Source organism: Arachis stenosperma, chromosome 6 (assembly GCF_014773155.1).
Source record: "Arachis stenosperma cultivar V10309 chromosome 6, arast.V10309.gnm1.PFL2, whole genome shotgun sequence".
NCBI classification, from domain to species: Eukaryota; Viridiplantae; Streptophyta; class Magnoliopsida; order Fabales; family Fabaceae; genus Arachis; species Arachis stenosperma.
Genome location: NC_080382.1, coordinates 6,614,012 through 6,722,369, shown reverse-complemented (window position 1 = coordinate 6,722,369; position 108,358 = coordinate 6,614,012). Strand labels below are relative to the sequence as shown.

General features: G+C 33.5%; 6 protein-coding genes, 1 long non-coding RNA gene and 1 pseudogene across 13 annotated transcripts; 3 read left to right on the top strand and 5 right to left on the bottom strand.

The window, feature by feature from the left end:
• Positions 1–32,093: 32,093 nt before the first annotated feature.
• LOC130936108 (sucrose nonfermenting 4-like protein) lies at positions 32,094–39,020 on the top strand. 2 transcript variants are annotated; one of them, XM_057866098.1, is made up of 14 exons: positions 32,094–32,328; positions 32,524–32,882; positions 33,084–33,171; positions 33,631–33,810; positions 34,668–34,775; positions 34,874–34,933; positions 35,026–35,115; positions 35,643–35,777; positions 36,550–36,694; positions 36,768–36,941; positions 37,545–37,608; positions 37,695–37,764; positions 37,864–37,981; positions 38,374–39,018. In XM_057866098.1, exons 2-14 carry the CDS (start codon positions 32,758–32,760, stop codon positions 38,463–38,465), a joined length of 1,449 nt encoding a protein of 482 aa, XP_057722081.1. In that variant the 5' UTR covers positions 32,094–32,328; positions 32,524–32,757; the 3' UTR covers positions 38,466–39,018. The 2 variants fall into 2 exon arrangements, with proteins under 2 accessions (XP_057722081.1, XP_057722082.1); XM_057866099.1 differs by lacking the exon at positions 32,094–32,328 and having other exon boundaries at positions 32,528–32,882; positions 38,374–39,020.
• A 2,534-nt stretch (positions 39,021–41,554) lies between these two features.
• LOC130935584 (protein ALWAYS EARLY 1-like) lies at positions 41,555–51,728 on the bottom strand. Of its 4 annotated transcripts, none has more exons than XM_057865387.1 (21): positions 51,527–51,728; positions 50,857–50,991; positions 50,417–50,536; positions 50,003–50,101; positions 49,806–49,868; positions 49,042–49,119; positions 48,416–48,584; positions 47,937–48,199; positions 47,424–47,769; positions 47,206–47,286; positions 46,519–46,805; positions 46,102–46,152; positions 45,393–45,689; positions 45,118–45,296; positions 44,738–45,020; positions 44,401–44,592; positions 43,600–43,716; positions 43,080–43,220; positions 42,789–42,995; positions 42,348–42,635; positions 41,555–42,133 (listed from the first exon to the last, which is right to left on the bottom strand). In XM_057865387.1, the coding sequence occupies exons 3-21, from the start codon at positions 50,519–50,521 to the stop codon at positions 41,963–41,965; spliced, it is 3,417 nt and encodes a 1,138-aa protein (XP_057721370.1). In that variant the 5' UTR covers positions 50,522–50,536; positions 50,857–50,991; positions 51,527–51,728; the 3' UTR covers positions 41,555–41,962. The 4 variants fall into 4 exon arrangements, with proteins under 4 accessions (XP_057721370.1, XP_057721373.1, XP_057721371.1 ...); XM_057865390.1 differs by having other exon boundaries at positions 41,556–42,133; positions 43,113–43,220; XM_057865388.1 differs by having other exon boundaries at positions 41,556–42,133; positions 43,618–43,716.
• Positions 51,729–53,930: 2,202 nt separating this feature from the next.
• Positions 53,931–54,818, top strand: LOC130933557 (uncharacterized mitochondrial protein AtMg00810-like). The gene is made up of 3 exons (XM_057863188.1): positions 53,931–54,206; positions 54,273–54,494; positions 54,615–54,818. Exons 1-3 carry the CDS (start codon positions 53,931–53,933, stop codon positions 54,816–54,818), a joined length of 702 nt encoding a protein of 233 aa, XP_057719171.1.
• A 5,861-nt stretch (positions 54,819–60,679) lies between these two features.
• On the bottom strand, positions 60,680–64,493 carry LOC130932844 (uncharacterized). Its single transcript, XM_057862278.1, has 5 exons — positions 63,884–64,493; positions 63,566–63,683; positions 63,121–63,473; positions 62,625–62,723; positions 60,680–62,356 (listed from the first exon to the last, which is right to left on the bottom strand). The coding sequence occupies exons 1-5, from the start codon at positions 64,489–64,491 to the stop codon at positions 61,141–61,143; spliced, it is 2,394 nt and encodes a 797-aa protein (XP_057718261.1). The 5' UTR covers positions 64,492–64,493; the 3' UTR covers positions 60,680–61,140.
• A 174-nt stretch (positions 64,494–64,667) lies between these two features.
• On the bottom strand, positions 64,668–70,679 carry LOC130932843 (TMV resistance protein N-like; annotated as a pseudogene).
• Positions 70,680–73,548: 2,869 nt separating this feature from the next.
• On the top strand, positions 73,549–76,412 carry LOC130935120 (uncharacterized). The gene is made up of 4 exons (XR_009067818.1): positions 73,549–73,701; positions 73,786–73,842; positions 73,927–73,986; positions 76,002–76,412. It is a non-coding gene; the product is annotated as an uncharacterized LOC130935120 (long non-coding RNA).
• A 1,906-nt stretch (positions 76,413–78,318) lies between these two features.
• Positions 78,319–90,809, bottom strand: LOC130935119 (DNA polymerase zeta catalytic subunit). 2 transcript variants are annotated; one of them, XM_057864694.1, is made up of 24 exons: positions 90,534–90,809; positions 90,331–90,413; positions 90,076–90,133; positions 89,843–89,892; positions 89,517–89,629; positions 89,335–89,377; positions 89,151–89,219; positions 88,860–88,973; positions 88,578–88,749; positions 88,351–88,442; positions 88,094–88,272; positions 87,853–87,997; positions 86,107–87,598; positions 84,758–84,979; positions 84,146–84,441; positions 83,714–83,856; positions 82,997–83,588; positions 82,482–82,628; positions 81,857–82,132; positions 81,274–81,381; positions 80,783–80,988; positions 79,711–80,014; positions 78,982–79,593; positions 78,319–78,767 (listed from the first exon to the last, which is right to left on the bottom strand). In XM_057864694.1, exons 1-24 carry the CDS (start codon positions 90,643–90,645, stop codon positions 78,594–78,596), a joined length of 5,802 nt encoding a protein of 1,933 aa, XP_057720677.1. In that variant the 5' UTR covers positions 90,646–90,809; the 3' UTR covers positions 78,319–78,593. The 2 variants fall into 2 exon arrangements, with proteins under 2 accessions (XP_057720677.1, XP_057720678.1); XM_057864695.1 differs by lacking the exons at positions 89,151–89,219; positions 89,335–89,377; positions 89,517–89,629; ... (2 more) ...; positions 90,331–90,413; positions 90,534–90,809 and having other exon boundaries at positions 88,578–88,745; positions 88,860–88,923.
• A 4,651-nt stretch (positions 90,810–95,460) lies between these two features.
• LOC130932850 (probable linoleate 9S-lipoxygenase 5) lies at positions 95,461–102,807 on the bottom strand. 2 transcript variants are annotated; one of them, XM_057862287.1, is made up of 9 exons: positions 102,460–102,807; positions 98,852–99,144; positions 98,518–98,761; positions 97,840–98,178; positions 97,678–97,763; positions 97,338–97,445; positions 96,947–97,254; positions 96,599–96,862; positions 95,461–96,395 (listed from the first exon to the last, which is right to left on the bottom strand). In XM_057862287.1, exons 1-9 carry the CDS (start codon positions 102,650–102,652, stop codon positions 95,642–95,644), a joined length of 2,589 nt encoding a protein of 862 aa, XP_057718270.1. In that variant the 5' UTR covers positions 102,653–102,807; the 3' UTR covers positions 95,461–95,641. The 2 variants fall into 2 exon arrangements, with proteins under 2 accessions (XP_057718270.1, XP_057718271.1); XM_057862288.1 differs by having other exon boundaries at positions 98,539–98,761.
• Positions 102,808–108,358: the final 5,551 nt, after the last annotated feature.

Genomic DNA, 108,358 nt, shown 5'->3' with positions numbered 1-108,358 from the left:
ATACCCACCCTGCCGGGGGAAATCTCCAAGCCTAATTTTGATTTGGTAATTGGTTTTGATTTTAATATAATGCTATTCTGATTTTGATTTGGCATAATGCTTTTCTGATTTTGATTTGATACTAAATATAAATAATTTGACTTTGAAGTCATTATAACTCATTTGAATTTTGAAGTGTGTGTAATTTTTTAGTGTCACTTTTCTCAATATGTTTTGTTTAAGTTTTGGAGTTTTTATGTTTTTATGAGCTCGTAAAGTTGTTTTTTTTTTCATTTTGTGTTGTACTTTAGGAGTTGAGAATAATATATGAAATGTATTTTATTCGTAAAACTTGGGTTTTATACATTAAAGATATAAATTCGAATCAAAAGAATATGTCACCGAAAAAACGAGGAGAATATTCAAATGTCATCACTTGATTTGAAAATGGATGAAATGGATTTAAGAACTTACTCTAAGTTTTTTCCTTTGGTAGTTTGGTACTCAACTTTTTTTCTCTCATGTTTGGTTTTATGTAGCCGAAGCAAATTCATGAGATTAAGGATTTCCTCCTCACAACCCGTAGGAAGGATGCGCACTATATGAAAATCAAGCGGAGCAGAGATGTGCTAAAGTTCAAGGTTCGTTGCTCTAAGTACTTGTACACCCTCTGTGTTTTTGACCTTGAGAAGGCTAATAAGTTGAAGCAATCACTCTCTCTAGGTTAGTTTTAAGAAATTTTATTGTTCATATATTTTGAATTACCTTTTTCTCTCTCTCACAAATCTGAAACTTTATAATTGTTCAATGTAAATAAAATTGATTTTTGTTGTTAATTTTTAAATGTCATAAATTAGAAAAAATTTATCTAGGTTCACTAAGTAGATAATTGTTGATTTCTTTATTGGCTTCTTAAGAGATAGCAAATTTGTTAATTTGTGTCAGTAGACAGGTTGAAGATGCTTTTGTTATGTGGTAACCAATGTTTTTTGTGGGTTTTGTTTGATTTATAAGTGCTAGTGCTAGTGTGTAGTCAAAGAAGTCATAAAAATATTAGTATTAGGATTATGGTTATGAATTACTTATATTTTTAGTGATTGATTATTTTCTTAAGGTTCTTTACATAGTTTGTTAGATACGAATTGTTAGTTTCATGATTGATTGATGTAACACCCTACCATACAGAGCCTTATGCTTAAGTCATAATTCAGAGATGGCAAGGTATTACGACCTCTAAAATAAAAATTTAGTACGTATAGTAGTATGAATGATTAATTATAACTAGGAGCCTTTGTAAAAAAAAGGGGTAAACAAAAACCGCAACTCAAAAGCGCAACACTCCGATCGATAACGTAACGAACGAGGATAACCAACGCGAGATTATATATATACAAAGGAGTGTCAAAAACAGGAATATCAAGGCTCAAGATCCGGATGCGAAGATAACCGGTCCGAGCATAGCAATATATACATATGATAAAATAAAGAAAACCCCAAGGAAACCCAAAGGGACACAAATACATAAAACCTATTCTCCAAAATCTCCCATGAGAGGAGTCATCACAGTTTGTATTATTTAATGGAGATAAAAGTATCTAAGCACAACATATAAACCAAAAACGTAGTCCCCAAGAACAAGGAATCTTCGCAATCTAGAAGTCTCCAGCATGCCTCAGCGGGACACCTCACGCCCTGCATCTGAAAACCACAAAATCCGCATGGGTGAGAACCAAAGGTCCCCAGCATGGTAACAGCTTCCACATATATAATACATAATAATGGAGGAAAGCCGAAGGCAATCCTAGAACTTCCTCCAGATAATATCAAAGCTTATAAACAAGCTAAACCGTATAAGGGCATCTGACTAAAGATTCTTCAGTCTAACTAATACTTCCCTTTCCAATTCCTTCAAACCTCCCAACCACCAGCAGGAGTATATTATAGCAAACACAATTATATCAGACAAAGAATATCAAATAGGAGCAAGTAAGACATTTAGACAATTAGCAAGTTATACGCAGTCAAATAGGCAATCTCAAACAATTCACATAGTATGCATATGATGAATGCCTGTTCCTAGTGGCCGATGATATCATCTGTCGGTTATAGAGCCAACCCGACAAGCCCTGGCTGTTAACCACTGGACTGTCCCTCCGTCGTGTCTCCCCAACTCGAGTTTGCTCAATATGAGCTTGATCATAAACATGATCCATATCCATCACCATCACTGGTGAATATTTATCCATCACCAACATAGGTGAATATTTATCCATCACCATCACAGGTGAATATTTATCCATCACCATCACAGGTGAATATTTGGGAGTGAGCTCGTCCGGGAATTTCACAGTGCCCGGCCACCCTGACGACATAGGGTAAACAGAGTATCAGGTCTCAACCTGGAGCACGTGGTGGCTAGCCACTGCTACTACCCAGGGAAACTTGTATCTCAGATAGTGGAAGTACAAATCACAATTATCAACAGTTCAGCATAAACATGCATGAATCCTCATCCATGGATCAACATCCATATCCGCCATCCGGCTCACGGTTAAATCCATAACCAGCCATTTCACAATTAATCACGGCCCTTCGGCCAATGGCGTACCAAGCACTTCCACCACCATCTTCCGCATCTCACATAATCATCTTGATCCTCATTGATCATTCATTTTTCCCTTGCTTCACTCGCAAGTTATCACATTCACTAGCCCCTTTTTAATAGCTAGGCATATCATAATGATTTAAGACATAAATGGTGAGATCGGAGGCTTAGAAGTATGAGATTTGGCTTTTAAAACTCAAAAATCAACTTTGGGATGAAAATAGGGCCACGCGTACGCGCACTCCACGCGCACGCGTGGATGGCCTCAAAAACTCATCGACGCGTAAGCGTCATGCACGCTAACGCGTGGATTCCAAACTTGCCCATCGACGCGCACGCGTCAACCATGCGTACGCGCGGGTGTTCTCGTGCCCCAGGCACAACACCGGCACAGTTCTGGCATAACTCTCTGGAAAATGGCTGGGCATTGGGTGCAGCACAATCGGCGCGCCCGCGCACATCACGCGTACGCGTGGATTGCACTTCACGGAAGATCGGCGCGTACGCGCCAGGTGCGCCCACGCGCAAGGGGTCATTCTGCTAAAAATTTTCTAAGTCAAAAGCTGCAGAATTTCACAGATTTAAACCCCAATCTTCCAACGGACATAACTTCCTCATTTTAAATCGTTTTTCACCCGTTCTTCGAACGGCATGGACATCCCGGATCCAATTTCATTTCTAAACAGATTTGGTACAAAACGGAGATCCGTAGTCCGAGTTATGTCCCGTCAAAGTATGCCCAAAAACCATATTTTCATACAAAACCACAATATGCCATTTTCAAAACAAGCCATTTTTAACTCTTTTTCAAAACCAATCAAAACATGCCAATTTCATCCCTTTTCTTTGAAATCAATTCAAAATGTATCAAATTCACATCAAGCCTCCTCAACTCACACATTGACACATAACCACAATTTACCCAAAATCACTATCTCATCATTTTATCCCACTTCACCCAAGTGGCTCAAACTCAAACACATTGACATATCATATACTATTACTCATGCCAATTCTCAACAACACCAATTCCAATAAATCATCATTGTACATAATCAACATCATACTCACCATCAACATGGTTCAACCCACAATTCAACCATAACCAATCATCAAGCATATATCACAACATGCATATTTCTCATACATCATACCACCAAGGCATCAATAATCATCATCACATATATGACCACATCATATATCTCAATCATTCAACAACATCAACCATTCAATGCCTATCTTAGGGCCTCTAGCCTAAGTATTTCCTACCACATTACATATTAGATACGGGAAACCGAAACCATACCTTAGCCGATTTTCCCAAGCTCCACCGGAGCACTTCTAAACCACTTATCCTCAAGCTCACAAGGCCTCAACACCTCCAAGAGCAGATTTTTCACCACCAAACCCTTTCCAAGCTTTTCAAAGTCACCAATCAATCTCCAATATCCACACATACACAACCTAAGCCACAACCATCATACCCATACACAACATCTCAAAACCCAAACATCATAGAACAACAAAATCACACTAGGGTTGAGAATCTTACCACACCCAAGGTCCAAGGAGACAAGATTAACCTTCTCCTTCAAGAGAGTTTGGTCCTATAACATCAAAGAACCCAAAATCTCAACATTTCACCCATAAAACTCGAAAATGAGGGCTGAGATTTCGAACAGCAACTCGTGGCTTACCTCAAGATTGGTTGTATGGGTTTTGTAGAGCTCTCCGCGGTGAACGCGTGGCCGCAAACGGGGCGGCAATCGGAGCTCTAGATCAAAAGTTATGGTGATTTGAAGATCAACCAAGGGAGAGAACTTGAAAGAGTGTTCTTCCTCCCTTTCTTTCTAATTTCAGCTTGTGTGCAACAAATGAGGAGAGAGAGTGCTGAAAACTAGGGTTTTGGTTAAGTTATGTTGGGCCAAGGGCCCACTTTAGGTTCTATTGGCCCGGTTTGGCCCGTTCGGTCCAATCTTGGTCCGAATTCTATAAAATTGGTACCAAAATTCTCGTCTCAGTCTCCTCTATCACATTTAGCCATAAAAATCACATTTTAGGCTTTCTAGAATAAATTCTCATTTATGGGTTAATTAGCCGTTAATTAACCGGGTTTTACAATTGAGATGTTATCTTTTGAACATTATTGGTTGACTTCTAGAAATCCTTTAGAAGTATAATAAGCTCTTGATTGGATAATGATTAATTTATGTTGATGTTGATTTAATTGTTTTGTGTATGCAAATAGAAGAATGTTATTATATATATGTTTGTCCTCTTTCTCTCTCTCAAATATTTTTAGTAAACATTATTAGTATTAGAGATGTGTAGTTTTATATTTGATTTACTATTTTTTGTTTTGTTTACAAGAAAATCGTGTTGAAGGGAAAACAAACTTAATTATGGTCACAAATTTTTAAGAGCAAATGTTAAAGAGTAAAAGTCATGAACTTGTGGGCATGATGATAAACCTATTTGCTACTTAGCTATTTCAGCTCTCTTTTGTTATTGTATTTTTTGCAAAATTAGATGATATAGTTCGAGGTTATTATGACTTAGGCTAGTATTATAGTATTTTGTAAAATGATGATGATATATATAGAAGTAGTTATGACTTAGACTAGTATTATATTATTTTGTAATGATGATATAATTGATTGTGGGTCTTACATAATACTTTAAAAATCAAATTTGATGGTACATATTCAATTAGTTTTTTTTAGTAATTTTATTTAAATAGTTAAGGTTATTTATTGAGACTAAATTAAAAAAATAGAACTAATTTCAATTATGAGAAAACTATTATAAGTAAATAATTATATAATTACAAAAAATCGTTGTCAAAAGTCACAAAAGGCAATGGTGTTAAAACCATTGTCAAAGGCAGCTACAAAATGGAAATGGTATTAAAACCATTGCCAAAAAAAAAAACACCAAAGGCGTTGCTCTTAAAAACGCCTCTTTGTGAAAAACAAAACTACAACAGCTTAAAACGGTTGCCTATCCAGTTATGATTTTAAACCATTATGTCATGAAAGAGAATAGTTCTAAACCGTTGTCTATCCAGTAACAGTTCTAAACTATTTTTTAAAAATTATTGTCAAAACCGTTGTCTATGCTAATAACTATGGCAACGGTTTTTTGGTTGTCGTCGCTGTAGGTAAAAAATCGTTACCTATGAGCATTGGTAACAACTGCATATACCACAGGTAAAAAACCGTCACTACAAGAAAGTCATCGAAAATCATCGAATTTACCGGCGGATTCTCTAGATAAATCCGACAGTAACAAGTTTACCATCGGATTTACCGACGATAGTAATGCAACGATATAAACCTCGCCAGAAAACCCTTACCGTCGAATTTTTGTAGTCCGACGCCAATTTTCGTTGGAATTAGTGGCGGAATATAAGGGTAGGATGACGAATCTATAGAAAGTTACCGTTAGATTAATCCAACGATAATGTTGGCGCCATGTTGCATACATTCACGCCATTTTTACCATCGGATCTCTCCGATGGTAATTCCGACAAAACATTTTTTGGAGATTTTTTTTTAAAAAATCTTTGGTTGATACCGTCGGTAAATTGCGATGAAAATAAATTTTTATTTTTTAAAAAAACAATTATTTTATGTCCATTTAAAGCGTAACCTAATGACAAACATAATTAAAACAGTGCTTTATACCTAAAGTGAAATATCAAATAAACAGCATAAAAGTATGGAATGATATATGGTAATTGATGTATCTGAAATAATGTTAATTATAATATATTCTTCTCAATGTTTGGTAAAGAATTATACATGTCATAGAACTATATTTACATTAACCATATTCAGATTCATCACCATCTTCCTCTGGTTCACCATCCACCTCTTCTGAGATAGTTTCCTGATCATTGAACTTGTCATCCTCTTCTTTGTTCACATCGACCCCATATTTTTCTTCGAGATCGTCGTCCTGTTGTGGTAGTACATTGTCTTGTAATCCAAGGTCAATGATATCATCATTCGTAACAGCAGAGCTAAGAGTAATCGGCTCACCGATATCAACCACTATTTTTGAAGGGGTTGGGTCGTTAATCTAGTAAGGTTTCTGACCCTCTGTTCTATTATCAGACTTGATGTGGCCTCTTGACTTAGACTTAACCACAACCACCCAACTATACTTGCATGAGCTCGGATAAGACAAAAAGCATACATGTCGTGCATTTTGAGGTAGAATAAAAGGATCATAGTGCCTATATTTCCTAGTTTATATTAACTTCAGTGATATCATAGTTGTGCTTTCGTGTTTCTTGTCGCTAACTTAGATCATGTCATTCACATTTAAACATGCACACCATGTACGTAGTGCGACAGAAATACTCTAACTCAATTATGTTGTGCAACACACCAAACCCAATCAAAGTGACCTTCGCTTAAATTCCCATGAATCCAAACTCCGGTGTTATCAGTTTTCTTTCCTATCGACCACTGTAAGGTATGGAACTGATATCCATTAATATTGTACATCGGGTAGTTAGTTTCCTTATTCATTAGGCTCCAACTAAGTGCAACTAGTATTAGATCTGTTGTGTCACGTAGCTGCACGTTGACATATTCTCTAAACCAATTAGAAAAGTTGTTCAATGAGGTATCAGATTTTGCCTCTTGGAATAACCAATATGATAAAATAGGATAAATAAGTTTTGATTACATTAAGAAGTTAGAATGTTACTGATTGCAATATTTACGAGGACTTAATAAACTCACATGAGGTATAGTGAAATCTGGTCACAATTAAGCAACAAATGCAGATGCGCGGCATCGTTTTTCTTCTGTTGTAACCAGTAGTCACTGCCCGCACCTATTGCAGCTCATTATGGGGCAAAGATTGGGTATGTTATTCCACCTGACGACGATTCTCCCTTCTTATTGTTCCTTGCAACCCTTGTTCTATGTGACTCAACATGAGAATGAAAACAGAATGAGCAAAATGCAGCTGTTTTCTTAGCTAAGAATGCTTTGCACATGCTACCCTCAATCCGAGCCTTGTTCTTCACTTTGTGCTTGAATGAACCAATCATCCTCTCAAATAGGTACATCCACCAAAATTGTACCGGGCCACACAATATTGCTTCGTACAGTAGGTGGACTGTTAAGTGTTCCAGAACGTCAAAAAAAGGATGGAAGGAATATCCTCTATAGCTTACAAAGTATGATGGGAATGTTCCTATCCACGATTGTGAGATCATTAATGCTAAGTTTGTTAGCAAATAACTCCCAAAAGAACTCACTTAGTTCTGTGAGAAATTTCCAGATGTTGGCTGAAAATTCTCTAAATGCGACCGGAAGCAAAGACTCCATGAAAACGTGACAATCATGACTCTTCAACCCAGCAAACCTACCTTGTGAAACGTTTGCATACCTGCTCAAGTTGGAGGCATAACCATCAGAAAATTTCAATCCACTAATCCATCTACAAACATTTTACCTTTGCTTCTTTGTTAGAGCGAACACCACCTTCAGTTTAGCCACCGTCCATTATCTAGTCTCCATAAGTTTAGATCTGGCCGCCTGCAAATGTCCATAAATTCTAATCGTGCCTTATCGTTATGATTTGTTTGCTTATCATCCATTACTGTGTGCATGATATTATCGAGCACGTTTTTCTCAATGTGCATCACATCAAGACAATATCGAACCAAGTTGTCTCTCTAATACGGCAACTTTCAAAATATATTCTGTTTAGTCCAATTATGCTCCTTGTCATATCCCGGAGGTCTCAAAACTGCCCCGTTTGTGATGATCTTTGGGATTCTACTGATACGATGCCAAACTTGGCTACTACTCAACTTTTTGGGTGCCTCTTAGTTTCATTTGTATTCTTTTTTAACGAGTCCCTGTTGCGCTGAAAAGGATGATTATAGTCGAGGAATCTTTGATGGTAATCAAACCACGAATTCTTATCGCCATTCGGCAACCAAAATACCTTCATATCCTCCATACAAATGGGGCATGCTATTCAGTCTTGGATGGACCAACCTGACAACATGCCGTATGTAGAAAAGTCATTAATGGTCCACATCAAAGCAGCCCATAGTTGAAAGTTTATCTTCGTTAAAATATCATACGTTTTTACACCATCAATTCACAACTCATTTAACTCATCCACCAAAGACTGCAAGAAGACATCTATTTTGGCCTTTGAATTACTGGGATTAGGTATGATGCAAGTTAGGAATATGTATAAGTCCTTCATGCATATTTCGGGACTCAGGTTATATGGTGTCACGACTATAAGCCAACGCAAGTATGCGTTACCAAAATTGGAGTTTGGTGCGAAAACTCAGAGCACAAAGCTAGTCTAACATTTCTAGGCTCGCTCGCAAACATAGGATGGACCCGATTAAGATGCCTCCAGGTTTCGCCGTGTGACGGATGCGTCATAGTTCCATCATCTCTCCCGTTGTTACTATGCGAGGTCATGCGAGGGGCCGAACTTATCGATGCATACAATCGTTTTAGCCTAGGGATCAATGATTACTAGTGCATCCGTTTTATTAAAACTCTCTTTAACCGTCATTTACCAATCTATCTCGACTCGGAACCTTAGTGATTTACAGAATCTGCATTTAGCTAGGTCTGCATCCCCTTGTAATACAGCATGCACTCATTTAAACAACAATCAATTTTCAACGACTTTAGACCCAATTTCAAAACTAGCTTCTTTGCTTCGTAGTGGTTTTGTGGGATGCCAGAGGTCTCGACAGGTACCAGCTCGTTGTAAAGGGTGGTCTACTTATCAAAAAACTCTTGCATATGATTTGACTCTGATTTAATAGTCATCATTCTAACACATGTAGAAAACTCTGAATGAACACTTTCCTTAAACAATGGTCTCGCAGCAGATTCTAATAGATGATAAAATATCTTTGCCTCTAGGTTAAGCTCTTGTTCAGCTTCTTCCTGCTCTGTAACACCTGTTGCATTAAATACCATCTCATTGCATCTCTGTTGACTCCCCTCCCAAGTCATGTCTTCGATGTTTAGTTCTCTTTCGACCCAAACCCTTGATTGACAGTCAGACGCATTGAAATTCAAACCAAACTTGTTAATTCCCTGTTCGTCCACTTTTCTGTGCCCCGTCCACATTCAATACCCACATTTGAACATGTTACGGTAAAGGTGAAGCATTATATCTGCATGTCCTAACCATTTAGTTAGCTGACATTTTTCACACAGACACCTAGATACCCTTTTAAACTTAAATGGTTCTATGCTGAACACATGCCCAACAAACGCGTCAACCCCTCAAAGAATTCAGGTTTTAATCTCCCCTCCCCCCCCCCCCCGTCCACAGTTATTTCTATCGTACATCTATAGACGATGACTTAGAATCATTTTGAATTGCATACCCTAGAATTCGATGAACAAGAAAAAATTATTAAAGTTTTTACAAAATCTGGCATAGCATACCCTATAATTGGAATCTTCTGCAAACCAACCAAGTTTTAAAACAAATTAGATGAAATTTTGGTAGAACTTTTCCTTAACTCAAAAACATCTATCAAATAAATATAACAATTTTCATAAAGAAAACAACTACAAGCATGAGTTAAAACAAACATAAATTCAATAACATATCAAATTCTAATCGTTCTAGGGCGCAACCCCTTATAATTCCATAATTTTTTAGCAAACAAGGATTTCGAAAAGGTGCCTCTACGTGACCTTCTCCCACTTCCGTCGTAAATCGCTATCCTAGAAAAAGTAAGTCAAACATAAAACTTAAACAATTGATTATAATTTGAGATAGAAAACCTACTTAAAACATAGATGCACAACATACGAAAGAAGCAAAATCTAATTATTCTCAAAGAAATAACATCGTTCTAATGAAAAAGAAAACTTATTAAACTCACAACGTGAAACTAATAAATTCAAAAAACTACACAAAGTTAAACACGGTTAATCTCACCCTATTTAACCTACATTAACTTAATTATAATTTCTATATATATATTAAATTAACATAAGAAATCCTAATCACAAACAGCATTATCCTATTTTAATCAATAATTTGATAATAAAATACATAACAAAACCAAACCCTAACACAAACTCCATTGCCATAATTTAATCAATAATTTGGTAAAATGTCTAACAAAGTTCTAAAGTCACAAAAAAATCTGGAAAACAATAAACAAAACTATACCAAATTCTAATCACAAACTTCGTTACACTAATTTAATCAATAATTTTATAAACTATTTAGCAAAAAACTCTAAACTCACATAAAAATGTTAATAAAATTAAAAAACTATGCCAAATTTACCTTTGATCGTGGCTGTAGGACCTTAGAGCAGTGGTGGTACCATTAGTGATAGTGACACCGACGACAGTGGCCACCAAGAACAGCGGCGGCATTCCCAACCTCCCCAACCGTGACAGACAGCTCCAGGGACGACAACGTGCAGCGACAGTGGCGCACGAAAGGAGAGAGAGAGAGAGAGAGAGAGAGAGAGAGAGAGAGAGAGAGAGAGAGAGTGAGTGAGTGAGTGAGTGATGAGAGAGAGAGTGATGAGAGAGAGTGAACTCGGACAAGTAAGAGAGGAAGGGTTCGAGTTTGAATCTTATACCACTTTACCGTCAGATTAATCCGACAGTAAATTGGTGCAACGCAACGTTTCATTAAGCTAAAATCGACGGTGAATTCTCTGGTAACTATGGTGCCAACAAAATCATATTTTGTGCCACTAATCATAGTCGGAATTAGCGTCGAAATGTAAAATCCGACGGTAAATATTTTCGGAAAATCTAAGCTACCCTATATCTGACCCAAAATCCGCCAGTAAATTTGCTGCTAAATCCGATAATATTCAGCGTTTTTCTTGTAGTGCATTGCCTAAAGTTTTAGGAACGGTTCTCCGATCTATGACAACAGTTTTTGACCGTTGCCAAAATTCTTATTTGTTGTAGTGTTATAAACAAGAGGACGCTTCTTAACACTATTTCAAGTATTTTTATCAACCAAGTCTAATTAAATTGTCCCAAATATAACAAAAATTACTCACAGATATATACGTGAAATCACATACTTCTTCTTCACGTGAAAAATAGCACCAAATTTTTTTAATTTTGATGCAAAAATATTTTAATTTTGACATAATAATTTTTAATTTGACACAGAAATTTCTTAAAGTTCTGAACTTGATGTTGTAGTTTTTTTCATTTCTCTTATTCTTCTTCTTTCTTCTTTATTCGTGCAAAATTTTGTATTTTTATTTATAAAGTTACATGTTTTTTCTTTAAAAATTTGTGTGTTTATTGTCAAAAAAGATAAATAAAAAAATGAAACAAAAAGTTATGTAATTCCTTCTTTTTATTATTTTTTATTTTTTCTCTTTTTTTTGTTTTTATTCTTTTTAACGGTGAAACAATAAGAATTATGATATTGTGAAACAAGAAAAATTATGAAAACAAGAAGAAAAAGAAGGAGGAGGAGGAAGAGTTGTTTGGGAAAAATATTAAAAAAATATTGAAATTTCTTAACTGTTACGTGAAAATTTCTTAATTTTGATACTGAAAGTTCTTAAACGTGACACATAAAATAGAATATTGCTGTTTTTTTATTTTTTTTGGAAGAAGAAGAATAAGAAGACGATGATGATGACGATATTGAAGAATAATTGTGCAAAAACATAAAACATAATGATGCAATTTTTTCTTATTCTTTTTTGGAAGAAGAAGAAAACGATGGCGACAACGACGTTGAAAAAAAAGAGGAAAGAGGATGATGAGTGATGGTGATGGTGGTGGTGATAATGAAGGAGGAGGAGGAGGTGGTGGTGATAATGATAATGAAAGAAAAGGAGAAAGAAGAAAAAGAACTAACATAGAAAGAAAAAATATGCATACATAATTTTTGACTTGGTTGGACTTGGTTAAAAAAAAGACTTGATTGTCTAATATTTATATTTTATATATTGTTTATAAAAAAGATTAAGAGTCTTAATTCATCTTTTTAATTATTTGAAAATTAAAATTTAGTATATCTAACTCAATTTCAAAAGTTAGTATATACATTATCTAGAGACTTATAATACACTTTTTCACACTTAAGAGCGATTGTTTCGAGCATGAACATTTACATGTGGATGTTCCAACAACATTGAATTCGATAGACTTTGATATCATATTAGAATTGATATTAAGTGGGCCTAACTCAATTCATAAGCTAATTCACGAGGTGATGAAGCGTGTTAGAAATAAACCATTCGCGTCCCTCATTTTATTGGGTTAATTTTTGGAATAAGTTGTTTCCTAACATGGTATCAGAGCTTTTATGACTTAAAGATCTAGAGTTCAATCATTGTTGACCGCAAAAGAAAAAATTTTTAACCTAAGATAAACAAAAAGTAAAAGAAGACATATACAAAAAATCATACAAATTCAAAAAAAATTATAGTGTGAGGAACATATCAGAAATAACTCAAATAAGAATGTGCTTGAATTTGAGTATGTAAATAAGAGTTTATTCTAACTTAATTTTGTAGAATTAAGTTTAGTTAAAAAAATTGAATCGATATGAACGTGATTTATATTTGTCAATTTGATATCAAGAATTGATTATGACAAAACAAATTTTGTTTGGATGATTTTTATTAAAATCACTTTTATGTACAAAATAACAAAAAAAAAAACATAGAACTATATTCTGAATCATTATTCTTTATTTTTTTAATATTTATATTTTTTTTACTAAAATTATATGTTATTTAAAGATAAATAAAAAAGTCTTATAAAATAACAATAAAGTACATAAAAGAGAATTTATAAATCTTACACAAATTTCAATACTAATACTACTTATTCTATATGTATTCTACAATAAATTAGGTGAAAGAAAAATTAACTATAACAATAAATATTTTTTAGCAGGTAAAAAGGATAATGTTGATAAAAAAAATAATTGCAACTATAATTTTTTAACGGACTATTTTGAATACAAAAGCAAGAAACTTTAGTTGAATGTGAATTTGGGAGCAAAAATCTATTCACACGTCCACTGAATATAAAAATATCAAACAATACTTGAGCCGTGTTCAAAGCATTCTAACCTACGTTTACAATGCATAATGTGTGTAAACAAACACAATCATTCATATATTTTCTCTTATCAGTTTAAATTTTTAGAATAAGTGATTTTATGATATTAATTATCCTCCTAGTTTTAAAATAAATAAATTTTAAATTTTTATCATTTTAATATTTTTAAAAAAAATATATATATTTAAAATTTTTACTCATTTAAATGTTAAGAGAATAATTGTAAAGATGAATTAAGACTCTCAATTATTATTTGTTTATTTATTCAGTTAGACATATAAATGTCATAATATATGGTAACATGATTTGTATATGTTAAGATTTTGTAATGAAAAGAATTTTTCTTTTTTTTGTGTGCAATACTTATCCTCACTTAAACACACTACTCACCACTAAAGACGGTAGCATTTGATTAAGGAATTAGAATAAATTTTCTCAAATTTTTTTTTATATTGATATTGTCAGGTATGATCTTATTTTATATAATATCTTTTTTTTTTATATTATTTTTGGTCTAACTTAAAGAGCGTATGATAAAAAGTTACGATTAAAAAAATTAAAAAGATATAATTAATAGATATGTTTAGACTTAGATATAGTGACACATGTCCACTAATTGATTATGAGATTCTAGACTGTTTTAAAACTAAAACATAAATTATGAAAATATTCTTGATAATTTTGCCTTTATTCTATTTTGAATTTTCTATTTTACCTCTTTTTTCTTCATTTGGTTTGTCTTTGTTCGTCTTTCTCCTTTTGCATCCATCTCTGTGTTACTTTCTGTCTATCTCTACATTGTTTTATAATTTATCATTACGTTGCTATATTTGCCTCTATTTTTGAGTCGCCTTTTGAATTTGACACTCTATCGCCATATTTGCTTCATTGTCTTCATCATCGTCATTATTATTGTCATCATCGTCGTCTTCTTTTTTTCTTAGACTCTTTTTGCTTTTACTCCTCCTCTCCACTTTTACTATCTTTATCTTCCTCTCTCTAAATCTGTGTCATCATGTTTCTATTATGTTGTTGATGTATTTTTTTTAAGTCTGTATTTTTGTCATTTTTGTCTTTGACAATAATAAATTTTTTTTGGGTTAATTTTTTTAGTTGGTATATAGTGATAGATGTTGTAAAGCTAATTATTGTTTATTTGGGTAGTATAGATTTTTTATTATTTTGTTATGTATTTTTTTATTGCATTTTTTGTCAAATACAATATATAAATATTAATACTTTGTGTTTATATTTTTAATGTCTATATTCTCATTTTTGTGTCATAGATTATACACAAAACATACGTAGCTTAACATCATATTGTTGTCAGAAAAAAAAAAGGGTACTTGTGAGGCACACAATTATGCCTACATTGGCTACAAAATGGTCTCAAAATCCTTATTATTGCTATAAATAATTTTGGGTCCAGTCATATTTATTTACAATATAAATAAAATTAGTAATATAATATCTAAATTAAAAGAATTATGCTAGTTAGGGCTGTGATGTGGGGGAGAATCTTTTTGGTAAACAATAATGGGACCAAGGTAGGGATGGTAGCAAAATGATACGAAGCTGCTGAGTGGTGTGTTCCCCAGCATGTGCAACTTTTGAAACCCTATTTAAAAGTAACGCATTCAATTCAATCTCATTCCTCTTTTCCTTTACATAATTGCCAATAATATCCTCTCCTTTTTCTAAATATATTTTCTTTTGCATGTATACACAAAAACTTAAAATGACACAATGTTTAGATCTTTATGGAGATTATGGCGTTCTTTTTGTTGATGTTTGGTAAATAATGATAAAAAGAAAAGCCATAAGGCTGAAGGCTGAGTTTGGGCATGCAATGATGATTAAGCCTTTTAGAACGAATGAATGAATGAATGAGAAAAAAGGGCATAAACTTTTGCACGGAGCCCCTCCAGATTCAATTGTCGCCTCCCAATATAAATCATTTGGGGACCATTATTAAGTGCTTTTAAAAGGTTTACACTACAATTATTAGTTACTTTGGCTACACTCATAATTTCTTCATAATCCCTATTTCTATGTATAATATATGGTGCAAATTCAGATGAAGTCGACTTCACGTGAAGTTAATATCTGAGAGCTGTTAGATGAAAATTTAGTCAAATCGATCAAATTATCTAACGGCTCTCAGGTATCAACTTCATGTGAAGTCGACTGCACTTGAGTTTCTACTATAATATATATTTCAATCGAAAATTCAACCTCTTTTTTTGTTTCTCACAGTATTCTCTAATTCAAAAGGTCAAAGACTTTGAACCCTCAACACTTGTTTAAACGGATGAATGACCTAATCATTCGACCAATGTAACCCAAGTTGATTAATTCGACCTTTTAATATTGCATGTAATATGGTTTTTTTGGTTTGTTAATTATTGTGGATAGTTATTTATTATTTAACTAGTTAGTTAGTTGGTAATTATTATTTAATCAAAATATAGGTTTTTCAAATCATTAATCTAAATTAACAGATTATTATATATAGATAAACTGAAATAGTAATGCGTGAATTATTCGGTCTTCTTATATATACAAAAAATTGTTTCATCTTTAATTTCAATGAATTATTTTTTATCACCAGACATTCAATCAACCTATCATATTGACATTTTTGTCAAAAATTGAAAAGCTGTATATATGTGTTCCTTTAAAAAAGAAGTCAAACTCTGACTATTAGTAATCTTTAATGCTTCAGAAATAATCTTGAAACCTAAAATCTCTAAACACATCGATTTTGAAGCTCATGATGAGTCACCAACAACAATATTAATGTGATAATGTACTATTATTCAACCAAGAACCAAGTGAGTAAAAAAAATAGTGATAACATAATTATACATAGAATTAATAATCCATGTAGTTTTTTGTTAAAGGCAGAATGATGTGTTAGAATAGATCGTTGGTGGAGCATTGAATTGAGGTGAATGAGAAGGTACGGTCGCAGATATTGAAAGGGGGGTTTAATGTGCTTATTAGTTAATGATAATTAATAATAATAATTATGAAGGTGAAGGTGCAGTGTGGTTTCCAGTGAAAGGGACAAGATAGAGATGTTGGACCCGTGAGTGTGACTGAGAGCAATAAGGGACAATTGGGGGCCCAAACGAAACTGCATCTGTGGAGCCCATTTTTGCATTCTTCACACTTCACACTTCACACTATGCAGCGCCAAATGCGGATTAGGACCTACTCTCTCTCTCTCTATTATTATTTACCACTTTTCCCCGCCCTCAGAAATTTCCTTCAATTTTGTTGTTTCTCATTTCCGAAAATGATGCCTTCAATATGCACACTCAAAGGACTCCATTCAATTCATGCCTTCGCGCTTTGCTTCTATCTTCATTAATTACAAAACAATATCCTAATACCTAAGAAATGATCACTCACATTTATCTCCATAAAAATATTAGTGCCACTCATTTTAGAAATCGGACATACAAGTAAAGATCGCTGTTATATAACAATATGACTTCGTTTTCAAGGTATCTTGGATAGAGCTTGAAAGTTAGAACCGGATGGGATCGCTGAAATTTAGTATTGTCTTTGATAGTTAGATGCTAAAATTAAAATTTTAGTATTCGAATATAAAATTTTAATTTTTTCAATACTTTTAAAAAATAAAAATACAAATGATTGAAATTTTTAAAAATAGAAACTATAATTTTTTTATTTTTTTAAATACTTTCATTTAATTTTATAAATTTTAAATTAATTTTTTAATTTTTATATTTTTTTAAACCAAATATAATACTAAATTATAACTAAATTCAATACATTTTACACAAAATATAATATATAAACTTAATTTAATTTTTGTCTGTGAGTCTCAGTTTTTTTTTTTAAATGCAATATAGATGACAAATGAATATATTCATCCCATTCTACTACTAAAAAGAATTATCGAAAAATTTTATAGCATGTCTCGCTTAAGAATTTTTTATTTAAAAATAAAAAAAAAACATATTGTCATCAAGTTAATTAAAATGAAAAATAAAATCTATAATTTGATAACCAATAAACCATAAGAAAGAGGAATCAAAAGTAAGAGAAATTACTCAGCTAAGAATGTGGCTATTTAGGATTAGTTAGGTTTAGTTTTTCGGCTCTTATAAGTTATAACATAAAACAAAAAAAAACAAAAACAAAAAGAGCCCCCCCCCCCCCCCCCCCCCCCCCCTCTCTAAAGCTTTCGGGTCCAGCATGATACGGCGAGTAATTTTTTTTTTTTCCGATCACAATTTGAATCTCACACATCTTTTGTTTTTTACGAGTTAAACGAGCTAATGTGTACATAGATTCAAAAAGTGTTAAGTATATATAAAAAACAGAAGAGAAATATGTGTTTATGAAACAATTAATAAATAAAACTTAGTCACCAAAAAAATTAATAAATAAAACTTGATAAAGAATAATCGATTGAAAACCAATATTTTCAGCCAATAATTAAATAACATTTCTCCTTTGCTTTAAATTTCTCTTTTCATTTATTACTTTGTTTACTAATTATTAGTTTAAAAAAGTTGGTTCCTTTGTAAAAGTAAAACCGTAAAGTATCCCTTAAATATACAACCACATATGATTCGTTATTAAGTAATCATAAAAAATCGGCTAAAGGTGTTATTAGTTTATTACATTGTCGTTCCTTTGGGAAAATCAGTGTAGTAATAAGTGGCCTAATAAATCAATAAGTGATACTTATATAGTAATCCTAAGTACACAATACACTTACCAATTTAACAATTTTTCTTCTCGGTTGCAGTGGATAGGACTCGAACCCAAGACTTTTGAGATGAGAAAAGGGCAGAATGCCGTATGAGTTATGGCTCATCAAAAGTTCTAAGTCTCTTAAATGAGATCAAACTACACATCTCGGCACTAGAAAACAGAGGTACACAAGGAACAATACTGCAAAACCTAAGAATGCACAATAATGTAAATCAAATGTTCAGCCTGCTTGTTCTCGTCTTTTTCCCACCTTCTCCAAAGAGGGTTTCTTACTTTCTTTTACTACCCAGTTCCACCCAAATTGGGTAGCTAATTAAATAAGGGCTTTTCATTCTGCACAAAAAGGGCTTTTCTTTTTAGTTTAACATAAATAGACTTTCATGAGCTTAAAAAAGCTTAAGTCCACTTGGTTACAAAGGATATGTCTTTTTAAAAGTATTGGGCTTAATCAGTTTTAAAATTCTTTTGGTCATCTCAGACCTAAATTGAATTAAACAACTTCGACAAAAAATGTCATAGATGGGGCAATATCAATGAAAGAATAAAACACATGGTCAACCAGATATTAAAATAAGCTAATTGGGTCAACGAGGCCAATCCATGACATATTATTGACCAAGCGATAATTAGTTAATTATCCTGTCAAATAGTCAACGAGCTAAACTCAAATGGCATAGTCTTCCCATACTTACTTAAAGGTCGCGAATTTGAGTTTTCATATCTTTAGTAAAAAAAAAATTACCCTATTAAATAAAATAAAAAAAAATAATTACCCAAATCAATTCTTAAAATTTTTAGAAACGGATATTTTAATCTTTAAAAAATTTTAATGCACAATTTATATTTTTGACATTTATCTTCATTAATCAATATAGTCTTTGGTTAATTTTTTTTGTTTATTAATAACATCAAATACTAAATTTAATATTAATTCGCACACATGATCATTAAATATCTACGTATAGTGAAATGGACAGATCAAACCCTATAACTAGTGGACAGAGCATTTTTCATGGCCATTGCAAAAAACAATGTTGTTTTATTTAGGTCTCACAAAATGTGTTTAAATCTTTTTCCATTTTTTTTGTGTCTTCATTACAAGATAAACATTGAAGACTATTAGATTTTGTGTCGGAGGTTAGTAATGTAACACTCTATTGGAGTTTTATGCTTAAGTCTTAAATTAAAGATAGTGAAGCATTACGACGCCTAAAAACAAAAATATACATATAGTTATCGAATAATAATATCATAATGAAGAGCCTGTGAAAAAAGAATAACAAAACAATAACCGTATCACTCACGAAGCATTAGAGACAAACAACATTAGATACAGAACAGAGATACATATATACATAAGATTCAGAATAGATACATAATAAGCACTAGTCTCAACTTGTGAAGAAAAGGACGGTTAGACAATATTACAACCCAAATTACACCAAAATCCATAATGTTTCTCTATAATCAAAACATCTAAGAGAGATATACAAATATATGTTCAAAAGTGGAGAATAAACATCTAAGTACAAAATGAAATCCAAAAGACAAGTCTTTGCTTTCACCAAAAGGAGTCATGCACGCTCAGCGAGGTGCATCACATCCTGTATCTCAAAAATCAACAATTTTCACAACGGATGAGAACCCGAAGGTTCCCAGTAAGGTAATAATTCCAAATAGAGACTATGTAAAACGACATGAACTTACTAGGCAATCCTAGTCTCCAAACTCACAAAGTTCAAGTCTAGGGTCCTACTAATCCAAACCGGGTCAACATGCTAAGTTCTCAGCTATATCAATGGTCTATAATCTCAGTTCTTCTCAATATATTCCAGCATCTTTATATCCAACATCACAATTTCTCAGTATCAGTATTTAACTTGGTAATATCAATCACAATTAATAATCAATACGGAGTTCATCTTGCCAAATTTAACATACTCTAAACTACCACCAATCTCATTCACTCCCATAGTCAAAATAACCATTAATCCTAAGTCTCAAGTCTCGATAGTAAAATCATACACAAACAATAAGCAGTACAAAGCAAACGCAGTTAGAGAGCAAGTATAGCAAGTAATACAATTAGCAACTAACAGAATATTTAGATAGTTAAACCAAACACAATATGCACATTCAAACAATGACAAACAAATACACATGATGCATGCCTGTCCTACTGGCCATAATCTCATGTGTTGGTTAAATTGCCAGAACCTGACACATCTGATAGCTAATTTGGATATCGTCTCTCTCCTGCGCATCATATAATCGAGAGAGTGTGCCCTGCCACTTTCTCCTGGAGGCAGTCATCAGGGGGAATAAATCGAGGAAGAATGCCCTGCCACCTTCTCCTGTGAGGCTGTGCCATGCAGATCGAGAGATTAGTGCCATACCACCTTACAGACAGAGAGAAACGTTGGAAATAATTCGAGGGATGAGTGCCTTACCATCTTCCTCACATCCAAAAAAATACAATTAATGAGAATGTGGGGGAATAAATCGAGGGATGAGTGTCCTACCACCTTCCTTACATCCACACCCGACAATGTCCATGAGATAGGCGTTACGTATCGTTGTCCCTATCTTAGAAAACATCCCCTCCATGAGCGTTACATATTGTCATCCTCATGGAGGATCATTCATTCTTCTAATCTCAAGTGAGCATTACATATGGCCATCCTCAATAAGTCATACTCACTGTTTCAAGTGGGCGTTACGTATCACCGTCCCCACTCATAAATTCATCCCCCTTAATGAGCATTACGTATCGCCGTCCTCATGGAAAACCCTCCTTTAGGTTTCAAGTGGGCGTTACGTATCGCCATTCCACTGAGCCTCACACACCATATCTCAAATGATCGTTATGTATCGCCGTCCTCACGAGATTGTGCTCAATATCAAATTCCAATCACAATCACAATACAAGAGAGAGAATTCTACATCCTTAACTTGCCTAATCCATGAGCAAGATGAAACCACCGTCCTCACTGCAGATAGGATAAAACCTCCATCCCTACAACTACACCAGAACTATGGACAAGCGGGATATCACTACTGACCTTGCTTGGAACAAATATCAAATCAATATGCAAGCAAGATGACACCCATACCTTGCCAATCCAGCCATTCAAGCCACAAGTCAGACAACATCAACGTCTTTAATCAATTTCTTAATTTATTAGATGCACTAACCCCGATTATTATCAATTTATCACACTTATATTCATTAACCCCAATTTCATATCAATTTATCGCACTTAGATTCATTAACCTTAATTCCTTATCAATTTATCAATTTCCATTATCACGTGAGTAGGATAACATCACCGTCGTCATCGCGGGTGAGACAAACTACCATCCTCGCAATAATTTTATCCACTTAACCAAGTGTCTATCCAGGAATAATTCAATTTAATCATCATATCACTTCTCAGTATATTCAAGACTTGATTATCAGTTATTCAGCTCCATAGGGAAGTTAGAGGGGGTTACAACCACGCCGAAAAGGCAGAACATTCAAAAACAGAGTTTTTGAAGAAAACAGGGTTCGTGCATACACATCACCTGTGCGTATGCACGAGTTGAATCACTCATTCTAAGTGGTGCGCACGCATGCCTCTATGCGCGCATACGCCAGCCAAATTTTCTGGTTTTTTGCAAAGTTTGAAATTTCAGTTTTAAATGCTAGTTTTAAAACGTTCATAACTTTTGCTACAAAATTTTATTTTCCTCTGTTCTTAGATGGATTTAAAGCACTTATCACTGGCTTTAATTTAAGATAGATTTCATACAAATCCAAGCTTCAAGTACCAAGTTATGACCCGTCAAAGTTCGTCAAAAATCTGTTTTTACCAAAAATTCACTTAAGTGTCAATTTCTCAAATTCTCTTTTCTTTTCCTTTCAAAACTAACCCAAACCATTCCTCAATACTTATTTAAAAATTCTCAATCACTTCCATTCAAATCCCAATTTAACCAATTTCTAATACAATCAATCATTTTCAATATTATCCCACCGACAACCAAAACAACAATCAATTACCCAACAATTCTCATCATCCAACAACAAATCACACATGGCAAATACCACCAACTTACCATAACTTACCAAATAGGGGATATCTCATACTATCACAGCCTCCGGTCCAAATTTTCATTTTCATAGCCCTTCATAGGCAATCATACGACATCAATTCAATCACACATACATACGTACATACATATTTATATCCATATCATAATTCAAGTTACCATCCAACCAATTAATCACAACAACAATCATTTTCATTCAACGTTATTCTAGAGGCATTTAACCTAGGTTTTCACATAATCTCACATAATATTCACCTAAAACCAAGACCTATACCTTATTGATGGCAGTTTCCAACTTCTTGAATATCCTTTCTAGTCGAACATGAACCTCAATCAACACCACCGAGCCTCTACCAAGTTCTCCAAAAGTAAGCCCAACTCTAATTCTACAACAACAACTCAACCCAAGCCAACCATCACTCTTATTCAATCTAATTAAACAATTTATTCACATTTTAGGCTAGGGTTTCATACATAATTAGGAAAAATCAAAGAAAAAGAGTTCTCTTACTTTGTACCACGTGTTCATGGGTCAAAATTCTGCTAAAACTCAAGGTTAAGTCTCCCCTAAATATCAAAATCACAAATGTCTCAACATCTCAAATCCAAAAATGCAAAATTAGAAGAGAAACTGAAAATGGGACAAGGATTTCAAAATTCCTTACTACAATAGTTAGATAGAATTGAAGAGTGATTCGAGAAAAATGCGTAACCGCAAATGGATCGTTGGTCGAAGCTACGGTTTGAGAGTTATGTGGATTTGAGTGTGGTGAGTGAATAATGAGTTAGGGCATTCCTCACTCTCCTTCTCTTCTTTCTATCCGTGTCTCTCCTTCTCAAATGGGGAAAATGGCTTGAATTTCACTAAGTGAGGGGTTTATAAGCCTTGGGTTTGGGCCCAAGTGAAGGCCCGTTGCAAATTTTAGCTTGTTGGCCCTACCTAAGATCAAAACCTTTAAGATAAGTGCTCGGACTTTGTTCTAAATATTTTTCTTGTCATTTTTACAGTTTTAGTTTTTCTCACTTGTAGTATTAAACAAATTTAAGGTGGTACAATTAAATTTAATGCTGGTACGCATTTTTCTGCAATTAATTATATTTTTGTGCTCAAATTAATTTTTCTAGATTAAATCCTCTGTGGTAAGTTTTTAAATTGTAAATTTTAAATTTTCTAACCATTTTAGCTCGTTTTTAATTTATTAATTAATTATTTATTATTTATTGGATCTTGCAAATGACAGATTTACCAGTGGATTTAGCAATGAATTTGTCGGGTAAAAAAGTTACCGTCGAATTTAACTTTTTGTCGGTAAATTCACCGGTAATAATTGGAAAAAAAATTGGTGAAATTGTTACCGTCAGATTTAGGGGCAAAATAATCCGATAGTAATGTAATTAAATGAAATGCACCGTTTCAACCTCACGCTATGCGTTACCGATGAATTTTTTTTACTGTAAATCCGCTGATAAAATTAATCCCGAAATTCAAATTTGGGAACCCTAATTTAGAGACCTTCATTTTTTAAGAACCCTCTCTCCCTCATCTCTCAGTGTCTCCACTCTCCCTCCCACACTTTCACTCTCAGTCTTTCACCCTAAGCTAAGCTCACACTTTCAACAATGGAGGTCAAGCCCGCACCCTCACTAATGCCACCTCCTTTGCCTCTTCGTTAGCTCCCTTCTACCACTGTCAACCTCTTCTACGTCGCCGTTCATGCTCGTCTGTGTTGCCATTCATGATTTTCTACGTCATCCTCGTCTCTCTCTTCTCTAGTCAACGTCGTCCGTTGCTGCTCCCCCATCGCCCTCTTGAATACTTGATTTCTCCCACTGTTGTGATGTCTTCAATCTCGCATCCAGCTATGCTGCCTCTAGCTGCGATTTGTCCCCCCATCGAGCCAAGTCTTAGTCGCCTTCACCCCTTATTTCTCCTCCAAACATTGCTCGCTTTTGTTAGGTACATGACTCTCTTTTTTTTCGATTTTGAGTTTTGAGAATACATTTTGTTGATGATTGCCTAGGTACTGTGTTGTGAAACTGTGGAATGATGCTCTTGCTTCTTCTTGTTTTCTTTTTTGTTTAGTTTTATTTAATTGTTTAGTTTTTTGTGTTCTTGGCTTCTTTATTGTTCTTGCTTCTTTATTGTTCTGGGTGCTATGTCTACATAGGGAGTCTATGATCTGTGTTTGAAGTGAATCAGTGAAATTTGATCAATTCTTGTAATTTATTTTGGTGGAGTTTTGGAAAATTTTGGTTTTGATGATTTAGCTGTGATATTCAATTTTGCAATTGAGTGAGCGTTTCGATTATCAAGTTTGATACCTGTGTGCATAATCAAAATTTAAGGTTTCATGAGAAATTTGGTGGCATTGGTTAGATTTCTTTAGATTTTGTTACTTGAATTTGCTCTGTTAATTATCAGATTAATGGTTTAGAATTTAAAATTGTGTGGCATGAACCTAATGCTTTTTTTGTACTATGTGTTGTACTGAACTATGATTTGTTGCTTTGTTTTGTGTTATGCTGACAAAATTTATGCTAAAATTTTGATAATCCTTGTTAATCTTTAGAAAATTTTGTTACTCTTTATTAAAAATGTGCTAAAACCTTGTTAGATTGGTCATCTTTGATCCAATGTATGCTAATAGTGTAACACCCACTACACAGAGCTTTACGCTTAAGCCGTAAAATAGAGGTGGTGTAGTATTACGATCTTTAAAATAAAAATATGTAGTGTAGTTGAAAGGAATTTATAATCGAGGATCCTTGAAAGAAAGCTTAAGCAACAAGTCGCAAAAGAAAAGCGCATCGCACGCGTATCGGAAACTTGAACACGGAGAAAGTAAAGACACATACATATATAATAAGAGCAGAAACTCAAAAGATACAGGATATCAAGCTCCAGGCTCGACCTGCGAAGCCAAGGCCGACCGGGGAATATGTACATACATACATGTATATAGGTATATCCCAAAATATCCCAACATATATAAAGAAAGCACCTAATTCTCCAAAAAGCTTCTAAGAGGATTAAACATAAGTTATATATATACATAGGAGAATCTATAAACATAAATATATAATCAACAGCCCAAAATATAACATCTCAACTTCGTTTGCCATAGGAACCTCTAGACGCTCACCGAGGTGCATCTCGACCTGCATCTAAAAACAACCACATATGTATGGAATGAGAACCGGAGGTTCTCAACATGGTAAAGGTGCCAACGTACATAATATATAAGGTCCCAAGAAAACCAGAGGCAATCCTAGAACTCCGACACTCAGATTAAAACTTAAGGAATAAACTAAACCAGAAGTTAGGTAAACTATCTAAGGTTCTCAAGTTCTGAATCTAATCCTAACTCAACACTTCACTTTTACCTCCTCCAATTCTCCAAAACACCGGTAAAACTACTCTCGTCATACCTCTGCCATACGAGGGGTCTCTCAGTTGCACAGACATACAATTCAAGAAAGGAAAACACAAATAAATGCAAAAATAGCAAATAGGCAATTAACAGATTGAACATAGTCAAGCAATTAGGCAAACCAAGATAATGCCCATTCAAGCAAATCATTCAAATGCATATGATGCATGCCTGTCTTATGGCTGATGATATCATCTTTCGGTTACATAGCTAACCTGACATGTCTTGGTAGCTAACCATGGACAGTCCCTCTGTACGCGCATCCCCAAGTTCAAAATTATCCATGGGAAATATCCTAAGCTTATCCATGGGGGAGACAAAACTCTAATCTCAAATTTATATGTATATGCATGCCCATGGGAGAATCCGGAGAGTTAAAGTGTCCGGTCATATCTTACGTACAGGAGGTCAACGAATGTCTCAAAAATCTTTAAACACATAAATCATGTGATCATTCAATCATAAATCATCAATATCAATATCAATCTCATCTCATCTCAACTCATTCAACATTATCATCATTGCTATTAGTTATAGATCATTTATCATTTATCACTTCATTGCCTTAACAACTCAACCATTCACTTCTCAATCTCTTCTCAACTTTCCATTTAACTTCTTCAACACGCCCACCCTTTTTCTAAAGCTTAAAGACTCGTTAACGGATTTTAAACAGATGTTAAAAAGGTTTGAAAAGATAGAGGATTGACTTAACATAAAAAATATCATTTTTGCTTAAAACAGAGGGCTCACGTACACGAGACTATGTTCGCGTACGCGAGATTGCAAAACAGGGGGAGTGCTCCCGTCAAATGTACCATCTGTGTACGTGAGATTACAAAACAGTGGGCATATCTGGCGTCGAGCGTGCAGGTCACGTACGCGATACTCCCTTTTCCTAAAAAACTGTTAAGTTTGCAGAAAACCAGGTTTTTGCACCGAACTTCACACGCGCATAACTTCCTCATTTTAAATGTTTTTTCATCCGTTCTTCGAACCGTATAAACTTCACGGACCTGATTTTCATTCGAAACAAGTTTCACATAAATTAGGGTCCGAAAACCGAGTTATAGCTAGTCAAATTTGGTCAAAATTTTACTTTTTAACAAAACACCAAAATCCTATTCTTTCCAAAACTTTAATTTCAAATTATTATTTTACTCCTCAAAACAACACCAAATTTTATCCAGAATAATTCAATACCCTTTTTACCCATTTCTCAACATACCACTATCCAATTCCGTAAATTTTCACCCAAAGAATTCCTAATCATACCACATTATTCATAAATCATCAATATATTATTATCATTACTCATAATCATTATCAAACCTCATCAACAATCAATGATTCACCACATTCTCATCATCAGTACATATAGACCTCACCAACACACTCAAAATCTTCAATTCAGTTACAATTGTAATCTCATCTTCACATTTTACTTTCATTATCAACCATCACGACCATCAACAATTGTCAATAATCTACTCATTCTTATCACAACACAACGTTTTCACCAAAGCTTGCTAAACCTTACAATTTCACTTAGTTCAACTTATCCTACGGTGAACTAGCCTAAGTTTTTACGCAATATTATATATTATCTATGAGAAACTAAAATCATACCTTAGTCGATTCCTTCCTAATCCAAAAACACCACAAATTCCTCCATTCCACGAGCTTCAAGCTCCAAGTTCCTTACCAAAATAGAATGTTAGCTTCCAAGACTCAAATCCATCATCCAACATTCACCAACTTGATCCCAACACATACTATTTAATCGAATCCAAACAACATCACTCAAAATCAACATAGGGTTTCACTAATTAATGATTCATAGAGGGTTTTGAAGATTCTTACCTTACCAACAGAAGTTTGAGACAAGACCCAACAAGTACCCAAAGCTAATTCAATCCTATAACACCAAAATAATATAATCTCTCCAAATTAAAACCTCAAATTCAAAATTTAAGAGAGAGTGGCTGAGCGAGAAATTGCTAGATTCATACAAAATTGTTTAGTGAATTTTGTTGAGAATTTCAAGACGAATGCGTGGCCGCTGACGGCTCATCAATCATAGTTTTGAATTGAAAGTTGTGGTGAATTGAAATTGGAGCCAAGGGTTTGAGATTTTCTTTTCCTCCCCCTTTTTTGTTTCCGCGTGTTTCCATACGAAGGAGAGAAGAAATGGCTGAAGCCATTTCATTTGGTGGTATGTGGGTCTAGTTCAACCGATTTTGATTCAATGGTCTAATTTTATGCTAATTTTTTTAAAATTATTGACACAATTCATATTTTAATTATTTCTACTTCTTTAAACTATAAAATTTAATTTCTTAATTTCTTTGAGTAATGATTAATTTCTTGGCTAATTATTCATGAATTTCACAGGGTTTACAAACAGCTCATGAATTGGCCTCTTAAATCTCTTAGATATTTTAGTTGCCATAGAAATTTTATGTTGTTTGAACTTGATCTGTTGATGTTCTTTCACTCTTTGGCCCTTTATTTGTATAATTGGCATTGAACACAATTATGTAACTTTTGTTAATTTGTTGAATTCTTGTTGTGATATTGAACTGACTTGTTGAATATTTGTTACTTTTAAATCCTTTCTAAATAGAAATGTCATTGAGTCAAGCTAATGCAAGTGAAAATCCGACTCCTGATAATAGATATGGTAATGTGGAAGCTTGTGAAACTCGTAAAAATTTTTCGATAGATGAAGAATAGGATAATTATTAAATAACTTATTCAAATTTAGTTAAATTTTTTATGACTAGACTTTAGTTAATTAGTTTTTCATCACAATAGTTTAGTTGCTTTATTTACTACAATTTATTTTAATGTTTAATAAACTTGTCAGTTGTGAATTTGTGTTTTGATTTGTGATTGAGCCGTGAATTTAACTTTTGAGTTGTGACTTTTAACTTGTGAATTTGCGTCTTTATAATTTTTTTTTAATTTTTTATATTTTATGAGTCACGTTTACGCTCCGTCTTACGACTTAAGAATTTGTAAAACTTTGAATTTTATTAGTTACAAATTATTAAATTTAAATATTTAAAATTATATACTGAATTTACAAACAATTTTTTTAAATAAAAAATTTAAGTTTATTGGTGGATTTGGCGTCGGTTAAATCCAGTAGTAACAAGCTCCATAATTAAATTTATATCTGCCACTAAATTCGCTGATAATTAGCATCAGACGAAAAAAATTGTCGGTAAATAGTTATCGGCAAAGTTTATACCGTCGAGTTTATTTCGCTATTAAATTCGACGATAAACAAATTACTGGTAGATTTTTTGATAAATCTACCAATAAATCCAACGGTATCCGATAACTTTCTTGTAGTGCTTAGTTCGTTCCCTTTTTTACACCATCCTCTCATTTGTACCAAGTTCTTGTGTTGCAGCCTCCTCATGCTTGAAATCTCTACCATGAATTCTCTCGTGCCTTGTTTCGAGTCGTGGTCGCATTTCATAGCTACTTCTGCGTTGTTCTGAAGTGTTTTGACGTATACTCTTCCAAAACTGTTGGAGCTCAGAAGATTCTCCCTTTTTAATTCTACCATTAGGTTACCGAGTTTATAGTAGAAGAATTTGTGGTGCCAGTAGTCGAGTTCCTAATTCTCGATCTCTTTTTCTTGCCCCTCTATCTTCTTTCGCTATTAGAAGTGACAAACTAACACTGAGATTGCCATGAAAGCAGTGTAACCGATAATAATTCTGATGATCATGCCACTAAAGAGAGAGGAAGAAAAGGTTGGAGGCTGGAAGAGTAGTAAATTAGTTGTGTTTATTTCTTTTATAAAACTTGAATTTTTGAAATTCCTTGATCTCTCTCTATTCTTTAATTCAATTGGTTTTTAAAGTAGATAACCCAACAAATATCTCAGAAGACAAGTAATTTTTCATGGTTGAATCTTTCTTGATTGCGACTGAACGCAGTTAAACTTCTCACTAATAGTCATTAAAAACAAGATAATTTTAGAATCTGAACGAGGTAGGAATTTGGGACACAACATAAACAAAGAATTGAGAGAAAAAATACAACGTTTTGTGAATGACTACATGGACTGATCTATCCATTAGCTACAAGGATTTATCTATCTACTCGTTAAACAAATTTTATTTACATTTATAAAATGCTATTTAAGAATAAGTTTAATTAAATCCATTATATTTGACAAAAATAAACTCTAATCAAATTTAAATTAGTTTTTAATTTTTTTTATTTGTATTGAATTAGATTTAAACCTCTCTAATATCATGAGATACCGTCACTTTAACAAATTCTTAGCAAATTATTGCATGTTAGTTTTGACATTTAACTTTATTTTTTATCAACACTTAAAACAATATATTTTTGTTATGAGCTTAATTTTGATATATGAAAAAATATGAAAACCAATTGGGTCATAAACCAACACAAGTCAACTCTCTTCTAATTCAAATTTTAAAAAAAATAAAAAATTAAAAGAAAAAACCGCTAAAATTGGCAATCTAGTTTCACATTCACACATTTTCAGAGTATTAAGTAAAAAAAATAACCGCTCCAATTCTTATTTCGTATCATATTGCCACCTTCATGATCTTTTTTCACATTCGCTACTCTCCAAGGACTACTGATCACCTTTCAATGCAACACCTTCTGTCGCGAGGCTGACGTTGTTGGTCATCGCCGTTTGTCGCCAATTATCGTGATTGCCGAACGCTGAACGCAACATCTTTTATCTTGAATGCAAGAGTGTCCACCACACACAACATTCACGCCAACCAGCAACGCCGTCCACTGCGGAACCCAGCGGAGCTGAAGAATGCATTGCCGTCGAACATGGTCTCAGCACTGACGCATTTCTCTCCATTGATGATCTTCTCGAAGGCCGAACCGACACTTCTTTTCGTCGCATCTGTCACCGCTTCTTTTTCTCCCCGCGTCTGTCGCTTCCGCCTTCTTCTTCTTAGGTGTTGGATTTTTTTTATAGTTATATATGTTTTTTTTTCTAATTTTGGATATTTTTTCTAATAATTTTGAATGTCTCGTTTTGTTAGGTTTTGATTTTTAAAAATAAATTTTAGAATTTTTAAAATAATTTTAGAATTAATTTTAGAATTTTTAAAATGAATTTTGGAAATTTTAAAATAAATTTTAAAATTTTAAAAATAACTTTAGATTTTTTTTTTTAGATTTTGAATTTTTTTATTAGATTTTAAATATTTTTCGTGATAATTTGAATTGACGTTCTCTCTAAAAAAGTTTTAAAATTTGTTTGGATATTTCTTTTTTAAATGAATTTTACAATTTAAAAAATAAATTTGAATGTTTAAAATACATTTTGGACTTTACAAAATAATTTGGATGTTTGTTATTATTGGAGATAGATGTTTTGTTTTTTAGATTTTCGATGTTTTTTTATAATAGTTTGAGTTCATGTTTTTTCCAAAAAAAAAAAATAAATAACTGCTAGTTGGCTATCCGCTAGTTGATTTTTTAACAGAGTTGTTGATATGTTGACCATGTAATATATTTTACGTTAAAAATTCACATGTAGTTATCTTCATGTGATATTGATAACTAATAGTTGTGAGATGATTTGATACGTTTAACTAAATTGTTATTTAATGACTCTTAATAATTAACTTCACACGAAAACAATTGCATGCTTTATATATTTGTATAATTGCAATAATTTTTTATGACTATTCGTGTATTCAATATACAAAGGAGTTATTTTTGCTAATGTAACATTATATAATTAAATATACGTGTAAAATTATTTTACACTAAAAAATATAAAAATTATTTTTTTTATATTTATATGATTTTAATAATTTTTTAAGATACATACTAAAGTTTTAAAAAATAGTTATTGATAGTTGAACAAAGTAGCTTTAACCCTATTAAGATTCCATGTCTACCTGCCTAAGGTTCTTAATTACCATGACAAAGCATAATTACTGCCCCAATGTATTAATTTTTGGCCTTTGTTTTGTGTGTGCTGCCAAAGGCCCTGCCTGCCACCTTAATTAACTACACTTAATTAACTAACTAACTAATTAATTATTATTAGTAGCTTTATTAATTAATTAATGCATTCTCTCGTTTTCCTCTCTCTTTCTCTCTCTCTCACCTACGCTGCTTCATCCATTTTTCCAGTCTCATTCTCTCTCTCTCTCTCTCTCTCTGTCTCTCTCTCAACCCACAATTCCAATTCCCTCCCTCAAATGCCAATTTCTCAATCCCTTTGATTTTCTATTCTCTTTTTTCTCTACACTGCTTTTGACCTAAATCCCCTTCTTTACTAACATCCTAGATTGCTTTCGGACCCAATTTCAGGACCTCCGCTGCTTCGAATCTCGTGGTAAAATTTCACTTTTTCGTTTTTTGAATAAAAAATCTATTATCTGAGATGGGCTAATCCAAATTGTGCACAACTTCTGAAAACTGTGCCCATTGAATGGTGGAACTTTGGATTACTTAAAATTTATTATTATTATTATTATTATTATTATTATTATTATTATTATTATGTTGACGTAATTCGTTGATTTTTCAGGTGCTTAATTATCATCGATCACGGAGTTTTGATTTACAGCCCTCTGGGTTTAGTGGGTCTGAAGGGGTGGTGGTGGTGATTGTGAAGGTACACTACACTGCATGTTTGAGAATTAAGGGGAGGGTTCCTCTGCTCTGCTGTGGAGGATACCCGTGGCAGAGAAGTGATTTTGATATAGCTTTTTGTGGCTTTGGAGAGTGCTTTTGCATTGTGGGGTGTCGAATTTCAGAGGAAATGTTTGCTCCAGTAGCTGAAACAGGATTTGAGGGTAGTGGAGTGTCAGGACCCATTTTGATTCCAAAGCGGTTTGTTTGGCCTTATGGGGGAAAAAGGGTATATCTAAGTGGTTCTTTCACGAGGTAGGTACATGTATTATCAAATTCTTTATTGCTACTAGACTAGTTCTTTGTTATTCAACATGCTACATGGTAGATGTGAGAATGTGCTTGTGTTTGTATTCTAAGGGTTCTCTCTTTTTTTTTTTCTAATTCCTTTAATTTTTTCAGTTTCTTATTTATGTGGGAGAATTAATTTACTAAGGTTGAATTGTTTATTCGCAGATGGTCGGAACATATACTAATGTCTCCTATGGAGGGATGCCCTTCAGTCTTTCAAGTTACTTGCCCTTTAATGCCTGGATATCATCAGGTTATTTGTCCCCTTTGAATATTGAAAGCTTGAGGAAATAATTTTAATATGCTGAAACATTTACTAATGAAAATTAGGTTATTTGAACCTCATTATCCTTGAAGATCAGAGTAGGTGAATGAGATCATTCAGTTATGTTTACTCAAGTTGTGAGGACGACAAAAAAAAAAGGAGGAGGAGGAATGTGCCTGTCATTGTCAGTGAATTGTTAAACCTTTTGGGATTAAGCTTAACTTAGAACAGGCTGAAACAGACAAGGTTTCTTTATGAGTTTTGTTAATCACTTTATGACTGTATGTATGGGTAAAAGTTGACAGAGGCTTCAAATAAGGCACATGAGTTGTCTTTCCCCAATGGGGAAATATAGTGAAATATATCTAATATCTAATTCTTAACATAATATGGAATGTATATCTGATTCAAGCTGACACGGCTAATATTCTTTCCAACAATGTGCAGTACAAATTTAATGTCGATGGTGAGTGGCGCCACGATGAGCAGCAACCAGTTGTAAGTGGGAACTATGGAGTAGTTAATACTATTTATTTAGGGCGAGAACCAGATATGCACACCATTTTGAGTTCTGAAACACCTGGTAGATCTCACATGGAGGTTGATAGTGTTATCTTTGGGCATGTGGTAAGTCCTCACTTCTTACTTTTGTCCTGTTTTGGCATTGTAGTTTAATTATTGGATAGTATTCTAAGTTTCTAACTAACATAGGAGTGTGAGTCCAACATTAGCCATATTAAGGAACTGTGTTTAAGGTAGAGTCTCTCCCCTCTTAACAGCCTGGCTTGTGAGAGTGACTATCTGATTGGTCTTTAAAGTTAGTCTGATCATCACTGGTTTTCAAGAGTGGCTTTCCTTCTAGAAAAATAAATGCATGTTTTGTGTCCCTGTTAGTGTCAGCTTGAAACCTACTTGTAAGTTAAAATGAATTTTGAAGAAGTTATGTCTAATTCTGACGGAAGAGGGGGGAATATGGGAAAGACAGCTATAATTTAAATCTATAGATTGGAGATAATTATCACAAATTGCTCTTCTGAGGAGCTGCCTGCCTGTCCCCTTCCAAACTAGTATAAGAAAAATTGAGCTGGAAACATCTGGAAATATGTAATAATCATGAACAAACTCCCAAACCATGATTGTAAACCCCTGTTGCTAAGGCCATATTTTATCCTATGGTGAAGTTTATCGTCTAGTTAGAACAAATACAGATGGTCTGTTACTCTAAAGTGACTTCTTTTCTTTATAACATGGTGGCATTGGGAAAGAAATCCATCAAAAGAGGCAAATATAATTCTTGCTGAATTCTTAGATCATATTATGTTTCTTATATCTTCTTTTTGGCTCGGAAGTGAAACATCTTCCTCCTTTTTCTATATCCTATCTCATTATACATGATGTCCAGTTTTATTCCGTAGTCCTTGTAGTGTCAAACTTTAGGGCTTAGGTTACACTAAAGAAACTATTTGACTTGAGAAATTTACCAGGAGGCTAATCCAAGTATGTCAGATTCTGATCTTGAGGTCTCTCGCCACCGTGTATCTGAATTCTTGTCTACACATACTGCTTACGAGTTACTTCCAGATTCAGGGAAGGTTTGAATACTTTTCTGTTCTCTATATTCTTATGCCATCATTTAGTAAGAGCTATAGAAATTGACTTCAGCTCATTTGTAGTTTTATTTATATTGCAGGTAGTTGCCTTGGATATAAATTTACCAGTTAAGCAAGCATTTCATGTGCTTTATGAACAGGTATTTTTCTCTTTGCATGAACACACCCATGCCCATGAATGCATATCATCTGCCGGCCGAGTTTTACCAGTAGTAGAATAATCTTTTTTCAGGGCATATCTATTGCTCCTCTATGGGATTATTGCAGGAGCCAGTTTGTTGGAGTGCTCAGTGCAATGGATTTCATTCTAATGTTGAAAGAGGTTTGTGGGGAACAAAATTTTATGGAAATCTCTTGTGCTTAATTTTGGGTTGCAGTCGTTATTGGACTCTTCAAATAATAGTTTATTGGGTTAACATTTGAAGCTACTTAACAACAGGTACAATTGATCTAAATAAGAACTTAAAAAGTGATAGGGAAAAAAAATTTTAAGTGAAAGTTTTTACATGTAGTGGCTTCACTGATTCCTAAATCCAAGTATGGTTGAAAGTAAATATGAGGAAGATAATGAATTAAGGATAGTTGCTCCTGTTTTCTACCACAAGCTTTAGTAAATGTGGCTTATATAAAATTGAGTTCTGGCATCTCTGTCGTTGATTATTTGCTATTCAGGGAATATTTCTCATAGACATGCTTGGTTTATCTTTGCTCACATGCATTGGTGTTGTATTTTTTATGATTGTTCATTTCTAATCTTTGGTGTCTCTAATTCATAAGCTACTCTTAAGAGTGGAATGCATGATGCATATTTCGGTTTATTCATTAGCTGTGTAACTAGCATAATTTCAGCTGGGAAATCATGGATCAAATCTGACTGAAGAACAACTTGAAACTCATACAATAGCAGCCTGGAAAGAGGGAAAACTACAGCATCATAGAACACTTAGTAGTAATGGGGGATCATATCCTTGGCGTTTTGTTTATGTAAGTGTTCCGGAGCACTTATGGCAAAATTTTAATGCATATAAGATTCTTGTGATTCCATATTTTCACATGATAGTCATCTTTTTATGTACGTTGGAGGGTTCAGGATTGTAACTTGTGCTCACTCAACATAGTCAGGAATGCATTTGCAATGTGGTGGATAAATAATAATAAGTTATACGACAAGATGTGTATAATGAAAAGAGAATTATATAGCTACTTAAGCACTGGTTTTAATTTCTCTCTCTTCAAACACACAAATGTGATTTTTATGGCCTGGGACATTCAAACTAATCAATGTTAACTGAACCAAACTGAATATATGTGTGTAATCTTTAAAACATACGACAATCAAAAGTAGCAAGACATTATCTTATGTAGACATCATACCAGTTTAGAATCCCAAGATTGTTTAAGTAGATATATGTAGCAAGTGTAAAGGAAGATTCATGTGTGCAGTAGTATTAAGCACAGCCCTCTACTCGCAGTGCATGAAGCCTGCACCTTGTGGGGTTTGGGGAGAATAGACATACACATGTTTATCTCTGTAAACAGAGATTATTTCTAGGATCTAAATCTGTGACCTCGATGTCACAACTGGCAACCTAATTGTTTTGCTAAGGCTCACAGTGTGTAGCAGCATATGTTGAAGAATTTTAACTTGTCTGTACTTCATTCTGATTATGATTCTTTCTTCATAAAAAAGCACTGTAGGTGAAGTCTTGAATCTTCACTGATTGGACTTCCTTCTGTTTTTGTCTTTGATCTTCAGGCTGGACCTCATGAATGTCTTAAAGTAGTTGCTTTGAAAGTTCTGCAAAACAAGGTGTCAACAGTTCCTATCATCCATTCTTCTGCAGATGATGGTTCATTTCATCAGCTGCTACACCTGTCTTCCTTATCAGGAGTTCTAAAATGTAAGCATCTAGATCTATTGATTGTAGAAAATGATTTGGACAATGGAACTAATAGATGTACTTAAATTTCCAGGTATATGCAGGCATTTCAAGTACTCATCTGGTTCTTTGCCTATTCTTCGCTCACCGATTGGTTCAATACCTTTGGGTACACGGTTGCCTAAAGTTGGGGAACTAAATGGACAGCCACTTGCAATGCTAAGGCCAAATGCATCGCTAGGTGCTGCTCTGTCAATGTTTGTTCAAGGTGAACTTTCTTCTGTTTTGAAGTTGTCCTGATGTTTGTTCTGCTAAGTTTCCAAGTTTTGCTCTGTCTTTCCTGCACAACTTTTCATGAAAAAACGAAAGAGAGGAGAGAAAAGAGGGGGGGGGGGGGATTCATGGTGATTCTTTCGAACTTCCTTGAGTATAAAAACTGATTATCAATGTTAAAGAGGATAAAAAATAAATAAATGTAGGAAAGATTGGTAATTGTGCATGGTGTCACCTTTCATTTTTGCACTCAATGGAAACAGTTAGTTTGTCAAATCTTGTATATTGCAGGTCAGACTGAAATTGTCAAATCAATTTGTGTAATTTTCATTGATCAGGAGTACAGATTGGTAGACCATTTCTCACTTAAGCTTTTTCAAAATGTATGTTTTGTTTCAAAAATACGTATTTATGATATTTTAGTTTTCGGCAAGAGGGACAATATTTGGTGAACACGTTTTTCTCTTGCAGTTGAACTGGGAAACTTTATAATCTGTGATTTCATATGTAGTATTTATTAGCTGCATTATACATTTCGAACAATTTATCTTAGTGTCTGAATATCCATATCCTATGTGAATATGCTTTCTTTTTGCAGCTGAAGTTAGCTCAATACCAATTGTGGACGATAATGATTCTTTGCTTGATATATATTCAAGAAGGTAGTATCTCTTATTCTTCGAATCCTTGTGTGTGTGATTCTCACATTTATACCTAAGTTTATACGTGCTGTTAAATTTCTTCTTAGTGATATTACGGCGTTGGCTAAAGATAAAGCTTATGCTCGGATATCCCTTGATGAGATCAGTATCCATCAGGTAATCACTACCTTGTAGCTTTTGAGACTAAAATTACATTTGTTTGGTTTCTTTTGTCAGCAAAAACTGAAACTAAATCTTTGCACGTTATGGTTATAGGCATTGCTTTTGAGACAAGATGCAAATTCTCCTTATGGGCTTTGGAATGGCCAGAGATGTCATATGTGTTTGAAGTCTGATTCATTGCAGAAAGTTATGGAGCGTTTAGCCAATCCCGGTAATATCTTCTTTACCAAGAAGCTCATTGCCTATAAAAAGAACAGAGGATGTTAAATTGGGTGTTTGTAGACACACTTTGGTTAATATGACTAAGAATTAACTATCTGTTCTACTAACTCAAATTATTAATTCTTTTTAGCTTTGTTTAAGATCTCATCAATTACAGAAAGGTTATACTTGTTAAAAACAAGTCTATGGAAAGATTTTTACTATTTTTTAAAAAATATTATGTGCACACACAAAATCAGTCACTATATATGTGTATAAAATATAAATATATGTGTTGTTTAACTAATATGTATTTTCTATAAGTGGTTGATTTTTCGTGTATCCGTAGTATGGTGGTTGTTTTTTTTTTCTTGCACCAATTTTCTTCAATTTTTGCTACAGGAGTTAGGAGACTTGTGATTGTGGAAGCTGGCAGCAAGCGCGTGGAAGGGATAATTTCCTTAAGTGACGTGTTCAAATTCTTGTTAGGCTAACTGGGAAGGGAAAAGCAGTTTGGAAGAATGGATTTAGTTTAATGGCACTTGTTTTCTGAGCAATTCTCCTTCCTTTGCTTACATTTTAGAGTTGTTGGATGGGCATCTTTGGTTCTTGTTGCTCACTTTTAGGGATACAAAATGGGAGAGAAAATTCTGTAAATTTAGTTTCAACTTTCTCCTTTGAAGATCTTAATGAAATCTTTTTCTCCATTGTGCCGGCACATCTACAATGTGTGTCCAGTGCTAAAAGAAATCATGTAGACACTTAGAAAAGGAATAGTGAATGAAAAAAAAAAAAACAACAGAAAGAAAGAAAAAAAAAGGTGCTAGAAAGATCGCATGCAGCGAGCGCACGCTGTTTTGCTGGCTGGTTGTAATTTCATGTTATTTTTTTGGATGTTAATTTAGATTTTTCTGTTGAAACGTTGATTAACGACTTATGTTTTTTTGGTATTCTTAACGACTTATTTTTTAATAGAGCTGTCACTTACATTACACTGTAGTGAAGAATGATGTTACAAATTACCAAGAACCAAAAAAGGAACGATGTTGTAAATATTCTCTCTCATCATTATTACTTAAACTAGAGTGAGTTTGTGCATAAATTAATGATAATATATGATATATTTTATAAAGTATTATATTGTTTAAACATTATTTATACTATATATAAATTAATATTAAATTTGATGTGTTTTTTATTTAAAATATTTCATAATACAAAAGTTTTTATATTGAAGTTGTATAGAATTATACCTTTATTTATTATTTTTATTTTTATATTTTTTTAATTGACGAACTTAATTTTTTTATATGGTGTTTGTTCTTTTTTTGGTTGTTGTTGTTGGAGTTTCTTTTTTCTTTCTATCATATGTTCTTGTAAAAACATGTTTTTTCTGAACTATTGACTTGTATACATTTTTTTATCTAATATCTTTTCTTTTTGTTTTATCTTTGTATATATATTCTTCATTTGAAGATGTGTCTTAAATTCGTTTATTTTTCTTTTTCTGTAATCTCTTGATTTGTATGTCATCTAGGTCTTATGATATTAATGTTAGTGAAGTTAGTTCATATAATCAATGAAGAATATAAATGAGCAATATAAATGATATTTTGAATAAATAAAATTTTTGTTGTATTATCTGTTTTATTTGTTGTAATAGGAGTTGAGTTTTGGTATTTTTTGTTGGGACAAATGTCTTGGTAATAATGTATTATTGAGAATATAATTAAAATCATTTACTTTGACTTTAAATATAAGTGTGAAATTATATAAATTTTTCAATTGGGATGGTGTTTGAGTGCCGTTGCTATCTTAGAGTGTAATTAGATTTAAGGTAGCTGTATCCAATCATTTTTTTACTTCTCTATCAAATAGCACAAAAGTTATTGTAGCACTTTGATCTAAAATTTTTAATTTAATTTTGAATCTATAATAATTATTTAGTAATTTATAATTTGATAAAAAAATTTTATGATAGGTATAATTTGATAGAATTTGATGAATTTTTTTATAATTTGAATTTGTAATATTTTTTTGTTGTAGCATAAAAACTTTATTTTTTTAATATTTTTTGTGGTTTTTCTTTGACATTTACTTACTCTTTTTCTTTAAGTGCATATAGTTTTTCAATGACATTTATAATAGTAAAATAAATTTTTTTAGAATATTTATTATGTGTGTATATATAATATATTGAATAAGCTATTTTAATAAGAATAATTTAAATAGCATAAAGTAAAAATATATGTTAATAATATTTTATGTTGTGACACAAAAACTTTATTTTTTGTATTTTTTATAGGTTTTTCTTTGATATCTATTTATTATTCTTCTTCTAATGCATATAATTTTTTAATGACATCTATAATAGTAAGATTAAAAATCTTTAGAATATGTATTGTGTGTGTATATGTATTGAATAAATTATTTTTAATAAAATTAATTTAAATAGCACAAAATAAAAATATCTGTTAATATTTTTAACTTATTCTGTCAGACAATATCTCATGTAATATAAACTTAAAATAGTGCTGAAAAATGATCAAAATTGATTCTTTAATTTAAATAGCATATTTAAATAAGTATAATTATAAAGATCTTAAAATATAATTATATGTAAAGTATGATAAAATAATAAAAAAATATAAATAGTAAAAGTAATAAGAGTATTTTTTTCATAAATTTATTTTAAAAATACAATAAATATTTTTATTTTGTACCTAATAATCTAATAGAATGATTTTTAAATAAATAGACTCTTTTTCATTTGTTAGTGTAAATATTTTTCATAATGCATGATATATAAGTATGTCAAATAATATGAAATTTGAATAGTTTATAATTTAAAATTTGTTATGATAATATTATTACGACACTTTTAATGTAGATGATTATTGTATTTAATTAATATTTATATTTTTATTAAATAATAATATGTAATAAATTAATTAATTATGGGAATTATGGTTTTATTTTTTTAATTTTTAATTTTTTAAAATTTGATTGATTGATTTTTAAATTTTACCAAGTAAGTAAATATACTGACGTGACATTATTAAAAAAATAAAAATGACTTAAATTTAATGTACAAAAATTTTGACATAAATTTTTATATAATAAAAATAGATAGATATATAGATGGGAAGGGTTGGATTTCAATTAATTGAGGGGGAATTTTTTTGCGTATATTAATATTATTATTGCTTTCTCGAAATAGCTTAGAGGATGATTAGACTGATTCATTAGGGAAATTTCTCCTTCCCGTAAAAGTAACAAGGATGAAAGAATTAAATTTCTCGCAAGAAAACAAAAAATTTAAGTAGGGTAAGTAGGGTGAATAAACTAGTTTTTAGTTTTAAAGCGACATTTTATTGGCTAATTACTTTAAAATTTTGAACTTAAATTTGGTTCTTTATAATTGTGGTCAAAGAATAAAAATTTGAACTTTGGAAGAGACAATTAAAGAAATAGTATTATTACAATACATGATATAAATTTACATAAAAGTTGAATCTTTAATTTAAAATCTTAAGTGTCTTTAAAAAAAAAAAACAAAATATTTATAATCCTTCATGAAAAATATAAATTCATATACTAATGAGTAATGACTGTTATGTTTATCAGCGTACGTTCCTAAAATGCCACTCAATTCAAGTGCCGAAATCCATAAAATAAATGTATATTACTCAATCAAAGTAAAATTCCCATCCGAGCCAGGAGAATGGGTGCCCGCCATTGTTATTTGTTAGGGCTAAAAGAATATCCCAATTCCAAAGCTATTCTAGCTAAACAAAAATTTATTTTAGATACAAAGAAATTACAACACCTGGGTGGTCAAGTACATTCTTTTCCCTAAATCCACCGCTTGGCCTTGTTGACCTTGACTTGATATAACAGCCATAAGTTACAAGGTTGGCTCGGAACTTTATGTCATTCGAAGCAATATTTCAGCATCCTTTATACATACAACTCATAGAAACTCGACAATTCATGTGGATGTTGGGATGAGAGCTAAAATCTGGGTCTTAATTCTTCCCATGCACATTTGAATTTCCCTGTAAATTGGAAGGTTTTGGGGACAGCATGGATGCAGGCTGGTGACAGCAGAATCTAATATCTGAGCCACATCGGATGGAGGATATTGTCGTTCAGTACAAGTCTGCGTTGAAGAAACAGTTTCCAAAAATGTGGTTAGTATTTTCAGAAACATGGTAATAAACGTCAACTGAAGTTGAAAGGCAAAACGGTTAGCAAAAAGAGATGTTCACTCAAGACCACACGAACAATTTGTGTCCAGGTTCTGGACACGTAACAAGAAAAATGTTTAACACATTTGGAAATGATAAGTTGATGCATGTTATAACCTAAATTACCTGAATCATGATCAATATGGCAACACAGGAAGTGATGAGTTCAGAAGGAATTTGAGCGTCTACTTTGTCAGAATCATTACGCAATTTTTGACCAGATACATCACCAAGTAAAGGCTCAGATGAAGAGAAAATTGATCGAGTATGGTTATCGAGACTTCCATTCCCTTGCTCTTGGGACTTCATTGCAGGCAAGGAAGTGTTGGGGGCCAACTGCTGATAATTGATAGAATCCAATACCTGTCCAATCTTGAGGAAAGCATCTTCGCCTTCCTTCACTGAAGCTAAGGCCTGAATAACATCATCAAGTACAAATTTTAGAAACACATAGCTTGAGGTAATACATGAACAAAGTTGACATAAAATGTATTCAACCAGGGTTCAGGGATCTTAGGATAAAATCGCTAGTTCATTACATATGACTTTATGTCTAGTTCTCCATACCCGAAATGCAGCATCCACCATTGCATGTGCTTTTACCCTGGATCCTTTAATAATTTCAATAACAGTTGATCCTAACTCTTGAGCCAGAGAACCATCCAACATACCAGGAAGGCCATCATGGACATTTAAATTTGCTTGGGGTTTCAGTGGTAGGGAGTTTCCTGTGTAAGTATTACGTTGCCTCAGATGAAGCAGAGCATTAGAAACCTGAGAATGAAATAATCAATCTTAAGTTACTATGATGTCAAAGGACAATATTGTGATAAATAATAACCCATGGAAGCCACATGCCTGTTCACTGGCTTCCTTTAGCTGTACAAGTACCGTGGCATAATGTTTCCCGAGCGCCTCTGAATCTTTAAAGCTGCCACTATCAATTTGGTTCTCCAATATGGCATTGTTGCTATTTTTAAGCTCCATTAACAGTATTTCCTGTAAGATTGCCACAAGAGAGTCAACAAGCTTATCAATAGGCAAAAGAAATCTACATACAGATGGATCCAAATAGATGCCAATAAAGCACCTAAATGAACCACGAGGGAGAATTATAAGGGTGTGTGTGGTTGGAGGAATTATAAATAATTCCTAGGAATTTTAAGATGGGAATATCATATTCCCATGTTTGGTTCAAAGTTTGAAAAGCTATTTCTAAGCAAGTTTGATTCCCGGGAACCAAAATACCATCATTTCAATTCCCACCTTCTCCTTGGGTATCTTTAATTCCCATGGGAATGGAATCTTTGTAACAAAGTAATACTTGAACCACACACACCCTAAGAGTTCCAAAATTACTGCATGGAAACAAATATACATTTATGCCCATGGAGACCTTTTTATCAAGAAAACGTGTCAGCTCAGAAAGGGCATGTATGTTAGCTTCCTTGGTTTGATGGTCTGTCATGTTACATGGTTGAGCACCCACTGCTTGCTGCATATAGAGTTGAAATAATTAAACCTTGAGGAAGGTAAGAAAAATTTTAAAATTCTGGGACACATCATGTAAAACCTGCAAAATCAGCTGACGTGGAAAAGCATAGGAAATAAATACCATAGAACAAACACCTAATTTTTATAGTTCTACCCACAAGTATTATACCAAGGCCAAACATGTATCCTATTAGTGTCTGATAGGTTGCCAATACTTCTATTCACATTAGCTGATTTTATGGAGACAAGAAAAACAAGTAGTGATTAACTCATCCAGTTAACTGTTTTTTGATAGACTTCATTCAGTCAAATGTATCAGTGAGAAACAATTGTAAAATATATTACTTGAAGGTTGTTACATCAGTCAAACAAAGTAAACAATTTTTAAGTTGCAACTATGGATCTACCCTACAAACTGCTAATTATGTAGTGTTGTTGGGTAACCCAAAGAAAACTTAATTAGCAAAAAACATAAAAAAAAAAAAAAAACTACTGGAATCCCTCACCTTGCCAAAGATGAGAGATAAATGGAGCATATAATATATTATAATAATAAAAAAATCTTTGTTTTAAAGGGAAAAGTAGGTGATATAGGAAGGAAAAAGGAATAACCATATCATCAGGGATAAAGAACATCTAAAACTCAACCAGGGTATTGATCCTCATTATCAATAGGCAAACTAACCTTTTCCTGCTTAGCCAAATTGGGTGCTTTCTCTACAGGATTGCTTGAAGTGCATGTCAGGCAGCCCCCAAAACTTGAAATTCCATCCATTTGTGGTTCTTTACTTATACAAGGGAATTTACAAGCACCAACCTGCCTCCTTAGAGCTTCTGGCATATTATCCAATGGATTCAAAGGCATACAATCAATGTCCTGCATGCAAAATTCTACTCATTAGAAGGTTCAAGAAATTTTTACATTTAGCGAGGAAGAAACCTTTTGGACTTATTTGAAACTACCTCTTAGAGTATGGGAAAAAGAAAAGGCATGAAATGATGAATATAAGAGATCATGTTACCATGACAAATTCAACACCCAATTCAGGAAGGTCAAACTGAACCCTGCACTTGTCATGGTCAACTGTAAGCACACTTCCATCATGAATCTCTCTTGTTTTTGGATGAAGAGCAATTACTCGCTGTCCAACATATAAAGGCTTAGCTAAATCTGTTGGTAGTCCATCCCTGATACCAGTCCGCAGTTCAGTGTAATGTTTCCTAACAGATTGCCTGTACTGTTCAAGCTTTTGTCTTTCTTCTCGAAGGAAGTGTTCAGAGAATCTGCGAGGTTTGCCAAGGGAACTGCAGAGACAAATGCAGTGTCAAATGTTTTTCTCATTATATACTTACACTTTAAATAATTTGCAGTAGATATGCAAGCCACATCTGAATTTCATACCTTTTTATGACACTCCATTCAACACGAGTCAATCTTGGGATATTCCCTAGTCCAACATGATTTAAGTACTCCATGAACTCCCGTTTGGAAAACCATGGATAATCAATTGCACTATAAAACCATTCAAATGCACACCACCTGCGAATCATAGAAGATGACAAGCAACTAGAAAGCTTTTCCTGCATGTAACAAATTAGAAAAGGGGAAAAAATGAAGATATTAATATCCCTCTAAGCTTCAGGAGCTAAATACTTTAAATTGAGCAAAACTTTTACCTTTAGAATTGATGCCTTATCTTGGGGTGGGCTAGAATACCTATTAGGTTGACCTTTTAATTTGTTCTCAGAAGACTTCTCTTTGGGTATAAATGTTCTCTGCAAACTCATTTTACGTTTACTAATTCGTTTAGTTGGTATACTAACAAGTTGAACTTCTGCAGTTGATACGATCAAATCTTTCTGGTCAGCACACAGAGAACTTTCTGATGATCTTACTGACTTTTGCTTTGCTGGAGTGGATGTCTGACCAGTGTGCTTTCCTTTAATCAATGGTTTGTCCTCTTCATCTACAGCCTACAAGGCATGCAAAATATCTTTAACAAGTACAACATGAATACATACCAAGCATCTTTTATAGTATAATAGAGTATATATATCAACCTAATTTTCTGGGACAATTAACACGTTGCCAAATAGGACCAGAATAACTTCTAACCACTGTGCCTCTACATAACAGATTAAACTTTTAGGAGAGATGGTTCATGTCATGATATGGTGTCAGAGTCTCTAACTAAAGAGTCTAGAATTCGAACCATGTTGAATCCCCATTCTTTTAAATAAAGCTAGACTTTAAGCATAACACGAAACAGACCTATGCATAAGACTATAAAACTATTACTACTTATCCCTGCCACCTCAATAAAGTAATAGACTATAAAGGTCAAGTATGCTTCCAAAAACAATAAATGTATAAAGATTTCCATACCTCATCATTTAATGGATCATTTGGATCAGAATCATGCTTTGCATTGGCCAGCTGAGAGCCACAAAAAGATAAGAGGTGCAATCAATTCAACTGAGGAACTAAAGAAAGTCAAATATAATATCCGATCATTGTTTCATATAGGGATACAAAATCACGTGGTATTCTAATTATATTCTGATTTTGAAAACCGCCATTACTAAATAATAGCAATTCAAAAGAAAAGAACAAAAAAATAAAGCATGAAACATAAACAGAGATTGTCTGTGCCATTATAAATAGTTATAAATTAAGAAAGAAAAGCAGCAGTTATAAATCCTGATCATCCTTCTACATCATTAATTCACATCTACTTAATCAAAATCTACTTTTGTAAAATCTTATGACTAGCATAAATTGTGAATTACAAATTGTGTTTACCTTTAGAACCATGGGTTTGCGCTTTCTTTTCCATGTTTTATCATCAGTGGGAAGCAGCTCTTTTGATTCAAACAGAGCCTTACTTTCCTTATCATTTATTGTTGTCCTTCCGACTTTAGACTTTCTGGATGATGAAAGCTCAACTCCACGAACTGAAGGAACGACCTTCTGTTTGAAACTAAGTTTACTTTTATCTCTGTTTTGGCTGGTTGATGTGACTTCCGGCACAGCAGGCTTTTCGTCTTTATCAACAGTTGCTCTTTCTTCCTTCAACTGGACAGATGATTCTAGATGGAAAAGGGAGAGGAAACATTGATTAATAAACCAATAAACATGGGCAAAAGTAGCAACAAGTAGATTGAAGTTCAAGGTATTTGTGCCTGAATAATATAAAAGATGCAAAAAATTCATCCAAACTAATAACCATGCCTTCCAATGTGAAGAACTTAGAAATTGCATGCTTCTTTTCTTGTTATAGACTATCATGCTCTCAGTCTCAAGCAATTGGGTCATCAAAATGCACCATAACGAGGAAATCATTCCAAACTAAGTGAATAGAAGTATAAAAAATTGCATTGACAACAAAAATGCTAGAGACTGAAAATTTTTCTTATTGGATATAACTATGTCATCTTGTCACTCTTTGCATGCTACTGTTAATATATCAGAAAGCAACACCACACTTACCAGATTCCATAGTAGACGCCGGTATCATTAATGACAGATCAGCCAAAGCATGCAAAGCATCCACGGCAGAGCTTTCATCAGCTGGAGGAAATAAGTGAATATTGTCACTATAAAAGGGTGAAAAAGTTAAACTTGCTCAAGCCCAAGGTATAGAACAGAACTTATACATCTGCTTTTTGCACAAGCAGCTGACATAGATATGTTAGTGACATAATTACCTCCAAAGAAGAGTTTCTTACTCCTTTTCTGAGGTTTTGCATTAGTAACCTCAACATCAACTTTTTCCTTCAAGCTAAAATTAAGTCCTTCTTCGGTGCCACTACATGCTTCTCCGCCATCATCAAGAAGATGGTTTCCAACATTTTCCTTTCTCTCTTTCTTTCTATATACCTTTTTTCGTTTCTGATTAACTTCAACTGTGCCACTACCTTCCATATCCTTCAAGGAGCTAGTATCTCTAGCTTGTTCCCCATTTTCAGCACCCCTGCTTTCTATACTACCTTCCATGAATTCCTCATCCAAAGATGTGTCATAAAACTTGGCAGGAACTGTCCCAGATTGTTGCTGGTAGACATAGTAAAGTCATAAAAAAAATTTCAAAAAATCAAATTTCACAAAACTTATATTTGAATGGTTATTCTTATTCACAAATTTAAAATCTAAATTTATTTTTGAAGCAATAACATTGCCAATACAAACAGATGACGAAATGCAGAACAGCAGTCAAATACCATTCTTTCCCAGCTCTGAACAGGAGAGAACTTCTGCTGTGATCTTCTGTGTGGTGTTTGGGATACTTGAGGAGAGCCACCTCTTTTTGCAGCCTCAGTTAACGCCAGTGCTGCAACATGTGCAACTTCATCATCATTAGCATCAAAGACCGACTTCAACATTCTTTTATTAGGCGAAACATAATTTTCCCTTTCATCTTTCTTATAAGAGTAGTAAACTGGAACACGAGGTGTCCTTTTCCCGACTGCACGAGGCTGGCTACCTGATTAGTTGAACAACCATTGACATTAATCAATTTTGTATAATTCATTATATAGTATGAAAAATAAACTTGAAATATAGACCCTGATGAAGTAGAAATGAAGTATACTAGTAACTAGTTGCATGTTCAATTCTAGTTAACATCCATTGGAAGAGATGAGGAGTTCAATAATGGTCAAGTTATATCAGTGCCAGAGCAGAAACGAAGGTAAACTACCATCAAAGCGTCTTCTCTTCAACAGAGAGAGGCAACCATCATTAGAAGCAATTGACTGAGTATGGACAGAATCTTTTGAGGCACCAAGCTCAATTTTTCCACGTTTTCGTTTCACCAGTTTTCGGGATCCTGGTGAATCAATACTCTCTTTTTCACTATCACTCTCTTCCTGTCGATTACAAGTACAGAAGATTGCAACTCAGAAACATATCATTGACGCCAATGAAACAATTAGGAGCAGAAAATAGAAAATCCAAACCAAACTCAGGAGAAATCAACTTCTCCAAAAATCAGTAAGTCTTAATTCTCAAACAGAGGTAAAATCCAAATTTAACAATGAATTACATCACTTCTATTGCCATGACAGCGGCTTAAGAAAAGATATGGTAATATCATACTACAAGGCAGGACATTGGCAATATCCAAAACAGATGTTTTAAATTTTGTTTTAAAGACTGTGAGTTCCAGTCTTCTTTCTGAAAGCTGAATGTTTGCTATTGCAGAAGTGTTTTTCAGAAGAAAAGCTGCTTTCGGATAAAAATAGGCAAAAGTCACAGTGATAATGGAATTTCAGAAGCATAAATGAGCAATAAACTTCATCTAAAAATCTAACTCTTTAGACATACCAGCACATTATAGTGATCTGTCATCATTGCAATGAGACCAACAACAGAAGCTGTTCCCTCCGGCAGAGATAGGTAAGCCTAAGAGTTACAACAAGTAGTTTCAGTGGCACATAAAAACGAAAGAACTGAAGCACTGAACAACATTAATAAAGTCAGTTCACATTAACCAGAAGTAAGAACCTTGGAAGGAAGTATGTATGTATGTATGTATGTATGTATGTATTATTATTATTATTATTATGATTATTATTTTATTATTATTATTTTATAAAAGAAGGATTTCCTTAAGATAGAGAGAAGAACAAAACAAGATAGAGATTAAGAGGTCCTCTATACGGGAGCCAAAAAAAAAAAAAATCACACGAGCTATCTTTGAGACATAGCTTTCCAATCTCTCAACTTGTCTGAGGAGGGGCAATCCTCTATAAAGATTATGGGATTTATGAAAGAGTATCACATTTTGCGGTTTAATAATTACAATCAGACAAACTGATAATCATGGATGATATCTAATATAAGAAGCAAGCATGGAGGGGATAGGAAAAGGGGCAGGAAAAACAAAAGTCTGAGCCATCCATAGGTGTAAATCAAGAGTCATTTAATCATTTCTAGAAGAAGTCATCTAAATAAGCCCAAATAAGATGAGAAAGTTAAAAATAAAACACACACAATATATATTGTAAAACAGGAAGCAGAGTATATAATGACGAGTTTCATGGCCTGTAACAGCACAGTGCCCACTAACTTTTATGATATTACCATACCCTGTTCATATTGTAAAGAGCCTCCACCATTTCAACAGATCTGTTGCGTACACCTGCAGCAACCTGGAAATCCAAATAAAGTAATCAGAATGGAGAATAGTATTAATAACTCTACTACCTATGGTCAATTTTTGAAGATAAGTTTCCAATGAACTAGCAACATGATGGGACAAAATAACAGCAAATCAGAAGCTCACCTTCTTCCAGTCTTTTCCGTACTTCCTATATGCCTCATAAAAACGCTCTAGCTCATCTTTGTTCCACTGAGATCCCAATTTATCCGACAGCTTTTTCTTCTGCATTAAAAAAGTCAGGCTTTAAACAAGAAAAGAAACAATGGCCAAAGCAAGTAGTGTAATGGAATGGAATTAATCGAAGTTATACATAGAAAACGACAAAACGTAAACTCCTATCATCATGTGAAATACATATACATAACAATAAGTTAATGAACCAACATTAAATGTTAAGTATGACCAACAACTATCATGCTATTTACGTAACAACGGCTGTTTTGACCGTACCACGTGGAGTATGGCAAGGCACATTGCATATACTCCTGCCTAATTGGGGCCTGCCTCAAAATATAAATGCAATAAAATGAAACGTACCCTTTGCTTATTTTTATTTGAGTTCATTCCCTCTTTCTCGGGAGAGACCTCATTTAAACTCGAGAATCGCTTATTCATACTTCTAGGCTTCCTAGTTGGAGCCATAAATTCTTTATCTTTCTGCGACGAATTAATTGGGGGAGAAAAAATCAGAACACAAGCCAAGTTAAGAAAATCATCCATTAAACTGATCAATAATGCAAAAAAATTGCAATATAACAGACAGACTTTGCTCTATGACAACCATTCAATAAATATCCACATTATATGCATCCAAAATCCTCACCCTTCTTGCTTGTTCCAACGAGATATACAACTAAAGATATAGCTAACTCCAAACAAATTTGAAGAAAAATGTTCAACAAATCATTATCACTCTTATTGTTGCCCTCATATTTTACAAACAAAAAAAGTACAGTATAAATAAATTATAGTCATACACTAGAAATTTTCCTCGAGGTAGAAATGTTCGTCTGCAATCAAGAACTACACTTCTGCCCCGACAAAAATTGCTTCTAATTGATCACCAGCTCCAACATCAGCTTAGATCAGATTGAATCTGAAATACGTGAACCCTGCACCAAAAACTTAAAAACTTAATTAAAAGCAGACTGAGAGAGTAAGCATAATTTAAATCCGTAAAATCAGTACAATAATTTGAAACACACATCAAGCACTTCCAAATCCAGCAAGATAAGCAGAAAATTTTACTCGTTTCGATTCCTACATAAAACATATCCAGTGAGTAATCAAGCTCCTCGTCTCCGAATTCAAACCATAATTCTCACTATCGCATCGTAAGCGCGAACACACACCGAAAACGAAAAACAAAATAACGCAGCTTAGAAAGAAAAACGCAAACGCGAATGAGCTAGAAGAAACAGATTATAGCAAGAGTTAATAACGTAAGAGCTATTCTTTTTTGAAAAACGAAAACGGAAAAAGAAATTAGAAGCTCATCCGAAGAAAAACAGCAACATTATCAGCAAAAACAGTCAAGAAGCCAAATCTCTTAAAATCAAGCAAAGATAGCTGCAAATTGCTTCTTTGCATGGAATTCAAACCCTAAATTACAGATCGGGAAGTGAAATTTGGCTCTGCAGTTCTCACCGTTTTGTAGGGTTCGAAGCATATGCGAGAAGAAGAGAGAGAAACTTGATGGCAGACAGGGTTTAGAGAGAGAATGAGAAAGAAGGGAAAAAAGAAAAAAGAATGAGCGATTGCCGCCAACTCCAACTCAATATATGGTTTGGGTTTTGGGTTGGGTTAAGGGATGCAAAATGCAATGAATGAAATTGAAATGATATTTTTTCTTTTGTTTTTTGAAGCAGTGCGTGTATCATTATCATGGTGAAGGATGAAGACGGTCTATGGACTGTGGGAAACCATGCACCTTCGTATTAGGCTGCTCGTTACCCTACACGTACCCGGGTGTGTCTTTTAGACAGTCTTGATTGTGCGACTCATAGGGAAGTCCTGGTTGGCGTTTTAGACGATTATATTTGAAATTTTGGTACTGCATCTTTAAAGTAAGTTTCCGCACCAACCCCAAGGTTCTCGCTTATTGTCAATTTGACCCCGGAATTTCTTTTTATCCCCACCAACACCAAGACACAGGGCCACTAGGGGAGTTCAAGACTTCGATTCGGTACCAACTGAGATATATTCTGTTTGATTTAAATTTGTTATTTTTATTTGGTATTACTTTTGAATTAGATTTAGATAGGAGTGACAAACAGACTGAAATTTGCCGAGTCAGTCTGCGTAACCCGCTAAAAAACGGGTTAGGTTGTAAATTTGAAATCGTTAAATTTAAAAAGTTTATCTAACTCGCATCGCCTAATTCGTAGCATTTGGCGGGCTTCGGTAGGACGGGGTCGACTTCTTCGCCGAGACCAATGTTTTTAGGGTCAGGGTCTTTTTTTACAAATTTCTATGATGTTAGTGATCTACAAAAAGATGAAGATGATAATTGAAGATGTTTTAAGTTATATTTTGGATTATGTTTTATATTTAATTGATTATAAACTTAAAGATGTTTAATTATATGTTTTGGACAATATTTATTTTGCTTTGGATAATGTTGATTTTATTATTTTATTTCAAAAAACTTAATTTATGAATATATTTATTACATATTTATAATTATAAAGACTTTAATATTAGTGAATTTAGAAATTATAATTTTTATTACATATCATAACAACATTGTTTGTACTTATTGGCCAATACTTCTCTTCCTCCTTCCTTTTGACATCATGCTTTGCAAATGGCAACTTATCTTCTCAATATTCTTCTTCATAAACTATTACACTATCAATCTCTTCTTCGCATTCTTTATCAAAAGGATCAGTCTTATTTCCATCTTCGAATGTTTGGGTATTTATGTTATCCTCTTATTCTTTCTACAATCATAAATAAACTTCAACCCCGGTCAACTCCTTGTGTTTTTTTGAAGGTATCCTTCACATCATCGTGGGTATAAATGACTTGATTTGTCATCTAGAAAAATCATCATTAGCTGTCATGTCTTATTTGATGAGACACAATTTTTCTTTGCAAAGTACATACTCCTTAAAATCACACTTATCTATTTTTGGACGATGAGCCATCTCCCTACGTGGTCTATCATTTCACTACTCCAACAAATTCACCAGTCGCATCCCTTCTTACCACTCTTGAGCCTATCTTACCGAGCTCAGCTTCTACTTTCACTCTCCCACTTATTTCTCTTCCTCGCCCAACTCCAATCTCTCAATCTAATCTACCCACAGTACCTGTTACTAGGAGTCAACATGGGATTTATAAGCCTAAGAAGTCTTTCAACTTTTCTACATCAGTGTCTAAATCCCCTTTACCCCGTAATTCTGTGTCTGCTCTTCGTGACCCAAATTAGAAACTGGCTATGGATGATGAATAAAATGCTCTTATTGACAATAAGACATGGGAGTTGGTGCCCTCATCCTCCAAATGTTAATGTCATTCAGTCTATGTGAATTTTTGCTCATAAAGAAAAATATGATGCTTTTGAGATGCATAAAGCTCGTCTTGTAGGTAATGGTAAAACTCAACAGGTGGATGTGGACTGTGGTGAGACGTTTAGTCCGGTAGTCAAACTGGCAACTATTCGCGCAGTTCTCAGTTTGGCTCTTTCGAAGGCTTAGCCGATTCATCAACTTGACGTCAAAAATACTTTTTTACGTGGCGAACTCAAGGAGACTTTTTACATTTATCAACCTTTGGGGTACCGGGAACCCAATAGATCTGATTTGTGTGTTTGCTGAAGAAATCTCTTTATGGGATGAAACAGGCTCTGAGGACTTGGTATAAGAGATTTGATGACTATGTCCATACTCTTGGGTTTTCTCATAGTATTTCAGACTATTCTTTGTTCATTTATCACTGCGCTACTTCTATGGTTTATCTTTTATTGTATGTCGATAATATTATTTTGACTGCTTCCTCAGATGAGCTCCGTCAATCTATCATATCTCTTCTTAACTCGAAATTTACTATGAAGAACTTGGGTCTGTTGAGCTATTTCCTGGGCATTGCAGTCACTCGTCATACAAGTGGTTTATTTATATCTCAAAAGAAATATGCTGCTGAAATCATTGATCGAGTCGGCATGTCATTATGTAAGTCATCTCCTACTCCAGTTGATACAAAATCGAAACTCGGTGATACTACAAGCAAACCTTTTGAGGATCCATCTCTTTATAGGAGTTTTGCAGGGGCACTTCAATACCTTACATTCACGAGGCTCGATATTACTTATGCGGTGCAACAAGTATGCTTATTCATGCATGACCCACGGGAGGAACACATGCACGTTCTTAAGCGCATTTTGCACTAGATTCAGGGTACTATGGATTTTGGTGTTTATCTTTATTCATCTTTCACATCTACTCTTATTTCATATATTGATGCTAATTGGGGTAGGTGCCCCGATACATCGCGTTCAACATCGGGTTATTATGTCTTTCTATGCGATAACTTGATCTCTTGGTCCGCTAAACGTCAAGCTACTTTATCCCGTTCTAGTGCAAAGGTTGAATACCGAGGGGTTGCCAATGTGGTTTCTGAGTCATGTTGGTTGCAAAACTTGTTGTTGGAGCTTCATTGTCCTATTTAGAAGGCTACACTGGTGTATTACGATAATGTTAGTGCCATATATCTTGTTGGTAATCTTGTTTAGCATCAACGCACTAAGCATATTGAGATGGATATACATTTTGTACGGAAAAAAGTGGCTCGTGGTCAGGTTCGTGTGTTACACGTCCCCTTGCGGTATCAGATTGTAGATATATGCACCAAAGGTCTTCCATTGGTGTTATTTAAGGATTTTCGGGACAATCTCAACATTCAGCGACCTCCTGCTTCGACTGCGAGAATGTGTTAGAATATATGATAAATATATTCAGACCGATTATGTATATCATCTTGGTTAAGTGTATATTTAGTTTTCCTATTTATAGCGTAATTATACTCTTGTATTTGGGGTATATAAATGGATTATTCTAATGAAATGGACGGGGGGATTAATCTCTTTCAGAGAGAATTGGTGGTAACGTGTTGGCCTTAAGCGAATAAGTGTTGCAGCATGTATAATGGCATGCTCCAAATAGAGGTAGGGAGATTTGTTCTCATAAGTAAGAGTCTAGCAATCAATTGGAGTCGTTTAATAAGTGACTCTGTTAGTCCATTTTGTATATGAACATGAGCTACTGGATGTTCAACATTTATACCATTGGCCATACAATAAGTATAAAAAACTTAGAGGTGAATTCATCAACATTATCAAAACGAATTATTTTGATTGGATTTTCTGAAAACTGTGCTTTTAATCGAATAATTTGAGCAAGTAATATTGCAAACGTCAAGTTGCGAGAAAATAATAAGCACACATGTGATATTATCTTGAAGATGCATCTAATAGGACTATAAAATATCTAAAAGATCCACATATATCACCTTGAATCCTTTCTAGAAATTCAGGAGACTCAAATCCAATATTTACTGGTGATGACCTTAAAATTAGCTTTCATTCAGAACATGCAGCACACCAAAATTCACTAGATTTAAGAATCTTTTTGTTCTTTAACGAATGTCCATGAGAATTTTCAATAATTCTCCGTATCATGGTTATTTCAGGATGACCCAATTGATCATGCCAAATTATAAATTCATTTTGGCTAATATGCTTCTGGTTAATAATGACATGTGATTCAATTACACTAATTTTAGTATAATATAACCTATATGAAAATGGGGGTAACTTTTTTAAATTAACCTTTTTATTTAAATCATGAATTGTGATATATAAGTACTCGTGATTTCTCTCATTTTACGGTTTCAATATGCCCATTTTGACGAATATCTTTAAAACTAAATAAGTTCCTTAGAGACTTAGTAGACAACAGTGTATTATTTATTATGAATTTTGTTTCTCCGAGAAACAAAATTATAGCTCTTCTGGAGCCTTCTATCACATTGCTTGAGTCAATAATAGTATTAACACATTTTTCTTTTGGTACAAGATGAGTAAAATATATATTACATTTGAGAATAGTATACGAACTTGCAGTATCCGCAAGGCAAATATCTTCATTATATGTCCTTATCATTTTCTTCCAAGACAAATAATAATAATAATAATAATAATAATAATAATAATAATAATAATAATAATAATAATAATAATAATAAAATGAGTAAAAATACATGCACAATAAAATTGTATTCTTGATTGGAATTATTTTTTAAGAAGCACTGTATATAGTATCATATATTAAAAATTTTACTATTATTATTGTTATTATTATAGAACTTGATATATTTAGTGATTTTAAAATTCTTAAACATAAACATTAATATTTTATTAAATATTATTTATATATCATATTTGAAATTTAAATACATAGAAAATAAAATTTAATAAGAAATTTTTTACATTATTTATTTACATAAGTACTTAACGAACTAAAATATTAAACTTTTCTATCATTGATTAAATGACCAATATTTCCTTCAAGATCCTCAAAAATACTTTGCTTTAGGAAATAGGGCAGTGCCAATCGGGCGTGCTTCATGATTTCTTAAAGGCAATTCATTGTTTCATTCAATAACAAGAATGTAAGAAATTAGTTCAAAATATTTTTTAAATTCTTTTTCTCGATATTGCTGCTGCAGGAGCATAATCGAGCCATGGAAGGTCAAGAAAGTTTTCTCTAACATGTCATTATCAGTTATCTTTTTCCCACATAATTTCATTCGTGAGCTAATTCGGAACATTGTTGAATTATATTCATTTATGAATTTAAAATCCTGTAAATGCAAGTGTGTCAACTTATGTCATGTTTGAGGAAGTATCACTGTCTTTTGATGATTATACATTTCTGCAAGGTTCTTTCATAGATCTGCAGGATCTTTTAGTGTGAGATATTCATTTTTCAATCCTTCATCAAAATGACGACGAAGGAAGATCATGACTTTGACTTTATTCTTTTGGGATGTTTTATTTTCAGCCTTAATGGTATCTCCAAGATCCATTGAATCGAAATGAATTTCAGCATCTAATATCCATGATAAATAATTGTTTTAAGATATATCAAGAGTATTAAATTTAAGATGAGAGTTTTGACATAATAAAATTTTATTACTCGAATTTTCCTAAATTTTAATCAGAGACTCGTATTGATAACGTGTTGTCAAATAGATAAATAAAAAAGAAGAAATAAATATAAAATAAAAAAGTATAAATAAAAAATTTTAATATTAATATTCACTAATATTATTATCTTAATATTATTAAAATGATTATATATTCACTACTTCATATGTTGATGAGAATACATATGTGTAGAGAAGTGTTTTTATGTTTGTGTTTTTATTCACTACTTTATATGATTCATATATATATTTTAAGCCTTACTTTTTCTATTTATATACATACAAAGTCTAACTTTACAATCTTCATTAATTAAATTTGTTTTGAGAGAGTGATTCTTTCAATATTAAAAAACTGACCGGTCCATTTAATGAAACAAGTCATACTTTATTGACAGGCATCCATAATTCCATATCACAACAGTTGTTTTTTTTTTTCAAAAAACCCAATATCCTGCTCTGACTTTTGCACAAATTAGAAATCCCAACATCCATAATAAAGTGAAAAGGAAAGATGAGGGATTGAGATAAATTGGGGAAGAAGGGTATTTTTTTTCAAAAGAGCGATTTTAAAATTAAGATAAATTTTAGGAATGATTTTGTATGCAAAAAAATGTTGAGAATGAATAAAATTTTTTGCCTATACCTTAGAGACTAAAATCATACTTAACCCAAAATATTATTAGTTCACACTATCGGGTTGTCAAAAAGTGTTGCTAGACGCCAACCTTGATTAATAAATTTAATATAACTTATTTGCTACCCACTTAGTATTGAACCTATGAGGTCACACAATAACGAGTGTTCTAATCTTTGGTAAAGAATTATTTAATTAATATTTTAATTTAATCAAATAAATAATTATATTAATTCAAATAAAATATTATTATATTCTTTGCTAGCACCATAAATATAATAATATGATAATTGAGAATATTAAATAATTAATCATTTATTCTATGATAAATTTTAAATATGAATAAGAAAACACAACAATTTTTCTTTTACCTCCACATACACAAAATAGTCTAATTCTTGGTGAAGAATTTCTAGTGCAAGGAGTTGCAAGAGGTTTCTCAATTAAATCCATTGGTTAAGGAGTTGACAATAAGGATCAGTCTCGGTGTAGATACATAATGCCTTCATACTATCGAAGGAGAAAGTCTTATTCACTAGCGTACTTAAGTATTGACATCTAACCTGTCTTATTTCGATAAAATTTTAAGTACAAAATAGATAAATAAAATTACTTTATTACTTCCACTGTGTGTTATGAACACTTTGTAATCATACAATGTACGACCATAATCAAATCATTTACATTGTAAACGAGATAGAGTACGACAAATTCAAATAAGCTAGATAAGAACCTGCAAGTGTTAGCATTCCTCAATATAATTGAAGCAAATCATGGGAACCAATGCCATATTTGTCTGGATCTCCCTGTCATCTTTCAGCCAGTCTGGTGTCATGGCCTACAAATCTGAGTCATCAAATAATGTTCATCGAAACTGTAAAATGTTCAAAAAATTTTTAATCATGAAACAACATTATACAAATAACTTTATTCATTTACTATGAAATAAAAGAAAATTTTCTAACCTCATCGAACGTCAACTAATCCAACCAAAGACGCTAGTGAAGGAGTCTTCCCTCAAAGTGGTCTATACTCTGTTGGGCCATACTTATCAACCTATCGCCATGTGCAACAATAACAAGTTATATATGACTCTATGCGAAAATAATATTAACTATTAAGAAAGACGACATGAGAAGCTAATAAATGTATACCTCATGGCCAACGAAAAAGTCAATATTTTTCTGTCAGATGGGCACCATGCCGGAAAATAATAGTATATCCATGACATAAGTAGCGACATGCATCTTGCAATGTCTGTCGTGGATCGATGTACTATAGAGCATAACGAGTAATATGTCCATGCAAGCACAGCGGATTCCCAAGATAAATTGCGACACTGATCAAAGTCAGCCAACAAGAGAAGGCACCCAATGTCCACCTGATTGTTCGACTTATCTATCATCAGATAACCCCTATCAATAGAGGATGTAACACCTCGTGTACTGACGAAAAATGGTCGGATTTGCCTCAACTAGAGTATGCTGCACTCTCTCCCTAAGTCATGTCAGTTTGATCGAAAGCGACTCCTTCTTTTGCTCCTCCTGCTGAGTATGAGGAGACCTAGCATCAAAAAGCTCCTCTACCCAATCCCACGTGGAGTGTTGATACCATGTCTGAAACTCCCTCAAGCAATCACCCCCTGCCTCTCCATTGGTGCGTAACCTAAGGTGGTACGTCACATCTTGCAAGTTGATGGTCCACTCATCCTAAGGCAGGTGGAAAGTGTGGGTCTCCGGACCAACGCTCCACGAATACAGAAATCAGGGTGTTGTCAAATATAAAATATTTAAGCTGCACTGTATCGCCAAAGCCAGCCTTCTTAAATAAGAGAATGGCGTCCGATGATATAAGGGTATGACTAACTCGCCTAGAAAGTAGGAGGCGAGACATTTGTTAAAATAAAAATAAATTAATTAATGATATTTAAAAAATAAATTTTTTTATATAATAAATTTACATTATAATAATATTAACAATAACATCTACATTAAAATGACATTTATAAAGTTTAATAGCAAATTTAATTCCTAAAGTTTTAAAGTTCGTTAATAGTAAATTAATTCCTAAAAATAGGTAAAAAGAAGTATAATACTAAACTACAAAATAAAGTCACCCAAATTTAATTCTTAAAGTTTACTCTAGCATACATATTAAAATAAAATTTATTAAAGAATTATTTCAAATATAGTAAATCCATTATCATTTATTTTCTAAATAAAATTTTTAAAATACTCCTTTGAAAAAATCCTAATATTCAGTAAAACAAATTCCTAAAAATAAATATCAATAACTAACAGAAATTAAACTAGCACTTAATTAAAATTATGTTCCTAATACAACAGCTATTCTAATCATACATATTAGAATAAAACCAATCAAATATTTCAATAAAAACTCTTAAGAGAGAGAAGAGAAGTAAAAACGTAGTGAAAATGACAAATGACTTCCACTGGAAACAAATTATATATAAGCCTCATTTAAACATATCTCATTTATAGAACAAATGATTTGATTATCAACATATCTGATTTATATGCTCTGTGTCTACGTTCACAAGAGTATGTGTCTTATCTCAAATCGTTTATTCGGCAAACAAATAAGTAATAGGACAAAAAAGGTAAATTATATTTAACTTACCTATTTTCGTAAATAAAATATTTAAAATACTTATTTAAAACAAATCCAGCATTGCATTATAGAAAGGTAATTTTAAAATTGAAAAACAAAAGATAAACAAAAGAATAAAGTACTGTTTTAATATAATTTCTTGAAACAAAACATTAGGCAAGTTTTGTAATGACTTTTGGAGAGGCTATTGGTTCCCCTCTCTTAGAACTAGTCCATCAAATCCTTGGCCCAAAATCTAAATCCTACCAAGAAAGAAAGAATGCTGTGAAAATTATATTAAAATATACTTAAGTTTTTTAAATTTTGTCACGCTATACTCGAACCAGTGAAGTAACATGATTTTATTACATGAAGGGTATAACATTTGAAACTTCCAAGGATGTCCCGGCCAAAATACAAAGCTCCCAAAGATGTATGGAAGTAGCTGTAGCACGACATGAAAGAAAATTTCAGGCTGCCGTAACAAGGGTGCGGTGGAATTGAGGTGCATAGCAGATTAACTTGGCTGACAAACAGCAATTCAGAGTCACGCAGAGATAATTTGGCTGCCATTGAAACACTTCTATAGGCAACTCACAAACTAAACAATGTTCAATGAGTAGGTCAAGATACGTTGAATGGAGTTGTTTTCCCAAGGTTGTGGTTTCCGATAGTTTCCATGAAATTTTAACATGAAATGATCTCATGAATTTATTCATGCTTTTACAAAGATTAACCCTTGTGGTCGGCAGCAGTTATGTGCAACAATAAACCCAGTCCAAAAATTTTGTTCCTGAAGCTACCGGTGCTATCTTTCAATCACACGCCTACTATTTTTAAATTCGCCAAAATCCTTCTCATCCATACCATATTTATTGAACTGTCCTGCGCTACGCCCCCTGTCTTCAAACCTCCGTGAATTTCGGTCACTACCTCGAGACCCTCTACCATTACCAAACGACTTCCCTCTACCATTTCCGTAGGAAGTAGATTTATCAAAATCTTCAAATTTTTTCCAACTACGGTCATTTCCCTGTGAGCCTCTACCATTCCTATAAGAATGTTGGGACGACCCACCATAATCATCCCGGAACTTATTTTGACTGCGACCGCCAGTAGATCCAGACTTCCTGTATTCAGTAAAGCTCCTTTTCCCAGAATCAGGCCTAGTTCCTTTATTTGGTCTGGATGAATCATGTTTATTCCCTTTATTTTTTCTTGAGGAATACACATCATCTAAGTCATCATCGTCATCAGAGAATAAACCACCAGCACCAACATCATCTTCATCAGAATCAGAACCAAAGCTTAATTTCTTAGTTGGACCTCTGCCCTTTCTTTTCTGGTTGGCACTATAAGCATGGCTAGATTTAAAATTGGAATGAATGGCCCGTTGTTCTGTATCCAAATCAAGTTCATCATCCTCAGAACCAGAGAATGGATCTCTTGATCTCATATTTCTTTTGGAACCTGTTCTGTTACGTGCATGATTCTTATCATATGTGTCTTCAACATCATCTAAATCCGATGAGCCTTCGACTTCAGAAAAGTGATTTCTAGATGGTTGCACTCTTGTACTACTACTATGAGTTTTGGATTCTAGCTCATAGCTATCTATATCATCGTCATCTTCATCCTCAAAATCATCAAACCCTACTCCGGGTTTAAGAGCACCAGGATTAGCATATTCTTCATCATGAGACCCTTGCACTCTGTTGTTTTTTCCAAAATCACCTTCCCACCCTCTATAATTTCCTTGTCGAGCAAGATTATCTGAAGGGAAATCTTCATCTATAGCTTTAGCATCTGCATACTCAAAAGCAGCAACATCTGCACCATCTGATTCGTTGTCATCAAAATCAAAATTCCAAGCATTGGAAACCTCTGGCCGGCTGACCTTATTGAACCTTGGCTTGGAACTGAGCTTGGTATCTTGCATTTGACTCTCCATAAATTCATCATGTGGCCGTTTGCACTCACAATGAAAACATACCACGTTTCTTCTGTAATTTAAGAAGTTGCACCTGCCAGAGAAAAGAAAAGCCGAACTCTATTTTAACAATATATGCTACATAGGACATATAGGCCTCGCATGATTTTTGTTAAGAAAAATTACACAAGCTTTAAATAAAATGTCAAAACAGATACAATCTGCTGGGTTTCTATGCAGTCAATCTTTCCAACACCATCAATATGAGAGAGAGAGAGAGAGAGAGAGAGAGAGAGAGAGAGAGAGAGAGAGAGAGAGAGAGAGAGAGAGAGAGAGAGAGAGAGAGGCAGACTCAAACTTACTGAGGACATTCCCATTCTCCTGGTAATAACTGTCTCTTTGGCCGCTTGGCATCACACTGTAAGCATATAGTATTCTTTGCAAAATTCATGAAATCGCACCTGAGAAGCGTCCAACAACTTCAGTCAACATTTACAACAGAAAAAAACAACCTTTGTATGCTTCATGTTATTCCACATAATCACATCCAATTGATTCCTAGTCAAACTCTAATAGATTATATATCTTCAATTATCAAAACGAGAAGCGGAAGTAAACTATATAACCGATCAGCTTTAAGAATTCTGTCTGCAGATACTACAAATCTACTATGATGCAAATCAGTGGCATGCCCAAAAAATGGAGTTCATATGGTTCACAGGGAGTTGGGGAGTATGCCAAGCATAAGGAAAACATAAGAATATTTCAAACGGACAATTACCTTGAAACTTCTTGCACTGAGGTGGTAAACTAAGTGTTCACTATTGCAAGAAAATTACAAAGATTAAGATAACTTACTTAGGACATAGCCAATCCCCCTTTTTCATCTCAATGTCATCCCTTCCAACACGTTTCTTTGGAGGAGGAGGAGGTTGTTTCACTTTTGGAGGAGGCTTTCTAATTACTGGAGGAGGGAGATTTGGATCAATAGGAACGGAGCTCAACTTAACAACCTCATGAAGCAATTTCCGAACCACAGTTTTGACAGACTTCTGCTTAAGAAGTGACTTATTTGTGACTGGTCCATTTACAGGATCAAAACCGAAAGACAGAAGGATCCGCATGACATCAAGAGTCCGTGCATCATCCTCTTTGTTTGTTAGCAGATATGCTCTATCACAGTTGTTTCTCAAACTGCAGGAACTACAGACCTGATATGAATGAATTTATCATAATCATAAATCATGAATATATACAATTTGTATCCATTTAGATGGCAACAAATTAGAATAATCATACTCACATCTCCTTCGTCAAGGTGAGCATGCTTCCTTAGAAGTTTTGCAGAGAAAACCACCTTCTTGTCCACATTGGGGCAACCAAAACCAACCAAAACCTGAATATCTTGCCTTGACAAGGACCTGAAATCAATCACTTGTTTCAGCAATTGTGATTCAGAACCAACAACACCCCAGTACTAGTATATTATTTAACAAAACAGAGCACTATTAACTACTACATATAAATTGTGCTAAACAACACCCAACATTCTTGAAAATTGTCACTTCAAAGTCAATTTAATTACCCAAAAAGCCAACTTCACAGACAAGCACAAACAAACCTCAAGATGTCGAACCGGTCTTTCCCAAAATTGAGGCAAGCGTCATGAACGCTTTTGAAATCCTTGGTGAAATCAATATCCGAATCGTCAGCAACATCGCCCGGGGCATCGAACCCTACATCTTGGACCATTTTATCCTCGTCCTTCCTCCTGTGATCGAAGTAGTTCTGGTGGACCAACGTCTCCATCAATTGGATCCATTCGGTCCAAGGGTGCACCAATTCTACCTCCTTCTTCACCTCCTCCAGATTCGTCGCCGCCACCGCCGGCTCAGCGGCAGCTGCATCCGCGGAATTAGGCTTGTCATCCTTAGCTGATTCTGAGCTGGGAGGAACGGCGTCGTTTAGAGGGGATTGAGGGTTCTTGGATTGGCGCCAGGCTCGAATGCGTTGCAGGGCTTGGTTCTTTTCGGAACGCTCTTTTTCGATGGCGTCGATTTGGTCGAAGACGAAGCTGAGGCGAGCGGAGAGAGTAGAAGGTTTAGGGTTAGGATCTTGGGAGGTTGAAAATGAATTTGTGAAAGTGAGAAGATGAGAGAGTGAAAAAGAAGAGGGTTTAGGGTTTAAGAGGCGTCTGGTTAGTAAAACAGAGAAAGGGCCATAAGCCATTAGAATGGAGTCTGTCTCAGTGTGTGTTGGTTTCAGTTAAGACTTAAAGAGTCCTCACTCACTCTGCAAGAATGCTTAAACCCTAAATACACTTTTTCTGAGGGTAAAAATGGTATTTTCCTTTAATTAATATATTTACGAGATAAAAATGTTTACTGTTTTCATCTTAGAATCCTTCGGCACAAAACAAGAATTAATGTTATCTTAGTGAATAATTAATGGTTCAGCAGTTATTATTTGGGTTTGTAATAAAAAAGAGAGTTAAATATTTTTGTTTATAATATATTACATAGTACATAACTGAATATAGGTGTGAAATTTTTTAAAAGGGAAGTGAATGTAAGTTGATCTTAGTTGATAATATTTGAATGGTATCTGAACTATATACAGAGACCTTCATCTAATTTTCTTCTTTTATAAGGATCGGTGAATCGAATATCCTCCATAGTACTTTTTTGCCTGAATACATGGATTCCGATTTCTTTTGCAAACGGCTCGACTGGGAACTTTTCTCCTATAAAAAGAAAATGATCACTAGCGGTGCACGAAATCTCTGCATGATTCCATTTGTTTTCTGAAAGTGTCTCACCCAAGTCACATTGTATCATCTGTAGATCAAAGAGAAATATCTGATCCATTTCAGTCCAGAATTCAGGAAAACCTTTCTTGCCATTGATGGTCACGTCGGGGCTTACGAAAACTGTGTCCTTATCCGTCAGGCCAATTGCAAGAAAGAGAGCTATGGCAGGGAAGTTGTTGCGAAACCAGAAAGAAATTGATGCTCCCTTGCTGTGGTGCTCAAACCATGCTGGAATTCTTGACCCGGGCAAAGCAAACCTTGTGTTTCCGGCTTCATGCAGTTCCTATTAGTCATAATTCACAAATTTAGAAGCATAAATATAGTCAGGCACAACGTGAATATCAATGATCCCAGCTAAAATCTAAAATAAAATAAGAAGGTAAAAACCCACATACAGTTGCTTTCATGTGAAGTTGATAGTTGAAAATTATTATATGATGACAATTTAGTCAAACATGTCAAATTATCTAACTATTCTCAGCCATCAGCTTCACATGATGGCAGTTGCGCGTGAGTTTTCACCAAATAAGAAACGAAAAGCAACCTGATTCGTTAACATGCTCGTGCATGAGGGAGTCCAGGATTTGCAGCCTATTGCTGAGAAATGTTCCAAATTTGGTGGAATCCCTCTAATTTCCTCAAGATTTGGGCAATAGTCCACACTAAGCTTCCTCAGAAAGTGACATTCTTTGATGCATTCAGGAAGAAATGTGAAATCATTGCCTCGTAGGTCTAGTTCTTTCACATTAGCAAACCATGCAAGACCTAGAGGGAAAAAATCATCCAACAGATTGCAGCGTGAGATACTTAGATATTCTACATTTGAAGACACCATTGAGCTCACTGTTTCTTCACCCTCTATCGATAGCCGGTCGTTCTCAAATGGTGTGAAAGTCAACATAACCAGTTCAGGCATCATGACAATGGCACTTGGTATCTTACAATATTTATTTTCACTCAAAGTCAACCGCTGCAGCCGAGAAAACTTATGAAACGAAAGTGGCAAAGCTTTTATTCCAGTGTGCTCCAAATGAAGTCCTGTTATCTTTTCCATTTTTTCTAGTATTTCAGGAAAATTCTCAAGACTTGAGCATCCTGAAAGTCTGAGTTCTTCAAGAGAAGGCAAGTTGATGCACGGAAAACTTGTAAGCTTACCGCAACAATAAGCACTCAAACTTTTAAGTTGTTTCAGGAAACCAACTGAATTGTGGACTGAAATTAAATTCTCACAATGCTCAAATGACAACTTTTGTAGATTTGGAAGACCAGATATATCAGGTAGCTGTGTTAAATATTTATTGTTGTCGAAATTCAAAACTTTTAAGGTTGCAAACTTCTGCACAAGAAAAAGAATAGAAAAATCAAGAAACAAGAACCAAATGAATAATCTCAAGTGAATTGATCAACATACAAAATCAGAGAAATGAGTTTATTACCGTTGCCTTCAATAAGCTAGCCAAATAGAGCGATAAGAAGCAACTATTCGGTAACTTGAATATGGAAAGTTTCTTTGGATAAAAATTAGATGGTAAGCATTCAGAAGGATATCTCCACCATTCCAGAACTCTTAAACTATTTGGAAAATGTCTGGGACCTTCAGAAAAATTACCATTTTTTATAATGAGTGTTTTGAGATTTTTCATCTTCTTGAATGCCTTCCCATCCCATTCTACTTTTTCTTCTTCTTCATCCTCGGATGAGGGAAAATTCAGATGAATGATTTCTATTTCGCTAGTTCCCTTTCAACACAAAAAACCACGAATTAACCACAATATATATAGAACTGCTTCAACACACTTTCTTAAAGAAACCTACAAACTGTAAACGGAAGGAAACAACTATGAATTAGTACTAGTGATAAAAGATTGGAAACAATGAAAAACAACCATCTACATCAATCTTACTCACTTGATTGTCTTCCAAAACTTGAACTATATCTTCATGCCACCATAACCTGCTACGTTTCCCAAGCACTTTCGGTGACTCCTGTCGGACAAGTTCTTTACCCATGTGCTCTATCAGGTCATGTAATGTGATCTCACCAAGCTCTCGAATCTTTATGAGAGATTTTTCAACCAAAACACCAATATGATATTTCATACAGGCACCATGATGAGCATGAAGTATATCTTCAACTTCTGCTAATGTATATCCTCTAAAGCAACAAGCAATGTCAAGAAAAACACTCTGCTCTTCTTCCTCCAAAGCATCAAAACTTACTTTAAGTATCTCATGGATGTTCTTATTAGGAATTCTTTCATATTGATTTATTGCAAATTTCCATTCTCTAATACTTTTTCCAAACATGTTGGAACCTATTACTTCTAAAGCCAATGGAAGTCCATGAGCACAAGTCACTGCATGGTTCAAAACATCCACATAACTTGGACTGACATCAATGGTTTTAAAAGCCTTCCAACTAAGCAATTCAACAGAATCTGCATAATTTAAACCTTCCAACTCATATGATCTTTCAACCCCATGACATGTGAGCAAATGTGTGTCCCGCGTCGTAATGATGACTCTACTGCCAGAGTGCCAGGACCAAACCAGTCAGGATTTCCAGCAAGAGCTTGCAATTGCTCCTGTCTGTCGACATCATCCAAAATCAGAAGTATCTTCTTTTGCTGGAGCCTATGCTGTATTATTGAAATTCCTTGTTGAACACTGGTTGATTTAAATTTATTCTCACCTAATAATTCTGAAAGAAGGATATTCTGAAGATGTACCAATCCATGTTTACTTGAACTTTCTCTCACCCTTTGAAGAAAACACAAACCTTCAAAATGATCCGCAATGCAGTTATATACAGCTAGAGCAAGTGTGGTCTTACCTATTCCACCAATTCCATGGATCCCAATCATACAGACTCCATCATTAGATCCAACCTCCAGAAGGGAATTTACTTGCACCACCTTGGACTCCAGTCCAACCGGGTAATCAGCAACCGGCAAAACGCCTCGTCTAATATTTCTCGAGACGACTTCCACAATCTTTCCAATAAACTTGTACTCATATCCATCCCTATTCAACAATCAACATGACACCCTTGTGTTAAGCCATACAAAATCATGACCATGTTGACGCATAACATACTCAATAATCAGTAATTGAAAAAACGGAAAGAGTATACAAAGATAATAAAATTGTGAAAGAATAATAATGAAAGAAAAGAAAAGATGAAGAAATTTTATTGATTGTTGATTGATTGAATTGAACATGTGTTGTAAATTATGAGGGTAAAACTAAATATATATAGAGCATTGTTCTATGAAAGATAAAAGTAAAGATAAGATAAGAAGAGAAGATAACATAAAGATAAGATAAAATAAATTAATAAAGACTAAAATTAGAACTGAATTTATGTATTCTATTGGGCTGAATTTGTGGGCCACAAGACTTCTTTATTGTTATCATGAGCTAATATAGAAGAGTAGTTTAATACGCCCCCGCAAGCTGGTGGATGGAAGATGTCAATAATCCACAGCTTGGATAAGTTCCAATGAAATTGTTGAGGAAGACGCGTCTGACGTAGTGACGCGGAGGAAGATGCGTGCGGCGGAGCTTGAGCTGCCGGCGACAAAAATATAAAAGGAGATGTTGTACTTGAGCAGCGATCTTCAAAAAAATGCATGCAGCGGAGCTTGAGCTGCCGGCGGCAAAAATATAAAAGGAGATGCTGTACTTGAGCAGCGATCTTCAAAAAATGCGGCAGCTGAGCTTGAGCTGCCGGCGGCAAAAATATAAAAGAAGATGCTGTACTTGAGCAGCGATCTTCAAAAAATGCACGCAGCGGAGCTTGAGCTGCCGGCGGCAAAAATATAAAAGGAGATGCTGTGCTTGCGCAGCGATCTTCAAAAAAATGCGTACGTATGACGCAATAACTTCAAATGGCGCATAGAGCGCGATAAAAAAAGAGGGTGCATGGAGCGCAATAAAAGTGCAGATGAAACTGCTAAAACATATGCAGATTAAACTGCTGAAACAAAATGCAGATATGACTGCTGAAACAGAATGCAGACGAAATTGTCGGAAGAAATGAGGCACAGACGGAATTGCTGGTAAAGAACCGGGGTAACCAAAACTGGGGTAGGATTTTCACTTGGATGCCCTTAACAAAGATTGGTTGGATCTTGAACTGAATTGGAAGATTGCTTATTCATTGTAAGAGGAGGTTGAAAAAGATGTAGGGTGATTTCTCACCGAAAGATGATAGCTTATGTATCCTCTTCAAGGAGGATACCAAGACTCTGATACCATGAAAAAACGGAAAGAGTATACAAAGATAATAAAATTGTGAAAGAATAATAATGAAAGAAAAGAAAAGATGAAGAAATTTTATTGATTGTTGATTGATTGAATTGAACATGTGTTGTAAATTATGAGGGTAAAACTAAATATATATAGAGCATTGTTCTATGAAAGATAAAAGTAAAGATAAGATAAGAAGAGAAGATAACATAAAGATAAGATAAGATAAATTAATAAAGACTAAAATTAGAACTGAATTTATGTATTCTATTGGGCTGAATTTGTGGGCCACAAGACTTCTTTATTGTTATCATGAGCTAATATAGAAGAGTAGTTTAATAGTAATCACAATTCTAGATTTAACAAGGTGATTGTTATGGTGTTCATAGGCACCAAAGGATTGGAAACTAAGGTGTATATTTCAACATGAATTTTAAGATGATGTTCATTTTTAATATTGAAATAGTTATAAAGACTTTTCAATCAACTAAGTTTAATTTAACAGTTGTTACTAAATAGGCCTAGTAGATATGATATGAGTTTCGCTAGGAAAAACAGAGGTTAAGATTAACAAAAAAGAAAAATTTTAAAAATTAATGTTATACTTTTTTAAAGTTTATATTTAAATGTGTTAACATAGTTTAATACAATGAACATAAATTATCATAGATAACTATAGAATTTATTACCGTTTAACAATTAGACAAATAAAAAGGAGAGGAGAATACAGAATACATACCCTTGTTTGAAATGCCAACCGGACAAGTTAGCAGCTTGATGAAGAGCATTCCTCCAATTATGCACAATGTCCAAATTATCCTTGAACCTTTCCTCATGCGTAGCGAGAGCTTCACCATAAGTCCCTCTCTGATGCCTCACATCACTGGGATCCACGCCATAGAAAACCGGCAAAACCAACCTACCCTTGGACTTGACACAGTTGATGATGGTGGCAAGTTCATCCAAGCAAAAAGAGGAAGATGCATAGTTTACAGAGAAGACAAGGATAGCAATCCTGGATTCTTGGATTGCCTTGAGAAGAGAGGGTGTGATCTCGTGCCCTCTTTGAAGGTCCTGATCGTCTATGAAGGTGCGGATTCCCCTGTGAGAGAGTGCACTGTAGAGATGACCGGTGAAACCATGGCGAGTATCGGTGCCCCTGAAACTGATGAAAACATCATAGGTCCATCCATAGCTGAAGGAAGAAAAGGAACAAGAGAAGCTAGTTGATCCACCACTCATTGTCGAGAACTAGCAGCGTTGTGTGATGCTGATATACAAAGTAAAAACTAGGAGAAATTCTTGGCAGTGGAAAGAAGAATAGAAAGTGGATTCATCCTTCAGCAGGGATAGAGACAGGAGTTGGGATTAAACACATGTTCCAATATATATATATATATATATATATATATATATATATATATATATATATAAGAAGACAAAAGAGACACTAAAAAAAGGAGAAAGTCATCAGATTTTGTGATTTTTAGTCATTAATTAGCCATCAATAATATTTTTAATGGTATGAAATTATATTTAATAGTGTAAAATTATTCAATTTTCTTTTAATAATTAAGTATTTATTAAAATTTAACAAAAATGCTAATCTCCTAGCACTCCTCAAAAAAAATATAAGAAGATAAAAGATGTAAATTAGAGTAATGTAGTCCCCAAATTTCTACGAAATAATCCCTCTTTTAAGAAATGTCTTAAATTCTTCAAATTGAATTCCATACATTTCTAGGGCCCCTAACTCAACTTCATGGTAGAAATGGCAAAACTCCTCCAAACATAAAGATCTATGTGAAGATTGTTCTAAATAGGAATCTAAAGAGGGAAAATTTTTTCCAAGAATGGAAATGGAGTAAAATTCTCCCAAAGCAGTAGCAGAAATTTGAGTAAGAACCTGCCCGTCCTTGCTAATTTTTAAATGAAGAGTATTAGGGATAAGCAATTTTTGTGATTTGTAGCTATCAAATAGTCATCAATGATGATTTTAATGGTCTGAGATTAGTATGAGATTTCATTCAATGGTTCACTTTTCTTTGCTAGTTACATGCTGGTCAAAATTTAATAAAATTACTGATCCCTAAACTTTTTTTTTAAATTATTAAATTTATTTAAATATTTTTAATAATTTATTTTCAATATTAATTTTTTTAGTCATTTCATATATATATATATATATATTAAAAAACTTAATCCTAATTTAAAAAATATCTTTTTTTCTCTCTATAACATTAATATTGTATCGTCTCACATTTTCAATCTCTTCTCTTCATTATTATGAAATATATTTTATATTTTTAGACTTTTAATTTTGGACAATATTCTATTTGTATATTATAATAATATTTTGTAATTTTTAATTTTTTAATTTTTTATTAGAATTTTTATATAAATTATTAATATAAAGAGATAGGAAATGGAGTTCCCGCAAAAAATGGAGCCTACGAAAAATGGAGATAGGACAATATTTTTCCACGATAAAAATTGGGGCGGAGACAGAGAACAAATCTGGAGGCAGAAAACCGAGACTATAGAGGCATTTTCCACCCACATCCTGTCCCATTGCCATCCCTATTCATGTGTATTGCCAAAGAAAACTTCTAACATTAAGACTTAAGAGACCGAGTTTTGTAATTATTTTTTTTTCAAAATCTACAATAACTTTAGCTTTAATTTCATACTTTAATTTGTCTTTTTTTTTGTTTTTTGTTTTTTATTTTTTATTTTTTATGGTATCCTCCAACCCAAAATAAATTTTTATAGTGGTCCCCAAGATTCACTCAATTACCCAATTTGATATTTGAAATTTCAATTTTCTCATAATGATCCTTCACATTCAACTTTGAACACTAGTAGTCCCCGAATTTATTTTTGGTGCTAACTAGCCGACAAAGTACTGATGTGGCTATTTCTTTCCACGCTGGAGGTAACCAAAACAACATCGTTTTAGTTTGGTGCTCAATATTGGGCAAAACGACACCATAAGGGTTCAGTTTCTTGCAATTGATCAAACACATAACTCGTTTGCCTTTTGTACTTCCACTATCGTTCTTCTTCTTCTCTTCTTTCTTGTGATTGTTTATATTGCAACAATGCAAGTGAAATTGAACTGATGGATTAGATTATCTTCTCCTTACCTAGAAGCAAGCATTTGCGACATTATCATATACGGTGAAAGTAACCTTCGTTTTTTTTAAATGTTGATTATTTTGTATAATAGTTGTGTCAATGGCTTTTGGTATAATGGATTTTTAATGGTTTCTTTGTTCATTAGGGTTTGAAAAATTTGATTAGTGAGTTGGCTTTATCCTCTATTTTCTGGAGGGGTTGGATTGACTATTTGAAAAAAATGGCTTGTAATGAAATCATACAAAGAGACTTACAACTATCATATCAATCCCATTTTTGAGCAATTTTTGTAGGAAAAAATAGATAAATGCAATAGGCTTCATGCTCGAGTTAATACTCAAAATGACACCTGAAATTTGACCATCGACTCAATTTAGTCTTCTAATTTCTAATTGACCCAAATTGTATGTAACAACCCTATTTTTCGAGTACGCGAGATCTTTTCTGAAGACACGGGTTTCTCCGGAAGATCAGTAAAGGGAAGACCTATTATATATCATCAAGCATCTCAATCCTCATTGTCATTATGTCATCCTTAAACTAGAACATCTTCTGAGACAAGCCCGACAATGCAGTTGCGAAGAACCTAGTTTTTAAACCGTATCGGTTAGGAGTTTTGATTCGGTTTTTCGTAAATAGTCTCAGTTTGACAAACCGGACTCAATTTGTGAGAGAAGAGAGATAATAGGATGATATTATCATTATATTTGTATAAGAAGCTTCTTGAATGATATTATAAGGTTACCTGGTATGTTTTAGTTAAAAACAGAAAATCGGTTTAACCAGGTTTACGGTTTACTGGTGCAGCTTAGCACCAGCACTCTCTGATGACTTTAGCAATGCTAAGGGCTCATCATACATGTTTTATTCTCATAATAAATATGTTACTAGTGTCATTTATGCTAGTAGCTCAGAAAATAATTTTTAGAGATATTTTTACAAGTGTTCCGATACACTTAGTTTTAGTTGTTATACACCTGAGATATTTTAATATTATTTTAATCCACCTCCAAGCCAACCAATCACAACTCACCCTACACCCCCAAAACTCCCAAGGCTGCCTCATTTGCTCATTGTGGCCGAAAATCACCAAGAGAAAAAGGAGAGAAAGTTCTTGGTTCATAAATCTTCAAAGCTTGATTTCTTCTGAACTAAAACTCAAATCAAAACTCCGATTTCACCAAAATGATCCTCTCTTCTTTCTCTACATAACCATATAACATATCAAGGCTGGAAATAAGGTGAGATGGCTGTCTCCCTCCCTCTTCAATTCGGTTTTCAAGGAAAACCATGTAAACATGTGTTTTCTTGATGTTTTTCCTTAGGAATCATGCTTAACTTGACTTGAGGGCCAAGAAACGTGAATTTCCAGCAAGTCTAAGGTGATATATCTCTTCCTAACATACTGAGTGAGATTTGGTCAGTCGAGAGTTTTTGGATTTAAAGTTGTTCTTGATGTGATTTAGGAGGAAAAAGTGCTTAAGGACCACCTGAAAGTTTGATTGAATTAGGAGCAGCAAAACCAGGTAGGGTGTCACGAAATTAATCTTGATTATTTGTGTTTGAGTTGTGTGAATGTTGTATAAATTGGCTGTGCAAAAAATTGGTTGCATATATGATTGATTCTTGGTGAAAATTTGGTGAAATTCTGATGAAATTTGATGAAATTTAAGCTTTAAAGTTCATGTTCTTGGGCAGCTGGGAAAAACGAAACCCTAAGCTTAAATTGAGGTTCAATTTGTGTTGAAATCATGTAGAAAAGATGGGGTTTTAGTGGCTGCTAATTTATTATGAATTATAGTAAAAATCGGTTGCTGAAAAGACTGAAAAATGGGTAAAAACAGAGAAAGAATTTGAAGAATTTATGAAGAACATGAAGAACACTTTGAGTGTGATGAAGAACAATGAAAAACAGGCCTTAGATCTTAAAAAGGGCAAGGAAGTAAAATTTTTGGTGTTTTAGGGGTTGTCTGGTAATTTCTGAAAGTTAGGGTGGTAAAAGTAGAAATATTAAAAGTTACGGGTGGTAAAAAGTGAATTTTAAAGGTTAAAGGTTAAAGTAAAGTTAATTTTTGAAAATATATTATTAAAATAATAAATAATAATAAAATATTAAATAATAATATTTAATTAAAAATAATATTTTAATAAAAATAATAAAATAATACAAAAAAGGCAGTTTTCTGTAAAAGCTGTAGAAAGACAACTTTAAGTACAGAATCTCATAATTACCTTCATAAAACACTTAGGAAGTGGTAATAACATGTTAGTGAGGCAAAGATAAAAAAAAGATAAAAAGTTAAAGAAAAGATAAAAATCGAAGAAAAAGTCTGTAATGTTTTAATGACAGAAAAACAGATAGAATTAGTGAACGAACTAGGGCAACATAGTTAGTCCTTGAGTTGCGACTAGGGTTAAGTATTATATGAAAAGTTAAACTATTTCAGTATAGACTTAATGAACCTATACTTGGGACAGGCTAACTATTCATACCGAAATTTACATAAGCTTTAAATACATATGTTAAGCAGAGAAACCAGAGCAAAGTAAAGAAACACAGAGAATAGAGTAACCAGAGCAGAATAGAGGGATACAGAGAAAAGAGTAATCTGAACAAAGTAAAAAGACACAGAGAAGAGAGTAATGTGACAAAGAGAAATGGTTTGAGTTAAGATGTTGTAAAAGTAAAAGCTGTAGAGTTTGTATAGCATGATTGAACAGAGAAAGAAAGAGGTACAGCATAAGAATGTGAAAGTGATGATGAATAATGGAAATGATAATGAATGATGGTAATGAGAATGATTATGTAATGATCTGCTGCGTGAAGGCAGTCAGATAGATGGTGGTACAACCACTGAGAACGCTTTCCTGAGATACCTTGCTATAATGTTTTGCTGTAAGACAGAGGTTGCTTACAAAGGTATCGAGCTGAGTGTGCTCCTGTAAGACAGAGGTTGCTTACAGTGAGTGTGTTGTTGCTCCTGTAAGACAGAGGTTGCTTACAGTGAATGTGTTGTGCTCCTGTAAGACAGAGGTTGCTTACAGTGAGTGTGTTGGGCATATATCGGCTAATAAGTGCCGCCCTGCAAGACAAAGGTTGCTTGCAGTGGATACCCTGCAAGACAAAGGTTGCTTGCAGTGGGTATTGCCAACAGGAAAGCCTTATCCAGACAGAGGTTGCTGGGTAACGTCGGGAGCGGGTATGTAACCGACAAATGAGCTCATTACCTGCACTAGGGCTAGACATGCATCATACTTGGTTGTGCATTTTCTCTATTATGATTGTTGCATGAATGTATGCTTTCTTTGTTTGTATTCTATTCTCTGTGTTTGTGTCTGTGTTTTACTTTCTTGTATTCTTCTGTTTGTGATCTTTTTCTGGTTTCTCTATTTTCTCTATTTATCTGTCTTCTGTTTACTACTTCTCTATATTCTGCTATTAGTCTGCTAAACAACACAAAATTAATGAACATAACTAATAACCCCGCCCCTACTAAGAACTCCCCAGTTCTTACCCCTTCTCTCTCCCTTCCCCCTCCAGATGGAAGCATGAGTACCCTTCCGTAGTTCGCTGATGACCGTTCGTAACGAGGATTCTGCTCTAGGTAGTCTTCTGAGTCTAGGGTGAATCTCGTTCTTTGTTTATATGTATGTACAGTAAGACCAGCCAATGTCTGCACCCCGTTTGTACGTGAACTTTAACCTAAATCCTGTGTACGAGACTCCTGTTGTGTGGCTACTTGATGAGGTACCAGAGGAACGTCATGTGGCAATGTCTGATCGTGCAGAGGAATAGCAGATGATGTCCTACCTTTGGTGACGTTCACCTGACTTGAGTTTTGAAGACCTAGAATGTACTTTCCCTCGCTTTAGTAGTTTAGAGGGACTAGGCGAGTATAGAGTCTAGGCTAGCCCGGGTGCCAGCTTAGGGACTTCTTGAACAGGTCAGGACCTGGGATGTTGTATATATATATATATATATATATATATATATATATATATATATATATATATATATATATATATATATATATATAGCTATATCTAGGGGTGTTCTAACTAAAAGTCTATACTCTAATAAAGGCTGGATCACTGAATCTTGTTAGCTGCTTGTGATGTATTTATGTGTGGTTGTTTATAACTGTTTTATCTGTTATTATTTGTGAATTGATTATAAATGATTATGTTTATTAATCCAAACGTTTTCAAAAAAATACACCTCGCAAATTAACTACGCTTTTAACAACGAGTCAGGCTCATATGATAAATAATAGATAATAACTAGGAAGACAAATTGGTAGCGCTCAGTTTCCGGTGTGTCCTAGGCGTACTGAAAATTGGGTCGTTACATTGTACCCTAAAACTTCAAGGCGTGGCTCAAATTGGCACTTCCATCCATGTCATCAGAGAGATGACATGGCACGATTAAATGACGTTGTTTTGCTGTTTGCGCCTAAACAACGTCGTTTTACTCCTTCCTTCTTCTTCTTCCTCCTCCTCAATGTCTGAACCTCCCACCACCCCATTGCTACCACCCTCAATCATACCTTTCCAACCCCACCATCCTCGCCACTATTACCACCGCCCTCCTCCTCCTCACCTCCCCTTCATCTACCACCCCACCATCCCCTTTTCCATCTCCCTCTTCCTCCACCTCCTTAACCAGAGAATACCACAAAGAAAAATGGACCATCCAAAAAATCCTCAACCTATTGTTGAAGTAACGGCGAGTTATGGTGGAAGTGGGTTGAAAACTATTGTTGGAGCCATGACTGCTTGAGGTTATAGAATCAAGTTGTCTCATTTGTTGTTGCATTGATTCTGGGAGAAGAAGGGAAGGAAGGAAGAAAGAGGGAGAGAAAAAATTTACTGATCAAATTGAGGAAGAGAGAGAAGAATAGGAGGAGGTGAGGAGGAGGAGGGTGGTGGTGAGATTGAGAAGATATGATTGAGTGTGGTGGTCATGGGGTGGTGAGAGGTTCCGACATTGAGGAGGAGGAAGAAAAAGAGGAGGGAGGAGTAAAATGAGGTCGTTTAAACGCAAACAATAAAATGGCGTCATTTTATCATGCCACGTCATCTCTTCGGTATAGAAATGGATAGAGGGACCAACTTGAGTCACGCCTAAAGTTTCAGAGTACAATTTGAGTCAATTGAAAATTGGAGGGCTAAATTGAATTGAAACTCAAATTTCAAGTGTCATTTTGAGTATTAACTCCTGCATGCTCCCACCTCCCATCATAGTTTCAGAAAGCTTCGATTAAGAGGAAGAAAAAGAAGAGTAAGAAGAAGAGGAACACAATCTAGACAATCCGAAAATGAACTCAGGGACCAATATGGTGTTTGGAGCTGAATGTGGAGGACCACTATGAGAAAATTGGAACCTTAAGGACTAAATTGGATAATTGAGTGAATCTTAGGGACCACTATTTACTCCTCCAACTCGACAAGTCAATGACTAATGTGTCACATATCGAAACTCCATTTAAAAATTTGTCATTGGCTAATAAATTGCTGCATGTACAAAACAGGATTTGAACTCCCAACACTTACTTAAACGGACTAGTAAACTAATCATAAGACTAACCCAATTTGGTTTAATTTGTCGTTAAAGTGTAAAATATTTTATATAATTGTCTAATTATATTCGTTTAATAATTCATGGGATTAATGTAAAAATCGGTTATTTTCGTTAATTCGACTTTATGCGATCATGCTATCATTCACTACGAGCTTGTTGGTGTTAGGTTGCATTAAATAGAACCATTTGGGGGTTGTTTGACTTGTTTCTAGGCAGTATATAAAACTTAAGCAAATGACATAACAAAAACATCGACGAATTGTGAAAAGCACATAAATGTACGATTTGATTGTTATTTTATTCTTTCGTGAGCTTTACAAATCGGTGATTACAAAAAGAACAAATGTACATGTTTCTCTTGGGTTTACATGGAATGGACATAGAATTACAACTCAAAAGGAGAAATGAAGGTGAAAATACATAGAGCTACAGTTACAGAAGAAAATATATACACGGCAGTAGTACCGGCAGCGGCAGTAGTACCCCTACCAAACGAATGTCAAACCCAACACGATTTACTTCAAGAATCACGACCTTTTTAGTTTTTAGAAATTAGAACCATTCTACCGTGCATTTCGGATAGAAGCCTTTCTCTGCAGCGACATCAGTGGCAGCTAATAATTCTTTCTGAACTTTCCGCCTCTCATAGAACACCGTGCATGCAATGGACGTGCACTTCACCCCACTTTCGAGAAGCCTATCACCGCCGCCACAGTGGTGACATATCTATAACAGAATAAAATCCACAGCTATGATCACAACTATAACAACTAAAACGTATCAAATTTTGAGGAATAATAGAAAGGAGCAAAAATTCAGAGGAACTATAACTACATTGGCGCAGCAGCTTTTCATTTTCAAGCAATTTCTTCCACATGCAAATATGCTATTTCAAAAGGATTACCACAACAGGATGAAAATTTAAAAGAAAAATACTTACAGCAACAAGATGTTGCATCTCTTGCTCCAACTTAGAAGTTTTACTAATCACTGCTGTTGCAGCAGCTGCTTCATTTTTGGAGCATTGACTACACAAACGTGCTGAAGCCTGGACCAACTGCCCACATACTATACAATGTTTCGAGAGATAGTAATAATCAATTCTGGTTCTCTGAAAATTTGAAGAGAACTTATTCTTTATAGATGCTTCCCTTACAGGGCGGGGCATCTCTAAAAACCACTGGATCAGGTCAGCGCCAACAAGGCTAAAGACACGCTGCAAGGCTGGTATTATTTGCTTGTTAATGTAATATAAATCATTTATTCTAAATGGAGAATCAATTGCCAAGACTTCCAATGGATCCACAACCATATCAGACAGGCGGGCTCCAGGCTCACCATGGATTACAACATAAGGTATTCTCTCAGCATATCGTGGTTCTGCCCTACGATCAGATCTCATTGCCTTAGTGGCCACAATTGCAGCAGGAGGAAGTGAAGAGATCCTTCCACTGTAGGTACCCAGACGAACCTCCTTTGCAAAGACGAAATCTTTCAGGGAGAATCTTCCAGAAAGTATCCTCTTCCACTGACGTTGCAAGTAACATTTGACCTGCAGGCAGCAAACAAAAAGGTTGTAACCATGGCATTTGCACCGACTTCAGACTACCTAAGACAAAAAATATGGGATAACTGAAAGCGGAGTTCCAACTCATTGATGTCATTATACCTCCAATAAATCCTGATGCTGAAAAAATAATCTCAAAGACTGTTCCATTATCTTTGCAACTGCACCACACGTGTCCCTGCGGATTGTCTCAATACCTTTAGCATCAAAAACAGGTTCAATTTGTTCAGGGCTTTCATAACTGTAGCCAACATATCGCTTCTTTGTCAGGAGGAAACAAGGTTGATAAACTTTCTCCATCTTCAGGGTAACAGGACTAGGATTCATAGCAGTGATAGCAGAAGCAATCTCACTCCCAATTTGGAAAGATTCTTTGATAGTGCGTCCTTTAAGGAGGACAAACATACTGCAGAAAGACAGAAACTTTACCAAACAGTTTTTCTTTTCAGCCCTAATACTTTACTAATCATTTCTTCATAAAGAAATGACAATCACAAATCACCGAGAAATAGACAGGTTCTAAAGACATAAGAATTCACAAATGAAAAAGCTTGATTTGCAATTATGCAGTTATTATCAGAAATCTTTCTTAACATCTGAGGACAATCACAATATAGTGACGCAGGGCCAGAGGGGAATCATGCATAATATATAGTTTTCTATTTCATTGTCATGGGGAATATCTTTGGGAATTTCAGCAGTTATTATAGATAGTTAAAGAATATATCAGCTCAAAGAGCACCTCATGAACCCAATCCCTTTGCAATGCTAACCCAGAACTCATAAAAAGTGATGAGCATAAAAAGCCTAATGAAGCCATGTTTTAGAACTAAAACACTAATAGGATATATATAACTTAAGAATGTTATACTCCCTCCAGTCCCACATAAATGTATAACAATATGTGAACAGTTGATTATCATTTAGGCAAATCTCAAAAGAGGTTATTATGATTAACTCTAATTAGATATACTAGTGGATTAATAGACACTAATCCACTCATTTATTTATTTATTAAATCGTGTAATAATAAAAAATATAAATTGATCAAGATGGTAAGTGCTTTGTTCTCTTAATAAATGATCTTTAGGTACCAATCTTATAAATAACAAAATATCTGTGCACCAAAACCCCTCCCAATCCCCTTTATATATAGTAGATTGTACAGTGATACCTATCAGTATCTCCGTAAATAACTCTAGCATTCCACTTTTCATGTAGATTTACAAATGAGATTGCCCTCTCCAGTGTACTACGGCCACATTGAACAATACTGTCTGCAAGTTCTGCACAAGGCATGCGACCACTAAATCCAGCAGCAGTGTAACCATATGTTACATTGGATATGAGCTTCAATGCCAGCTGCCTTGCATTAAATATCTGAAAGAAAAATTGTACTAATTGGCGATTTCTTCCTCATAATGAATACAGAAGAACCACATCTTTGAATCAGATGTCAGATGCAACTAAATACCCAAAATAAAGTAACTTATGAAGGCAAAAATATTTAAAATGCATTCATTTAGAAAATAACCTTTAAATTTCTAAACTTATCTTTCAGAAATTTCCAGATTGAAAATATAATCTTTTTAGTCTTTACTATTATACTAGTAGTATTAAATAAATATACAACTAGGATATTAAATCCAAGTCACAAGATAATACCCGCTGAAGCACTTGCTCTGAGGGAGCCAACTTTTTAATTGCTTGTTTCACCATTATTCTGGTTGACAAGATCTCTTCCAATAAGCGGGGAAGCACACCTCTGCGAACCTGAATTACATTAAGTTATTTCATACTCTACATAAATGAGTTATGCGAAAATGTTTCCATAACAGTTTGTCAAACAAAAGAAGGGGGAGGTGATGGAACAAAATGCTCACATAGTGATCAACTAAACAAGAAGTAATTCCGCAATATTAAGCAATTTACAGTTATATCAAGTAAATGTCATTCATTTAGCTTCATTGATATTAAGTTCAAAACTCCTTCATTTTGCAATGGAATATAAAGGAAACAGGCCACAGTGGTTTAATACACAAGATCCCTAGAAAAAATATAGACGGATTTCCTATAATCAATTAATCATAAGCTAGCCCTATCATTTGCAATTTACAGTTCTGACAAAGTCAGGCAGGTTTCTTAATATTAATTAAATCCAGGACTCCAAAAAAATGTAAAAAAGTCAATAGGTCAAGAAAACTGGGTCATGTCTACTCAATAGAAACATAAAGACCGATTGAATCACCTTGGAAGGTACAAACATAACACCATTTGGAGTGAGCAAAATTTGATCTTTCAAATACTGAAGAACATGTTGCTCTGGCGAAAATGAACTGACCCCAAGCGTGTTAGCCTTCGAAGCTACAACTTTGCCAAGACACGTACAAAAGCAAAGGTTGTATGCAATTATCATAGATGGATATAAAGATTGAAAGTCAAATACAACAACAGGATCAGAATAAAATCCTGACTCGGGTTCCATCACTAGAGGCAGGCACTCCATGGCAGGTTGAGAAGCAACCTAAATGAGGCAACAATGAGCAGTCAAGTCCTTGGATTTGAGTAAAGAAACCAGCATTCAATAGAAGACGTGTAAAATGCAACTAGTTTAGTAAATAAGATTTACTAATTAATAGAACATCATCCAACAGAAATTATAGAAAAACAAAAATATACAAAACCAAATAAATGGATACCATAGAAACTACAAACTCACAATTTCACATCATTTTAGGAAGGCAAGTGAAATACACAAGTAGAATGAGTAACAACTCAACATTGAAAAAATTAGAAGAAAAGACCTCCAGAATCTGCTCATTTTTACAATAGTCATAAACATTTAACAAGAGGATGGAAAATTTTATACAGACCTGTTGATTTCCAGGTGAGATAGCAAGATAGTTTTGTGTATGGGCCAACCTCAATAACATGGATTCAACCCGATATTGTGAACCACGTGATAGAACAGAAAAAAAGTCTATGCCAAAGACACGAGCAAGTTCTGATGTCCGATTCACCTGCAGCAGAAAAATATATATGACATAAGGAAAAACTACAAACTAGTGAAACCAAAGTCATAAAAATAAAACCTAAATTATTTTTGGAAATTGTAATCCTAACCATAGATTAACAAATATACCAGAATCTGTTACTGTATCATCATCAATTAGCTTTTATAAAAGAAACTTAAACTAACTCATAAGCAACTAGAAAAGTATATGTAAAATTGCAAACATGTTTTGAGATTTCTAGCATGCCCAAACAAGGATAAAAATAAAACTCCTAATAGAATAAAATAGCCAAAAAGAAGTACTCAATCTATCTGCATATAAATATTCACCAAGAACAACCCCATAATGGAGTTAAACTTGTCATGCTACCATACCATATCAAGTTGGTTTACAATCTCAAGGTTCAGCTTTGTTCTTTCTACAACATATTTGATACACCGATATCTTGCTCGTCCAGGACCACTTGAAAACCATCTTGTCAGCACCTTGTTGTGAAAGAATGGGATTTTCCGCCTCAATACAGCTTCAGCTACAGCTTCAATTGAATATAAGTTCAGCTTAACTTCTCCGCGGATCAGCCGCCATACATTAAGGACAATTCTGCCACCTACATGAACTCCACTTGCATGTGTCCGTCCCCATTCATCCTCAATTATTGAACTTCCTTGTACACAACAATCTATACTAGGAGTATCAGGATCGTCAAATTCCAAGATACCTTTTCCGGAAATTTTCACATCATCAGAAGCAACCGATGAATCAGATGGAGTTCGTGACAAACTGTTAAGTAATCCTAAACCAAAGCGTGAAGCCCTTTCTGCCAGGAAACCAAGAGAATACCCTTGAATATCCCAGCCCATCAAAATATCAGGGTCAGATGAAGAGACAATATTTATAAATTCCTTTAACAAGTGCTTTTCATCAGAAAAGACCAACACTTTGCAGCCTACTAAGCCATCAAAACTTCTGAAAACAAATGAAAAAACATGATTTTAAAGAAATATAGAATATAATGGAGCATAAAATCTGTCACCTAATACTAAAAATAAAGGAAATGAGTAAAGGATGATACAAAGTAGACAATATCATACCTCTGACAAGGTTCAAATTTATTATGCAAAAGAACAAGAACTTCAATAATAGAATCACAATCATTCTGAAAACCAAGAGCTACAATGTTGATAGCGTCAAACTGAGGGTCAGGTAAAAGGTCTGCTCTTGATTCAGCAAAGACCTACCGATGTTGATGCAAAAACTAAGTCAGCTAATATGGTTGTTTATCATGCCCATCTTATTTAAAGCATAACCAGTGATTGACCAATTTAATGCTTGTGTATAGGAATAAGTTACGTATCTAAATCTCACTGAATTGTAGGAACAAGTTAATTTGAGATCCGTATGCCAAATTAAATTGTTCAGATCAGAATCCAGCATGCAGATTCCAGAGACAACAAAGAACTCTCGACAAAAGTCTACATGACTTTGCATGTATAGAAGTTTTAAGAAAAACATTATCCAGGTACCTCTATACTGAGTAATGTCAATTGCTGTCCACATCCAACACTTGAAGGGTCTCGAAAGCCAATTTGACTCAGAGGGGTAGAATTTGATTTCCTCATAGGGCCTGATATCTGTGAATTATCCTGTGAACCATCTGCACTTGCCTTCACTCTTTCTGTTTGTCCTTCATTATTGCATGATGGTTTGACTGGTTTCTTTTCTGCACTACTATCATCATAAAGCTTAGGCTGGAGAGTAGGTCCAGAAGTGTGTTCAGGCACATCCTTGGCCTCTACTTCAGTTTCTTGACTTGTGTGATCTGAAATATGCCCAAGTCAAGCATAAATTAGCACGATTAGAAAAGGTATATGGTGTACCCTTGTCATAATCATTACAACCAACAGGGTAAAGAAAAATCAACAAAATTCCAAAAAGATTTCCATTTAATCACTTATATCTCTCTCTTTGAATACTTAAATTGATTCTTTAAAAAGAATAAAAAAGGTATAGCTTCATATGTGAGGGTTTCATTCTTTTCATTACTATATTTTAATAAGGAAATAAGACAGGTAAAAAAGAAAGTCATTTGTCATCTACGAAATGCTCTTTTGGACATTTAGTATATAGTTATATACCTCTCTCATCTAGAGATAGCCATCTCTGCACACTGGTTACAGACGGAGGCAAAATATTAGGTGTAAGCACGTATACGTGAGAGCCATCATTTTGATAGTGGATAGCAACATCCTTTTTCCCATGAGATCGAGGAGCTTTAATTGCAACATATTTATTCCAAGTCTTCATCTCTTTCTGGGAATCCTTTGTGGAAATGGGAAGAAAAACATCCAGAGCATTCCCTTGATGAAATAAACAAATTGTAGTCAGAAATTTAATCACACAACCCAAACGATCATACTAGAAAATGGAAGAAGAAACAACATAATAAAGTCAATAACAACCAATCTGTCACACTACATGGAATTTTTTAAACAAGAATTGAGTCTAGAGATTGCAAAAAATGCCTCACTTTCCATTAGATCAACATACTTCATAGGGATGATATGTTAGGGACTTGGGTATTATGGGGTGCTCAAAAGTCCCACGTCAGGTAGTATGGGATGCTTGATGTTGTATATAAGGAGAGTGGTTCTTTCCTCTCATCAGCTAACTTTTAAGGTGTGGTTTCTCACTTTCCTTAGATACTTAACAATGGTATCAGAACGTGGTTGTTAGCGCTATGGAAAGGGCTACCTATAGGCTGCATTAAGGTGAATACCGAATATTGATAGCCACTGGCAAAGTGGCTACCATTGGGGTAGTGTCAATAGAGTGAAGCTGCCATGGACGTCGGCTCTCTAGGGGCGGTGTATTGTTAGAGACTTGGGTATTATGGAAAGGGCTATCTATAGGTTGGATTAAGGTGAATACGGAATACCAAATACTGATAGCTGGTGGCAAAGTGGCTACCATTGGGTCAGTGTTGATAGAGTGAAGCCGCCGTGGACGTCGGCTCTCCAGGGGCGGTGTTTGTTAGGGACTTGGGTATTATAGGGTGCTCAAAAGTCCCACATCAGGTAGTATGGGATGCTTGATGTTGTATATAAGGAGAGTGGTTCTTCCTTCTTATCAACTAGCTTTTAAGGTGTGGTTTCCCACTTTCCTTAGATACTTAACATGATATTTTGCCAAAATGTATATATCTTAAGGATAAGGAAAATGACATAGCCTGATAGCCACCTAATAAATGATGGCTGATTAATAGTGAGTATATTAACACACAAACTGGGTCATCAGAGGTTCTCTTGTTTACCAATAGACATGAGAAAGGATTCACCACAATGCTTCTGGAGTAGAAATGGACCCAGAACCCTTACAATGTATATGACAGGATTCACCCTTACAATGTATATGACGGAAATAGAATAAAAAAGTAAATGCAGGGGGCAAAAAGAACATGCAAGGCTAAAGGAGGTAAGGTTACAACCTGACATTTCATCACAGCTTTCCTCATCCAAATGTATATGGGAATCAGGCATGGTTGGCAAGGGTAAAAGATTTTCAAGATTCTTGTCAGTTGAGCAGGTTTCCTTAGCTACACTTACTTCAGTTAATTCCATGTGTTTATCCTTCAAGACATCATCAATAGACTCTGAGACAATAGTCTTCTCACCCAGTAAATTTACACCATGCTTTTTATTATCAACTCTCTCATTAAGCAACACTCGTGTGTAACTTGCTGGAATTTGGCTTTCTTGTGCAAAAGATATGCTGCCATGAGAATCCTTATTCGTGCAATCAGGCTTGCATGACACTTTATTATCAATGGATGAGTTCTGTACACTGCTTGAAGATCCAGAATAAGTTTGTTGACACCTCTCAGGAGTAATGATTTTATAATCGGTATCTGTTCTCATTAACTGAATATCTGGAAAGGGATTTGGCATATACACTAACGAACCTTGATTTCCAGAAGTCCTTAACAGATCACTTGCTTCTGGAGCCTCCATTTCATTTTCAGAAAAACATTCATCGCTTTGCATATCATCCTGTAAGAAACTATCCTTACCATCTGGAAGTGGCAGTTTCCAACTCACTAAATTATCATGATTGCTCAGTTTTAGATCACAATTTTTCAGGAGTTTTGTTTCTTCCCCGCTGGTTTGAATTGTGCTCAAATCCATTCGTTTTTTCCAAAGGCAGATATTTGATCCCTCATGCCTGTCCAAAACAAGCTTTTTAGTTGTTCCAGAATCGCATTCAGTTTGTTCAACTCGAAAGGATCGCTTCCGCCTCATCAAGTCCCGCAAAGAGCAGTTAACAAATCTCTGTTGTTTTGATTCTGAAACAGTTCTGTCCACATTTCTTGTAATACGAGCACTCTTTCTAACCCCATTATCAGAATCAGTAGAATCTCCACTTTGACTTTCAAATGGGCAAGTCACTTGCATTATAGCTTGTTCTCCTTTGCAGTTAACCTTATCAGCCACTGAAAAAGGCAAAGACCTCCATTGCTTACTCCTCTTATCTTTACTAACTACGGCTGTTTCAGTGCTGTGCATGACATGGTACTCAGACAGCCTTCTGGATTCACTATTTCTCTCTGCTGCAGAAGAGGTTTCAGCCAAACTAGCACATGGAATTGAATATTCATCATCAGCTGAACCATCAACTTGGGGTATTATACTCTCAGTTGACACTTCAATAGGATCACCATGATGAATTGAACAACAAGGCTTTTGCTTAGAAAACTTCAACTCAAGCATATCATCAACTGAATCTAGAATATCCTGACATTCCTTTTGCGACTCACTCTCATATTGCATATTAACTTTCTCCAGCAGTTTATCAATCGTTGCATCTGGTAGCTGGGGACTCAGCATCATTTCACAAACAAGTTCATCATCAGAGTTAATATCTTCTGCAGCTTGAGAAGTTGCAAGCCACTTGAGAAGATGTTGGGCTTCCCTTTCTGCAGCCTAAAGAGTAGAATATGGAAAATGCATGACATAATACCAATAGAGTAGATTGTTTGGGGAAACAAAAAGGTTGAACATATCTATCCCTTCAGCACCATTCAATCAAATAGATATAAATTCAAGAATATTTTTGAGATAAAACAACAGCACAACAAAGCCTTTTCCCAACTCCTAAATCTTATCTTCTCAAAATGAAGGGTGAGAATAATAATGTCAATTTATTTGTAGAAGAAAATCAATGGATGACTCCTTGCCTTTATGTCCGACGATCCAATTATTTCAGAAGAATACATTTTGTCCACAGGCAACAAACTGAAGCTGTTATCACCCCCATCTTCGTGTATTTTGGCATCATTTAATGAACATGGTGGTGATGCTGAGCCTATTATGTCTGTTTCTCTGCAAAACAATTCAAGTGTTCTCCATCAGCATAATCAGGATTCACATGTGAGATTAACCAAAATTTTCATCTTGTGAAAATTATTCCTCACAAACCTTAATTCTTTCTGAGAAGGAGTTAAAGACACAGTGGTTCCAGCTATGTTACACAATTCAATAAGTCTTTTCTCAAAGTCAATACCAGCAGAAAGAAGCTTCATAACATCTTCTGGAAGTGGTTTTCCAGGATCAGGAGGCATAGTAGCCTCATTAACTCCAGTCCTTTTCTGCTGTTCCTGTAACATAAGTCAATTGATTTAGCTAAAATTTAGACAACATAACATGCAAAATAGGAGGAGAGATTGATCATTTACCTCCCATATAGGTACAAGTGATTGAACCATTTTCACATCCGAGCATGTTTGTGAGAGAGATGAATACATTATAAATTGCTGATTAAGAATCTCTGCCAGAACACAGTATATATCATTAGAATCAGCAGAGAAAGCAGTAGCAGAAGAAAGCGGTACATATTCAAGTGTAGGTGTGTACGTGCATTTTGAGTTTGAAAGTGTTAGTATGGCCAAGAAACCAAACAAACCATCTACAGAAGCATCTCCTTCAAGCTCAGATGTGCTTTGCCTTTTAGGGCAGTAAGGCTTATTGTTTGATGAAGCACCAAAGTCATCGGCAGGTGACCACATCCAATCAGTTGGGACAGTGGAAGATATCCACATCTTTGACTCCAAACATACATCAGCACCTGAGTCTGCCTAATGAAAAGATTATGAAATCAAACATAAATATGGAAATATATCAACAAACCAGGCAACAATTAGTAGGTAAACAAGGGCATTTTGACAACTTAAGAATTTCAACTCACCATTATGTGCTCGCTATAAATACTTGATTTCTTGTGAGAAGAGTCTGGTACAGGATGGCGAAATTTCATCTTTGTTAGGTGCAAATGACCCATGCCATACAAGTTGTAATCAACCTAACAAAAACAGGGGGGGGAATCGCCAGGTGAATGCAGTCAGAAGATAAAGATGTGGTTATGATTAAAGCATTAAAGCCATATAAGCAACAGAATCGACTTAATTTAAGAAGATAAAGATTTTGTCATGTTTAGGTAAGCCTACCAAGTTATAACAATTCATACGAAAGAACATACCAGAAACTGAAGAATATAGGGAACATGTGATTCATGAGGTTGTAAACATTTGTCAAGAACAGCACCAGCCTGGAAAGGAAAAGTCAACATGAAAGTTAATTCTCCATATCATCAAACTAATGTATACTAGTTTCAAAAATACTTTGCATTAACAGACAAAATTCTTTGTATCCTGAGATTATACCAAGAGAAGATTAGCAGCACGGGAGACATCTTGCGGATAATATCTTAACCTCCAGTTAAGGCTTCCCTGTTTTTTTCTACGACGGCTTCTCATAATTTAAGTATGTGGCATATGCATGCCATGAAACTATGCATGTGAAAACATGTAAAAGGAAAACAAATAAATAAAAATTATTTGGATACAGATATATCTTAACAAATAACTCCTCAAACGAGTGGTAACCATAGAATCTTCTTGCTCGTACAAGGCTGCAACCATGCACATGCTGCCTTGTTGAACCAGCACTGCCTTTAAGCTGCAGGAGTTGAAATGAAGCTCAATTATGTCACATATTTATGTAAAAAATTATATATATATATATATATATATATATATATATATATATATATATATATATAAATACAGCACCATATTTATGTAAGACTATATATATAAACACTAGCACTAAAATGAAGGCCTAAATTTGAGAGTTTTAAACTAATCATAATCCTAACACATACAGTAATACCTGCAAGGCTTTCTCAAGAGAAGCAGCAACCTTATACGTGTATGCATCACCTGTGCAATACCATAAAAAATTGCATTCCAAGAATTAAGTCACTATTTTTTGGGAGCACAAATGTTGGAGATCATTCGATATATCAAAAGCATCATCCAGATGCTTGAAATTGACCTTGAAACATACACACAAACACACTAAACTGGGAGCACTAAATACACAAATTGTTAATTTGCCATCACCTTCTTGGTCTGGTTGAAGTGGTATATCCGAACATGGCACATACATATATGGCAAGGCCTACAAACATATATACGAATACTCAATTCGAATTCAAAATATAATCCGAACATATCATAAAGTACAAAAAAACAGAAACAACGGTAAAGCCTGAAAAATAAACACGTTAATTTGAAATAGCAAAATTGGCAGCAATTGCACTCAGTAGTGAAATGGAACTAAACATGAAACTTAATTATGTAAATCCGGTTTCTTACTCGGTGAATGTGCAAGCAAGTCTTCTGGCCTGAAGGAGTAGAACCATACACTCTTATAACAGGAACCTCCTTCACTTTTCCCCCTTAGTTCACAAAATTCAAACAGCGAAAGAAAGTCAACTACTTTATGAGAACGAAACAGATGCTATAAAAATTTGAAACACAGAGTGAACCCTAAAAATCGTTGTGGTTTTGGTACGTACCGTGGAAGCTGCTGTAACAGATATCGGCGCCTTGGATCGGCGGAGCCATGTAATAGTCGATGGAGACAATTCGAACACTGAAAATCTCTGAATTGGACTGCGAATCCGTCATTTTCTTCTTTTGTTCGTTTGAAAAATTCTTCTCCAAAAGACGAAGAACGCATTCACCAAATGACGAGCGAGCGAGGGAAAATTTTTTGGTTCATTTATTATTTTGGCGGTTAGAAGTTAGAATACACTAGACTAATACAAGATCATACACAACTACACTAGAGGTAGATAGAACTGTAGAAGAGTATAGCTGAAATCCGTTTTTTTGGGTCATGAGGTTCCATTTTCAAAAGCTTCTCCAATACGCTCTCTCTTTTTTTTTTATGCGTCAGAATTGAACAGTTCATTGGGCCAATTTCAGCCCAAAATAGTTAAGCATGAGATGAGACAAATTTAGATTTTGGAAAATAAAATTGGGATTAGTCAAGTGATCAGCTCACTTGTTTTGGAGTCAGAGATTAGAGTTCAAATCTACAATAGATAAATTTTTAGCCTGTCAAAATAGAGAATGCTATAGACAACAAAAATAAATTTAATACAATATTTATACATTAAAAATCAATTATTAATTTTATCATGTACCAACATATGTATTTATTATCTCATAAATTTTTTGTTATATTATTCTAAACAAGTTTGATTATTTGTTGATTGTAAATTTAATTATTCTACTACACTAGATTTGATTACTATAATAATTAATTATTTAGTTAAAATAATTTGTGAATTATAAATATATGCAAATACATAGTACTTAATTTGTTGTTTTTTATTTCTTTTAGTTTTTTATGATATCCCTCAATTCGGTAAGTCAATGATTGATTCGTCACGGATTAGTTTTATAGGGTTTATTGTTGACCAATGGGTTATTGCATGTACAAGGCGAAATTCAAACCCCCAACACTTATTTAAGCAAACTAGTGAGTTAACCACTAAATCAACCTAAATTAATTACATAGTGTTTAATTTAGTGATTTATTTTGATATATATGAAATATTTTTTGCAAAAAATTAATCATTACTCGACCTAATTTGGTGAACATAAAAAATATCTAATTATGTAGTTGAAAAAAATTTATTATAGTATGATAAATTTGACTATTTTAATTTATGATTGTTTTATTTAAAAATAAATTTAAAGAGTTTAATTTTGGTGCGTAAAATATTTTACATAATCGTTCGATTATATACATTCTTTTGGATTATTATCTATGCGATCAATAAAAAAATAATTATTTTTGTTAATATCTTATAACGTAATTAGATGCATTTTTTGGTGACTGAACATAACACAAAGAAAAAAGACTTAAGAAAAAGAGTAGTACTCCTCTCTAACAATAATGTCTAAATTATTAGGAGGCAGTAACCACTCTAAATACACCTGCTTGTTTAAAACAGCAGTCTTAGACGTTAAATCAGCCGTTCTGTTTACTGTTCGCTAGATGAGCACTAAAGTAGCTGTCCAATTGTGCTGGAGCATCTCTTTGGTTTTGTCAAGCAGATCAGGGTCATTCATAATCATGCTGGTTGTGCCTCGCGAAACAAGAAGAAATGCATCAAGATTATCAGTTTCACATATGACCTCTTTGCACTCGCAATCCCAAGACATAACAAGCCCTCTCCAAATAGCATGAAGCTCACAACAGAGAACACTAGAAAGAGGTATACTGGCAGAACAACATTTTATCCAAATTCCCATGTTGTCTCTAATAATACATCCAACGCCAGCTAATTGCTCATTTTCAAAAACGCTTGCATCGCAGTTCACTTTACAGACATTCATTGAAGGTGGTTCCCAGTTATATTTCAAAGAAGAAGGAATAATATGTTTTTGCTTGATAACAACATTAGAAAAATCTCGAGCAGCAAGTTTAACTAAGTGAACAATTTTCTCCTTACTCCATGGATCATCTTGGTGGAAGATGTCATTGTTTCTATCCCTCCAAATCCACCAAAAGGCCGTTGCAAAGAGAAACTCATTTTTGTTTAGGTTAGAACGAATCCAAGACACAAAATTCAAACTAGAGTCCTCAGCGGTCATTCCCAAATTTAAACTAATTCAAATCTGACGAGCTTTTTAGCAAGTCCTAAACCAGTGGTTAATATCCTATAGAGCAAGATAACATCTCTGACAAAAATCAGAAGTAGAAAGACCTCTTTAAAACCGGTAACTAGCTGTGGGAACTCCGTTGTTGAGGCAAAGGCAGAGCAGACACTTTATCTTCTCCGGTATTCTCAAGCGCCAAAGCCAAAGCCAATTTTCATTATCATTCCAGCCAAATTTCTTCTTCAATAGCCATTCATACCCGCTTTTTGTCTAGTAGGTGAGAGTATTTGAGTTTGTCCAAAACCAACATGTTTTATCTCCTGCCTGCTTGATATGATCAAAGAGCATCAAATCAAATTTAACTTCTTCCGGAATCATTGTGCAAAGAATATCCCACCGCCAATGCCCATGGTGACAGACATCTTCTAACTTCAAGTGAGAATCAGAAATATACACAAAAGGAACCAAAGGAGCTAGCATTCCACATGGTCGCCAAGCATGATACCAAAAGGATTGAGACATCCTGCCTGTACACCAATCAAAACCATCACGAAGCTTTTCTATTGTCTTATAAATCGCTCGCCAAGTGCTTGAAACATTATTAGAAAAATTGGGTGAAAAGCAAGAACTCCCAAATAAATATTTTGCCAGCATAATTCTTACCCAAAGCTTATCTTTATTATGAAATAATTACCAAACAAGCTTTCCGAGTAAAGCAAAATTTACACATTGGGTATCTCTAATTCCCAAGCCTCCATATTTTCTTGGAGTGACAACTTTGCTCCACTTGACCAAATTTAAGCAACGCTCCCCCACCTTTCCCTTCCACAAGAATTGTCTAAGTACATAATCAATCTTTTGACAAATCGAAGTAGGAAAAATAGTCACTTGCATCTGATAAATAGGAAGAGAAGAAGCAACAGATTTAATTAAGCAAAGCATGTCTGCTCTGTTAAGGAGCCGACCTTTCTAACTAGCCAGCCTATTCTTGATCTTCTCTAAAGAGTCCGAAAAAATAGATCTAGCAGCTCGAGAATGATTAAGGTTCACCCCCAAGTATTTGCCTAGGTCACTAGTAAAAGGAATATGAGAAACACCAGACAACATTTCCTTTCTTCTATTAGAGATATTTCTAGAACAAATAGCTTTAGATTTTTCAATGTTAACCTTCGTACTGAAGCTTTACAGAACAACTCCAAGGTGTGCACAACATTCTGAACTTGACTTTTCTTCGCTTTACAAAAAAGGAGGAGGTCATATGCAAACATCAAGTGAGAAACTCTAGGTCCCCCTCTAGAAACAGTCACACCATCCCAAATACCCTCGTCAACTTGTTTGGAAATGAAGCACGCCAATCTCTTCATGCACAAAATAAATAAATACGGAGAAATTGGATCTTCTTGCCTGAGCCCTCTGCGAGGTTGGAAGTTGTCCAATCTATTTCCATTCCAAATATGGAAAGATTTGAGGCCTGAACACAATTCATTACAAGTCGAAAAATTAGAGAAGGGAAGCCAAAAGATTCAAGAGTGTGCTCAAGAAAATTCCAATCAACTCTATCATAAGTCTTTTCTAAATCAATCTTAAAAGCCATAGCTCTTTTTCTAGACTTTGTCCGCTTAAGAAAGTGAAGAACTTCTTGGGCGACAATAATATTATCAAGTGCTCCTCTACCATGAATAAACCCTCCCTGAGTTGGGCTAACAATCTCATCCTAAAATGGTCGTAATAAACCCTCCCTGAGTTAGGCTAATAATCTCATCTAAAAATGGGCGTAATCTATTAACCAACACTTTAGTCACTAGCTTATAAATTACATTACAAAGGCTTATTGGCCGAAAATTCTTCAATCTAGTTAGAGGGTCGCACTTAGGGATAAGAACAATCAAAGTTTCCAACAAAGAATGACTTAACGCCTCCCCTAAGAATGCTTTCTGAACAGTACGTCATACCTCATGACCCACCACATCCCAATATTCCTTGAAGAAAAAAACTTGAAAACCATCCGACCCAGGAGCTTTGAACGAGCTCATATTATCCATAGCTTCTTTAACCTCCAATATTGTTAATGGTTTAGATAAATTATCACAAGCATAATGACTAAGAGATGGCATAGGAATTTCTTCCATGCAATTAACCTCAATAGTCTCAGTAGAACAAAAAATATTTTTGAAGAAATGAACAACTTCCCTTTGCAAAACTTCCGGATCATCAGACCAAGACCCATCACTAACTAACATCCCATGAACCTTGTTAGATTTTCTTCTAAGGATGGTTTGCATATGGAAAAAGCTAGTATTTCTATCACCATACTGAACCCATTGATCTCTTGACTTCTGTTACCAAAGCAATTCTTCCTGAGCCAAAACTATATTATACTCAGCTCTCAATTCTTTCTCTTTGTGCTTCAGAATCGGATCATCGTCAGCTTTCCTTTTCCGTTGAATACGATTTAAATAACCCTCCAATTCTCTCTTTTTAATAAAAATATTGCTGAAGACCGTAGAGTTGAATTCCAACAAAGCTTCTTGAACCCCATCAACTTTCTATGGATGCCAAAGTCTGTACTATCCTAATATTTCTGAACAATGGCCTTGTAATCAGGATGTGTTGCCCATATTGCTTGGAATCTAAAAGGCCGGTTTCCTTTCTTGATAGGAACTCCTTGATATCGAATAAGTAAAGGACAACGATCAGAGTGGGAACGTAATTAGATGCATGTGTTTACGAATACACAGTCCATCAAAGTTAAATTCATATTTAAAATAATATATATAAATATGCACAAAATTACTTGATTTTCACATAATTGAGGTCAAACGCATCAGATTAAACAAAGCCGATCATGTGCATACGGTTTAGTATAAATGGTAAAAATATTTACTTGTTTATTTCAATCCAAAGAAACTCTACACTGGATGATCATATAAATACATAATCAATAGAATTAAATCATATATATATATTTATACATGGAACTAGCAAAAGCAAAAGAGAGTAGGGAATCCTATCAAATGGAGACACTGTTAGGAATTCCCTTGCCTGTTAATCCACCTTCACTTGTTGGATAAAGCAATGTGTATGGCACCTTAACAGGTCCAACTCTGTTCTTCAGTTTCTCATCATTGTTCATGCTCACAATTCTCTTCTCAATCTCTTCTAGTTTTCTTCCAAATTTCTCAAAGGCCTCTAATGCCTCCAAATCACTTGTCCAGTTAGGAGAATCTCTTTGTCCAAGATACACTTCATCAGATGAATGCCTAGACAATATCTCTATCAATGAGATACCAAGAAGAGTTTGTAACTGTGCTGTGATTGTCTTAAGAAAAGCCTTCTCAGGATTCTCCACAAGTTCATCATACTCTTCTGTTCCTTCCTCTGGCATGAATCTTCTGCTTATGGTTGGCCGGTTCGGAAGGTAACCTGCATAAGGGTACTGTCCAAAGTTAACTGCAGCATGGAGTGCTGAAGCAATCCATATAACAATGGTGCAAACTTCAATGAGGTCGTCGCGAGTTTGCATCTTTGGCCACCAAGCCTCATCTTTCTTGTCACCATGACCCTCTGATTTTAGTTCCTTCCACCAAGATTGAAGCTCTTCGTCTTCCTTAACCGTCTCGTCCGCCTTGTAGTAGAAGGAACAATAGTCCTTCACCCATGTCTTGATGGCAAACCAAATCTCTAGTCCATCAACTGCATAAGGGTAATCCTCAATCACTAGTCTAAGGCCATGTGGAGCTCTTGAATCTTCAACAGCTATTCCTCTGAAAGAAATGGTAACAACTAGTTAGGATCTTCTAAAGTGAAGAGACTTGTAAAGTAAGCAACTTTGATTTAAGGATGATTAGACTCTCAGTTTCATACTTTACTGCTTCCTCACTTTAGAGAAGCTTGATCCACATCTCAATGCATTTGGTTTCACTAAAATGTTAGGTTAATTCTATAATGATTTCAAACACATTCATACCTTTTAAGAAGATCTGCTGGTAGTGCTTGCTCAGGAAAGACCCAATCCTTGTAAAGAACAGATGACATCTCCATAGAATACTTGGCTGGAAAGACTGTTAACTCTAGAATACCACCAGCATTGATGAGGATTTGTCGCGCAAGCGCATTTATATTCATGGTGTCGCGAAAGTGAGGCTGCAAAAGTTTGTAAATAGGGTGAAGCACGCTGAGCCGTCTATTTGTAGCTATAACGAATGGCTCGATCACTGCATGAGTATGCAACCTATGAAACATGAACATATATCAGAATTTGACCTGAATGAACTATTTTTTTGTGTTTGATTTACTTGGTAAAGTTATTTTATACCAGTGACTAATAAGTTGATGATTGCCTGAGTCATTTACTGCTACATAAGCTTTGGCTAATTGCCAAATGGAATTTTCAACACCTTGCTCTGCAGGTGTGTAAACTTTACTAATGGCACCATATTCATCTCCTTCAGGATGAGGCAAACTCAATTCAATGGCCAATGGCTTCAAAGTCCCATTATTTTGCAAGAAAAGAACTGTTCTGCTGGCATAAAGCTTTGTAGAAGTGTTGTCATTAATCCTCCTCACATATGGCATTAATGTATCATGGTGATCCAATATGAATAGCTTCTTTTGCTTAATTGCCTATTTAACCAATTTATAAAGCAAAAATTATAATGTGATTGTGAGTATCAAAGAAAAAATTGTTGCAATATTCACAAAAATACCTCATCAACAGTGAGTCCATTTAGGTTGTTTTCTATGTTTTCCTTCCTTATTGTACTGTTTTGATTACCATAGATTTTAGGGTCTAGCTTGGATGTTGGTGGAAATTCCTGCAATTAATTTCTCATCATTACAATAGTAAATGAAAATAATAGTCAATTAACCATACACTACAATTAGGTGAAAACGCATGTGCAGTCAACTTCACGTGAAATTGATAATTAAGAGCCGTTAAATGATTTAACTGATTTGACTAAATTTTCATCTAACGGCTCTCAATTATCAACTTTACGTGAAATTAACTGCACCTGAGTTTCCACCCTACAATTAACCATAACTTACTTGGAGGCAACGAATATTGACAGGGTTTACACCAGCTAGCATTTCTCTTGCAAATTCTTCATCAGTTCTCCATGCAGACTTATCAGCTGCACCAAATCATTAAGAATGTCAACAACATTTTCTAGAAATGATTTACAAAATGCATGGTTTCTACAAAGATACCTTGAATGACTTGAGGCATGGGATATTCAAGGAAGCCTCCACCATCAGAATTGAGAATTTCTTTGAGCATCTCTAAAGGGATGTTATCTCTAATGTCCTTAAGTATGCCCTCAGGAACCTTAATCCCACCTTCATAGATTTTAAGTACATCTTCCAAGCTATCAAACTCATTTGGAGTTTTGTCAAATAAAGATTCCAACTCAGGTTTCAGGACTTGAACTATGGCTTTCAATGCATAAGCAAGAAAATCTGCCATTTTCAGGTGGCCAAATCTTTCATCCCTTGGAACATAAATGTCCAAGCTCAGCAAAAGATTCAATCTACTCTCAGTATTAACATCTGCTAACATAACAACATAATTAAAAACCAAATGTTAACAAAAATATTTCAATAAGTATTTGAAGCTATAGGACATAAATATAGATACATTGATAACAAAAATTTTATGTCTCCAAATAGAAACTACTTTATATTCACAAAGAGGACAAAAGATGTTTGGTTGCTAAAATAATGGATTAAGAAAAGAATTTAATTTTGATGTACGGTGTCAAACAGTTTTTCACATACATCTAATTACGTAACGTCATATTAACAAAATAACTACATTTTACATTAACAGTAACTATCCAAAATAATGATATAATTTTATGGCATCATAAAGCAATAGAGAAGCATAACCTATTGAAGTGGGTGGTCTACCAGTTCTTCCTCTTCTAGGGTATGGATATTTACTAGAACCTCCTAGAACAGGACGAGCATATTCTGAACCTTTATCTGGGTTCCCCAAATCATTGTAATATGCATAATCATAAACTCTATCCCATTCTTGAAGCTTCCCTTTTTCATCATGTCCTCTTAAGCATTCAAGTTCTTCTTCCCTATACTTAACAAGTGCCTTTGGTGTTTCATTTGGAAGGTATGTCTGAAACAATAACAATAAAAGCATCAACACCACAATACTTATTTGAATATATACATAACATAACATTATATTATATTATAACTATGGTACCTTGTTGCTGAAGAAAATGCGATCCTTTTCATATTTATCAGAAGGGTAGACCCAAGAGTTGCAAATAAAGTGGATAGTACCATGGCCTGGAACATTTTCAAGTGTCAAGCTTCTTAGATAGAACTCACTGTGATGATGATTTCTAATTAAGAATGCACCAGGTGTTCCTATATCTTCATCCCAATCAAATGTAACTTTGAATGCTGATTCTCCTGCTGTTAAGGGTGTGAATGTTGTAATCCAATCTTCCAAATATGCTTCCTTCCCAAGTGTTCCTTCTTTCAATGCATTCTCTTCAATATTTGCAATTGTAATAATAATTCCATTAGTTTTTTTTTATCAAGATAAAAAATATATCATTTCTAATTGAGCACATATAGTCATCGTATAAAAAAAATTCAATGATATATTTTAATAAAAAAATATTATATGCATACTAAAATTTAGCCACTAAATCAATCATTATATATATATTTGTGTATAAATATATATATATATATATATATTATTTAGTTCACTTTTATTTTATATTTTACTATGTATTTTTTTAATACTTAATTAATTAATTTAGTGACTAATTTTTTGTGTATACGTAGTATGATTGTATTTTAATAAATGAAACATGCTTATAAAAATTGAGAATATTTGTTTTGAATAATTTTTTTTCTTGATAATTTTTATAAATAAAAAATAAATTTAATTTTAACAAATTATCAGTGTAAAATAATTTTATGCGTATATTTAATCATATAACGCTACATACATCAATAAAAATAATATGAATAATTATTTCAAAGAACGAATGTATTTTTTTTGTGTCTAAACATGAAAAGAAACAAAGCAAATATTATTCTATATTCGAACGAATGATTTGCTGGATAAAATAATTGTATAAAATATTTTTTACTGATGGTAGGTTAAAATTAAGTTCACAAAAGTTATCATAACATTTTTTTAAAGACAAAATTTTTACTCTTTTCTCTCTTTTTTTGGTATATATATATATTTTTTACTCTCTTATTATTGAGTCTGAATTTATATGGACTCCAATTATGATTAAGATAAGCAAACAAAAAAGGCACTGAGTCATAGTTGGACTTGGCCCATTGAATATTTCACAGGACCAAAACAAAATGATTTTGTTTCTTTCGGAAGACCAAGACAAAAATTCTACGTTGACCAGCAATTAAAGAATAAACTTTGTTTCATATAACACGTCAGCGTCTTCATCTCCTTCTTCTTTATTTGGCAAAAAGCAACCAATCTTCAAAACGAAGTATGGTGGTTTGAAGGGGAAAAGAAAAGGAAAAAAAGAGGGTGCTTCCTATGGCTTTCCCGGAAGGAGAAAATATTTTTTATATTCACATTGACCCCAGAAAAATCATTAAAAAGAATAAGTGTCACAATTGTTGCACACAGGACAGAATGTGAATAACGGAGCAAGTGTAACAAATACGACTATCTTTATTCATTTGTGTTTTTCTAGCCACTATTTTTATGTGTGATTTTAATTGAAAATAGTTAGACAATTATTTAATTAAATATATTAAATTGTTTAACTATTATTAACTAACAATTTTTCATAAAAATAATATAAATTATAAACACAATACACTAGTATGTTAGTTTAATTTTGACTATATAATCATTTAATTATATTTTTTTAAATAATTATTTATATAATAAATAGGTAATTTTATTTTTTTGCTAACATATAGTATGAATTAATAGTCAAGTTAGCTCTTGAAAAATAAGATATTTTTTAAATTTGTTCTTGAAAAAATTTATCAATTAAATTGGTTTTTCAAACATTACAAATTAATTATATTTGTTTTTTAGTTACTTTATTAATAATTTTCGTCAACGATTGATGATGTAAAATATTAATTGATAGCATGCATGATATTTAGTGCATGTTTGGACGCCATTATTTTGTTAAAAAATATCTTTTTTCAATGAAAAAGATCTTTTTTTATTTTTTAACGTGTTTGACAAATTTTTAGTAGTAAAAGTAAAAGCACTAGTAAAATAAAAAAAAAGATCTTTTTTGAGAAGCTGTAATTTACATCTTTTTTTAAAAGATCTTTTTTCCTTAAAAAAAATATTTTTCATGTAATAAATAAACAAAAAAGTACTTTTATATTGTTATATCCAAACATAATTGATAGATAAAAAGACATTTTTACATGAGATATCCAAACATAAAATTACTTTTACTTCTCTATAAGATCTTTTTTTAAAAGCTCACCCAAACAAGCCCTTAACATGTTCAATTAGACGTGGCTAAATATGTTTTAAAAATCTATCAATTTAGTTGCTAAATATATTGGGAATAAGATTTATACTGTAATTAGAGAAAATAATTAAATTAATAAATTTTATAAATATATTTGATCAATGATTAATTATAATTAGACATGTAAGGATAAATATGATTAATTTTTAATTTTTGATGGATCAATTTAAAAAAAATTCAAAACAAATTTAAAAAATATTTTATTTTTTAAGATTAAGTTGACTATTAAATTTTAATGTAAAAGTTTTTTATAATAATAAATAGTATATCAAAATTAAATATAGATCTTACATTGTGAACAATTTTATAATTTTATATATTAAACTTTAGACTTATTCTTTATCTTTTTCCTATTCCCAAGGTATAAACTCAAAATCATTGATTCGAATTTACCCTCTTAATTGATTTCGTAATTCGTATCATTGCTATTCTACACAATTAATATTTTTAAATGATAACATAAAAAAAAAAAGTACTCCTAATAACAAAATTGGCTTGCGGTTGGATGACTTGAAACCCATTAATTTCGGTTAATTTATTCGGCTTTTTTATTTTCAATGTGGAATACATATATTCTATATACGAGTTACTTAATTATGTTTTTATAAGTTAACATATATAACAATTAAAAAATTGAAATAAGATACTTCGTTTAAATTTTTCATTTTATAAATTTAAAAATATTATTTGTATAACAAAATTAATGATTAAAATTAATCATTATATATTTATTATTTAACTTATTTTTAATATATATTTTGTATTCAAAGTATATTTTATATCAGTGATTGATTTTAGTAACTAATTTTAGTATATATTTAGTATAGATGTTATAACACATGGAATTTCCACATTGTTATAGCTAGTAAATCTGGGCTTCTTGTTTGGGGTGAAGAAAGCAACAATGCCTTTGTAAAAAAAAATGGTAAAAACTTAGGTGCAGTCGACTTCATATTTAGTTGATAGTTGAGAGCCGTTAGATAAAAATTTAATTAAATCAGTTAAATTATCCAACAGCTCTCAATTGTTAATTTCACTATGTAAATTTAAATGCACTTGAGTTTTCACAAAATAAAAAATAATGACTTGGCAGCTTCAGAATCAAATACCCCCACATTGATGTGATTCGATCCATCACTGGTTAAGAAGAATAAAAGATAATAGAACCAAATAAAGTGGAAATGATAATAATAGAGGTTAGTGGTAGAGGATCCTAATTAATAAACCCTATACTACGTTATCCTCAAAAACAAATATATATATATATATATATATATATATATTTCAGAAAAACGATGATTATGATACTGACCAGGATTAACGTTAGTGGCACTTATGAGTTGAAGAGAAACGTGCTGTCCCACAAACTCATGAACACGATCAAGAATTGAAGCAGTGAAGTCGTTGAAGTCCAACACATTCTTCTTCATCAACACCACTCTCCCTCTTATCCTCTTATCTTCTTCATTATTACACGCCAAACAATTCACTACTTTCTTCAACATCGTAAATATATATGACTTAGCTTCTTATTATTATATATGATCAACCTTAGTACCAGAATAAAAACTAATAAAGAGTAGTAACAAGAAAGATATTATTATGAATATGAGAGACCTGAGAGAAAGGGCAAGTAATATAAATTAATGCTTGAGAGATGAGAGTTATTGGTGTGATATTTATAGAAGAAAATGAAAAGGCTCTTGGGTTGGGCAAGTAAACATAAAGAAAAAGAAAAAAGAATTGATATGTGATGGCTATTGGATACCCGGCTCCACATTAATTCCATCCAATAAGAGGCTGCCACTTGTTACTATGTATCCAACAACCTATGGGATCGGATTTCATTCTTTTCCCCTCCTTCATTTAATGTCTTTGCTTTTTGTTCTATTTTTTTCATACATTTTATTTTATTTTAAATAAATTAGCATAATTATAATAAAATTTTATATAATTTAATTAAATATATCAAATTAAATATAATTTAAACATAAATTTAACATAATAATATACACATAAAATTTCAATATATAAATTAAAATAAAATTAATTAAAATTATTTATACAACTTATATATAAATAAAAATATTATTTAAGTAAATTTTTTTCGTAAAAATTTTGCGAGTTTTGGTAAGATAAATACTTTAATTTTCGTTTCCTATCTTTATTTATTCGTGGAAATGGATCTCTACTTTCATAAAAATTTTACAGATCTTCATTAATTCGTTTTTTCTATGCAGATATCTGTAGTTGCAATTTTTTTTTTCTATCCATAATCGCGTCTTTGCTTTTTTGTCAAGTCTCAATTTATATGTGTAGAATCAATTAAGATATATAGTTTTAGATTTTATATATATATATATATTATCAATTTGATTTTGGTTGATTATATTTTAAAATTAAATAATTTTAATGTCATGACAATTTTTTTATTGATACGGAACATAAAAAGGTTAAATCATATATTAGGTTGTTTTTGTAATGCATCATATGCAAAGTTATTGTAAATTAATCAAAACGACGAAAAGTACAGTAGTATATACTATGTATTAGTATTAGAGATATAATCATTAATAACATTTTTTATTAATTTAAATTTTTAGAATGAGTGATTTTATTATATAATATCAAAATTTCAAAAATTTTAAAATTTAATTAGTGATAATTTAAAAAATAAAAAAATAATACAAGATAAATAAAAAAATGTCTATGAAAAATTAAATAAATCTAAAAAAATTCTTACTTAAAAAATAATATTAAAAATATAAACATTAATAATATCTTTTTTTATTAACTTAATTTTTTTAAATGAATTTTATGACACTATGTACAAGCCTATTAGCTTATGAACTCAAATACAAAATACGAAACACAAAATCTCATATACTTGCGCTCTCGTGCAATCAAATTAAAGTATTTCTTCAATGAAAAAAGATAGAGAATTAATGGAGTATCTATACAATGTGTATAATGAGAATATAGAAATGTTCGATTTAGTAGAATATCAGATGTTTATTATCCCTGATATCCGGATGGTTATTCTGAATAGTATGAGTGTATTGTGTTTGAGAAATTAGTAATATTTTATCCTTGATATGTTCATTTTTTAACTCATATATTGGGTCAAATAAATAATCTATTGTACACATTATACAAATACTCCATTAACTCCCTAGCAGAATTCTTCTTCAATAACTTGTGTTTAATTGAATTAAATAATTCTATATATAATAATTGTTCCTCTAAATTAGTTAAGATGTAAAAATGCATGTTACTTATAAGAAAATTCATGTTGAACGAACTAAATTTATATATTTATGTATATAATAAAATTACTTCTCCTAAAACCTTAATTAATAAAAAAATAACATAAATAATTAATCTCTAATACATTTTTTCAAACAATAATTTTATTAAGTTTATTTAATTTTTTTTACAGTAACCTTCTTTTATCATGTTATTTATTTTATGTTATTTTTCTTTTAAAATTTACCAATAATCAAATTCTAAATATTTTAAACATAAAATTCTAATATATATCATATCATAAAATTACTTTTTTTAAAAAAAACTTAAACTAATAAAAAATAATATAAATAATTATATCTATAACGATTAACTTATCACATAATAGATATAATATACATCTCAATCCAAATATTATATTATAACATTATTATGATGGCTTTGGTAACAAAATTAAATAAAATAGGTAGTCAAGCATTCAATATATATCCATCATCAGCATTCAGCAGCCTTATTATTTTACTTCGTCAACCCTTCAGCCCACATATTCAGTAATTAAGATTATGTTAGAAAATTGCCAATTTGCAATTCTTTACGAATATATATTGTGCGCACTTTATTAGACTCTATGTACTACTAATTTTATATTATATATGATGTCTTATCTATTTGCAGTTTTGCACTTTTTCTAATGAATAAGAGAATCTGGTTTATTCAACTACTCTCAGAGATTTTGGTTTCTTTGGAATTCAAAGGATGAAATCGAATACAACGTTGTATATAATAATAAATATCCATACGTTACATATCAAAATGGCAAGCAAATATATAAAAACTATTTTATAAAACGGTCCATGCATGCATATGGTCTAGATATAATAAAAGGAATATAATTTTGATACGGTATAAAATAATGTTAGTATTTTATAGAAATAGTCAATTATATATTTCAAATGTATTATTTAATTAAATATATAAATAATAACTAATCAATAATTAATTAAAATTAATTATTGACTAGTTCAATATAATTAAATAATTTTATAAAATTTTATATATTATTAGTGTATTAAAATTAAACTTAAATTATAATAATAACTAATTAATAATCGATTAAAATTTATACTAGTTGATTAAAATTTAACTTTTTATATTAACAATTCTAAAAAATACTTGTTTGTAGGAACGAAAGATGCATCAAACTTATAAAATTTTTAAAAATCTTATTTTTGATAGATGTGGACCTTATAATACATTTTTTTATTCCTAGAATGATAATTTGGAATGTGAATATTTGCATACAGTCAGCCCAATAACATTGAATTAGATAAATTTTAATATTATATTAAAATTAAAAGTGAGTGAATCTAATAATTTAACCTCAAAAATCATCTCATAAGGTGAAAAATTGAGAATGTCTCACATTTATAAATTTTCTAAAAATTTTATTGTTAATAGCTGTAGAAGTTGTAATAATATTAGTAATGAATTAAACAATAAAGTATATATTGTTATACATATAAATCTTTTTAACATACAAGTTAACCTTAATTTAATAAAATTTATTTATATAATGCACACATAAAAATTATATTGTTTCTTTTTGTATCATGCATTCCTGCTCTTCCTTTTCTTTTTTCTTTTTTTTTTTGCGGTTTTTTTCATTTTTCTTTGCGTGTTTTATTTTTATCATCGTTTTTTATTACTGTTGTTGTTGCTACATTTTTTTTTCCTCCTCTTCTTTCTATTGATTTTGCAATATTATGATTTTTTCTTTTTTTGTTTGATTTTTTCCTCTCAAAAAGAATTATGAGAATATGAAATAAAAAGATGAAGAAGAAGCAGCAGAAGATGAGGAGGAGGAAGAAGAAGAGTTTTGAATTATGCAGAATTTATTAGCACACATAGACCAAAAATTCTAAAACAATACACTCAAATATCTTCGTGTTATACCTAAATTTGCTGCAAATACAAAAAATGCTTCCTCTAATGCTGCATTTTTTTTCTTCTTTTTTTTTTAATTTCTTTGTTTCTTTTAGTTGAATGAATGTAAGTTCATCCTTTTTCAAATAATTTTGTACCATTATGTGTTTCTTCTTTTTATTTGTTTGATTTTTTGTTTTTATTCTTGTTAAAAGAGTAAAATAAGAAGGAACTTGAAAAGATAAAATAAAAAAAAAAGATGAATAAGAAAAATTTTTTGATGATGATGATGATGATGATAAAAAAGAAGAAGAAGCAGCAGCAGGAGGGAGAAAAATAGTTTTGAATTATGCATAACTTATCAGCACACATATACAAAAAATTCTTAAACAATATACTCAAATATCTTCGTATTACACCCAAATTTGCTGCAAATATAGAAAAATATTTTTTTAATGCAGGACTTTTACATTACATTCAATTCAAACTATCAACGATGAACAATAATTTTCACAAACAAAAACATTATTATTCACCTACAGAATCATAAACTACTAACGAAAACATTAGCTAGAATCGAACCACGACTCAACTACTTGATTAGATTCAAAACAATAATCAATTTTGTTCTGGTTCAATTAACAATCTGAACTTGAATTATTCATTATCTTCAACAACGAAATAACTGATGATGGAGGAGAACGAGAAAAAAGAAAGAGGAGAAGAAATTTTAATGAAAAAAGAAGGACAAAGAAGAGGAGGAGGAGGTGGTGTTGGTGACGACGATAACAAAAGAGAAAAATAATAAAAAAGAAGAAGAATGATTTATATAGATTTATATCGAAAAATAACTTATATGTAGAAAATAATACTAAACAATAAGTGTATACAATTAAATTGGTTAAATATACGGACTTAGCTTTCACCACAATAAATATTAGTTAAACATAAATTATATACAGTCAAATAATAATTTTCATTGTTCTGAAAATCGGACCGGACCGGCCGGTTCAACTCGGTTAACCGGAAATCGGTCATTTAACCGGTCCGGTCCATACACAAAACCGCACTGCAAAAAACCGACAAAAAACTAGCCAAACTGGTGAACTGGGTGAACCGGACCGATTTTTATAGGTGTCGAGTTTTTTCCCTTACTAGAGAAACGGCGTCGTTTCTTTTAAAAAAAAAAAGAAAAAAAAGGGATGAAGAACGCGTGACTTGCTGAGGCTGCCACTCCCAAAATTGAAAAGCCAAAGCCAAAATCCCTAAACTCTATTCTCCTTCTCCAAAATCTTCGAAGAAGTGAAGGCTAAAGAGTGAAGAACTGAAGATTGAAGAACCCTCCACCGCCACTCCCAACCATCAGCTCCACTCCCAATCTATTCTCCACTCTCCAACATTGAAGCAGCTTCTGTATACAACCGATCAGAGGACGCCGTGAAGAACACCCGACGTTCGGCCACCTTCGCGCACCGTCGCCGACATCCGCGCACCGTCACCCACGCTCGCGCACCTGGGTTTCTGGGTTTCTCCATTTCTGGCTTCTGGGTTTCTCCGCTTCTGGGTTTTTGGGTTTCTGGGTTTAGGGCTTTTGGGTTTGTGGCTTCTGTTCGTGGCTTCGTGCTGTGTTGTTTTCTGACTTTTCTTCATTTTTCTCTTGAAGTAAGATCGGGTTTCTGGCGTCTGTTCAGTGTATGACTGTATGCTGTTTCAATTTTTTTCTGGCTTCTGTTCCTTTTTTTTGTATGATTAATCAAATGTGTATTGAATTTGTTGTATACTTGTATGTTGGATACTTGGATTTGAGAATAAAATTGATGCATGTTGAAATTGAAAATTTTGTTATGCTCTGTTCAAGTCTGCTCTGTTTAGTTATTTTATTTTGTCAATTTTGCTCTATTGAATGCATATAAAATTATAAATTGTATGAACTTTGAACTATGAATTGATATATTGCCATTGGTCTGGATTCTAGGTTGCTGGCATTCTGAATTTAGGTGGAACAGTTACAAAATGATCAACAACAACAACATAATGCTGGA

Coding starts and splice junctions, on each gene's coding strand:
- LOC130936108 (XM_057866099.1), top strand. CDS start 32,758: ATGTTTGCTCCAGTAGCTGAAACAGGATTTGAGGGTAGTGGAGTGTCA. Junction 35,778..36,549: donor ATCCTTGGCGTTTTGTTTAT/GTAAGTGTTCCG, acceptor TTTGATCTTCAG/GCTGGACCTCATGAATGTCT. Junction 37,982..38,373: donor GGAGCGTTTAGCCAATCCCG/GTAATATCTTCT, acceptor TTTTTGCTACAG/GAGTTAGGAGACTTGTGATT.
- LOC130935584 (XM_057865387.1), bottom strand. CDS start 50,521: ATGGCTCCAACTAGGAAGCCTAGAAGTATGAATAAGCGATTCTCGAGT. Junction 49,120..49,805: donor CTCTTTACAATATGAACAGG/GTATGGTAATAT, acceptor TGTAACTCTTAG/GCTTACCTATCTCTGCCGGA. Junction 43,221..43,599: donor AGGTCTCCATGGGCATAAAT/GTATATTTGTTT, acceptor GCAATCTTACAG/GAAATACTGTTAATGGAGCT.
- LOC130933557 (XM_057863188.1), top strand. CDS start 53,931: ATGAAGAACTTGGGTCTGTTGAGCTATTTCCTGGGCATTGCAGTCACT. Junction 54,207..54,272: donor TTACTTATGCGGTGCAACAA/GTATGCTTATTC, acceptor ATTTTGCACTAG/ATTCAGGGTACTATGGATTT. Junction 54,495..54,614: donor ACCGAGGGGTTGCCAATGTG/GTTTCTGAGTCA, acceptor AATCTTGTTTAG/CATCAACGCACTAAGCATAT.
- LOC130932844 (XM_057862278.1), bottom strand. CDS start 64,491: ATGGCTTATGGCCCTTTCTCTGTTTTACTAACCAGACGCCTCTTAAAC. Junction 63,684..63,883: donor GACCGGTTCGACATCTTGAG/GTTTGTTTGTGC, acceptor GATTGATTTCAG/GTCCTTGTCAAGGCAAGATA. Junction 63,474..63,565: donor CTCACCTTGACGAAGGAGAT/GTGAGTATGATT, acceptor CATTCATATCAG/GTCTGTAGTTCCTGCAGTTT.
- LOC130935119 (XM_057864694.1), bottom strand. CDS start 90,645: ATGACGGATTCGCAGTCCAATTCAGAGATTTTCAGTGTTCGAATTGTC. Junction 88,974..89,150: donor CCTATATTCTTCAGTTTCTG/GTATGTTCTTTC, acceptor TGTTTTTGTTAG/GTTGATTACAACTTGTATGG. Junction 84,442..84,757: donor GCTATCTCTAGATGAGAGAG/GTATATAACTAT, acceptor GGCATATTTCAG/ATCACACAAGTCAAGAAACT.
- LOC130932850 (XM_057862287.1), bottom strand. CDS start 102,652: ATGTTGAAGAAAGTAGTGAATTGTTTGGCGTGTAATAATGAAGAAGAT. Junction 99,145..102,459: donor TGCCACTAACGTTAATCCTG/GTCAGTATCATA, acceptor CAAATATTGAAG/AGAATGCATTGAAAGAAGGA. Junction 98,762..98,851: donor GCATTTTCTTCAGCAACAAG/GTACCATAGTTA, acceptor TTATTGTTTCAG/ACATACCTTCCAAATGAAAC.